General features: G+C 46.4%; 3 protein-coding genes and 1 non-coding gene across 7 annotated transcripts; 1 reads left to right on the top strand and 3 right to left on the bottom strand.

Annotated features, from left to right (window-relative positions):
- Window positions 1–8,748: 8,748 nt before the first annotated feature.
- MFAP1 (microfibril associated protein 1) lies at window positions 8,749–27,359 on the bottom strand. Its single transcript, XM_078880898.1, has 9 exons — window positions 27,121–27,359; window positions 25,182–25,434; window positions 16,574–16,724; window positions 14,700–14,887; window positions 13,953–14,061; window positions 13,347–13,507; window positions 11,683–11,842; window positions 10,894–10,983; window positions 8,749–9,978 (listed from the first exon to the last, which is right to left on the bottom strand). Exons 1-9 carry the CDS (start codon window positions 27,206–27,208, stop codon window positions 9,793–9,795), a joined length of 1,386 nt encoding a protein of 461 aa, XP_078737024.1. The 5' UTR covers window positions 27,209–27,359; the 3' UTR covers window positions 8,749–9,792.
- Window positions 27,360–30,633: 3,274 nt separating this feature from the next.
- Window positions 30,634–40,363, top strand: LOC144950804 (peroxisomal membrane protein 11B-like). The gene is made up of 4 exons (XM_078880913.1): window positions 30,634–30,689; window positions 32,650–32,765; window positions 34,729–34,834; window positions 39,796–40,363. Exons 1-4 carry the CDS (start codon window positions 30,634–30,636, stop codon window positions 40,280–40,282), a joined length of 765 nt encoding a protein of 254 aa, XP_078737039.1. The 3' UTR covers window positions 40,283–40,363.
- On the bottom strand, window positions 34,192–34,274 carry TRNAL-CAG (transfer RNA leucine (anticodon CAG)). The gene has a single exon. It is a non-coding gene; the product is annotated as a tRNA-Leu (tRNA).
- A 1,006-nt stretch (window positions 40,364–41,369) lies between the features above and the next one.
- CRTC1 (CREB regulated transcription coactivator 1) lies at window positions 41,370–100,204 on the bottom strand. Of its 4 annotated transcripts, none has more exons than XM_078880883.1 (14): window positions 100,076–100,204; window positions 97,310–97,417; window positions 93,572–93,703; window positions 74,165–74,226; window positions 73,500–73,609; window positions 70,518–70,576; window positions 69,500–69,564; window positions 66,436–66,704; window positions 64,227–64,531; window positions 58,872–59,273; window positions 56,454–56,555; window positions 55,672–55,755; window positions 54,605–54,842; window positions 41,370–53,090 (listed from the first exon to the last, which is right to left on the bottom strand). In XM_078880883.1, exons 1-14 carry the CDS (start codon window positions 100,187–100,189, stop codon window positions 52,897–52,899), a joined length of 2,244 nt encoding a protein of 747 aa, XP_078737009.1. In that variant the 5' UTR covers window positions 100,190–100,204; the 3' UTR covers window positions 41,370–52,896. The 4 variants fall into 4 exon arrangements, with proteins under 4 accessions (XP_078737009.1, XP_078737012.1, XP_078737010.1 ...); XM_078880886.1 differs by having other exon boundaries at window positions 54,632–54,842; XM_078880884.1 differs by having other exon boundaries at window positions 58,872–59,246.
- Between the last annotated feature and the right edge of the window lie 22,577 nt (window positions 100,205–122,781).

The raw sequence follows: 122,781 nt of genomic DNA, 5'->3' as shown, positions 1-122,781 counted from the left end.
CCAGTGACGATGTTTACTACACACCGCACCAGATACTCATTTGAGGCTGAGTCGACCTAGGGGAGGCCCATGACCAGTTCAGACAATCGTCACTGTTGGTGTTGGCCGTGAGCGGGGATCGAACTCGAGTCGTCGTGTTCGTGGCGCAGCGTAGCGCTAACCGCGGCGCCACCGCTCACACGCGCACGCGCTTTGCACGGGAGGATAAATACTTGTCCACACAAGAGGGGTAATTTTTTTTCTCGGTTCCTAATTGTTGCCCAAGAGGGGTAATTTTTTTCTCGGTTCCTAATTGTTGTGGGTTTTACTCTCAAACACACAACCGGTTAGTGCTGTACTCGTAACGAATTGGCACGTTCTGTTTACGTGACAACCCCCTTACTAATTCTAGACTTGAAGCTTTCGTGACTGCAAGGATTCATACTCTTTGGTTTTTTCGGTAAAGTCACGTAGGTAGAAAATGAATAAATGAAAAACAACTAAATAAAATCACGACGTTTCGGAGGCAACACAAGCTTCCGTCTTCAGGTGAAATCGTTACAGCCAAAATCACTGTGTGTTGCCTCCGAAACGTCGTGATTTAATTTAGTTGTTTTTCATTTTTTTATTTTTAACCTATAACACAATTCTCAAAAAAAATCGGTAAAATTACAGTAAATTTCACTGGCAACTTTCTGCCAGAAAAGTTACTGTAAATTTACGGAATAATTTTTTACAGTGTACGTGAACAAAGAGTATGAACCCTTACTAAATGGCTGTGTCGGGTGGTGGCGGGTTTAACGACACCACATTTATATTTACGCGATTTAACCTAAAAAAACCCTCTATTATGGATAATGTTGGTCGCGAAAGCCTCCTCCCACTCCCGTTGTTAGAATGCAAATTACTTGGTCCACCGATCATGCGACTCATAATTGACCAGTAAACACGGAACGTCCAGCCAAAACGTTGACACGGCCAATTGATAAAATTACAAACGTGGCCAATTACAAAGACAAAGATATTCCCACCCGGGATAGCCTTCACAGGACCGTTGGGGCAAGTGCTGTTAGCTAGCCGCACCTATGCAGGTCGAAACGGCACACGAGGGCGTGGTGTGGCCAGGACTACGTCCGGCCGCCTTTGTCTCCCCAGTGGCGATGTTTACACACCGCACCAGGTACTAGACCCAGAGGAGGCTCAGAACCGGTTCAGATAATCGTCACTGGCGTTGACCGTGAGCGGGAATCGAACTCGCCTGGCCGGGTTCGGAGCGCAACGCGTTGATCACTGCGCCACCGCTCCCCCACAAAGATCCCCCGTATAGCCTTCAACATACCGTTGGGACAAGTGCTGTTCGCGAGCAGCACCTATGCAAGCACACACACACGCACGCGCAGCCTACATCTCTCTCGCAACCTCCCCTTGTGTGGCGCGCATTATCCCGTCGAGAAAAAGCCTTTGGCGATTTCCCCCCTCGTCAAAATGAGCACGGAGACATCTCAGTAATCACGTAGGTAACAAATTAAAATTCAAATAAATAAAAGGATTTTTTTATTTTAATTTATTTTTATTAATTTTAATTTTTTACCTACGTGACTTTACCGAAAAAAAACCTAAGAATATGAATCCTTGCAGTCACGAGAGCTTCAAATCTAGAATACATCTCAGTAAGCCGCGCGCATCATCATTTCGACGTTACTCATCCACGTCGGCGTCCGTCTCCTCCCGTTTTCCAGCCGCCACCTGAGCCAGGAGGTGACAATTCCACCACCTTCATACGTCTGGGGGGGGGGGGGAGTCCATCCATAGGACAACCGCCGTTGATGTTCCCAATCGGGTGGCTCTTCACTTTATCGACCGCGGAGAGATGGATGGGCTCTCTGAGCCGACCCGAAAATCGGGATGTGAACTCGCGCAAAACTTGGGATTTCCAGCTGCTCGACAGACTCTGAACTAGTGCGTCCTTAACATTTTACTGCAAGCCTCCAAGCGTGTAGAATTTTAATAAATACGTCGGGTTTGACGAAGCAAAGTTGTACTTACGTGCCCGCGGCTTTATTCGTGTTTCGATGATTTACCTTCAAAAAAATCTGGCCATGCCTCGCACCCCCCCCATACACAGAGAGGGCATCTCGCAGACACCGAAGGGTGCGCGCACCCCAGGCGAAGAACCGCTGCTGTAAACCACCACAGCACGTACTCTTTGGTTCTTTCTTCACACCTGAAGACGGTCCCTTGTTGTTGCGATCGAAACGTCGTGATCTATTATTTTTTCTACCCACGTGACTTTACCGAAAGAACCAAAGAGTATGGATTCCTGCAGTCACGAAAGCTTCAAATCAATAATCCAACACAGCACGTTCGACAATTACCTTGCGACGTTTGGTCGGCGTTCTTCTCCGATGAACGAAGATTCCACGTTCCTGCGACGGGGCCAGGGTCTATCCCGTCCGACACGCAAGCTCACGAGACCCGTGGCAGTGCGCGCCAGCCCCAGGCGCGGCGATGCGCGGCACCAATCGGACGCGTGCCCGGTGATAACTTTTAATCGCGGTTGAGGTCATAACGAACGCCAACCAACACGTGATCCTCCTGGAAGGGTGAGATCATGAACGAGTGGATGGCCCAGTGGGGTGTGTCTTTGCGTGGGTTTTTTTTTCTTCCACCCATTCATAATTTCGACCGAATTCATTCCCTGAATCCAGATGTTTTATTCTTCGGTTTTTTTTTTTAAATATAAACAGGGGTGCTTCAAAAAAAATGTGAACACATTTTAGAATTTGCAACACTACCACGGGAAATGTGTCTCCGGGCTCTGGAGACCACCTGGAGAAGAATCCATGCCACGTGTTGACAATGATGGTGAACAAATGGACTTTTTGAAGCTATTAGCACACATTTGTTATCACGCTACAGTGTATTATCCGTTCTTCTCTCCATTAAAAGCGCGAGTCACATGTGAGTCCCATGTACGTGTTAACATTTTACAGGTAGGAACAACAGGTTCCACACTGCCCACCAGGGATTATTTGTCTGTCTGTCTGTCGTGCACGAATGCGCTGTTCAACCAAGTTCCTACCTGCCCACTCCGAAGGAACGTGTTTTTGAAGCACCGTGAACAACCCGGTGCCTTCCCTACCCACATCGTGTGGCACGTGGTTCGCTCGCGAATAGAGGCCGCAGAGCGCGCAAGAAAGTTAAGCGTGGAAGCGGTGTTTGCTCGGAAGTTTTAAACGGCTGGGCACAAAGAGGAACACGTGCAATCACAAAAACTTCAAATCACAAAGAAGAACACGTGGCTTGGAGGCGCCGCTGGTTTCATTATAGACCCGTGACTCGACGCGTTCACGACAGCGAGCGGCGCTTGGGGTAGCCCCGCCACGTGGCCAGACACGTGGCGACGGTCGAGAGAGAGGGCCATTAGCAGGAGTGGCAGCCAGGGAATGGAAAGCGTCCCAGGGGGGGTGGGGATGACATCCCACACGGGAGATGGAACCACGCGACGAGCTCGTTGCGCGGCTGCTGTGCGGATTGGTGCAACGCGGCTCCGAGAGGCATTCATCCAGCAGTGGATTGATCGTGGCTAAATGATGTTTCGATGGTTTTGCATGTGTCAATGGAGTCACTGTGCCCGGAAGAAGCTTGGGGTTTAACGCCAAGTGTGGAACAACAGAAGGTGGTGACTGATTAAAAAAAAGCAACTATACAAAACTTGGGGACTGTATACAAATTATTTCATGGAATCTATCAATACTGTAGTGCGTTTTATAGCATCCTGAGGGGACCCTTGGCTCACGGGGTTCACGATGGTCAGGTCAGAGACACTTGAGCCGGTGCCATTGACTGCTGGGAACATGAGTTTGAATCCGGGGTTGGGCCGCCCTTGATTAAAGTGGTTTCACAAGTGTTACGCGTGACAAAATTGCTCACGGAGACCCACAGACTTACACAAACCCATAGTCTCACGACTCGCATAGAGACAAGATTGATGATGAAACGTAAGCTCTCAATTGTTCCCAGTTGATGGGTATTATCAGGTTCACAATGAGACCCATAAACTCACACAGACTTTCACAATTAAACAAATCGAATTCTCAAGCATGAGTACATGGTCTCAGCCCGGTCAACAATGACTTAGACACAGAGACCTACAGACTCACACAGAGACCTACTGACTTACATAGACACCCATAGACTCACACAGAGACCGAATGACTCACACAGACCCAATGACCTACATAGACCCCCATAGACTCACACAGAGACCTACAGACTCACACAGACACCCAATGATTTACATAGACACCCATAGACTCGCACAGAGACCTACAGACTCACACAGAGACCCAATGACTTACATAGATACCCATAGACTCACACAGAGACCTATAGACTCACAGAGACACCCAATGACTTACATAGACACCCATAGACTCGCACAGAGACCTACAGACTCACACAGAGACCCAATGACTTACATAGACACACATAGACTCACACAGAGACCTACAGACTCACACAGAGACCCACTGACTTACATAGACACCCATAGACTCACACAGAGACCTAATGACTCACACAGACCCACTAACTTACATAGACACCCGTAGACTCACACAGAGATCTACAGACTCACACAGACACCCAATGACTTACATAGACACCCATAGACTCACACAGAGACCTACAGACTCACACAGAGACCCAATGATTTACATAGACACCCATAGACTCACACAGAGACCTACACTCACAGAGACCCAATGATTTAAATAGACACCCATAGACTCACACAGACACCTACAGACTCACACAGAGACCCAATGACTTACAGACACCCATAGACTCACACAGAGACCTACAGACTCACACAGAGACCTACTGACTTACATAGACACCCATAGACTCGCACAGAGACCTACAGACTCACAGAGACCCAATGATTTACATAGACACCCATAGACTCACACAGAGACCTACAGACTCACACAGAGACCCAATGACTTACATAGACACCCATAGACTCACACAAAGACCTTTGACTCACACAGAGACCCAATGATTTACATAGACACCCATAGACTCACACAGAGACCTACAGACTCACAGAGACCCAATGATTTACAGACACCCATAGACTCACACAGAGACCTACAGACTCACACAGAGACCCACTGACTTACATAGACACCCATAGACTCACACAGAGACCGAATGACTCACACAGACCCAATGACCTACATAGACCCCCATAGACTCACACAGAGACCTACAGACTCACACAGACACCCAATGATTTACATAGACACCCATAGACTCGCACAGAGACCTACAGACTCACACAGAGACCCAATGACTTACATAGATACCCATAGACTCACACAGAGACCTATAGACTCACAGAGACACCCAATGACTTACATAGACACCCATAGACTCGCACAGAGACCTACAGACTCACACAGAGACCCAATGACTTACATAGACACACATAGACTCACACAGAGACCTACAGACTCACACAGAGACCCACTGACTTACATAGACACCCATAGACTCACACAGAGACCTAATGACTCACACAGACCCACTGACTTACATAGACACCCATAGACTCACACAGAGATCTACAGACTCACACAGACACCCAATGACTTACATAGACACCCATAGACTCACACAGAGACCTACAGACTCACACAGAGACCCAATGATTTACATAGACACCCATAGACTCACACAGAGACCTACACTCACAGAGACCCAATTATTTAAATAGACACCCATAGACTCACACAGAGACCTACAGACTCACACAGACACCCAATGACTTACATAGACACCCATAGACTCACACAGAGACCTACAGACTCACACAGAGACCCAATGACTTACATAGACACCCATAGACTCACACAGAGACCTACAGACTCACACAGACACCCAATGACTTACATATATACCCATAGACTCACACAGAGACCTACAGACTCACACAGAGACCCAATGAATTACATAGACACCCATAGACTCACACAGACACCTACAGACTCACACAGAGACCCAATGACTTACAGACACCCATAGACTCACACAGAGACCTACAGACTCACACAGAGACCTACTGACTTACATAGACACCCATAGACTCGCACAGAGACCTACAGACTCACAAAGACCCAATGATTTACATAGACACCCATAGACTCACACAGAGACCTACAGACTCACACAGAGACCCAATGACTTACATAGACACCCATAGACTCACACAAAGACCTTTGACTCACACAGAGACCCAATGATTTACATAGACACCCATAGACTCACACAGAGACCTACAGACTCACACAGAGACCCAATGACTTACATAGACACCCATAGACTCACACAGAGACCTACAGACTCACACAGACACCCAATGACTTACATAGATACCCATAGACTCACACAGAGACCTACAGACTCACACAGAGACCCAATTAATTACATAGACACCCATAGACTCACACAGAGACCTACAGACTCACACAGAGACCCAATGACTTACAGACACCCATAGACTCACACAGAGACCTACAGACTCACACAGAGACCTACTGACTTACATAGACACCCATAGACTCGCACAGAGACCTACAGACTCACAGAGACCCAATGATTTACATAGACACCCATAGACTCACACAGAGACCTACAGACTCACACAGACACCCAATGACTCACACAGACACCCATAGACTCACACAGAGACCTACAGACTCACACAGACACCCAATGACTTACATAGACACCCATAGACTCACACAGAGACCTACAGACTCATAGAGACCCAATGATTTACATAGACACCGATAGACTCACACAGAGACCTACAGACTCACACAGACACCCAATGACTTACATAGACACCCATAGACTCACACAGAGACCTACAGACTCACACATACACCCAATGATTTACATAGACACCCATAGACTCGCACAGAGACCTACAGACTCACACAGAGACCCAATGATTTACATAGACACCCATAGACTAACACAGAGACCTACAGACTCACAGAGACCCAATGATTTACATAGACACCCATAGACTCACACAGAGACCTACAGACTCACACAGACACCCAATGACTTAAATAGACACCCATAGACTCGCACAGAGACCTACAGACTCACAAAGACACCCAATGATTTACATAGACACCCATAGACTCACACAGAGACCCAATGACTTACATAGACACCACTCACACAGACACAGCGAGGCTCGCATGGATAACTGCCGTATAAAAAGGGCTGCAAAGGCGCAATTGCGAGTTGAATTACCGACATTTAAATCATTAATCATGCAATTCAGGCAAGCTATGATTCAGGCGAGCATGAAAGCGTTGCGAGACAGGTAATGGTACAGGGGAGCGTTGGTGACTATCCTATTACGGACCATTTGCCCGAATTAAAAATAACCGTGATTATGCTGTACACAATTACGTCAATGGGAGTAACACTGCAGCATTGGCCAAGCCATTGCGAAACCCACACCAACCGAACGGTGTCATTATTGTTTTTTTACGATTCCCAACTTAAGTTGAACGAGTTCATTTGTGCCTAAGCTCTGCCCGTGTGGCTGGTGGCACGAGGAGGGGGGGGGGGTAGAGGGCAGTGGGGGAGGGGGGTTACAACTCGAGTGAAGATGATGATGACACCGATGTTGCAAAAGTTCGGCGCGTAAAGTCGCGCTCCTATTCGGGACTCTCCGTGCGCAATAGCGGCCACAGTGGCCACAAGTTTCGCTTAACGCGCGAGACAATAACAACGCAGAGCCACAGGCTTCTAAAGTGTATTGAATTTCCCCCTTCGCCCCGCCCCCCCACAAATGCATTTTTCCCCCAACAGCCAACCCTGTGGTCGGCTCTGACGTGTCCTGCCAATTCACTCCGTGCGATGGCGCATTTAACGCGAGCGTGACACAAATAGTGCATCCTCACTGTTGGCTTCATTTTTTTTAACTCCCTGATTGACTAGAACTAGCCGGCAACGTTTCGGGGCTTCCTCGAGCCCGGCCAGTCCCAGCAAAGCCCTCCACGGTTCTCTGCCCGACCACGGCACGGAAACACCACGCGGCGAGATGGTAACTCCCCTCGCCTGATATACAGGTCGTGGGTTCGACCCCGATGCAGACCCCGACGCCTGCTGTATATTTCGAAGTCTTGCAGTGTATCTCTATCCGTGGGTTCGATCCCGATCCAGACCCCGACGCCTGCTGTATATTTCGGAGTCTTGCAGCGTCTCTCTATCCGTGGGTTCGATCCCGATGCAGACCCTGACGCCTGCTGTATATTTCGGAGTCTTGCAGCGTCTCTCTATCCGTGGGTTCGATCCCGATGCAGACCCCGACGCCTGCTGTATATTTTCGAGTCTTGCAGCATCTCTCTATCCGTGGTTCGCGTGGATTTTCCTCCGGATCCTCCAGGATTTTTCCCCCTCCACATTTAGAATCAACGTCACGAGCTCAAGAGCATGTGGCTCAGGAGACGCATGATGCTGACCTCCAGGTTTAGAGTATTTGGCTCCTACTATAAATGTCCACGTGATAAGCCACTTCCGTTGAGCTATCATTCGTGATAGCCAGGTCGCTTCTGAAAAAGAGCTACAAGGCTCAGCGGGGCCTTACCTGGTAAAATAAGTTTTATTAAGACGACACACACACACAACCAGCTTGCCATTCGTAGTCAAGACTTCGACAAGAACGAACCACGACGTGATACAAAAGCAAAGCACTCCGGTGTGTTTTTTTCTTAAAACCGGTTACTCATTTCAAAACTTTTATTTACAAAGTTTCTGCGTTGGAAAATGCAGACGGAGGAGAGAGGCATTCGCGACATGCAGCACCCTCGGCCCACCACTTCCCCTGCTCCATGGGTTACCACATACAAACCATAGCGTACATACATAGACACGTATCGTGCGCGTGTGTGTGTATATATATGTAGACACACACACATGTATACATATAAAATTGGTCAGGGTGGATATTGCGACGTTGTGCTGTGTATAATAACAAATTGTGGCGGCGAGGATAACGGACGCAGGACCAGATCGAGGTCACACAGACACAGCCGACATCTGCCACGTTGCAGTTGCCACGAGCCATCGGGCAAGCGATCGCGGTACCACACAGCGCACACTCGCTAACACACACGCGTATACGCACGCACCCGCTAACGCACACACACGTATACGCACGCAATCACTAACACACACGTATACGCACTCGCACGCACTTGCTAACACACACACGTATACGCATGCACTCGCTTACGCACGCACTCACTAACACACGCACTCGCTAACACACACGTATACTCACGCACTCGCTAACACACACGTATACGCACACTCGCTAACACACACAGATACGCACGCACACACTCGTGTACAAAGACGTATGCGCATACGTTCAGTTCACACACTCACACATGCACACTTGTGTACACACTCGCACATACGTCCGTGCACGCATACACACACACTCACGAACACACACATACGCACACATTTGCGTGCACTCATACGCACACGCTCGCTAACACACAGACAGGTTCGGAACAATGCAACGTGCAAACCACGACACTACCGCTCACCCCACACACAAAACACACACACGTATGCGCACCAACAAAGACATACACCCACACACGCACGCACACACTTGCGTGTATTCTCTCGTAACCCGTGGTGGGACAAGGGAGCTCCGACGGGGGGAGGGGAACGCAGCCGACGGCGTCAACAACAGCGGCCGTGCCGTCACGTCGCGGTCTTGCGCTTCTTGACGGCGGGCCGATCGAAAATGTCACGCACGCCGGCTGCCTTCTGCTTGTAGAACTTGGTGTTCTGCGCGTTGTCCTGGGCCCAGGCCGAGTCGAAGGCCGTGGTGTCCTGGTCCACCAGGTGAGTGTACTTGGTGCGGCCTGAACGGCCAAAGTTCTTGACCTGCAGGCAGGCGGACGGGGACGGGCGGTCGGTGGTCGGCCCCCGCAAAAACAACTCGTCAGCGTTGTACGGAGCGGTCGCCGGGATCCAACATGTAATCACCCCCTTGCCTGCCTCCAACTTGAGACCACGTGACCCCGGTACACTCTCATCCCCCCGCTGGCTCCCAGCGCAATGCCGCATCAATTTCAAGATCGCAACACTCGCCGTGTTCAAGATCCTCTGTGGACTCTGCCACGCCTACTCCCCTCCATGCACTCTCCTGCCTCTCCCCTATCGTCTCACTCTACTCCCCTCCACGCACTCTCCTGTCTCTCCCCTCTCGTCTCACTCTACTCCCCTCCATGCACTCTCCTACCTCATCCCTCTCATCTCACTCTACTCCCCTCCATGCACTCTCCTACCTCTCAACTCACTCTACTCCCCTCCACGCACTCTCCTACCTCTCCCCTCTCAACTCACTCTACTCCCCTCCATGCACTCGCCTGCCTCTCCCCTCTCATCTCACTCTACTCCCCTCCATGCACTCTCCGACCTCTCATCTCACTCCACTCCCCTCCACGCACTCTCCTGCCTCACTCTACGCCCCTCTACACACTATCCTACCTCATCCCTCTCACCTCACTCTACTCCCCTCCATGAACTCTCCTACCTGTGCCCTCTCATCTCACTCTACTCCCCTCCACGCACTCTCCTACCTCTCCCCACTCATCTCACTCTACTCCCCACAGTGCACTCCCCTACTTCTCCCCTATCATCTGGCCACTGCTCCCCACCACTCATTCACCTGATAATAGGGACAATGAAAACAATGAGGTCGTGATCATGATGATGGTGATGGCGATGATGATGGCGATGATGATGATGAGGTCTTGATCGTGAAGATAAGAAGACGAGGAGGTATCCGGTTCCCACCTGCATGACTTTGGGCAGGATAGTCTTGTCAAAGTGATCCTCAAGAGTGGGCTCCGTGAAGTCTCGCTTGTACACGTTCTCCTCTTCGTCCTGCGAAATTGCACAACAACAACAACAACCACGTCAACAACCACTCAAACCAGGCGGCTTGGTCGTACCAGCGGTGGGTAACACAAATCAACGCTCCATTATCCACAGGTGGATTATCCGGTTGGCAGAATAAACGTCCTTGCGAAAACATTCAACGGAAGATACGAACGTTTATGACGGTACTCTTAGGTTTTTTCGGTAAAATCACGTAGGTAAAAAAAAAATAGAATAATAGAAATAAAATAATAAAAGTTTATGACGGTGTCAACCGTTAAATACGCTTCACGGGGAATCGAACTCTGCTCGCCGGGTCTGTCGCGCATCGCGCCGACCGCTGCACTGCGACCGCTCCCGCGCGCTCGCGGTCCCCGCGCGCTCGCGGTCCCCGCGCGCTCGCGGTCCCCGCGCGCTCGCGGTCCCCGCGCGCTCGCGGTCCCCGCGCGCTCGCGGTCCCCGCGCGCTCGCGGTCCCCGCGCGCTCGCGGTCCCCGCGCGCTCGCGGTCCCCGCGCGCTCGCGGTCCCCGCGCGCTCGCGGTCCCCCGCGCGCTCGCGGTCCCCCGCGCGCTCGCGGTCCCCCGCGCGCTCGCGGTCCCCCGCGCGCTCGCGGTCCCCGCGCGCTCGCGGTCCCCGCGCGCTCGCGGTCCCCGCGCGCTCGCGGTCTCCGTGGGCACGGCGTGACTCCCGTGCAGCGGCGCTCACCATGAAGAAGGCTCCGCGGTGGTAGTACTTCTGCAGGAACTTGTACTTGCCCTTGGACACGCGATTGGTGATAACCTTGGGGTTGGCACGCAACTCCGCCCGCCGCTCCTCCTCCGTCATGGTGTGCATGCGGTCCAGCTCCAGCTTGTCCTTCTCAGCGCTGCGCAGCGGGACCCCACGGACAAAGCAGCCCCACCCCCCCCATCAACAACAACGCACGGCAGGTACTCTCCTTTTTTGTATTTGATTGTCAGCCAACACTGGGTAAAAAACAACATGGGCATTTTCGTTCTCTTCTAGCATGTGCACCAACAGGTGCTTGTGCACAAACAGGTCCACATACACCTCTTGTTCTCTTTTAGCCCCCCCCCCTCTCAATACGTTCCATTCATTGGCTATCACATTCTGATAAGCTCCCCCCCCCTCCTCCCCCTTAACTTGTATTTAAGAACTTGTATCTCAGAATCTCTGCCTCACTTGATACAGCAAATCTAGCTGTGACGGTCCCACCTGATGACGGAGACTTGTGTTGCCTCCGAAACGTCGTGATTTATTAATTTATTTCTATTATTACTTTTGGTAATTTTATTTTTTACCTACGTGACTTTACCGAAATAAACCTAAGAGTATAAGGGGAAAACGCTTCGCCAACCTGCTTGCTGTGCTGCCAACTCGCGGCCCAGCCGGTTCAGCAAATCTCTACGCGATTCACCAACCCTGGCCTACACAGTGCTGGGTCACAGGCGTGTACCACAATGGCGGGCTGCCCTCAGAGATGATGCTATCGGTACAAGGTTACCGCAACCAGTTTAAACATGCACCATCATGCGCTCTGTTTCTCTGTATACCCTGTGCGTGTACTGCACCTCCCATTAGCATGGTTGGCTATGGACGGTGTTAAAGAAGTTCAACATATATACACATACGTCCGTGTTTGTAGTGCCCTGTACTTTGTTTGTACTGCCCTGCACACCTGTTGTTCTGTGTGTGCGTACTCCGTGGGTATGATGTGCTTAATGCTGTGTTCGCTATGCGATAACTGTGCATACCTGGTATGCCGACTGTATGTATACCCGTACTTTGTGTGCACAACGTGCGAGTAGGCCGCTGCGTACCGGCGTCACGGGCACCAAATTTTCCAACTTTCCCCGCGGATTTCTCATTTGGGAAACCACACAGCAATGATCGCCTCCTACGGCAGAACTACTGCAGACCTGGTCTGTGAAACATTGCAGCGCCTTTGTGATCGCCTGACGCTATGAGAATAAAACAAAATCCAAACGTGTTCATGAGCTTACAATGCATCTGTGCGTGTGTGGCGAGTGCCCTGTGCATAAGCCCATCATCAGCGACGATTATATGAACCAGTTCTGGGCCTCCCACAGGTCCACTCAGCCTTAAGCGAGTATCCGGCGCGATGTGTAAACATCGCTGCTCGGGAGACAGAGGCGGCTGGACGTGGATTCCGGCCGCACCGACCCCGTCGCGCGTCACGCCGGCGTTCACAGGTGCTACTCGCTCACACCACTGTCCCCAACAGTCTGTTCAAGGCTATACACAGGGGGATCTTTGTCATTATTTGTCTGCGCGTACCCCCGGCCCCACGTCTGTGTGTATCCCCCGGCTGCGTGCAGTGCGTGCGCTCCCCGTGCGGTGACACTCACGCCTCGCGCTCCTCGCGGTCCCGCTTGACGCGTTTCAGCTCGCGGACCTTCCACGTCTCGTACTCCTCCTCGTCGTTCTCGTTGTCCGTGTCGATGGTGTCCAGCGCCGCCAGCGTGCGCCGGTTCTCCTCAAACTCGCGCCGCGCCTCCTCCTCCACAATCTACGCCCGTCACCACGCGCACGAAGCAAAATGACGACCGTGGCTGTGATTTCAATTCGCAAAAAGGTCAAGCTGCAGCCCTGCTTGTGCTTGCTCAAGCACCAGCCGGTAGAAGGGCCCTCACTACCGGCAGGTCGATAAAGCGCACCTCTACGAGCGCCGATGCTGGTTGCGGTGGTTGCCACGGTGGTGGTGTTAGTGGCGGTGATGGTGCTGCTGATACGGGATGCTGGTAGTGGCGGTGGCAGTGAAGGTAGCGACGGCGATTTTTGGTGGCGCCAATGCTTGTTGTGGCAGTGGCCACGGTGGTGATGCTGGTGCTGCTGGTGGGGGGTGGTGGCATCGGCGGTGGCAGTGACGGTGGCATCGGTGATGTTTGGTGGTGTCGGTGATGTTTGGTGGCGCCAATGCTGGTTGCGGTGGCGCTGGTGGTGGCCTTGCTCACCTTGAGCGAGTATTTGCGCCGCTCCTCCACCACGCGCTTGTTCTCTGCCTCCTGCTCCTTCTGCTTCTGGGTCTGCAGCTCCTTCTCCTGCACAGTGAGGCGCTCCTTCCTACCGAGCAGGCAAAGCACGAGATCCCCTTATAGCCTCAACAGATAGAACAGCATCTGTTAAGGCCGGCACTATAATCTTTCAAGACAGAACCGTGCGTGGTGCGGACAGTACCATAGATGGAGCAGTAGACAATGAAATAGGCATTGGAACAATGTGATATGCAATTCAGAAAAGTGATGCATAACGCAGTGGACAATGCAATGTTCAACGAGACAGAAAATGCAACAGACAACAGAAGAAACAGGAGAAATGTAAGAATATAACACAAAATGCAGCAAACAAGACAAAAGACAATGGAGTCGACTGTGATGCATCACAGACAGCCAATGCAATAGACAATACAAGAACAACCGCCATTCGCCACTAAGTGGCGGTGATGTCACCACGGCGCTTGTGCCAGGCTATGTGCACGTTGAGGCCACGTGAAGTTTCGAAGGCTCGCTGACAGGTCACAGGGCAGACCCAGCAGGTGCCACACAATGGGACAGACAACGCGGTCGACAATGGGATCCACAAGACAGCAGATAATAGAAAACGGGTCAATGTCCTAAACTGATGAACATTGCTTGAGCAAATGCTTGGCGGACGTGACAGGGCACGGGGACGGACGACGCAGTAAGACAACGGCCCCGCACTTGCGAATGAAGACGGGTTTCAGCAGCGGTTCGGCCTCCTCCTCGCTGTCCGTGTACTCCTCGTACTCCGACTCGGAGCCCGACTCGCCGCCCGACTTCGCCTCGTCCTCCACGTCCAGCAGCTCCGTCTCGTCATCCTCGCGCTCCTTGGCTCGCTCCCGCATCAGGGTGCGCCGCCGCTCGATCTCCTGGGCACCGCCGCCGGGCACAAGGGGGGGAGAGGGGGGGGCACGTCAGCGGGGATCGTTCGCTCGCTAGCGGAAGAACATGGTGGCGGCGTGGTCATCTTTTGTCTGACGACGACGCTGCCGACGACGGTACTGTTCCAGCGAGTCCACTGCGAGGATGAAGCCAGTCGACGGTTGCCCCTTTGTTTCACCGCTGCCTCAAGGGACAGGCCACACTTTCAAATGATTTGAGTTGATGTGGCCTAAACAATAATTCGGCAGCTCTTTCAGTTCTCTTTTGAGTTGGTGGTCCAGACAAGGTTGAGAGCATTGCGCATGCAATGTGGTGGTCATATGACATGCATGCAAGGCATGATGGTAGTCGTGCCTTCCTGGTCTTTCGTGCGCACCGTTGCGCGTTGTCATTTCCATGTTCCCGGCCTGTGACAATTTTCCTGCCTTTGTAGGTTTTTCTCATTATTTGCATCAAGCGCTGGATTTAAATTTGCTGACCATATCACGCCTTGTGTGCATGCGCAACTGTGGCTGTCGAGACCGACGTAGTGTCTCCCATGGCGGTTACACTTGTAGACTGACATTTACAGAAGGGTGGTGGTTGCTGCTTGAGACGTATCTTGTTCGCAAAGTTGTCCATTGTAATTTATATGAATAGATTCGTCCCCCTCACGCCCCTCTGGTCTTCGCACCTGATTGGCTCACAAGTGACGACATCGCATTTCTCCCTCTATTGAAGATCAAAATAGGGAGGATTTTTCCACAACTCTGGCCGTCGCCTGATGATGCTGGTTGTATTTACCGACTAAACGTCGTACTCGAATTGTAAACCTTGTGGGTTTAATCTCCAACACCGGTGTGCTGAACTAGTAACGAATTGGCATGTTTAGTTTACGTGACAAACCGTACTAATTAGCTGTGTCGGGTGGCGACGGATTTAACGACACATTTATATTTACGTGATCTAACCCAAACAAAACTCTATTATGGATAAAGTTGTCTTTTTTTCTCAATATAGGAAATACGTTGTTTCTAAAACCATGCCCTAACACCCCTAATTGTTGAACCCACAACGTGGCCTGTCTGGTGCTATTGACTCACCAGCTATCAATGTTACAACAGGAAAATATAACAAAAAACTGAAATAGGACCACAGACTTGGGACAATGAAAAAGGATACCATATGAAAGACAGACGCAATAGAGATTCGAGGTTTTAGGAGGATGTTGAGAATAGGATGGACAATAAAAACAAAGATGTGATAAAATAATTGGGATCCGGCAGAGAACGATGCAAGATTTAGTCAGAGAGAGGAACGTGGCATGTCCTGCAGACGTGTTAAGTAAGGCTCACGGGGGGGAGGGGGGGAGCCTACTCCTCCTACCTGGGAAAAGAGAAGGCAAAAGGGGCAATAGGAAGACAAAGATGGATATGGTGGGATTCCATTAAAGAATGAAAGAAGATGCAATTCATAGGGCTATGGAGATGCAGGGCAGGAGTAGACTGAGACCGAGGGTGATAAGGGAGATGTGAGAACAGTAGATGTGACAAGAGGCACATAGTAGAAGCACATTGGGGAGAGAAAATCTGACCAGCCGACCCCACGCAGTGATGGGGCCTCTAGTTTAGAAGTAGGAACAGTTCACGGAAGCCTGCATTGGTGGCTATGGCTGCAGTGAAGGGTCCACCCACCTCGTCATCAATCTCCTCCTCCTCTTCCTCGCTTGTGTCCTCTCGGTCGGCGAGAGGGATTCTCCTATCGTCATCATCATCGTCGTCATCGTCGTCGTCTTCCTCCTCTTCCAACACCTCCGGTTCGACGATCTGCCGGTGCCGGGCCAGCCTGCGTGCCGGCAAAAGCGAGCAGACTTGTTACAATTGCTCGATTCAAAACGATTTTGAAGCTCGCGTTGAATCGCGCGTTTGAATAAACTATTCATGATTTATGCCACACGCAAGTTAGTTACTGCATGATGCCACCAGCAAAAAATTGGGAGGGAAATTTTAAAATGAAAGAACAATAATAAACGAATAACCAGTACTACTTATCTGCATAAAAATGTTCATGTATATATATGTTGTCGGACAATCTGGAGTTTTGAGCCCTGGGAGCATGTCTCGACTGTGCCTCCCTCCACTAAAGTTGGCTCTGGCACTAACAGCATGGCATCTGGAAATACAGTCCTGCTATGTGTAGAGGTATTACGTACCGGGGTGTAGCAAGCCGTTACGTTGGGGTGTCTATGTAGTGGTGGTGTTGACGTGCGCCGACTGTGACAGTGATGGATCACGGGGCGGCGCGGGGTGCGGGGTTGGGCACGCGTTGTGGGCGTGGTGTGGACGCGCGCGCCGGGAGTGACAGATGACGGGCGGCGCGGCGTGGGTGGTGAGGCACGATGAGATGTGGGAAAACAGGATCGTAGCCAGCGCCCAGCGATTGGTCGAATAAGTGGGTGCTCGCAGCGACGTCCGCAGGTGGGGTATAAAGGGGGACGCGCGAGAGCACTCGGGGAGAGTTACCCAGTTGAAGACCCGAAGACGGAGCTGAAGACCTAGTGCCCCGAGACCCCTAGTCCCGCCGTCCTTGTGGGGACCGGGGCCCTGTGTGGCTCGGAGGCGAGGCTGTGGGACCCGGGGTCCGACGCCCCCGTGGGTCGGGCTGGGGACCCACAGTCGAGACGGATACCCCGGGCAGGGAGTGTCCCGAGTAGCTCAGTGGCGTTAGTCGCCGAGTAGCTAAGTGGATGTTGGTCATCCGAGTAGCTCAGTGGCGTTAGTCGCCGAGTAGCTAAGTGGATGTTGGTCATCCGAGTAGCTCAGTGGCGTTAGTCGCCGAGTAGCTAAGTGGGTGTTTGTCACCCGAGATACTAAGTGGATGTTGGTCATCCGAGTAGCTCAGTGGGCGTTAGTCGCCAAGTAGCTAAGTGGGTGTTTGTCACCCGAGATACTAAGTGGGTGTTTGTCACCCGAGATACTAAGTGGGTGTTTGTCACCCGAGATACAAAGTAGGTGTTAGTCACCTGTGAACGAGTTTGATAAAATAAAGAGTGTGTTACCCGTGAAGTCGTCTCCCGCCGAGTTACTACATTACAACTGGCGTCAGAAGTAAACCTGTCTTCAAGAAGTATGGACACGAGGAAGACTACCCGTACCCACGAGCGAGGTCGGGACGACGACGGCGTACCGAGGACACCAACCTCGGGAGGAGAGGACGAGGAGTTGCCGCCGATGCAGCACTTCGCGGTGATGGCCGACGCTCCGCTTGCCTCCGACACCAGCCTCCAGGACGCGCACTCCCGGTTGGCGGAGTTGCTACTCGCCGCCGCCGCTGTCTTGGCCGACATCTCCGTTCCGGCGAGCGGAAAAACGGCTGCGGGGTTGGTGGAGGAAGCGACGTTGGAGGAATCCCGCCAAAAGGCGCTTCGCGCCAAAAGTCTGGAAGTTGCCGCCGTTTTTGGGGGGCCGCCACCGATTGGCGGGAAAGACGGACGCCACGTGGCCGGACACCTCCGCTCAGCGCAGCCCACGTCATCAGCGCGCGCCGGAGCTCTCCATTTTGCGCCTGACAACCGAGCCGACATTTTACACAACTACAGCGGAGCGCGGGAAAATCTCTCCGACGTCGACGACGATCGGGTCCTCCAGCAAAGATTGCCCGCGCTGTCGGCGTTCAAGGCGGATGGGGGCGACTGGGGAGCCTTCCAACGAAGGTTCCTCGCTCATCAGGAGATGTCGGGGTGGTCCGACACCACTGCCCTGCGTGCGTTGCCAGCGATGCTTGACGACGACGCGCTTGCAGCCTTCACATCTGCTGCAAGGTCGTCCCGCTCTACGCTCCAGGCCGCACTACACCTGATGGCGAAGGTGTTCGGGCCGCCCTCCACGTGTCGCCACCAGTTCTACGATCGGCGGAAGGTGGCTGGAGAAACGACGCTCGCCTATCGCACGGCACTACTCGCCTTGGCGGACGCAGCTTTTCCCCGCATGGATAAGGAGGGGAAGGACGCCATGGTGACGGAGCAGCTGCTGGCGTTGGCCCACGAGTTGGGGGTCCCCATCAATGTGGCGGACGAGATGGATATCTGCTCCCTGGCGATCGCCACGAGCATTCACGCGTACGAGGTCCTCAAACGCAAGCCGGGGGTCGTCTGCAAATGGGCGGGGAACGCGGCACTGGCCGCCACGATCGCCGAACCTCAGCCAGCTGCGGATCAGGAGCAGGCCTTCGCTGCATCGCGTCCGGGGGAGTGGAGAACGGGAGGTCGTTCGCCCACACGTTCACCCCGCAAGCTGGAGCAACCGAAACCTACGACGTCCGTCGTCTGCTACAACTGCGGCCTTCGGGGTCACGTCGCAGCCGGGTGCCGGGCCCCGCGTCAGCGCGCCACAGGACCACGTCGGGACGACGACCAGGGCCACAAGTCATCCCAACAAAACCCGGCAAGTCGCGGCACCTCACACGTTCAGTCCACAAACACGGCACATTCGGGTCGCCGCTTGGCGGTGGGGGGTTCGCGGCTGGGTGCCGGGGGTTCATTTCGGCGAGGGGGGTCCGTACGCGGCCCGCAAGCAGTCGAGTGGTCCGAATTGGCCCACAGGATCGTGGCTGCGTCGGCCGGGTCGTCCGTGGTAACGGGGTTCATTGACGGGGTTGAGGTCCGGGTGCTTGTTGACACGGGTGCGTCGGCCACCATCATCTCGGACCTTATTTATAACATTCTTCCCGTCCAAAGTAGACCCCTTCTGCCAGTAGACGTGCCATTTTATGCGGCGAATGGGGGATCCCTGGGGATCATCGGCCAGATTCGGGCGACTATTTGCATTGGTGACATCAAATTGGCGGGCCCTATTTTTGTATCATCATCGCTGGCCGTTCCCTGTTTGCTAGGTACGGACTTTTTGTCCAAAATGCCCATCAAAATTCTTATAGATCAGGCCTGCATAGAGCTTCCGTCAGGTCGGCGGGTTGCGTTCTTGACGAGCCCTACCAAAATGCGCACGGTTTGTGCGACGGTGCAGGCGCTGGCAACTCACACTGTACGGGTGCCCCCGGGATCGCAAATGTTAGTACCCCTTCGGTTCAGGAAGCCACTCGAGGTGGGTGCGGAGGCACAGGGGGTGCTGTTGGGGCCGTCTAACAGAGCCAGAAGGGGCCTCGACTTAGCGGTTGCTCAAACCATGGTGAGAGGGGACAGTGAGCCGTTCGTAATGGTCCTGAATACGGGGTCGCGGCCGGCCGTAATTGCGCAGGGAACGGTGCTGGCTCACGCCGCGCCGCTACCCGTTGAGGAACGGCTCGTGGCTCAAGCAGATTTCACTGTCAAGTCGCATCCTCCAAGTGATGAGGGGACTGAGTGGTTGGACTCGTTGTGTGCGGGTTCTGCTAACTTGTCCGAGGTGCAATTGGGAGCATTGAGGGGTTTGCTACTCGAGTTTGCTGACGTGTTCAGCAAACATAAGTACGATATCGGCTGCACTGACCTGTTGCGCCACCACATAGCTACAGGGGACGCGGCCCCTATTCGTCAGAATCCCTTCCGGCTCAGCCCAGCCGAGAAGGAACATGTGCAATCGGCGGTTAATGATATGTTGGCGGCCGATATCATTTCGCCCTCTTCTAGTCCGTGGGGTGCTCCTATTGTCCTAGTAAAGAAACAGGACGGGTCCTTGCGGTTTTGTGTCGATTTCCGCCGCTTAAACAAAATCTCGATGGCGGATGCGTATCCGCTCCCCAGGATGGATGAGTCGCTGGATGCCTTGGCGGGAGCACAGTTTTTTTCCACACTCGATCTGCTTTCTGGATTTTGGCAATTGCCACTCGATAACGAGTCTAAACCTAAAACTGCTTTCCGGACACCTGGTGGCCTATTTGAATTCAACCGTTTGCCCATGGGCTTACATTCCACTCCCGCCACGTTCCAGAGACTCATGGAATTGGTTTTGTCGGGCCTCCAATGGGATACCTGTTTGATTTATCTCGACGATATCATCGTCTTTAGTCGGACTTTCGAGGAGCACCTCCAGCGACTGAGAGCGGTGTTCCTCAGGATGCGTTCCGCTAAGCTTAAATTTAAACCGGCTAAATGTTTTCTGCTTCGGGAATCGGTCAGGTATTTGGGCCATATCGTGAGTCGTTCAGAGATCTCGACGGACCCTGCTAAGACGCATTGCGTCAGCTCATGGCCAACGCCAACCTCGGTCACGGAGGTTCGCAGTTTCATTGGTTTCGCCTCCTATTACCATCGTTTTGTCAAGCAATTTGCCACCATAGCCAGGCCCCTGCACGCTTTGACGGCTAAGGGTGTGAGGTTTCACTGGGGGGCGGAAGAGGAGGCTGCGTTCTGCTCCCTTCGTGACGCCTTGGTGCAGGCTCCCCCCTTGTGTTACCCCGATTTCACACAACCGTTTTTGCTTGACACAGACGCCAGCAACACGGGTATCGGGGGGGTGCTCTCACAGGTGGTCGGAGGGGTTGAACGGGTGGTCGCCTACGGTAGTAGAGTTCTTTCCCCCGCCGAACAACGCTATTGCGTAACTCGTCGTGAATTGTTAGCGATTGTGTTTTTTACACAGCAATTCAGGCCGTATCTTTACGGCCGTCATTTTACGGTCCGTACGGACCATGCGGCTCTACAATACGCTATGCGCGTGGCACAGCCATCGGGCCAATTGTCCCGATGGTTGGAGGTCCTTCAAGACTACCAATTCACGACGATTTACCGCAAGGGATTGCGACACTCAAATGCGGACGCCTTGTCGCGGTTGCCTCCGTGCACGGACTGCACATGTTTGTTGGGATCGGCGCGGTGCAAACTCCCGGTCGCCGGCACCCCGGGAGTTGCGCTCGCCGCCACTGACACCCCGGGAGAGGACGCCCCCACGGGGAGGGATTCGCTGTTGTCGTTGCCCCTCATTGAGTGGGGCCGTCTCCAGATGTCCGACAGCTCCCTACTTACGCTACGTCGGAAAGTTGGCGCTCCCGAGGTAGGGGAGGCGCGGGTCGGTTCCTGGGTGTGCAGACAGGGCCTTTTGATGAAGTGGGACAACATGTCCCGGCGTCACGTGCTCGTTGTGCCTGTTGCTATGCGGGGTAGGGTTGTTCTGGCAGCTCATGAACGGCTCATGCATCTGGGTTTTCACAAAACGCTCGCCCTAATCCAGCGAGACTATTATTGGCCGGGGATGGGTAACGACGTGGCGAATATTCTTAAGGGATGCGTAGGGTGCGCCAAAAGGAAACCGCCACCATTGGCAGCTAATCCACCGCTGCAATCCATTCAGGTTTCGCGTATAAACGAATTGGTAGCGTTGGACATCTTGGGGCCCTTTCCGGCTACACCAAGGGGAAATAGGTTCCTGCTGGTTGGCGTGGAATACTTCACCCGATGGCCTATGGCATGGCCGCTCGCCAACCAGTCGGCTGCGGCGGTGGCGGACGCCTTTGTCCAGGGTTATGTTTTGGACAAGGGCGCCCCCGAACGCTTGCTGACGGATCAAGGAAAGAATTTTTCGAGCGTTTTGTTGCGCGAGGTGTGCGACCTGTTGGGTACAAAGAAAGTGCGTACTTCCCCCTACCACCCGCAGACTGACGGGATGGTTGAGCGTCTGAACAGGACGATTACGTCTATGTTGTGCCAACAGGTCTGCGACGATCAGGTTGATTGGGACTTACAGGTGCCGGGGGTACTCGCGGCCTATCGAATGGCCCCTCATGCGGCGACGGGGTTTTCCCCATTTTTTCTTATGTATGGGCGGGAGGCCGATCCGGCCATGGACGTCCAACTGGGGATTTCCCAGCCACGTGCAAAATCTAAATTGGCAGACCACATCAAATTTAATATCGCCAAATTGACTGAAGCGCGGGAGGCGGCGAGGTTGAATTCGCGGTCGCGGCAAATTGCGAACGAGAAATTGCATGAGCGGAGGGTGCATACGCATGATTGGAAACCAGGCGATAAGGCCTGGCTGCATTGTCCACATGCACCGTTGGCTACGTCCCCCAAGTTGTTGAGACCTTGGAGGGGACCGGTGGAAATTGTGCGGGTTGCACGACCCCAGAGTATACAGATTAAATGGGGGAAACGCCGTTGGTACGTGCACCCCTCCCGACTGAAGCCCTATGCGGCACCGTGTGACCCCGTTCTGTGCCGTGACGACCGGGCGTGTGATGTGACCGTCGACTCGGGGAGGGAGGTGTCGCAGGCTGATCCTCACGTGTCTCCTGACCCACCCCCAGGTGCCTCGGGCTTGACGGCTGCTGACCGTCGGGAGCCTGAAACCCGGGGCACGCACGGGTCCTCGATGCCTGGCCGATGTCTTCCTGAACCGCCGGCACCACCGGACGTTCAACCGCGTCTGGTGCCGTACGACGGACCGGCAAGGCGGACTCGGGCTAGGGCTCAACAATTTTCATGAAGACGTTTTTTCTCTACACCGAGCTCGCCCGGTGTTCCCCTCTGCCGGGGTAATGTCCCGTTGTAGGGACGCTCGGAAAAAAGGGGACACTGCACGAGTCGAAAGAAATTTTTTTTTTTTTTTCCATTTATCTTCCTTTCTGCATACACATTGCTATTGTCACTCGCCGGTTTGTATATATTGTTCTATTGTCGCGGTGGCATTGGTTGATGGTTGCGGATGGTAGTGTTCGCGTCGTGTTGTGTTGTTACGTTAGTTGTTGTTCTTGTTGTTGTGTTGTGTTACGGGGCACACAGGGTGGTTTGTATATTCTTATAGCAGCCGAGTCGGCTGCGAGCTATGTGGTAGGGGGTGATGTAGTGGTGGTGTTGACGTGCGCCGACTGTGACAGTGATGGATCACGGGGCGGCGCGGGGTGCGGGGTTGGGCACGCGTTGTGGGCGTGGTGTGGACGCGCGCGCCGGGAGTGACAGATGACGGGGCGGCGCGGCGTGGGTGGTGAGGCACGATGAGATGTGGGAAAACAGGATCGTAGCCAGCGCCCAGCGATTGGTCGAATAAGTGGGTGCTCGCAGCGACGTCCGCAGGTGGGGTATAAAGGGGGACGCGCGAGAGCACTCGGGGAGAGTTACCCAGTTGAAGACCCGAAGACGGAGCTGAAGACCTAGTGCCCCGAGACCCCTAGTCCCGCCGTCCTTGTGGGGACCGGGGCCCTGTGTGGCTCGGAGGCGAGGCTGTGGGACCCGGGGTCCGACGCCCCCGTGGGTCGGGCTGGGGACCCACAGTCGAGACGGATACCCCGGGCAGGGAGTGTCCCGAGTAGCTCAGTGGCGTTAGTCGCCGAGTAGCTAAGTGGATGTTGGTCATCCGAGTAGCTCAGTGGCGTTAGTCGCCGAGTAGCTAAGTGGATGTTGGTCATCCGAGTAGCTCAGTGGCGTTAGTCGCCGAGTAGCTAAGTGGGTGTTTGTCACCCGAGATACTAAGTGGATGTTGGTCATCCGAGTAGCTCAGTGGGCGTTAGTCGCCAAGTAGCTAAGTGGGTGTTTGTCACCCGAGATACTAAGTGGGTGTTTGTCACCCGAGATACTAAGTGGGTGTTTGTCACCCGAGATACAAAGTAGGTGTTAGTCACCTGTGAACGAGTTTGATAAAATAAAGAGTGTGTTACCCGTGAAGTCGTCTCCCGCCGAGTTACTACATTACATCTACATCAACGTCCGTACGTGGGGTGTCTACATCAACGTCCGCATACAGCCCCGCCCCTCGGGGGGGCAGTTGGGTATATAAGGCGGTGCGCGAGAGAGCTCGAGGCAGTCGTTGGAGCAGAAGAGCCAGTGAAGACTGAAGACCAGCTAGCTAGCCCTGGGACTACCCTGAGTCGCTGCTCTTATAAGAGCCGAGCAGGGCAAGCCAGGGGCGACCTCAGAGCAGCGAGGTCTGTGTCCTTGTGAGGGCCAGGCTCGTGTGGCTGAGGGTAGGACCTGAGCCGAGGCTGGGCCAGGGCAGTTAGCCTCCACTAGGATGGTCTGGGTTAGAGGGGTGTAGGAGCTAATGGGGAAACGTTAGCCGAGAGACACTGCCTCGGATAGAACCGGGTGAAGGGGCCGTTACCCCTTCAAGTGATAGGGTGCGCTACGTGCTGTATAGTAGCAATTGTTAATAAATACGTGTTGCCTCCGTCGACGTCTCCTGCGCTACTTACGCCGTTAAATATGTATCAATTTAACTGTCAAGTGATGAAGATCACTGTCGGCGATAGAACTGCGTGGACCGGAGATTGCTTGAAGGGATCTCGGAAGTGGTTCAGCGATATCCGCTTCTGCGGGCAGTTCTCTAACACAGGGGGGCGCGGGGGGGGGGTGGGGGGCTTGCTCCAGCCACACACCTCTCCTCCACGTCGTCCTCCAGCTGTCGCGCCTGCAGCCGCTTGAGTCGAGCGTCATTGGCCGCGGTGGAAGAGGAGGAGGAGAGCAGCGCTGGGGGGTCGCGCTCCGAATCGCGATCCGCCTCCTTGGGGAGGGGCCGCAGCTTGAAGTCGTCCTCCCCCTCCTCTTCGTCGGACGACTCCATGGGAGCATAGTCGGGCCGTTTGCCCGAGATGTAGCGCTTCACTTTCACTTTCTCCATGGAGAGCTCGCCTGCGAATGGAGATCGAGGAACAAGCAGTGGTTGGAGTGGTGATGTAATTGTTCCACGAAAAAGTCGATTAATTGCTGCTCCGAGATTACAATTCGATTCAAATGAGATTCTGTTTCAGTTGTGATTGATATTTGTCCCACATTTTTTTCTGCAATCCAGATTGTGCCATTAATATTGCGTCATGAAGCAAAGCATCAATATGGAACTCTTCCAGACCAATGCAAGTTTTCATGTTAGGGAACAGCTCACAGAAGCAGATACCACAGAACTATCTCTAAGATCCCTTCAAGTGACCTCTGTTCCACACAGTAACGGGTACAAAGAGTATTGTTCCTCGGATGACAGTCGAACCAAAATACTTTATTGTAATATTTTAAAGATAGCCAAAGAGTATGGATCCCTGCAGTCACGAAAACTTCAAATCTAGATAGCCAAATTAGGTGCAGAATTAATGCAATGTGATGGATTGTGTTTTACGTCATTGGGGACCGGGCTGAAACCATCAACTCAATGCACTCGATACATGCATCGAATTGTGCAAGTGAGAATGTTTATTTATGCAAGTTATATGCAAATTTACCCACCCAGAAATTAAATGCATTGTATCGATTAAGGCTCGCTAACTGATTTAAGTAATTAATACTATGTTTCTTTCATTTGAACACTTGTGTTTGCTACATTGACCTAAATGACGCAGAGTATGATTTGTACAGTCAACATCTTACAGGGTCGACTACGCATACTTTGCAAACGTAAGTTCAGGTTTTAAACAATTGACCGATACATCAGTTATATGAACTAAGCACTACCGCAATAAATTAACATGTAAATAAGGGGCCATCCATTTAGTACGTACGCATGGAGGGGGGGGGGGCTTAACCCAAATGCGTACGCATGCGTATGGGGTGGTCTATTGACAATATTGTTTCCCTTCTACGTGACTTTACCGAAAGAACCAAGAATATAATGTACGTACGCATAGGAAACGGGGGGGGGGGGGGGTGAAGCCTCGACAATAATTTGTCTACATTGGCCTTCAAATTAGTTAGTCAGGCGGTGGACTGTTTGCGTAAACACGTTAATATTATTAACCCTTGATCTTTTCTGCATGGATTCAATATCGGCCGTTCTATAGGATTCGGGGGGGAGGGGTCAAGTTTTGACAGATTTGCCTACTAAATGGATGGCACCTAAGACAATGTAAGTTCCTGCAATGATCCATCGATGCCTGGCTTGGTTCACCGCCTGTCAACACCACCCCATGTTCAATACACTGCTGGATTAAGTTCTCCCGACGCCGTATCGCTCACGAGGTGCCGATTAACCCACGCTTTGCCAAGCTTTACCCACACCGGCCACATCGGGTTGGTAAAGCGTTAACCGTGGCCGGGGGATCGAACTCAGCTCGCCGGGTTCGTCACGCGTTGTGCTAACCCCACTAAAGTGGACGTTTAGGGCGACACTTATGGGACGGTTACGGTTTCGGGGCATTTCGTGGACAGCTGCTGGACTTTGCGACTTTACATTTTCATTGCAGACACGGACGACCGAAGCGCGTTCAACGCCCTGAGCAGGTCTTAACAAATAAATGTTAATGATTACTGTTAATATTAACGTTGCAAATACATTTTTATTTAAAACTCCGCGAAGTTTGGGGCCTGGTCGCTCAGGCTTTCGAGGCTCACCCTTCTCGTTGTACACGGGCACGGCTCCCGCCGTCGATTGAATGGGCACGGGCCGCGGCCCATGGCTCGACAGCGAGGGCATGGCCATGCTGGAGGTAAAACAAAACGAAGTGAAACTAGAAACGACGACGACGACAACGACGGCGTCGATTTAAGTGTCGGGGGTTTCGGTGCCCGAGGCGACTTCTCAGGCTCGTTCCAAGCCTGCCCCGCCACCAGGCCTCAACGCGGCGGTCACGTGACTACGGAAGCCGCGACTGGGGGGGAAGGTGGGGGGGGACGCGATTTAATATTGAATCCGATATAATTTCCTTTGCGATATTTAATATATAAGATTGAATACGATATTATATATACATCTCGATATTTAATATGATACATACATCACGATATTTAATATTGAATACGATATATATGCATGACGATATTTAATATGTAATAATGATTACGAGATTAGATATACATCAGGATATATATTGAAAACAAATACGATATTATACCTACATCACGATATTTAATATTGGATACGATATTATTTTTTCATCACCATATTTAATATATGCCATTGAATACGAGATTACATATAAGCATCACGATATATAATATTGAATACGATATTATATACACATTACGATATCACGATAATCGCGATATCGATTTAAATTGAAGTTAGCAATTTGTTGTTGTCAATGTTTGTTTTGTTTATTGTCCATCTCGTGTGCCTTTAATTTTTTTGCACTTCTAATAAAAAAACGAAAAAAGTTAACGTGCAAGTTTGTTAGCCCCCCCCCTCCTCGTGATATAAGATGGTTGATTGACAGGTTGCGAGTGGTGGGACAAAGATTGGGCACTCCAAGACATCTGGGCAGTGCCGGATTATCGTCGTTGCAAAAGTAGCTACTTATGCTACGCTACGGTGGTCCGCACTTTTAAGGGCCCCGCGCTAAATGCTTTCAAGCCACAAATTTCGGTTCAGTGATTCTGTACTTGCTCTATTACTAGAGTACTATATTGCCTTCAACTTTTATGAACGACTGAGTGTTTAAGGTTATCTGGCTGTATAGCAAATGAAAAAATACAATTACTTTACTATGCAAGTAAAACATTTGTGTTTTAATTTTTACGTGTTTTTATTTTATTTAGGGCCCCTTTACAACATATTCTACAGGCCCCGCACTCCTTAATCTGGCATTGCATCTGGGGCTTTCACTGCAGTCGTGAGAATTTTCATTCCACACTACCCCCAACTTTGGACGGTAACCTCCAGAGCTCCCTCCAGTGGATAAACCTTCCGCTTGCAGAACGGTTACCGGTTTAGCGGTTAGCCTTTATCAACCCGAATCGTTTACATAAACTTTACTGCAGCCTTGCAACAACTTTGGTTCTCAATTGTTAAAAAAAAAAGTGTACAATGCTAATAAATACATAGGGTTTGGTGAAACAAAGTAAGTTTACACTTAACGTGGCCGTGGCTTTATTTGTGCTTTAGATTATTTACCTCCCCACAAACTTTGTTTTTGTGACCAGGACAGGGATATTTTGAAATGTACCTATTGTCAATGAGAAAACGTGGTGTGCATTTGTGTCATTCCTTCACGTAAAGTCCTGATCACAAAAGCAAAGTTTGTGGGGCATAATAGCCATTGCCTATACTTTTGAGGCATAAGCAATTAGAAAATAACACTTACTACCCATTCTAGATTTGAAGCTTTCGTGACTGCAAGGATTCATACTCTTAGGTTTTTTCGATAAAGTCACGTAGGTAAAAATCTAAAGAAATAATATAAATGATAGAATTAAAATAATAAATCACGACGTTTCGGAGGCAACATAAGCCTCCGTCATCAGGTGGGACCGTCACAGCTAAATTCAGTAAATTCAGTAAATCTAGCTGTGACGGTCCCACCTGATGACGGAGACTTGTGTTGCCTCCGAAACGTCGTAATTTATTATTTTATTTCTATTATTATTCATATTATTTATATTAATCTTAATTTTAGAACTTTCGTGACTGCAGGAATTATTATTTGGTTCTTTCGGTTAAGTAAATAATTATTTAATTTAATTTATTATTTTATCTTTAGACGTGACTTAACCGAAAGAACCAAATAATTATTTATATTATTTATTTGTATTTTTACATACGTGACTTTACCGAAAAAACTCAAGAGTACTTACTACCCAGGAACAAAAATCGTGTTACATCGTGAATGATCAACTGTGATCTGATTCTGTATTGGTGCAGGGGGTGTGAGTGGGGGGTAGATGCGGGCGAGGGTGAATGGGGCTGTAACCAATGCGACTCCACGTGTCTCTGCCCAATTTGGACCCCACGTGTCACTTGCCTAGTGAATGCATATGAAGTGTTGTCAGGGCGAGTAGAGTCAGAGCGTGTACTCACACCCATACACAGACAAAGATCCCCCCCCCCCGACTGTTGGGGCAGGTTCTGTAAGCGAGCACCTACATGTTCACACACACACAGTACACGTACACACTTACATAACGAGTAGGGGGCTGTCCATAAATTACGTCACGCGATTTTGGACGATTTTTGACCCCCCCCCCTTCGTCACATGGCGTCACAAAAAGTCAGACCCCCCCCCTCAATTATGACGTCACAAGGCTCTGCCCCCCCCCCTCCAAAAATAAAATCGCTTTAAACTATTGTCATTGTAGTGCGTATTTAATGTGGCGCTGCACTCTGATGTTGTAGGAGAAAACATTTATCAAAACGTCTATCGTAGTGCAGTGCGCTAACTGCTACACTACCGCTCCCACACACACAGACACACACGTACACAAAGATACACACACACAGACACACATACACACAGACACACACACAGACACACACACACACACATAAACACACACATACACACACAGACACACACATACACACACAGACACACACATACACACACATACACACAGTACACACACACAAAGTGCACACACACATACACCAACACACACATACACCAACACACACACAGACACACACATACAGACACACAGACACACACACATACACACACACATACACCAACACACGCACACATACACTAACACTCACGTACACCAACACACACACATACACACAGACACACACACAGACACACACACATACACACATACCCTAACATACACACACACACCAACACACACAAACACACACAAAGTACACACACATATAACCAACACACGCACACATCCACTAACACACACGTACACTAACACACACACAGACACACACACACCAAAACACATACACACACACAGACACACCCATACACACACACACATACCCCAACACACACACACCAACACACACATACACACACAAAGTACACACACCCACACGCACGCACTCTGACACATGCGTGCACGAAAGTCGTCGTCGCTTGCGGCTCCGTCATCCCTGTCTGTCCACACTTCGAGGACTCCGAGGGAACGCGGCCTGACTCCGCAAAGTCGGCAGACGGACAGACGGGAGAGCTGACAGACAGCATGGAGACCATCTCAGAGTTCCTGTCTGACAGCCAAGCGAGGGAGAAGTTGATGAGGTATCGTGTCTGTGTGTCTGTCTGTCTGTCTGTGTGTGAGTCTGTGTGTGTCTGTGTGTCTGTGTGTGTATGTCTATGTGTGAGTCTGTGTGTCTGTCTATGTGTGTGTGTCTGTGGATGTGTCCATGCGTGTCTGTCTATGTGTGTGTGTGTCCATGCGTGTCTGTCTATGTGTGTGTGTGTCTATGTGTGAGTCTGTGTGTGTCTGTGTGTCTATGTGTGAGTCTGTGTGTGTCTGTATGTGTCTGTGTGTATCTGTCTATGTGTGTGTCTGTGTGTGTCTGTCTATGTGTGTGTATCTGTGGATGTGTCCATGCGTGTCTGTCTATGTGTGAGTGTGTCTGTGGATGTGTCCATGCGTGTCTATGTGTGAGTGTCTGTGGATGTGTCCATGCGTGTCTGTCTATGTGTGTGTGTGTCTGTGGGTGTGTTCATGTGTCTGTTTATGTGTGTGTGTGTGTGTCTGTGTCCATGCGTGTCTGTCTATGTGTGTGTGTCTGTGTCCATGTGTGTCTGTCTATGTGTGGATGTGTCCATGCGTGCCTGTGTGTGAGTGTGTGGTCTATATGTTGGGGAGCGGTGGCGTAGTGGTTATCGCGCTGCGCTACGAACCTGGCGACCCGAATTCGATTCCCACTCACGGCCCAACACTGGTGACTATTTATCTGAACCGGTCCTGGGCCTCCCCTAGGTCGACTCAGCCTCAAATGAGTACCTGGTGCGGTGCGTGTAAACATCAAAGGCGGCCGGGCGTGGTGCTGGCCACCCACTCCCTCGTGCGCTGTGCCGGCATTCATAGGTGCTCGCTAACAGCACTTGCCCGAACAGTCTGTTACAGGCTATATGGGGGATCTTTGTCTTTGTTCTATATGTGTCGTGTATATAACAATGTGTGTGTCTGAGTGTGTTTGTCTGTGCCTCGGTGCCTTTCTTTGTATGTCCGGCTCTGGATTTGTCTATGCCTGGCTTTTTGTGTCTATGTGTTTATGTGTGTCTGTACATCATGATGTGGGTGTCTGTTGGTGCATCTGCCAGTCATCTCAGTCAGTCAACCCATGGCACCTGGGTCTGTTCTGTGACCTCCTGCCAGAGTAACTTCGACACTTCACGTGGTCTCAGAGTGCACCTAGCCTGGTACAAGCGCCGTGTTTTTGCGTGTCGATGCGTGTGTGTTGTCTTTGTGTGTTTGGTTCTCTGTCTGTGTCTTAGAGTCGACTGCCATGGGCCCATTGACACAGAGACGGGATGATTTCAGCAGTTAGCCCGTGGTTGTGGCGGCTTCCCTCTCAGCACGTGTGGCTGCTTGCCTGCGATGCACCACTGTGGAGGCAGCGACGAGGGTTTGTGGACCACCGCGCGAATGTTGAGAAGCTCTCTTCACGTGGGGGGTTCTAGGAGGTGCCCATACCCTGGAGTCGCCGCGAGAAGGCGGACTAATCTCCTCCAACTGTCCCTTCTGGACGATACTCGATATTGAGTATCGCTCATTCAGTGGCTGAGAACAGCTTAATATACAGAGGACCGCAGAGCTTGTGGACACATTATTGGTGGCGCCGACTTCCCGCCCCGGCTGCCTTCCACCAGCTTGCCCGTGGTTTCTCCGCGACTGCAAGGTGCAATGTGCACGACCGACGACGCTATATAAATTACAACTTAATATACAGAGGACCGCAGAGCTTGTGGACACATTATTGGTGGCGCCGACTTCCCGCCCCGGCTGCATTCCACCAGCTTGCCCGTGGTTTCTCCGCGACTGCGAGATGCAATGTGCACGACCGACGACGCTATATAAATGACAACATGATTATACATTAACAGTACACGCACGGTGCTACGATTTTTTTTTAAACGTCGTGCAGAGGGAGGTGGAACGGAAGCCGCGTCCTTCGGATCGCGAATCCCGGGTTGTGCCGTCCACGACCCCCAAGGTGCCCGCTCACCGATGCGATGAACCCCGCAGGACGGTGCAGTACGCGTGCACCCTCGCGAGCCACGTGAACGAGCGCACTTGGCGCCGGCCCGAGGCGTCGGACAAACTCAAGGCCCTGGTGTCCCACCTGAAGCTGAGCCGCAAACGTGAGTTCGCGCCCCGGGGTTAGGTACGGACACCCAGGTCGCCCACTTCGCTGACACATGCCGTATTTAGTTTCTCCACTTCACCGGCCAGGAGCGACAGGGAGGCGCAGTAGAGGAAACAAGAAGATGCTCGGTGTAGTCGGCACTTTGCTTCGTTCATCATTTAGTTTTTTTTAATGCTTTGCTTTATGTAACCCCGCCCCCCCGCTTCACGAAAGATTTCACCCTCCGTTCTCCTTACCCCTTCCCTCTCTCTCCCCTCCCTCTCCCCCCTCTCTCTACCCCTCTCTTTTTTCTGTTTTCTACGTATTTTTTTGTATTTTTTTAAATTACCACAAGTACTGCACCCAGCCCTTCTCTCTCTCTGCCTCCCGTGTTCTGCAGAGTGTGAGTGATTGCGTGAGTGATTGCGTGAGTGCGAGCGAAGTTCTTGTGCGAGTGAGCGATGGAGTTGATGATGTATATTCTTAGGTTTTTTCGGTAAAGTCACGTAGGTAAAACATTTAAATTAATAAAAAGTAAAATAAAAATAAAAAAAATCACGACGTTTCGGAGGCATCACAAGCTTCCGTCTTCAGGTGGAACCGTCACAGCACGATAGCTGTATCAATACAGCTGTCTCAATACAGCTATCGTGCTGTGACGGTTCCACCTGAAGACGGAAGCTTGTGTTGCCTCCGAAACGTCGTGATTTAAAAAAAAATATTTTTATTTTACTTGTATTAATTTTCATTTTTTACCTACGTGACTTTACCGAAAAAACCTAAGAATATGAATCCTTGCAGTCACGAAAGCATCAAATCTAGAGTTGATGATGTGTTTCTACCCCTGCTTTTGGAACGGGGCTTCCACAGGGCTTTCCAGACGGAGGGAGCAGAAGTGAGCTGCACCACAGGGGGGGGGGGCGAGGAGGAGGGGGGGGGTTGAGAGTGGGGGGTGGCCACGCAGAGGCCACGTGATTTGCTGGAGGCTTTAGTTGGTTTTGCTCATAGGGGCCGTCCATAAATGACGTCACGCGATTTTTGACAATTTTTGACCCCCCCCCCCGCCCTAGTCACACGGCGTCACAAAAAGTCAGAACCCCCCTCCTCAAATATGACGTCACAAAGCTCTGCCCCACCCACCCCTCCAAAAATAAAACATGCTTCAAATCGTTTTAAACTATAGTCATTGTAGTGCGTATTTAATGTGGCGCTGCACTCTGATGTTGTAGGAGAAAACATTTATTAAAAAGTCTATTTAATTAAGTAGAACGTGTTGTCTATATTGATTTAAAGTTGCGCATTTTGAGGTGACGTCACATTTCTCAAACCTCCCGTCACTATAAAAAAGGAAATAAAAACGTAACGGGTGACGTTTCGGGAAATGATCCTTCTTGATTACGGCAACTGTGCAAAGTTTTCACAAATAATAATAAAAACTCTCATGTCAGAAGTGGGATTCGAACCCACGCCTCCAGGGGAGACTGCGACCTGAACGCAGCGCCTTAGACCGCTCGGCCATCCTGACTGCACGTGGTTGTGAGTGTTTTGTGCCTTGGTGTGTCTGTACGTGTCTCTGTGTCTCTCTGACACGCGCTTCCCTTGATGTATTTGTGTGCGCATGTGTATATGCCTGTGTCTGTTCCTGGACATGCCAGCGAGCCTTCAACACTTCACGTGGCCTCAAAGTGCACCTGGAATTGGCACGGGCGCCCTGGTGACCTCACCGTCACTTTGTTGTGAATAATGGGTATTGATATTGGTGTGTCTGTGTTTTTAGCTCTACCTCTTTTTGTGCGTGCATGCCTCTGTGTCTGCATATGCCACTATATGTGTGTATATTGAACTTCTTTCGCACCGTACGTAGCCAACCGTGCGAATCGGAGTTGCGTGTATCTGTTTACCGCTGTATTCGTGTCTGTATATGCCTGTGTCCGCCTCAGCACTTGCCCCAACAAGGGGGATCTTTGTCTCTGTGTCAGTGCTGCGCCTTGGCAGGAGCGTGAACAGCCTGCACGCCCTGCGCCTCTCGGCCCGTCTCTCCAACCCCGTGCTGCGCCTCTGTCTAAGCTCCGTGCACGCCACGAGGTGCGGTCGCTGTCCACCAGTGGAGTAGCCATCACTCAGCAGTGCGCAGTCGGTGCAACTGCACCCGGGGGACACACACGCCGGGGAGGATAACTATTGTGCCGGGACATCAGTTTGCTTTTTCAAATATATGCAACGTTCCAAGGCCGTAGCCATGGAGTCAACATTGGGGGGGACCAAATTTTCCAGGGGGTCTGGGGGTCCCAACCCCGAAAAATTATCTACATTTTAAAACTCATTTCCTGCCTAAACTATTTTACAAAACACATGCGATGGACTTTTTATTTATGTTTTACAATAATGTCTAATAGTGTATAGTATTACATTGCTCTGTTATTACTTTTTTACCATTTCTTGTTTCATTGTATGTAATGGCAGAGATGATTATGGATTAATAAAGTACAACCATAACCACAATCATATAAACATAAATCTATGCATTGATTTATATGAAGTCCAGATATTGTGGCCAAGGTTTAGCAAATTGTTGTGTTTATTTACATAGCATAGCAATTATTTTTTTATAGTAATATATTGGGGGGGACATTTTGAGCATATTTGAATATTGGGGGGGGGGATGTGTCCCCCCCCCCCCCAATATTAATTATAATTACGGCCTTGCAACGTACAGTCCTTCAACGAGCCCCCTAAAGAGTCCAGGGTCTAACCCCAGTTAACCCCAGGCCGCATATTTAAAGGGTTGTTCACAGGCAAAACGCTTCAGAAACGTCACTGAGATTTCGCTGAACAAGTTGGCACTCACCTTTGCCTCCGCGAACTCGGCGCTGTTGGAACGTTTGTCGTTTAATAATCTCCCGAGCGAACGGACCGAGGCTACGGTTCACAGGTCGTGCAAATGTCCGGGGCAAATTTGTAAGTGCCCTGGCCAAGTGACTTTTACATTCTCTGAATTTTTCTGGGTTGAAATTTGATGTTTTTCGGCAATGCGACTTTAACTCACCTGTCCGCTGCCGGGAGTGTTGCTCCTTAGAAATATTCCACGGCATCAATAAAAGTTTAGTGTGAGGTTGAAGGCCGTGTTTCCCCCCTGTACAATCCATTAACTCAAGTGGACATTTACATAAAAGCCCAATAGTAATCATTATATCACACCACCGCACCGCCCTGACCAATATCACCATCACTGCACCATTACGACTATCACCAAGATCACACCACCATCAACACCACACCGCCACCATTCTCGCTGCCATCGCCACCACAACAACATTGCGACTGCACAATCATTTTCTTGGTTCTTTCGGTAAAGTCACGTAGAAGGGAAGTAATAAAATAATAAAAATAAAACATAATAAACAATTCTCACGACGTTTCGGCCACAACGCAAGCAGCCATCCTCAGGCGAAGAATGAAACACCCCAAGCTTGGAGCGTATATTTAAGCTGGGTTAGAGGGGGGGGAGGTGGGAAGAAGAGCGCCTAAACAAAATAATTTGCATATCAAGAGGAATTCAGCATATGGAAAATGCGTAGGAGGTGGGCGGGGGGGGTTCCAAATCAATACTATGCCCGTGCATTATGCAGGATTAGCAGCATCAAAGGGGGGGGGGGAAGGGGGGGAGCATTAACAAAGGAAAGGAATGTTAATAGTATGTAGCTGTAGTTACTAAACAACCACGTAAAAAAAACTACAGTATAAACTGCATGACAAACTAAAGTATAAACTACATAGCATCATCAGTAAACTTACTATACTCTACAATAAGCTGAGTTACTAACAGTAAGTAATACATGAAAAATTCTACGTTGTAAAATTTTTTTATATAATATGCTTCCATCTAAACTTTATTCTCTTACATCAAACGCGTCTATACCGTACTATATACTTCCATAGGCAAAACCAACATTAAATTACATACTGTATTGCTATAAACCACCCTATACCTTATACATTTTTAATATAACACTATGTATTATTCTACCCACCCTAATGTGTATCAAAATGGTTTATTACGTCCTTCCAGTGATTGCTAAGCCAGAATCCATCTTCTCGGTTAAAATTGTCTCTGTGTTTGTAAATGTGGATCGCCTCATGTACGAATCTCTCATGATAGCCAGATGGCTTGCAGAGAACCTCTGTCTTGGAGAAGTCAATGTCATGTGAGCCCACTGAGTTGTAACAGTGATCTGCCACGGCTGAGGTGTTTGTCCTACAGTGTTTCAGGTCAGCTTTATGTTCACGGATGCGGTCCGAGACATGTCGTTTGGTTTCCCCAATGTAACTGCTACCACAGAGGCAACTTAGTTTGTAGACACCAGGGTACTGTATGTCTGGAACCACATCTTTTACAGACGGTACCAGATCACGGATTTTATGTACTGTGTTGAATCGGACCTGGATCTTGTGTTTAATCAGGATTTTGGAGATCTTTTTTGTGACCCCAGCAATGTAGGGTAAGGTGATGGTCTTGAAAGGCTCCTCAACAGGATCCTTCTTGGTGGTTGGAGTGATGGCTTTGCGGATTGTGTAGTCGGAGTAACCATTAGCCTTAAGAGCTTGGCGTACGTGTTTGAGTTCACTGGAAATGTGTTCATGGTCGGAGATGCATTGGGCTCTATGATATAGAGTCTTGATGAGGGAATTCTTCTGGGATGGATGGTGGTGGGAATCCGGTTTTAGATAAGCATCCGTGTGGGTGGCTTTCCTGTAGACAGAGTGGCTCATTGAACCATCAGGTCTCCTTTTGATTAGGACATCCAAAAAGGGTAGCTTGCCATCATTTTCGACTTCCATGGTGAATCTGATGGCTGGGTGTATGGAATTGATATGGTCGAGAAATTGGTCTAGAGCAGGCCGGCCATGTGGCCAGATGACAAAAGTGTCGTCTACGTACCTCTTCCATAAGGTCGGGCGTAGAGTGGCAGTCTGGATGGCGTCCGTCTCAAATTTCTCCATGAAGATGTTGGCTACAACCGGAGATAAGGGGGAGCCCATTGGGGTGCCCTCAATTTGCTTGTAGAAGGTTCCATTCCAGGTGAAGTATGTATTGGTTAAGCAGTGTCTCACCAGGGGGGGTACCCCAGCATTCAGTCCTTGATGAACCAAGTCTTCAATGATTGCGATGGTGTCAGGCACAGGCACCTTGGTGAACAAGGAAACCACATCAAAACTGACAAGCAGGTCGTCTGGGGACAGGGCAATCCCCTTGATTGTTGATACCAGGTCAGTAGAGTTTAGTACTGCAGAGGTGGTTTTTCCAGTGAAAGGCCGTAGGATTTCGGACAACATGGCCGGCCTGCTCTAGACCAATTTCTCGACCATATCAATTCCATACACCCAGCCATCAGATTCACCATGGAAGTCGAAAATGATGGCAAGCTACCCTTTTTGGATGTCCTAATCAAAAGGAGACCTGATGGTTCAATGAGCCACTCTGTCTACAGGAAAGCCACCCACACGGATGCTTATCTAAAACCGGATTCCCACCACCATCCATCCCAGAAGAATTCCCTCATCAAGACTCTATATCATAGAGCCCAATGCATCTCCGACCATGAACACATTTCCAGTGAACTCAAACACGTACGCCAAGCTCTTAAGGCTAATGGTTACTCCGACTACACAATCCGCAAAGCCATCACTCCAACCACCAAGAAGGATCCTGTTGAGGAGCCTTTCAAGACCATCACCTTACCCTACATTGCTGGGGTCACAAAAAAGATCTCCAAAATCCTGATTAAACACAAGATCCAGGTCCGATTCAACACAGTACATAAAATCCGTGATCTGGTACCGTCTGTAAAAGATGTGGTTCCAGACATACAGTACCCTGGTGTCTACAAACTAAGTTGCCTCTGTGGTAGCAGTTACATTGGGGAAACCAAACGACATGTCTCGGACCGCATCCGTGAACATAAAGCTGACCTGAAACACTGTAGGACAAACACCTCAGCCGTGGCAGATCACTGTTACAACTCAGTGGGCTCACATGACATTGACTTCTCCAAGACAGAGGTTCTCTGCAAGCCATCTGGCTATCATGAGAGATTCGTACATGAGGCGATCCACATTTACAAACACAGAGACAATTTTAACCGAGAAGATGGATTCTGGCTTAGCAATCACTGGAAGGACGTAATAAACCATTTTGATACACATTAGGGTGGGTAGAATAATACATAGTGTTATATTAAAAATGTATAAGGTATAGGGTGGTTTATAGCAATACAGTATGTAATTTAATGTTGGTTTTGCCTATGGAAGTATATAGTACGGTATAGACGCGTTTGATGTAAGAGAATAAAGTTTAGATGGAAGCATATTATATAAAAAAAATTTTACAACGTAGAATTTTTCATGTATTACTTACTGTTAGTAACTCAGCTTATTGTAGAGTATAGTAAGTTTACTGATGATGCTATGTAGTTTATACTTTAGTTTGTCATGCAGTTTATACTGTAGTTTTTTTACGTGGTTGTTTAGTAACTACAGCTACATACTATTAACATTCCTTTCCTTTGTTAATGCTCCCCCCCTTCCCCCCCCCCCTTTGATGCTGCTAATCCTGCATAATGCACGGGCATAGTATTGATTTGGAACCCCCCCCGCCCACCTCCTACGCATTTTCCATATGCTGAATTCCTCTTGATATGCAAATTATTTTGTTTAGGCGCTCTTCTTCCCACCTCCCCCCCCTCTAACCCAGCTTAAATATACGCTCCAAGCTTGGGGTGTTTCATTCTTCGCCTGAGGATGGCTGCTTGCGTTGTGGCCGAAACGTCGTGAGAATTGTTTATTATGTTTTATTTTTATTATTTTATTACTTCCCTTCTACGTGACTTTACCGAAAGAACCAAGAAGATGAATCCCTGCAGTCACGAAAGCTTTAAATCGAAATTGCACAATCATTGTTGCACAATCACGTCCACGCCAAAAAGCGCGGACGTCATCAACACAAGCTTGCTGATGCATCAGGTAAACCCCACCCGTTTCCCCCACAGGGCTCTGTACTTCGTGTGCGATAACCTGCTGTGGGCTTGGAAGGTGCGTCTGGCCCCCCACCTCGACTCCCAGCGCTGGGGGGCCCAAGCAGCACGCTGCTACCTCCTTTCGCTCATCGCCTGCTTGCTGCGGGACCTCTACGAAATCATCACCGTCATCATCGACAACAACGATGAGACGGCCGGTCGAAACTTGCAGACACCTGCCGCCCAGCAGCCAGAAACGACCGATGTATGGGGACGCGTCGAGGGCCTCCCCCAGACTAAGACGACGATGACAAGGAAGGGCATTGGCCTCTGGGGAGAGTTGAGACGTCGGCCGGAGCTGTGGGTGGACCTGGCGAAGAACGCGCTGGACCTGCCGAGTCCGCTCGATAGGCTGGGCGTTTTCCGAGTTGACGAGGGCATCATCGGATTGTGCGGCCTCGCGTCCTCCATCCTGGGACTCGTGCAGTTGATGCAGCCCGGGCTGAAGCTGCGGCCGTGACAGAGCACACGAGCGAGCACACGGTGCGCACAGAGGCACACAGCGCCACCCTGGCAGCCTTCTGTGCTTCAGGCAAGTGGGATCCCGCATGGCGTGTGCGATTATTCAGAAAGGTAATCATGGTGGTAATCACCAGCACTACTGAAGAATACACTAACGTGACGTGGTCAGAGAGTATATACAGAGGAGGTGCAATCGTATGGCCCTTTCCAAATGACTCGTCAGTGGTGGCCGGGTGGCACGGAGATCAGAGGGCCGAGCTGGCATCGCCGAGATCCTGGGTTCAAATGTGCAGTTGCTTGTGATGAAACTGGCTTCAAGTAAAATGAGTTGGTGTCTCAGCCCGGACACTAATGACTAAACAAACCAACCCATCAAATACAAATTTCGTCCTGCACTTAATTTGGCTCAGCTCTGGCATTTGTTGAACAGTTCTCTCAGGAGCCACGTGGATGGGAAAGTGCCGCAGCCTACGGCGTGTACCAGAGGTCAATTTCATGTATTCAGTAGTAGTCCTGTGATACCTTACAATGTGGGATGTTTCTCAAATACAAAGGGCTGCACACGGCTCTCAAAGAGTTCCATTTGGATGCTTTTTCTCTTGACATGATGCGGACTGCACAATCTGGCTGAAATTGTGGAAAAAAAATCTGAAAGTGTGGGCAGCGGTGACTCTGCACGTAGCCTGTAATCCAGCAGTGTGAAGACAGCGAGGGTTTGTGGATCACCCAGATGTTGTGAAACTCCCTTTCAATGGGTGTCGAGGTCCCATATTCTGGCTCGCTAAAAGGCTGCAGTAGAGCAAGTGGACTTATCCCCATCCGTTTCCATCTGTACGGGGATAGTGTTGCCCCATCACATGCATGGGTTTTCTCCAGTTTCCCTCCACTTGCATAAACTAATTGACTGAACACATCTTAAAATAAACCCAATGTAGCTGCAAGATACTCCTGAATAATAACTGTTGGACTTAAACGTGGCTTTTCTTGGATAAATAATAATGCTTAGTACATCTGAAAATGTGCTTTAATGCGTATACAAATGCAACCAGGCCAATAAACACAGAATGTCCAATGTATATGTATATATATTTTTTTATTAATGCAATATACCATATTGTACAAGTAACAGTAATGAAAATGCCAGACAAAAAAGCTGTCACATCGCTGGTAACAAAATCAACACGTGCTACTCAACTACGTACTTTTTGCACAACCATGAACAGAATCCACGAGTAAAATTTTTTTTTTTTAAAAGCTCTCATTTTTTTTTTCACCAAGCAAATAAATTAAGGTAGCGATTGAAAGTCCGTATAAAAGTCAGTGGAAAAAAAGGCGCGCACAATCCGCTTTTTTTTTTGCGCCAGGACAAGAAAGTAAGGCAGTAGTTGGGAGCGGGGCAAATCGAGAAACGACAAGAGGTCACACGAACGGGCAGTGGGGTTGATACTTTACATTATTGGCCAAGCAACACTAGGAATCTTGGTGCTGTGTGTGTGGGCAGGGGGGAGAACTTGCAGTTTGTACACATCAGGGTCCGATGTTTTTTTTTTAACACCGGCGCGTGGTGTTTTTTTTCCCCCAGAGCATCCGTCCGCCCGGAAGGGGGGGGGGGTAATAAGGAGTAATGTTAACAACTAAACGGGCTCTTGGTGTCACGTTTTCATGGTACACAGAGCTGGGGGGGGGGGCCTCTGGGAAAAGCCAGACCCAGTTCAGGGGGGGGGGGGGGGGGGCCTCTGGGAAAAGCCAGACCCAGTTCAGGGGGGGGAGGGCCCTCTGGGAAAAGCCAGGCCCAGTTCATTTTGCTGTGAAACTGCAGAGTTCTCAAACTGAAGCCCCATACACACAACAGGTTGCACAGCACAGACGTTCACAGTGATAAACGTGCTTTTTATTACCCGACATTTACACTGTAGCCTGGAGAATGATCTGGGGTGCAGACAGCACCCTCGCGTGTTTAACCCACATGCGCGCGCACGCACACACATATGCATGTCAATACTCTGTGCAGTCATGCCGGACAACAATGTCAACCCCTGGTGTCGCCCAAAGCGCGACAACACAGTGTCGGGCACAACGCGCCCGCGCGATCGCGTTGTGCCCACGCAACGTGCAGGCTGAAAGTGTCGCAAAACATTTCGACCATTTGATTCTTGGAACGACCAATAGCAGTTGGTCTGGAAAAGGTATCCAGACAAAGACGGGGGACTTATCAACAAAATGCATGTTTACTTAATCGGCTTCCAGTGGTGGGCATCGCAGAATTACTCCCCCTCTTGGGGAGAGGGGGCTGTGAGCCCTAATGAACAGCAGTGCTTCTCCATGTGGCCTCCCATTCAGTTGCAGCCCCTAAGGGTGGCTGGGGATACACTCTGGTTCAAGCTAAAGAGGTCATCACGACCGAATGTTGCCGATGGCACTACACTTCTGCATTGCTGCCTTCTTACAAGCCGGATACAGCAGAAGTTGGAGAGTTGAAACATGACCTCCAATGTCTACTCTTATAGAATATCACACTTAAATTTCGATTTAAAGCTTTCGTGACTGCTGGGATTCATCTTCTTGGTTCTTTCGGTAAAGTCACGTAGAAGGGAAATAATAAAATAATACAAATAAAACAATAAAATATAATTATCACGACGTTTCGGCCACAACGCAAGCAGCAGTCCTCCTGTTCTTCACCTGAGGACGGCTGCTTGCTTTGTGGCCGAAACGTCGTGAGAATTATATTTTATTTTTATTCTTTTATTATTTCCCTTCTACGTGACTTTACCGAAAGAACCAAGAAGATGAATATCACACTTTTAGAATGCGTTGCACACACGTTGTGAATGAGTGTCACCCACCGCCTCCGTGTTAGGTGGTGCCCCTGTTTGCAGTGTCCGAGAATCGCTACTGCCCTCCACCCAGAGATTTGATCCCTCAATAAGCAGTCGCTCGTAGACACTGTGCCATTGTGATTGTGCCCCAGTTCGTGGGGAGGCTTAGTAGGGACCATACAGTGGGTGAGATTTGAAATGTGTCGTTTAAATTTGCAGGGAGCCATTCCGGAGAAACTTTGCCAGATTGCTACTGAATGTCTTTGCAGAGGGCTCACTTTGCTCCTGTTCCCTATCTGAATAATTGAAGTACTTGCGGCTGTTAACACGTAGGTTATAATACTGGTTATTCAAAGGAGACTCCTCAAAATACATCCCCTGATAGCCACTTAATGCAAACGACAGTATTATGACCAACACATTTAGGCAATTCTATATTTGGCATACACTGCAGACGTAATGCATCGTTATATATATATAATTATATACTGTTCCCTGTGCACTTTGTTACAGTTTTTAACCACTTGGGTGGAATATTTTTAGTATTGACAGAATTCATGAGCACACGTTCCTGAGCTCAAACAAAACTGTTATGGAGGGGGGGGGTTTACTAAAGCATGAGCACCATTTAACTCTTTGATGTACACCGGTTGAAGAAGCCAGTGTAGTTTTTTGTAAATGACAAATATGCTATTGTCACGAATATCCCAAGACACGGGTGCCAATGCTGATGAAGGATAACCTGCTGTTAGCTTTGAGTGCGTGATACGTCGCGCACACCAGTGAGGGCTTAAAAACAGGGCACCGTTAACGTGGCATGCAAACAAACGTGACGACCCTTTCTCTGGGAATACAAGTGGGGCGCACTGATGCTTTCAAAATGAGAATTGCGCTATCTCGGAAAATAGGAGTGGGGAGGAATAAGATAGAATTTTCAATACTCAGCGGTGTCCCATGAAACCAGATAAATAAACACAAACTAATTCTGATTACGGCAAAATGTGGCTTTACCAGTGAAGACTGAAAATTAATTCATGAATAACATCAGCAAGGGCACACACTGGATCAGGTTATACCTCTTAAGGCTACAGTCTTTGGCAGAAACCTCCCGATATTGGTGTAAAAGTGGGGTCTGTGGCAATGTAGTCAAGGCTTGGGCTTGTTTAATGCTAGCTCTGTTGATCGGCGCACTCACGTGACCCGGTCAGAGAGGTAATAAGGAGGCTGAATCACGTGGCTCTTTGATAAAGAGACTCTTGAGAGGTGGGCGGGTGGGGCTCAGAAATCAAACGGGCTGAGCTGGCACCACTGAGATTCTTGGTTTTAATCATTCCCAGGTATAGCGAGATGAGGCTCAGCCCGGACATCAATGCCTGCATAGAAAAAACTATATTCAATTTTAGTCTGCACTTACAGTTCTTTAAATTAAATATATCTGTTGGGCTGTCATGCGACAAACATTACTCTCTGTCGGAGGGCAGGTAGGAAATTGCTGCCCCCTATGGTGTCGACAAGAGGTCGCTTGAAAGGATATCAAAGGTAGCTCTGCAATATCTACTTCAGTTGCCCATTCTCTAGAAAACAAAGGGTTGCATTGCTCTGTGAGAGTTCCAAATCGATTCTTTGTCCCATGACATGATGCCTGGAGCACAACTGGGATAAAATTGGGGGGGAAATGCACAAAAATAGAGACACTTGACAACAGAGAGCTCAGTGTTATGTTTGTCTTCAGACCCTTTCTCTTAATATCGGGAGTTTGGAGCTGCCAAACACGTGAGCTTTAACAGTCGTGAGTCTAAGCCCGTGTTATTGTAACGTAGCACATGTGATATGAACGGAGTGAGAAATTGACACACTTATATTGTACATACTCGGCACTACAGATCCCATGTGTTTAGCATAATCAGAGAAATTCCAGTAATCCGAGCAAGCGCCCACCACCCCACCTTAAGATTAGCCTTCCCATAGACGAATACACCAGGAATTTCTGATATGCCATCTTTTTAAAGTTTTTTTTCCAAAGTTTTTTTTTTTAAAGACATTGCACTCACAAGTAACATAGCGTTTGAATGGGAGACTCCAATGCAGGACAGTTATACACAGGGCATAATTTCATCGGGGTCTATCCGGCACACCACATCCAGGATACCTCTTCGTGCATGTACGTGGCTACTGGTCACGTGTCAACTACTTCCAATATGCCAGCGATGCGGGGAAAAGTTCAGTGAAAAATTAGGCCCTGATTATTACAAATTCCCAATTCAAACAGGACCACCCGCTTTGTGAAGTGGGAATTCTTCACTCGTCTTGTGCACTGTAAACGACTTTCCTGTTTTAACTTTGAAATGTAAGTTTTCGTGTTTTAAACAATTCCCTAAACAAATCCAACTGAATAAAAGAAAAGTACTGCAGCGAGGCAATACTTGTTTGATGAATGGGTTTTCAACGGAGTAAATATCGCTGCAAATGCTTTTCCAGGAGCATAACTATATAAATACTGAATGCAATGTCTTTTGGGTTTTATTGTAAATATTTGTTTAGACTTTTTTTTCCAAACTTTAAAACATCAAATCCCAACAATAAGGCAGAATTACACTTTATTTTTTAACGTGTTTTTTGTTTAAGTATAAAAAAAGTACTTCGAGACAAACAAAACATTTAACACATAGATAACATGCAAACAGGCAGATAAATAAATTAAAAAATACCAACTGTACACTATACCCCATAAGATAACTTTGCATGGTTGTTGCATACATGCATGTCACACGCATGTATAAAGTTTTGTTGAAAAACTTTCACCTTTCGACGTACGACAATAAATTCCCGCAGGGTTCTGAAGCTAATTTATCACCAACTCAAAGAGACTTTTCCCTCCGACCCCCGGTCTCAAGAGAACAAGCCGCATGTCACTGTGCCCACGGTATATTTACAAGACCTGTGGATGATACACAATAAACAAGTCGCCTGGCTGGCACGCGGATCCTGCAAACGGTTTAAAAGGGTATGGCATCGCTTCTGAGACGCGTTATGGCGCATTGTCAACATTGTACGTAAAATAAAGTGCTGCATTCCAAAGCACTCTCACTCAACACGGGCTTGGTGAATCATGCACTGTGTGACGGAATCCGATTTTTTTTTGCGTTTTAGTCTTTAATTCCCCTCCGCCTCCCCCACCACTTATATTTTTGTGAAAATTTCGCACCACTAGCTTCGAAAAACACAAGATGATGTTATTTTAACCAAAAAATAAAAACCTCCTCTCTCCCGCTAAAACTGCTACACTTTAAACAATTGCACGTTCACATTTTGGAGTTTGCGATAACAAACAACAACAAAATCAGTCTCTAAAGGAAAACAAACAACACAAGACAGGTATTTACTCGCTGGCCATTAGCTCCCATAACTTGCGCGCTATTCCCAGTTTGGCATGGAGTTTGCATGTATTTACTATGTTTTCACGTGTTACCTATGTTTGCATACATACACGTTACCTACGCGTTTACAGTTAGGCTCTGACAAGCGGTCGCTACGCACGGTCACATAGGTATAAGTCACCAGCTCACAAATAATGGCAAAACAGTTCTATATTGCAAAGTACGCTAACTTGCCTGTGTGTCAAATCGGGTTTATGCTTTTAAAACTGTCCATTGCTGTCTGGGTAGGTCCAGAAATTAGGCAATCTCACAGTATAAAATTTCGAAATCATCCGAATATAATACGAGTGTAATGTGTGTCATGTGGGGCGTTATTTTGAAGGTAATTGTCTATAATTTTACAAAATATGGCTTACTTATAGAACAAGTCAATGGATTTACACATGAAAAAAGTATGCACCATCACCATCCCAGCGCGGAAAAAAAAGGAAGTAAATTGGTCCGAGTACGTTCGGCACCATGGTATTTTATGAGCATTTATTCCTTATCTTTTACCTGAACCACAGTCCGAATTGGTGGACGCACGATGCCCATGTAAAAAGCTACTTCATGATTTTGGTAATTAATTACCCCCATCATGTCTGAAAGGTACGTCCACAATTGTTTAACAGGCCATCTATGTCACGTGACAATTAAATTGCAACACCTGGTGCCTTCCTGGAAAGGAGTTTAAGCTTTCCCACACTCTAGGACCCAGGTGATGGTCCAATAAATATAACTTTAGCTATACGTACAGGTGGGTGAGCACTCCTTTAAAATCTGACCAACAACATTAAATTGTACGTAAAATAACCGAGCCATATAATGGCACGATAGCAAAACCTGCTGGGTTAAACACGTACACTGAAATCTAACTCTGCAGTCACACATCAGTCCTCGCTGTGGTGTGCCTTCCCATGTTTACGAAGTACAAAATAAAGTTAACACACATATACGGATAAAATGCACCTTACAAATGTAAAGCATTACTATGTATATCCTATTTTTGTGCATGATGGCAATAAGTTCAGGAGATAAAAATGCCAATGTCGAGGTCTGCCGGCCACGAGAGCGCTTCAGGAGTTTTGGAATACCTCCTCCGATGAAGGAGCGCAGACCACAATTGTTTACTACTTCTACATGGTTCGTAGTTTGGGTTGGATGGTCACAATCGCGCCTCTGATGAGCACGTTTGGCTACGTACTGTGCGAAAGAAGTTCAAAATACATACTGTGGATTGTCTTTCATTTGCCATTCATGAATAAGATGTGGGCATTGGCCTGTTGATGTTGTGATGCGCTTTGATGAATGCAAATATCCCACGTGACATAGGAAGTGCATCTTGAAATTTTAATCAGTGCCGTTTCATTTTAATTAAGTGCTTTTTTTTTAAATCAGGGCTCCATACGTCACTTGGGACAAAGGCTTAGCAAATTTAATTTATTAAAACACTTCACCTGGATAATTCTTGGAGATGGAACATCTCCATCATTAGACCTCCTTTGCCAGTACCAAAATATATTAATAGGGGTTTTCCTTTTTTCTGGCAACAAAACTTAAACCTTTTTACAAGGATTCATGTCTGCATTAACCACAATACTTGCACCAATCAATTTCAAGGACCAATCAGTTTCAAGGACAATGCATATATTATCATAGTACGTTTTTTGTTTGCATTTTGACTGCAAGTATTGTGGTTAATGCAGACATGAATCCTTGTAAAAAGGTTTCAGTTTTGTTGCCAGAAAAAAGGGGAAACCCCCTATTATTATTATATGGAACATCTCATTTACAAGGGTGTTCAGGGTGTGAATACATCCTTTGTAGATTTAATGTCGCGTGAAGTTAGCGAGCACCTATTAAGACCAGCCTGGTGTCTAAAGAAAGTCGTGTGGCCAACAACCCGCCCGACTGCCTTTGTTTTTGCCCAGTGCTAATAGTTGTGTAGTGTCATAGATGGGCCACACTTACCGGCAGTGGTGGACAGGGCCCATCTGCAGGTACCTTGGACCCCCAGGGGAGGGGCCACTGTGCCAGCCCAAGAGGGGGGGGGGTTGCTGGGGGCTCTAGGATTCTAGGCAGCTAAGCCCTAGGCGCCGGGCTCTAGGATCCCAGACAACCCAGACAGCTGAGCCCCTTGGCGCCACCAACGGGGGGCTGTGGGGTATCTGGGATCCCACACAACCCCACCCCTCGATGGGCAAAAGGGATAAAAGGGCCGCTCCCTAGCCGATCGGGGCCAGTCACAGCTCAAGACCCAAGACCAGCCAGCTTAGGACCCTGGACCCCCTCGTCCCGCTTGTCCTTGTAAGGGACGCTGTGCGGGCCAGTGGTGGGACTCTGGGACTCTCTGCTCGGCGCCCTTGTAAGGGCGAGTTCCGAGGAAGCCAGAGTCTAGACCCGCACATTGGCTGGGTCGGGTCAGGTAGCCTCCCCTAGGGTAATTGTAGCCGAAGGACCCCAGAGCGTAGCCAGAGTCAGGCACGCTAGGAGGAGGCTGTGTCCCTAGGCTGTGTCCCTAGGCTGTGTCCCTAGGCTGTGTCCCTAGGCTGTGTCCCTAGGCTGTGTCCCTAGGCTGTGTTCCTAGGCTGTGTTCCTAGGCTGTAACAGAGTATCAGGACTGTTGGAGTGTTGTATTGTAATAAAGAAGTTATCTCTATAAGTGTCTCCGGAACCCATTACATTTGCACATCACACCAGGTACTCAATCAAGGTTGAGTCGACCTAGGGAGGTCCAGAACCCGTTCAGATCACCACTAATGTTAGTCATGTTTCTGGGTGCGATGAAAAGTTGTTAATCGACATTAAGATATACCATGGTGGGTCATGAGCAATGTAAACAACCTAAGTTCGAAGTTCCCCAAAGTTCGAAATGCAATATGCACCACTGTTGGCTCAAGGTGACGAGAGTAACCAGTTGTTGGGCTCGGGGCAGGAAACGTCACAGATAAGAGATGATGGCAGTGTTTGGGAGTAATGATGGGGTGGCGGCCCAAGGAGGGAACAATGCCAAATGGGCGTCTACCACAGAGCTGGAACAATGATAATTCAGCTCGTCCACAAGTGTTAGCTGGACTATTTCATTGCAGAATCTTGAGAGATGGTGAATGCTTGGAGAGGGCTTCATCCAATAGTGGATGGCTGATACAAATTGGACATTCCTTTTCTGTGACCTTGCTGGATGGACCCCTTGTTGGCAAGGTTCACACAGGAGCTGAAGGCTCCTGTGTGAACTTATAATGCCTATCGAAAGGTCGAGGTGCAGCCTTGCAATTTCTTACTCATGCCACTGCTGGTGGATGAGGCTACACTAGAGAGCTCTCGAGGGTATTTCTGGCCTTTTTCCATGCTGGCCAGATGTCTTGGAAGAGTTGGGTGTACCCACATTTCACCCTGCCACAGATGACTTGCCATTGTCTAACCGTGGTGTACCCATTAATACTGTTGGGTGGACATTGGCGATGGGATTTTATAATCTTTCCCAATGTTTCATTTCCCAATGTTTCATTTCCCAATGTTTCAAACACCACACCGTCAGAAAATTGAACTGGCAACCTCTGGATAGCAAGTCTAATGGGCTAAACCATTTACACCACAGCAGCGTCCCAATGCCCATGAGTAGACTTTAAAACGGCCAAGTTGGATGCGGCGTTTTCTCTGGGCACTTTTGGTTTCCTCCCAAATGCAAAACTCCTCATTAAAATAGAACTGACCAGTCATCCGAACATATAACCCTCTTGACAAAAGAAGTGACATTACACAAGGCTTTCCAGTCGAAATAAATAACATTACCATTATGATAACCATTCAGTTTGCACTCTGCTAAACAAATTATTACATAATTGTCCATTGTGATTGTATTAGAACACTTGTGACGAACGAAATTAGGTTTTATCACTGTAAACCTGATTTCCGCAGACAGCTGTCGATACACTCCGCTCCAGGCAGAGCCGAGTACAAGACTATACAATGGAGGAATACGATGGCTGTGGTTTGGCATTTTCTCGATGTGTGTGTGTGTGTCACTGCAACCAATGTGCCACTTGAGCTGTTTAAGGACATCTAGTTCCCTATAGCTTGTTACGATAACACGCAAAAAAATCTGGTGAAACATTAACATATACCTATAGACTTTGCTATACCCTTAGTATTTAAAAAATGTATAATATAGAATGGGTTTTACACACAGAATGTCAAAACAATAGAAAACAAAATGAAAGAAGGGGGGGGAAACCCAGCTGATAGCATGCAATGCAGTGGATTATCGATGCCGGTCCCCATTTAACAGTGCACTTGTAATCCCCGTCGAAGAATAAAGCGGTCAAACGTTTCACGTTTTACATTAACAACCGTAAACACCACTTCTTTTTTTTTATAAACCAAGAGACTAACAAAAGTCCAAAATACCCCAACGGCACGGAAAACAACCACCCGAGATAACGCTCGTGTGGATTTTTTTTTCGTTCGAAAGGCCAAACGCACGTGACTCACGGTGTCTGTCAAAAGAGTGACGTCAGACGAAAGAAATGCACGTAATGATCCCTCCGGGCCAAAGTCCTAAGTCCAGTGGCCAAAGCCATCGAGTGAATTTACAGTCGGTGGAGTCGCACCGAGGCTCACGAGCCACGGGAGCCTGGACGTCAGGCTACGAAGAGGTGGGGAAATCGGATTCTGTGACAGCGGCACACCCTCCAACCCCACCATTTAAATCTACGCACTAGGGCCCCATGGCAACCGCGCTACGACACGACACTGCCTACGACCAATAAAAGCGAACGAATGTTCACTGCTGCTTCGTGATCATTGCCGAGGGCCAAACAGCACAGATGTGAAAGCCGTCAGCTCTTGGGTGCGAGTGTACTTGCCATCCTAGGTGAATAAAAACAAATCCCAATGCTAAAACTGCGCGCAAATGCCGAACGTAAGACGGTATCATGCAGTCATGCGCGCCAGCCCCTGATGTACCTGCGCTGGAAACGCGAGATGGCACAGTCCGTTACGTAACGTCAGAAATCAAGTGCTCAAGTGAGGGGGATTCACAGGCATCACCATCAGCTAACGTCTATCAGTATGTACGATGTTTACAACAGTGCCATGCCACACGAGACGTGAACAGATTTCGCCAAACGGTCGTCATGTTTAGTGACGAGGGTTCGAAGCATTATCGGCAGTCACCAACAGCGATTGTTACATAATAAGCATATCTTGAATACGGAAACAAATACTTACGTTTAATTTAAGTTTTAAGGTTCAAGATAATTTAATAGCTCTTAGACCGTAGTGGGTGGCAACTGTTTTATACTCAACGAGTCATTCCATGCACATGATTTTGAGTTACTTAAAGAATAAGCAATATACAAATTAATTCCCTCAATGCCTAGAGATTCAGCTAACAGAATACAGACGTAAACAAAACAAAAATCTAATATGCACTGATCTAAGAGATTGCATGATAAAATGCCACCCATTTTGAAGAACAGATAGCAAAATTGCACTTAATACTTCACCAAATGTGGCCTTTTGTATCGTGTGAACTTCATCGCAACATTTTTTGTTTATTTTTTTTTGGGATGGAGCACACACATTTTTTCGTGACTCTTCATGCCTCACGAAAGACAAAAGACCTCAGCGGCAGTGAATATGCACTTACAGTGCACTGCTAACTCGATTATCCACCCAAATGCACATCAGCCTCCCAACCCTAACCAACCCGCCATGACATCACTTGCATAAGCCCTGCCCAAAACACGAATTTTTTCCCAAACTAGCTTCGCTGCGCAAGAGCCCGGAGGGTTTGAAGGTGCATCGGTGCCTGTTCCATGCTGACATGCACGGTAACAGCCAGAAGGAAAACCGGAGCGAAAACCAGAACTTGGGGCACGTGTAGCACGTTCACTTCACGCGACCACAACCCTCGTCCAAAGAAAATCAAGAAAATAAAAAATAAACATTTTGAACAGGCCATGGCAATGTATCAAACATTTCTCACACATGTGTGCCAAGTGCGACCATCGTGCCCGCTCACAGTTCGGCGCCTGCTTGGCGTGGTAGTGACATGCAGGATGGGCTTGGTGGAAAAACGATCGGCTCCTCCTTTGGAAAGCTTTCGTGAGCACCACAAGCACAAGCCGTAGCAACAACCGCCATGCGATCAACACCCGTTCGGCACACACACATACAAAACAAAGACGCACAGTTTAATGCTCGCATGGTCCTTGCAACACCCCGCACAAGCTGTTTGCAACATCTCAGTTGGCATCCTACCAAGGCCGTCGATGTGTGGGCGAAGCGGTGACAACTGCTTCAGCACCACACACCCCACATGACGCACACGACGGACATGGCGCAAGCATCACACACACATGCACCACGACGTCCTACAGGCCGTCCATGCGGAAGGTGTCCTCGGTGGCTGGGTCGGCCAGGACCATGTCCGGGTCGCTCAACATACGCAGGCCCTCCAGGCCCAGCGGCTCCATCTTGAGGTCGTCGTCGAGGGGGAAGTTGGCATCCGCCTCGAAAGCCGCCAGTGTGTTGCTGATCTCCTTGGAGAGGCTCGGGGGCGATTCGCCTGTGTGTGGGGCGTGATATTGCAGAGCGTGGTTTGCGTCTCGTCTTTCGACTGTACTTGATAATTTGACGGCGGGCTGCATTTCGGAGAACAGCATTACAATTTCAATAGCTATTGATTACAAAAATATATATATCTTACTAAGATTTTATGGTGCTTTCAGAGGCAACTCAGATCGAGACAATAAAAGTAACCTGGCTGACCCCATCTTAATGTCAAAGTAAATTTATTTCAGGTAATGCTCATTGAGCTTTAAAGCACTTTTCTTAATGGTGACCAGGCCAAAGAACACAAGGCATCCCAACATGGTCATTGTTACGACATTAAAATGTATCCGGTGATGATGTCACTGAAAAAACACTGATGAGAAAGGAAAGGGGAAACCACTTCAAACTGTTCTTCACTAGTTTTGTGGTTTCAGAGCAAGAGTGTGCAGTGTGGTGTGGTGGAGGCGAAGTGAACAGGGGGAGACGGGGCGTATGGGGTGGAGGGAGCTTGAGCAATGAATCTGCCCTCAGGTAGAGAACTTGAGAGATTCAAAAATAATATAACATAACAGGCAATTGTATTTTAAGTTTCTCCTCCTTTAAGTATAATCCCCACCACCTAAACACCCACCCCGTGCCTCACCATACTTCCATCATGTGTATACCCACTGCAAACACAAGGTAGGTGGTTGACAATACGTTGGGTGCACTCAATGGCGGAGCCAGGATTTTCAGGAAGGGGGGGGAAACCCCTCCAGCAATGAAAAATGATAGGAGATGTTAGTAAGTAAGGACTTGTCCCTTGCTTTTTATTCGACGCGTGTGCGGCGATGGCGCAGCCATCGATCGAGGGTCGAATTCGAACCGCGTTGTGTGATCGGCATCGCGCTCGCTGAAGGTGAATGCCTTCAGGGAAGTCGTGGACTGTATAGGCAACTGCGCACAATTCTGTGAGTCACTTATAACTGTGTTGCCGTTACTTATTGCCAATTATGGACTCAGGCTATTGTCCTATCATCTCATAGAGTCCCTGGCACATAATAATATGCTACACAGTGGCAGTGGGGGTCGCAAAATGCCGATTAATTACTAATAAACCCCAATGATCCGATCGAAATTAGGGATTTCGATCGGATCATTGGGGGTGCACGTGCCACCCCACGGTCCCCCACTGGCTCTGCCAGTGGGTGCACTAGCCTATATTTCAATAAATAATAAGTTTAGACAACATTAAAGGGGATCACAGCCTATGTAAGTATAAAGTACAAAATAGTCTTGATGGATTTGAATGACATTCATGACCAGAGACTGGAAGGGAAAGGCAGGTAAACAGCCTGGAAAACATTCCAAAAGACGCATTATTTAAAGAACATCGCCGACAGATAACTACGTATGATGTGCATGTTGAACTTCTTTCGCACCGTATCAAGCCAACCGTGTTAAACCGGAGGTGTAAATCAGCATCAAAGCATTACACGGGTGACAGTGCAAAAGGTGACAGGCACACGGACTGTGGTAAGACATCACCTTGGCAAGTTGGGAGGTCGATCTCACCGGTGAGGATGATGTTGGGGATGTTGCCGGCATGATTGGAGAAGGCCCCGTGCTTGCCCAGGTGCTGCATGCCCGAGAGGCTGCCCTGGCTGCCTGAGAAGCCCAGCATGGAGGCCTGCGAGTACTGCAGCGGCGCACCGGGGTCGAACATCATGCCGGAGCTGAGCGAAAGACCGCCCAGGGGATTCTCCATCATGTTGAACTGCTCCAGCTGTGTGCACAAACGTGCGGGCGGAAGGGCCAAACCTCGTGAGTGCACTGTGCCCAAAGTCGGTCGAAGCGTAAGGGTAAAGGTGCGACACTGCAAATGCCTGCTCGCCCCACTGCCGATACAACTATGAAGCTATTTTAATTTTACCAGGTAGGGTCCATTGAGTAATGTAGCTCTTTTGCAGAAGCAAGCCGGCCACAAATGATAGCTCAACGTAGTGGCTTATTATGTGGAAATGTAAACCAGCCAAATACTCATAAACGCATGTTTTTAAAACCAGAGGACCTGGAGAAAAATCCACGCGACCATGGGGAGAACATGCAAACTCCCAATATACAGACGTCAGGATCGGGATATAACCTAGGAACTGATGGCCTCCACTACAGGGAGCTCGAAACCACTGCCTCTAGAGGGGGTATTTTGGCCGCACATCTCTGAAGAGGTGGGAGGAACCACATTTTACCACGCCACACGCGCCCCTGCCAATCGACTAATTGTGATGTACCCATTTATATTGCGTGGTCTCTGCGGAAACCATCATCATGCTGATGAGTGTGGGTTGATGACGGTGGGGAGCACAGAGACGGGAGCAGTAGTACAGTGCAAAAATGGGTTTTCTGATGTGCCCATTGCTCCGTAGAGCATAGCCCCACGGCCGTTTGTAAACCTGTTTGTACAGGGTTGTGAGCCATCCAAGCCCTATCCTGGCTCCTTAGCGTCGGAGATTTGCATATTCTTGGTAGTTTAGTCAAAAAAATTCCAGTATTATTATTCATAACATTGCAATTACATTCACCAACATTTACCGGCAGTCAGCAACAAGCCTGACCTGGATAGATAGCGCGCTGGTTTGCCGTGACGTAAGCTGCTGGTCAAGGTAAGAGTCGCTGAACACACTGCCGAGTATTGTGGTCTGTTGGGTAAGGCACAAACACACACGGGTCTGGTAAACATCAGCAGCATCCACCCTCTAGCACCAACTTCTAGGGCTACTCATGGCAAAGTTCCTCACCCTTTTCTTCCTGGATTATGCAGGTAGCACGCTTCATTCATAATAAACGTTCTTGGGTTAGATTGCATTATTTATAAATGTGTCGTAACCCTCCACCACCCGACACGGCCAATCAGCAAAAAAGTGTCACGTTGACAAAAGACAAATAGTTCACTACTTTAGCCCACCGGTGTGTTGAAGAGTGAATCCACAAAATTGACAGTTTGTGAGTACGACGTTTCGTTGGTAATTACATCCAGCATCATCAGGCAATTCGCCAGAATTGCCCGATGATGTTGTGGATTCACTCTTCAACACACCGGTGGGCTAAAGCAGTGAACTATTTGGCTTTTGTCAACGTGACACTTTTTTGCTGATTGGCCGTGTCGGGTGGTGGAGGGTTAGGACACATTTATAAATAACGCAATCTAACCCAAAAACGTTTATTATCAATAAAATTGGTCGCGAAAGCCTGCGTGTTAAAGCACGCTTCATCGAAGTAGCCCAAGGTTAGGCACAATAGACCACAAACAGTCAATCGGATCTTTCTTTTGGTTAAACAAACCACACAGAGACGATTTGCAGGTGTGCGGCAGGAGGCTGTGGATGTGTGTCCATACCTGTGGAGAAGTGCTGGGGGAGAAGCCTTGGTTGGAGACGGGCGATGTGGGCGACTGATTGGTCGGGGTTCCTGTGCTGTTGCGGTACTGCTGCAGGGCCACCTGTTTTGGGACAAGGATCGTGAGATGCAACAAACGTTCAGTGTCACAAAACTCCCACTGATCCTGCTGGCTCCCATTCAAATCCCAAATAGATGTGAAAAGATAATAGAGGTTTTTTGGATTAGATCGAGTGAATATATAAACCACACTGGTGTGCTGTACTAGTGACGAATTGGCATGTTCTGTTTACATGACAACCCTTACTAGTTGGCTGCATCGGGTGGTGGCGGGTTTAAAAACACATTTATATATTTACGTGATCCAACCCAAAAAACTCTATTATGGAAATTGGTTACGAAAGCCTACGTGTTAAACAGATGTGAAAACGGCACTCAAAAGTGTTCAAGATTATACACAAACTCACCCCTGTCTACTTCTCCCCTCTGTGTACTCTCCTACCTTGCCTCTCTCTTCTCACTCTACTCCCACATTATTTTTATTTCTTATGCATGGTCACCAAGGAAAGCCTCACAGTCTTAAGACCTTTTTCAGGAAGGTCCCGCCAAGTTTTCACAGTAGGGGGCGATGTTGTTATGTTTAATGCCATTAGAGTAATTCGCAGGTGATTTTTCAGCATTGGGATGTTTGGTCAATATCCAATTACATTGTAAGTTCATTTAGCTATGGGAGGCAACCGGAAAACCCAGAGGAAGCCCATGCAGAACAGGCGAATAACAAACTCCACGCGGGAAGGTGCCTGAGTTGGGAATTCTTGCTGTGGGGCACAAGTGTTATTACCACAGTGCACCTCTTCCCGCTCTTCTCACTATTCCATGTACTCTCCCGCTTCAGCAACCAAGATTTTCTGTTAAAATCCCCAGTCAACATTTGCTCAGTGGGAGGTCACTCATTCTCCTCTGCTGCCTGGGACCCCCTTCCCCCAGCCATCTGTGCTGTTGACTCTCATATTTTTTTTTCTCTGCTTACGACTGTCTGCTTCTCTCTATAAAATAAATAATCTGTTTCCATACAGAGGCTTGGGATGCGGCCGCATTATGATGGTGTATAAATCCACATTGTATTGTATGTCACAGGTGCCACCACACGAACCACCTCGTAATTCCTATGCTGTGTGTCCCAAGGGAAATTGTTCATTCGAGCACAATGCTCCTTGCAATGGAAACAATATTGCACCTCTCTCATATTTAACAGATATATATATTTCTTCCCTGTCACTTTTTAATGAATAGTTGGATTCACTGCTTGGAAGATATAAACAAAAATTATCTTCAACCATACCTTAAATGCACATATTACACAGTATCATACACAAAACTGTAAGCTCTATTTTTAATAGTTAAAATGATAAATTCTGTAATTACCTGCAGAAGGGTGGTGCAGTGGCTCGCACACTGAGCTACAAACCTGGTGACCAGGATGCGATTCCCAACCGAGGCTAATGTCAGTGGTGAGATCTCAAAATCGTTTGTTATCCCTCCACCCCACCTCTTCACCAACCTGCATTGACTATTGCGCTGAAGTATGGTCAAACAACACTGTCCCTGGGCAAAATTCCAATATTGCACCTCTCAATGCTTATTTCTTTAAAAAATGTGGTTTTGATCGATCTCTGTCAATGTCCAAGGGCTCTCACCTGGTTCTAAATAAACATCGATTCACTGAGCAATCGCTCAGCATTGCACTTTACTCCATTCTTTGGGGACTTGAAAAGTCATGCAAAAGAGGTTAACAATTTCACCAACAACTCCAAGCCGTTTCATGTTACAGATGTTCTATTGGTGTATTTGGGTGGTCAGCAAATGAGTCCATAATGACCTTGTTAGGAGTTCAAACTGTACCACTCTGAGATACTGGATTAGAATGTGTTCCAATTACCCATAATTAAACCACCCAAGTTGCTGATGGCTGCACGAACCAAAAATCATAGAAAATTTTTATCACATTAAATTGTTTCGTGAAATAAATTTGGCTTATTACAGGGACCTCATAAGTGATGCTATGATGTCATTCTGTAGAGGCCAATCTTTAACTCTGGGTCATGTTGCACAGCTTTTGGCAAGAGATATTAATCGTACGTTTGCCAGATGACCTGGTGTTGATACTTGTAATTGTAAGGTAATTTAGTCAACAAAACATCCAGATAAAATTTAAACCACATTGACGTAGTTACCTGCGCTTGTGTTGCCTACTCCAGGAACACATTTTATTCTTTGCTGCTACAGTCGATAATTTGGGCCACGGCTATGTTCGGCTTGCACAATTATCCACCAACCGAACATGTGGAAGTAACGGATGGATAAATTAGACCTCCGGTGCGCGGTTTGCCCTCAGAAATAGAATCGACATCTCACTCACGTTGACTGCGTTGGTGTCGATGGTGTGCTGGTGCATAGCGGCCTGTTGGGAAGTCTGCATTAGTGCCTGTGCCTGCTCCGCTTGCTGCTGGTGCTGCTGGTGCTGGTGTTGCTGCTGCTGCTGTTGCTGCTGCTGCTGTTGCTGCTGGTGGTGATGGTGGTGGTGGTGCTGCTGCTGATGCTGCTGAGGGTTGTGCTGCTGCTGTTGCTGCTGTTGCTGCTGTTGCTGCTGTTGTTGCTGTTGTTGCTGCTGTTGTTGCTGTTGTTGCTGCTGTTGCTGCTGTTGCTGCTGCTGTGGTTGTTGTTGCGTTTGGTAGAAGGGGTACTGTACAAGGGATGGATCGAAGCCCAGGCTGGCAGCATCCAGTGTTACGGCCTGCCAGTCGTAAACATCGCACACCAACTGTACAACTACATTATGTCATCGGCTGATGGAAGGGAGGCCGTCACACCACCTGCACCAGCGAGGCCTCCCTCTTCAAGCAGCTCATCAGCAACACGCCGCAACAGACACTGCACATACTTGAACAACAGCCATACACTTTAAGACTACGCATGTGCTTAAATACTAGGCACATAGTTTAATCAGCACATTAACAAAAGCAACATACCTGAACACTAGACACGTAATTAAACGCTACTTTAATCGATTTACCCTCCCTTGCTTCTCCCAGCAATTCAATCAAATGTAATTATTTCTGGGTTGCAATTCTCTCCATCAAAAAATACATTCTCTTCCATCTCATTTTAACCATATCTCTTGGGATTGCGTATTGTTTAATCGTCTCATTTATACATTTTTCACCTCGATAACCTAGATACATTATCATGTTAATTTGCATGCAAGTTTGATTAATTGTGGATAATCGATTCTCACACTCACATTATGATTATTGCGTTGTCAACAGAAGAATTGCTGAAATAATTAATATAATTGGAGTTTAATTCGTACTTTAACACTTGACACTATTGTTAAAGGTTTATATATTTTTATGGATATCATGTTGTTAGGACTTAATTTTCACGTGCACTGTCGAGTTTTCTGACCCAGATTTCAACTGAAAAATAGGCTTAGTCTCAATGAGCTCTCACCTGATTATAAGGAAAGTTAATGAATTAATTAAGTCAATGCGTTAAGAGACAGTCTCCATAAGTACACAAACGAAATAGTGAATCGATGTATTTAGACGTATTCTTGGGTTTTTTCGGTAAAGTCACGTAGGTAATAAAAATAAAACTAATAAAAGTAAAATAAAAATCACGACGTTTCGGAGGCAACACAAGCTTCCGTCTTCAGGTGGAACCGTCACAGCACGCTCGCTGTATCAAGTAAATGAGAAAAATTCCAAGAGATCCGACCCCATATATATACTGGTTGAGGGGGGAGGAGCCAGGACAGGCCCCCTTTTTATTATTATGGTAAGGTTAGTGCGGCTGAAACTACGGCTAGTCTACATAACAAAGGACTGAGCCTTTGTTGTGTAGACTGGCTGAGAGGGGGGGGGGGGTGCCAGAGTTGTTAAAGTGCAACTGCTGCTAATGGGACCGAGCTAGACGTGCCTATTTAATACTAAATCCAAAGACAAATAACATTAAGCCACCGGAGGGCTTTCTCGTGTGGATATGTTAAGGCCATTATGTGCAAAAAAAATTTCAAACGACAAAAAAATATTAAGCAGGGACAGTGAAAATAAACTATAGTGGTGAATGCCAGTAATCCGCTCCGACGGAGGACAGGGTCTGCGGCTGACATATTTGAGATTCCCAAACCTGCTGGCTTGTAAGGTAGCCTTGAGTTGGCAGGACAGCAAATGGGTTTATGAACTCTTCTGTCCTGACCTACATGGAATTACATGTAGGCTTGAGCTGCGAGGTGGCCAGGAGATAGCCACAGTGTTGCAATTAAACTATCTCCATGGGGTTGTGAGTACCCTCCCTTCATATGCATCGTGGGGTTTCTTCAGGTACTCCGGCTTCTTCCTCTATGCAAAGCCCTTTCGATTTAAACATCCAAATCTAGGAAACCCCTAAAAGTCTTGGAACTCGGCGAGGTTTTCCTGGTTTTACACATATTTTTCGATTTAAAGCTTTCGTGACTGCAGGGATTCATCTTCTTGGTTCTTTCGGTAAAGTCACGTAGAAGGGAAATAATAAAATAATATTCAGACGCTGTCTTTCCGACAGACCTGTTCCTCACCTGAGGACGGATGCTTGCGTTGTGGCCGAAACGTCGTGAGAATTGTATTTTATAATGTTTATTTTATTATTTCCCTTCTACGTGACTTTACCGAAAGAACCAAGAAGATTTACACGTATTGTTATTATTGTTGGGTGCAGCGGTGGCGCAATGGTCAGCACATTGCGCTATGAACCAAGTGACCCGAGTCATGGCTAGTCATGGCTAACATTAGTGGCAAAGTGATATTTGAACTTGTCTTGGGGTCAAATCGCCTCTTCACCAACCTGCACCGAGCGGTGTGGTGAATAATGGTCAACAACTGCAAGGGTTGGCAGTGCGGGGAGGCCTTTGTCCAGCGATAGACTGCAAAATGACATACCTACTATAATCACCCAGGAATGTTTGTCCTTAACGCTCGTAACATCACTCCACATCGACCAGCTCCCCTCATTAATATTCATGAGCAAGTGACGTCCTCCAAATAGACACCCCCCACACCCCGCCCCCCATTATTATTACCTACTATAATGAGCCAAGAATGTCTGTGTGCAACGCTCGTGACGTCACTCCACGTCGACCAACCCCCCTCATAAATAATTATTAACAGGTGACATCCTCCAAATGGACCCCCCCCCCCCATTCATAATAATTAGCGGGTGATGTCACTCAACATAGGGGGCCGAGGCGCCTCCTCCCCCCTCCTCGGCGTCAACTCACAGCCCTCACTACAAAGGCAGAACCCTCACGTCACGCGATCTCCGTAACGCTGTTGAGACATCGAAGTAAAAAGGACGTCATGATGAACAAGGGATTATAACCTTAAAATGAAGTAGGCCTGTCACCGCGCCCTTACAAATTGCACGCGCATTGATGCAATGAACATCATGTGGCGGTCTGCTTAGCGCTTGCAAGTTTCAGATTTACTGCAATACACCCGTCCTTGGATGGGCAAAAGGCTAGTCATTGATATTCTCTTTCCCTGAGGATTTTTACATGCTGTATTCCTGCTAGCACTGCTGTTCTTTGCCGGGAAAAAATACCGCTCACTAAGCTTCTTCGTCAGCTGGCGGCAGATGGTACGAGGACCAGACGAGAGCTTAGTTTTTATTATATTCTCTCATTTTTAGCTGACCTACCTCCTAGCCACTCGGCCATCCGCCTGTCTGTCGCCCACCCACCCGCATATCCAACGTGCTCCTTCCCGCCCACTCGCCAACTCACCTATACCCACCACCCATGGATTATCATCGAGCTTACCACAATCCCCCAGTTCATTTAAAAATGCAATGTAAGCTCACACTACAGATGAAGCCAAAGGCTGGATGAATGTAGCAATTTCTGTGCTTTTAAGCGGTTGTTTGTCTTTCTTTTCATTTTGAGATTTGAAGATGTCATTCAAAAAGTAACGGTGATTAGGAAATCTATGCATTGGCTTTGGCAATCCACATTGTTTATGATATACAAAGCGTTTTACAATTCCTTACGAATCTACTCTAAATGTGAACCACAATTTTCATCCTGTTTTAATAACTATCTGCCTTTGGCATACATGTACAGCCCTTTTGTCAATCCATTGTTGGATGAAGGCCGTCCAACGCTGTGCAAGTCATGGGGCTTATTTGACCGTCCTCACAGCAGCTTTTGGCTCACCATCGAACAAATACGGTCGCTGCATCGATTCCTTTCTGATGCGCTTCTGCGGGGACGTCTGGAACGCTCTTCCTTCCAATATTAGGAAGCCACTGGAGCTGTGCACTTTCAAATGTACATTGAAAACTCATTTCTTTAGAACAGCTTTTTGTGTTTAGTTTGTTATCCTTCCCCCGCACCTTCGATTAACACTGTTGGATACGTACGTTGCGAAATAAAGTCAACATACACACATACTCCCCGCTGGTCAGTGCAGGTAATGAAGGTGGGGAGCATAGACATTTGGAGCACTGTCCTCTGCTGACTATGTATTCCCACAGCAGCCTGAACATTTGTTTTATGCATGGTAGTCATCTTCAAGCTCAATCCTGCTTATCTTCTGAAATCCTATAGGATCGGACACTGTAGCCCGTCACCTATGCTCCAAACCGCACTGACCAGTGTAAAGTATACTCGACTGGTTGAAAAGAGTTGTTAAGGTGAGGCTGATGTAAAGGTGCGTGTAAATGGGACTGAGTCTTTTCTCTCTCTCTTTTCAACCAGTCTACACAACAAAGGCTCATTCCTAACAGCGTGCTTCAGCCTCACAATAATAATATCCAGGGCCTACCTTGGCTCCTCCCACCCTCAACCAGTATATATACAAGGACTGTTTTCTTGGAATTTCTCTTGATACAGCTATCGTGCTGTGACGGTTCCACCTGAAGACGGAGGCTTGTGTTGCCTCCGAAACGTCGTAATTTTTATTTTACTTTTATTAATTTAAATTTTTTATCTACGTGACTTTACCGAAAAAACCTAAGAATATATACTCGAATAATCTCCATGACCCGCAGTGTCGTGAGGGGCCATCATCCAACAGCGAAATGATGTTCATACAACTGCACCAGTCTGAAGGCAGTGGCACTAGAAGGGATTACGCAACTGATGAACAACAAAATGAGTGATGGAAAATGAAGCCAAAGGGTTGGCTAAGAGGAGAGAAGAGTAATAACGTGAGGCAGGAGGGAAGCAGACTATAGCTGCACACCAACAAGTATAGTGCCATCTACATGAACAGGCCTTTATCCAGCAGTGAATAACGACTAGGTGATAATCTTAATTTTAGGTGATAATGCTGGCAAGAATAATGCTGATTGATAATGATACTGCTGCCGCTGCCTAAGATAATGATGATGCGTATGATGATGATTACGATGATGATGCTCATGGCAGATGCTGAAAACTACAGGTGATATGGCACATTGATTAATATCAATTGCTAAATTCACAGCAAGTTAATCGAACCACCCGTTTAATATATAATCAATACATGTTTTTTTTAAGTCTTGTTGTAATGTGTTAATCCGACCTCGCAGTAACTCGAGGCAATATCACTCACCACAACATTCAAAAATAAACTGATCCTTAAATAAAATCACAACCCTGAATGGTGCCAATTCGTTGAATTGCCGGGGCGGGGGGGGGGAGGATGTTGATGATCATTATGATGATAAGAATTATGTGTATGATGATAAGAGTGCTCACCCGTGAGATGGGCGAGAGTGTCGGGGAGAGGGTCGGTGATGACTGCTGCTGTTGCTGATGCTGCTGCTGATGCTGCTGTTGCTGCTGCTGTTGCTGCTGCTGTTGCTGCTGCTGTTGCTGCTGCTGTTGCTGGTGCTGCTGCTGCTGATGCTGCTGATGCTGCTGATGTTGCTGCTGCTGCTGCTGATGCTGCTGCTGCTGTTGTTGCTGCGTGTGGGCATCTGAGCTCGAGGTGAGGGCCATAGTCAGAGGCCCCACGGGAGGAGGCCTGTTTCTCCGGGGGGAAGTCTGGCGTGCCCCCATGGCTGACACGATACATGGGAAACAAAGACAGCATCGAGAGAGGTGAGGACATATTGCTCAAAGACCCCTTGTGCTGGTTCTCTGCAATATTGGTGTTTTTGTTTTGTTGTTGCTGTTCTCACGCACCAAGGATCGCCCAAGTAATATTGCCGAACGAAAAAATTACATCGGAAGGTGGCGGGATGGGAACATCACAGCCAGTTATGACTTAAACTGGTTGATGACATCTTTCCAATGATTGCGGAGTTTGTACCCATCCTCTCGGTTGAAATTGTGTCCGTGCCTGTATATATGGATGGGTTCATGAACGAATCTTTGTTGCTAGCCAGTGGGCTTACAAAGTACCTTCGTCTTAGAGAAATCTATTTCGTGTGAGTCAACCGCATTAAAACAATGATCAGCCACGGCCGACGTGTTGGTCCAACCGTGTTTCAAAGCTGCCTTATGCTCACGAACACGGTCCGAGACATGTCGCTTAGTTTCCCCAATATAACTACTGCCGCAGACACAGCTTAGTTTGTAGACGCCAGGGTATTGCATACCATACATAGCAGGCGTCACCAAAAAGATTTCCAAAATCTTGAGCAAACACAAGATCCAGGCTCGATTTAACACAGTACATAAAATTCGTGATCTGATGTTTGATATACAATGAAATACCAGCTCCAAAAATCCAAAAGAATATCTATTTTTACTACAATGTGACAAGAATATTTCTGTAACATGGTGTATAGCAAAGTGCTGCCCAGTACAATGTGGATAAAAAAAGGTCAAACTTGATTGAAATATATTAAACTTTATTTAGGTGCGACTATGTGTAGCTTCATCACTTGTTGTGACTTAAGTCATCCTCCTACCCACTCTCCATAGTCAACAGAAGGCTGGGAACGAATTAAGAGTGGCAATACAACACGATGATACATGTAATGGAGTATACATGTGATGTTCGCCGATTGTGATGATACTAACCACTTAGTGTAGACTGGGCTTGTGTGGCAGCAGCTACATGCAGCAGTGGCAAGCACGATAACACCAGGCACAGCAAAATGGACAGCGAAAGCAGCAGACTTTACAATCCCAGCAGCAGCAGCAGCAGCCAGGTTCATGAAGCCTTATCTAGCATGATATTCGCCCGATATGCTTCAGGCTTGAAGGGATCTTCGAAGTAGTTCCATGATATCTGCCCCCAGGAGCTGTCCTTGAGCACAGAGGGTGATGCATTGTTCTGGAGAGTTCAGAATAAATTATTCATCTCTGTGACAAGAGGCAGCAATTGAATTGGAGATAAAGAATTGCTATTTTCTTTTGCAAAAAAATATATAAATTCCACACCAACCTGCAATAGCGGAACAGACTCTCTCAGGGTGGCCATTCTCAAACTCGGGGGTCATGACCCCAAATTGGGTCGTCACTCCAATTTGATGGGGTCACACTTGCGAGGATACCCGTGAAACACGACACTCGCGCTCATTAACTCTGCGGTCATGGGGTCCCGCTTGTGTTAAATTTCAGGTCATGACAGACAGTGGTGGTGCTAGCCCATTGGGGGCCCAAAGCAGAATATTATATTTGGTGCACCCCCCGCCCTTTTCAATTGATATACTCCAAGTGTGAGACGGCAGAGGTGATATAGACAAGAAACAGATGTAGTGGGATGACAGAAATATGCACAAAATATATGGTACTAAGAAGAGAGTTACGGAGAAGAAAGAGATCGTGTAAATTTCTGAGATGGTTATGTTAATTGGCATTTAATGTTTACAAGGATCTTTATATGATCTGATATTTTTTGCAGCTTGATTTTCTTCATGACTCCATGGCTCCCTAATCTGTTTGGGGCCTTAAGCTTTTTCTTGGTTTGCTTATACCTCACGTCACCACAGACGACAGGCAATGGTCGCTGTACCTTGCGCTGGCGGCGCGATGCCCAGGTGGGTCATGTTTCCTCCACCGCCGCCACCGCCGCCACCACCGTTTCCACTCGCGGCACCGTTGCCACCACCTCCGCCGCCGGTGAGCGCCGGGAAGGCAGATGAAGACTCGTCAGGGTCGAGCGGCGTGGGCAGTGGCGACGGGAAGTGAAGGTTGGTGAGGTCGGGGAGCGAGCCGCCCGTGTTGAGGGCACCAGGGACGTGTGGCACGCTCGACGCGTCTTGGTCGCCCGACGGGAAGATGCTGGTGGGGGTTGTTAAGCAAAGAGAGTTACGGTTTGATTCAAGTAAAAGTGCAGCCCTCCAATTACTTGTTCACACCACTGCTGTCCATAAAAGAGTCCCCACTAGAGAAGGAGATCTAGAGACAAAGGCGTAGCTAGGATATTTTGCGCCCGGGGACAAACTATAAAATTCCCCCCCCCCCCCCCGTTTAATCACGTACTAAAATGTAATTACATGACATGTAGGCTGTGTGTGGCGGGATATATAAACTTTTAAGTTGAGGTGTAGATTTGTGCAGTAGTTTCAGGCTGCCGCGCCCGCCGCAATAAGTTCTAATGTAACGTTGTAAGCCTCATTTTGGCGCCCCTTTACCTTGGCGCCCGGGGACACATGTACCCCCCTGCCCCCCCCCCCCCCTAGCTACGCCTCTGTCTAGAGATGCTCTCAAGAAGGTATATGGCCTACTCCTCCACACTGGTCAGATGTTTTGGAAGAGATGGGGGTAATACAAAGCAGCATTGTAACCTTAAAGTCTTTTAATAACAGTTTCAAACTCGTGTTGGACAATGTGACACTTTTCAGCCCGGTTGCACATCTACTCAGCATGTAATGATTCCTCACGTCATCATTTAATATGTATTCTTATATTCATGACAGATACACACAATCATGCATGTGAAAATAATCTGGATAAATAAATGATTCACAATCGATGGAAATAATATGCAAGCTATATGCTTATCTTACATTTTGCCTAATTGAGTTAACTAAAATGTACGAAGGCAGAAATAATAAAAAACAATGCAAACGAAACAGTGACCCCCAAGTATAACTCATTGCTGCCGGGTGCAGTGTACATTTTTAAATGCCGAATAGAAACACATTCCTGCGGAGGGAGCTGGTAGGAACATTGGGTTGCTCGGTCAATGGCCAGGGTCAACGGCGGCGTGGTGTATTCCGCAAATATGGCCGACTGTGAGGGCGGGCACAAGCCGGCGTGAGTAGGTTAAACGTTGAGTTTCATAAGGGCACCACGGGGTGACCAGCCCCTCCCCACCCAGCCCCACCCCCACCCAGCCCCACTCTCCACTCCCCTCCCCACACTCCCCACCTAGCCCCACCCCTCCCATTTTCGGATGCACGATGGACGGACACAATAATCCTCTGTGGGCTGATGTAACCAGGAGGTTCCTACCAGTAAGAAACATCCTTTGTGATGTGTACCAATACATTCAAGGTACAAAGTACATAAAGTCGGGTGCTGTAACTATATGCAGAGGCTCACGCCTCAGTATAAATAAGGTGCGTGGAAGAGGTAAATTAACACAAGCCTAGTGTCTGCTTGATAACAGCTATGCGTTTGCTGGGTTGTCGCTTTCTTTCATCTGGTGGTGTTCACCACTGCAATGTGGCGGACGAGAGGGATCTGAAAAACTCTCGACTAAGACAGCGGTGGTCAGGCTGTCTTAACAGCGCTTGAGCTGATAAAAAAAACGAATGAGGCAATGAGTGCCTACGTCTGGAGATGGATCCCTGATTATATCACGAGATGGAAATGAACATGTTCTGTGTATGTGTGTGTGCGCTCTCTACCAGGGGACTGCTAGATTTGAAGTGTTTGAAGCAAAGTAAACCCTTAATATTTGCGGGTTGATACTTTCTTGGAGAACGGCGTATATGTTAAATCCGCGAATATGAAAACTTAAAGTTTGAGGAAAACAGGGTTAGGGAACACAAACATTTATTACGTTTACAAATATTATTTAACTTGCCTTTCATAATGACGAATGTAAACATTTAAACGTGCAAATATCAATGAATAAATGACTTGTACGGTACGCAATTCCAAAAACATTGTCAAGGAAAGTACTCGCGTGTAAACAGTGGTGCACACAAAGACAGACTGAGGGAGATGGCAGAAGAGCCGTGGGCTATTTTTGCGCTCTCACCATCCACGCCACTCCCACGCCTCACCACACGACAACAATTTTTGAAGGGCAGTAGCATGCTGCGGCTGCGAATATTTTAAATGCAAACACGCGAATTTCAAATTGCACTTCAATAAATTTGTAGTGAATATGCAAAAAGCGCAATTATAAAAACCTCGGAATCAAGGGTGGACTGTAGTACGCATGTTTTCATGGTTGTCCTGTGCAGCTCTCTCATGACGAAACAGCATACGATAGAACCCAAAAAAACAGATCAGAGAGTGTTGAAATTATTTGTCAACTCCAATGGGAGAATGCTAAAAATAAAAGCTGGCACAATTAAGCGCCGAACCCTCGGAATGTTCAACACATTCCTTCGGAGGGAGCTGGTAGGAACGTTGGGTTGCTCGGTCAATGGCCAGGGTCAACGGCGGCGTGGTGTATTCCGCAAATATGGCCGACTGTGAGGGCGGGTACAAGCCGGCCTGAGTAGGTTAAACGTTGAGTTTTATAAGGGCACCATGGGGTGACCAGCCCCTCCCCACCCAGCCCCTCCCCACCCAGTCCCACCCCTTCCATTTTTGGATGCACGACGGACGGACAGACACAATAATCCCCTGTGGGCTGGTGGAACCAGGTGGTTCCTACCAGTAAAAGTACCTTCTACCCATCCACAACAAAACCTACAAATTCCCGCCGCGCCTCACCCTTAATTACCAAACATCACTGGTTCTGGCTCATGAATTTCCCCAGGTGTAAAGCCCTAATTAGGCGTAGGAAGGCAAAAAAAAAAACAAGACGGAAGCTGTTGGACACCGGGCCTCATCACGCACGCGGTTAAATCCGGCAGAGCGCACGTCACGCGTGTTCATCCATCGTGACCTACTTGATGTCGGGGACTTCGCACGACTTTGGTCGAGATGACGATGATGTCGTCGATGGCGATGCATTCTGTGTAGAGAGCAAAAAAACCCAAAAACAATGTGAAGGAAAAAATGGAAAGGTGCAGCCCAGCAAAATCTTAATCGTAATAATGCCATGCCAGGAGATTGAATGGAACTGGCAACCTCGGAATTGCAAGTACATTCTGCAAACACGAACACCACGGCAGCATTCCTATGCCGAGAAAGGTCTCATGAAATATAATTCTGTGGTTAGTACTGTCAGTAGATAACTATACCTGCATGGATAAAATAAATATTCCCGATTACATATGAATAAAGCGTGAGTTTTCTCCATCAGTGAGCCAAGCCAAGAGTCCTCGCTGGCCACATCTGGGCCGTGATCCACCAGTCGAGTTACCAAGTGTATAAATTAGCAAGTACAGTAATACCTCGATTTACGTCTCCCCATTTTACGTTGTTTGGCAAATACGTCGTCACTTTATTAATACCGCTACCTGATTTGTCTTGCCTCAACCCACACTTACATTGCCGAAAGCATTATCCGTCCTTTCTTGGAACCATCGCCTCTCAGCCGTCGCCTCCATCTACCCTGTAAATCGCTTTGATTTACCTCCTTTTGATATTTGTCGTCGCATCCCCGACGTAAACCGGGGGGTGTATTACTGTATTTATGCCTTGCACCCAAGGCTTGATTTCTCACCCAATGCTTTCTGGGTAGCCGGTAGACTGGAGCAGATGGCACGTGACTTGTAGCCACAGCTTAAGCAAGAGAAATACGCAGTGTCCCGCGTGTGGAAACATTCACCTGATCGCCGACATGCACATTCCTGGTTGAATTAAGCCATACTTGCGAACCAATCCAAAGTCTGAAGATGGCCCAGGAGGTTTTCACTGCGTTGCGAATATCCCTCAACTGCGGCCCACCCTGGCACACTCCCTTAGGTTTTCTCAAAATTCCGCGGGACTTTTGCGGCTCCACGCTGTGTCTGTGCGACCCACCTTGGTCTCCCAGGCCTGCTTGTCGACGGCCGCCTTGTCCACAATCAAAAGCCCCTCCTCTGTGGAGCACAGTAGAGTTGACCCATGTCAGGCAGCTGCTCGTGATTATATCGCCTCATCCGTACTGCGTTAAACCACCACACTGCAGGTCAAAACACTTCTTTAAATAGATTTCTTTCTCACACTCCTCGACCTTCGAATGATATTCCATTGTCTCTAATCTCGCGTCATTAAAACTTATGCTCGATTTCAAGAAACATTATCTATTACAACTTCATGAGTGACGTTTGTTGCTGACCACTTGGCATCTTGGGCCTTTGGAGCTTTGCAAAAAAAAAACACTACAGTTAAATACTGGTTCCCCAAATTTTGTGAGATGATCATCTCCCCTTGGTCACTACCAATTTTTTTTTCTTGTTGACATGATAGCCCATGTAACCTTGTCCAGTTAACCAAAGTACTATTGCATGCACAACAACAAGATCAGCAAAAGTTTGAATTGAATTTAAATTAGGTTGCAGTGAGTTTCAGACCAACGTATAACTTCTTTTCCTTAGTGTTGGATTTCATGGCAATGGGAGCAACGAAGACAAGAACATTGTCATGATAACATGATGGGAAAAAACGTTACACCATTTAACCGCAGCTTTAGATACACATACCAAATATCTGGGAGGCTCAACCAAGACACAAGGTCAGCTGGAAACCCCTCTGGCTTTAGACAGCCACGTGCACTCAACCACCCGCCCTGCCCATGCGGTGGGTGGCCGCGCTGTTTGTGATCATTCGCTTGGCCTTTTGCTCATAGATGCTGCCTGTCTCATCTGACAACCCTGCTCACTATGCACATAGCCACGCTCTTTTGCTCAGCATCATGAGTCGAGCTTTGTCTTTGGGATACGGTGGGACAGGCTTTCTGAAAATGGGGCTGTCACTGACAAGCCATGCCGTTTGGTAATTTTAGCTTCATATGGGCACATTATTCAACCTACACATCGTCTACCTTTAAAACTGTACAGGTACTCGATGCGAAACAGAAGCAGCCCAATTAGGATGAAGGTGCCCCTTGACAGAATGCACTGCAGGGTGGGTCGACATTGAAAGCGAAGATGTAACTTACAGCCCAATAAAAGTCGATTTTTATAGACCAGTATTGATCTAAATAATTGACCGGAAAATGTATAATTGTTAAAGGTGGGTTTTACAAAGCGTTTCAATTATTTTGTATGCAAGACAAAACAATGCATTTGATGGTTAGAATTTAAAATAAGATAACAAAACAAGCCATGGTAGTAGTGGGGGTTTGTTTGACCATACTTCACCACACTGGTCAGTGTGGGCTTGGAAGAGGGGGCAGGTTTAGGATTGGTTCAGATATCACTTGCCACTGACATCAGCCATGAACCGCAATTGAACTTGGTCGACGGGTTCATAGCAGTGTGAATACGACTACGCTACTGCTCTACCAGGCTTTTAATTAGTTTTCATGTAATTTTGTTTAATGATTTCAGGTCATAAATTTGTTGTGAGCTGAATTAACATCAAGTATCACACAGACATCTACGGAGGGCACAAAACCATACCTCACAGCTTCAGCGTGTATCCTAATTTTTCTGAAGCACATTAATCCCACTGGGTTATTGCCTCCTCAAGTTTGCCCGAAGCCACGTTTTATAAGACGGATTATTTTTACATTCACCAGTCTAGCACTGCATACAATTTACTAAAACGTATTACTCTTTGGTTCTTTTGGTAAAGTCGCGTAGAAAGGAAATAAATTAAATAATAGAATACAACGTTTAGATTGCAACACAAGCAATCGTCATCAGGTAGAAACCAAACTAGTAAACTTAGAAAAACAATGCAATACAACAGAGTCGGCTAACACAACAGTTAACACCCAACCTGGTTGATTACGTTCTTACAAAGATTACTAAATTTGAGAGAGACAAAACACAGACACGGAGACACACAGACAGACACACAAGCGGCACCATACAGTGACATCCCTGATGTCACTACACATGGATTTCAATCTACTCAGGTCATGAGGTAAGTAGTGGAGAGCGTCCATAACTGTACCACCACTCACAAAAAGATCCCCTGTATAACCTTTTCAGGCTGTTGGGATAAGGTCTGTTGGACCGGAATTGCACACAGGGGGTGATGCGGCCAGCACCATACCCCGCTGCCTTTGTCTCCTCACTGTGGATATTCACACACATTTTCTAAACATATAGACAACTGACCTTTAAAAGGATATCGCATATGTATTATTTAGTTGTGTTTTTACTGTCTAAAAGAATTAGTAGTAGAGCCGTGTCAATCAACTGCTGGATGAGGGTATCCTCATAACACACGGATCGTGGCTGACATTTAAACATACTTCACCCCGTTGGTCAGTACGGGTTGTTCAATGTGAGCATACACGTCGGGAAGCCATTGAAGTACAGTACAACAGTAGATTTTTTTTTGTTGTACAACCTTTTGCTGCCCATCACAAAAAACCTGTGGCAAATAACACATTTTTTACATGGTGGTCACCTATCCAAGCCCTATCGACCTCATACCTGTTAATTTTCAGAAATACGGCGATATTAAATGCCAACTTTTGGTCATGGGAGGATTTGACTGAGGTCACCGAATGCGTGGAGCTGCCCTACCGGATGCTGGTCCAACCTCCTCCCTGTCCGTAACACATCAGTAGAGGACAAGAACCCAATGCGTGCGCTACAAGTTCAAGTTCATTTATTAGGTATAGCCCTGTGAGCCATTCGGCTCTTGAGTCGGGTGCAACCGCAACAAACAAAAAACAAAAACATGAACAAGAAAACATCTTAAAGTGACTAAGTGCAAACAGAAAATCCAAGAAAAGACAGCAAAATTTTGCATAAAAAACACCGTACACCAACGCTGTGTGCAGAAATCCCAGTGGGATGCAAGTCAAACAACAACAACAACACAAGCGGTGACGAGCATTACCGTTCCGTCGTGCCGGCTGTGCGGTCGCTGCCTGCTGCCCAAGCACCGAGAATCCGTCTGGCGGCGTCGTGGTGACGGCGCTTGTGTGCAGTGCCGAGTCCGAGTTCGTCCTGTGAGGAGGGGCAAGCGGCAACACCACCACCACCACCACCGTGATGTCAGTAGCCGGGTGGGGAAAAGCCCGACCGCGGTCATTAGCAAATGACTCTGCTCTGAAAAGCCAGTTGTAGAATTACACAGAAACATTACCATCAGATGCAATATAGGAAACCAGACGAAGCTAAATCACAGATAATGCACAACTTATGTAAATTGGTCTCTGAAAAGACGTTTATTAGTTTTGTCGGTAAAGTCACGTAGGTAAAAAATGAAATTAAAATTTATAAAAATAAAATAATAAAAATAACGACGTTTCGGAGGCAACACAAGTCTCCGTCATCATTTGATACAGCAAATCTGGCTGTGACGGTCCCACCTGATGACGGAGACTTGTGTTGCCTCCGAAACGTCGTGATTTATTATTATTTTAATTAATTTTAATTTCATCTTTTACCGACGTGACTTTACCGAAAAAACTAAGAGTATGAATCCTTGCAGTCACGAAAGCTTCAAATCTAGAATTAAGACGTTTATTGCTTGCACCAGTGAGTCCGGCAGTATCTCACCTGCGCCAGCTGGTGTCGGGAGGAGGTGACAGGTAGATGGAGCCATACGGCGAGCTGTCCACGTGATTTCGTAACGTTAAGGAAAACATCCGTGTGAAATTTGGTCAGTGCCGTCCTTCATCAATTCAAGTGCTGGACTATACACCTAGACAGTGTGTAGCAACATCCACCCCCCTCCTACGCAAACCCCTAGGGTCACTCACTCTCAGCGAGATGCTGAGACTCATTGCATCTCGCAGAGGATTGCTTCACCGAACAAATTAGTTCCACGGTTCGGTTCACAAGAAAAAACAAACGTTCAGATGGTTAAAAAAAAACATATCTTATGGTGGCTCGTTCCTAAGTGTAGATGTTCGTAAATTGGACGTCCGTATCTCAGGGACCGTCCAAACAGCCAGATAAAAACAATATTTGTTTCTCTATAACTTATACTTAGCATACAGTAAATACACAGTTAAGATACATAAAACACTGCATATATAAAAGCATGCACAGCTCCATGCTTTTCAGATCACACTGAGAAACAGAAATGGGAATACATGAATTAGAGAACATACCCCAAGTTAAAGTCATCATACTGCTGTTAAAAAAATGAAAAGAGCTCGGTTAAGGACACTTCACTGGAAATCATTGCCAATGGTAGAAACTAAAAATGATGGAGTGGTAACCAAAGGAGGAAATGCGCCAGTGAGAACCACAATTAAAATAGAGCAATTAAATCAGCTCATGTACAGGAGCCAGATAGTTCGTTGCAGCATAGGGAGGGGCCTTCATCCAGCAGATCACAGCTGATGATAACGACGATGAGGACACACAGCAGCATATTCGAACTACTTCTGTGCAAATAATTTTCCATCCTGATGCTGGACCCTGCAATGGTAACACCTTGGTTAGATCGGCAACACATTTACCAGCATCAGAAAAAATGATCCAATTCATGTGATCACGGGAAAAACCCACGCAACTCATCTTGGCACCGATCCAACCCGCGAGGCAGACCTTGCTGACAGGTGGTCCCCCAAACATGGTCGGTTTAGGGCCGGCAAACACCGCACCCGCTTCTCAGAGGCAAGCAGAGGCCAGATGGTCGCATTTACCGACGTGTATTTAACAGAGTCCGCAAGCAACACAAACCGTCGTTTTCTTGTCCATTAACAAAAAGCTTACTAAGAACACTGTGGCTAATTACACGGCAACATGCCCTCCACCCCATCACCATTGCCTTACCTCTGCCCACAAAAACGATCAAGGAAAAGCTGGAATCAAGTTACAATGGTGCAGTAGGGGTTGACACGGTCGTTTAGCATTACTTAATTTAAAGACGGGGGCATACATATATTTGGGGGGGGGGGGGGTCACAACACAGCTGATGTTAAGCTAACTTTTAACAAATGCTAAACAGAATGCGTAATGATAACATCTGCTTTATTGATAATGCATTCTGCTCAAGGAAAGGCTGCAGTGCCCATTGCTTCATTGTACCAATTTTGGAGCAACAATTTAGAACTTGACTAAAAGTGTTTAGCAAAATGAGCCGAGCCTTGAGCAGCGGGGGATCAACCCCCTTCAGCACCTGCAAGGACACTACAGGGCTGGGTTGGACTGCTTCTTCACCTTACCTTAGGTTTGCAATTGGACGAAAATAGCAGCTGGCAGACCAATCTACCATATGTCTTGTTCAGAACAAGCTTGGTTAACGGTGACATTCAATGCACCTGTGCTCCTAGCACCTTCATTAAATTAACACTAATGCTATTTTTGTTTACACTGCTCCGCTTTGTTCCAATTTGCGTGTCAGATGGAGACAACGGATGGCGTGGTAGAAAAATCGCCGCCTGAGTCAGCGCTAGGCTACGCCGCCTTGGGGCGTGCAGGGTACATAACGGAACAGAGCTAAGAGCAGCGCAAACATTGACTCCCTTTATTAAAGTTAACCAGAAAAAAAAACACCGTGTCCCATTTACGGGTCTATTTATACAGCGGCCTTTGTCAGATAACACCATAAATGTCCTCTGCCACCGCACAAAACCAGGCGAATATCTCATTAGGCATGGTATTTTTGGGTGCTTTTGGTACACACTTATTTATAGGTATCAAAGTTTAGGCTGGACATTCTTTGATTAATATCTTGATTGAAGAATGCTTTATTTACCACTGTACAAAAATGTTGAATGCGTTAAGTCTCAAAATGTTACACAAATAAATCCATGGCTCCCCTTTACAATTCTGTTCACCGTGAATCTTTGAAATGCCTTTCCTCCTTATTTGTAGTGATATGAATAAGTATGAAAATATTCCACATTAAATTGAACTCATTAAACCGCTAAGCCACAAAACCTCTCAAAGAAAAGTGAGCGAAAAAATGTTCTTAAAATTCATGCACATGAAAAATTCATTGTGGAAACCCAAATGTCCCATCATTACTTTTAATGATTCTCTAAAAAGATGGAAAATTCCTCCATCTGCAAGCACAAAAATTTCAATAATTTCAGTCCATCCGAAGCCACAAGCCCCCCACCACTCACAGCCATGTAAGTCAGTGATGAGCCCACTACAATAACGAGGTCGGTCTCCCCAACAATATCAGGAAAAAGCAATCACCCTTTGTCAACCCAATACTGGATGAAGGCCTCCCACACAATGTGGGTTATATGGGGAATCTCTGACCAATGGTCAGTACAGATTCAAGGATACATAAAAGCACAGTACAACAATGGATGTTTCTGTGTAGTCTACCACAGCCATAATGTATGGTGGCTGCCCATTCATGCATTATCCAGGCTCAACCTGCTTAGCTTCAAGCATTCTTAGGGATCTAGTCAGAGGCAAATAAATGAAAATGCCATCCTCTACTTACGATGGAGATGCGTTACGACCCCATCGTAAGTCAAAAATATCGTCAGTCGAAGATGGCCTAGCCTACCCAGGAGTCTTAAAGAATGGTGATAATTTAGCAAAACAGAGCAATTTACAGTACCGTACTGTATAAACTATATACTGTATGTATTTATTCATTACAATACTGTATTGCACAGTAAAATGTAAAGTAAAAAAACCAAGGTAAATTCTTAGCCTACCTATATGAACTGCAATTTTATAGAAAGTTTTTTCAAGAAACAATCCTATCTGCTATAAAAACTTTTAACATGCATTGAACGTACCGTATCGTGGTAACCCTAAAATGAAATCCCAACGTACAGTATCGTACCTCGTACGCTGCTGCGTTTGCCTGCCGCGCGAAATTTAAAATATTTTACAATTTTGCCTTATCGCTATCGCCATCGTAAGATCGAAATATCGGAAGTCGGACCATCGTAACTCGGGGACTACCTGTATATATTCATGCCTAGGCTGTGGGTCCCAGGTTGCTGACATTCATTTAAGGTTATTTTTAATGAGGGAGAAAACCTTTAAATCCATGCGTTAGTAGTGTAAGATGGCTTTGGAAGGCCTTCACCTCGCGGAAGATTGATAATTACTGATGATAGAGCACTTTTGGGTTTTTTTGGGGGTCTCTTTCTTCAAGAATGCAAAAGGGTTCGCAGGAATTCTTGGCCGAGACAGTCTCCAGCTCGTCTTTATACGTCACTAGCTTAGAAGTCTGTGCTGTGCCTCAGGCTGTGTGTTGGGATACATGTAAACAACGCAAGCTGACAGCCAAGCCAGCCGGAACGCCTCTCTTATCTGTCACCGACTGACTATTCCTCCTGCCAACTCGAGCTGTTGCTAATCTCCAGGAAACAGCCCGACGACTATGATGTCTATCGCCCCGGGGAATGGGCATAGCGACCCTTCAGTGTCAATTTGGCGTCGAGTTTTTTTTCTCTAAATATATTTTTGTTCTCAAATTACGTGCCTGTTACACTTGTGATAACAATTCTGGGATAAATGGAGTAGAAAAAAAGACCCATAATTTAGTCAAAAAGCATGCGTGCAAGCCAATTACTCCAAGAGGAATGGGTGATATTTGCAACTTTTCACTTCATTACATTCAAGTATTAATCACTTACACTTGCCAACACATTAATTAGATTTCATCTGCACTAAAGTAATACGTTATAATGGCTGTTAACAATTGAACTGGAGTGGATAAAAAAAAATTCTTCATGCATACAAACCAATTACAAAATCACCCTTATTGCACTCAATAATATTGTATCTCAGAAGTTAAGCAGGTTAGAGCAGCCACCTGATATTTGTGGTGGGGTTTTTCCCAAGTCGTCTGGTTTCCTGACGCATGCTAAACATTCATTACCACCAAAACATCCCAAGGCAAAGGCACCCTCCTGAACAAGAGTCTTGAGACTGTGAGGCTTTCCTGGTTAAAAAAAATTGTCATTATTCAATAATACATAACCCACAACATATACTTTGGAAGGGTCAAACTTCTAAATGAAATTTGCTATGTACACAGTGGACCAATGGTTCAAAAATGGGGAATTGTCAGAAAAAATACCTCCCAAGATTATTAGTACATTCGCGAATACAATGCCTTAAATAAAACATAGGCAATGTTTCAGGCAATGACAATTCTTCACAGGAAAGCCAGAAGAGTAAAGTTTACAAAAAATAAGCACACAGCCAACTCTTAGACACACTTAAGTGGTTGTGCTTTCGCTACGTTGTCCCGACCTGAAGAAGGATGCTTGTGTTGCGCCCGAAACGTCGTGATTTAATTTAGTTGTTTTAATTTTTTTCATTTTTTACCTACGTGACTTTACCGAAAAACCCAAGAGTAAAAAATAAGCATATAAATTGTTAACTGTGTATGCCGATTAAAAGGTGGGCTGCATTTATCGGATTAAAGAAAGTGTCTCTAAATGGAATTCCAAACATGCATCTATCCATAAATATAATTATTTGTGCCCTCTTCAGTTTTTGTTCCAATTTCTTCATTAATGTTCAATAACTGAGCCATATGTCATAGCCGTTAGTAAGCATTCATAATAGAAGGTTTTTTTTGTCAATTCGTTACTAGTTTAGTACACCGTGACAAACCTTCCTAATTGGTTGAGTCGAGTGGTGGCAGGTTTAACAATACATTTATATTTACGCGATCTAACCCAAAAAACCTCTATTATGGATATTGGTCGCGAAAGTAAGCATTCATAAAACCAATATACAATAACTACTTCCAAGGACAAACACATGTTGTAAAGCGTTCCATAATGCATGCATTTGCATGATTTTTTCTTCCTTTTTCGGGTTAGGTCTTTCTCCAAAGAGGTACCAGGAAGTGAAACACTGCATCTCTGCTGATGCCAACTGGGAGCTCCAGACAATGGGTCAACATGGACCCGGTGTCAATGCTGCGCTTCTGCAACTAACTGGGTCTGGCTGCATTATCTGGGCAAATCACTTCCATGCTGTGACCTCAATGTACAGATAAGCATCTTATACATCGCCACTCAGGCTCAAATGTCAGGCGGTGTCTGCGCTCAATGCTACAGTGAGTTCGGTTTTACATTCGACTGGGTCAGATCAAGGCTTCATTCCCTCCAGGGTCAATAAAACGAGTATCAATTTGTGGGAAGACATCATGTGTTGTTTCATGTGTGGGTTTTTATTTTTCTGTGTTCTGTTTTAAATGTGTTGTTCTGCTGTACTTAATTAATTCCAGGTCTTCAATTGGCCCGCCCCTGGCTATAAAGGTCTACTGTTAATATTGGTAGACGGGAAAGACATCTTTAGCCACATATATCAGTAACGAGATATGTGGACAGCCCGTTATGTATTTATAATATAATTATGTTTATGCCGAGTGTCTGCTGCTGCGTCCTGTGCAGCGCTTTGAAATCCTTGATGAAAAGCGCTCTATAAATGTAATGATTATAACAAAATATTGATCTAACGTAGGAACTACCCAGCTTCTCGGTATTGCAAAGCCACTGAAGTTCACTTAATCACGTTAGAACTACACACGTGAAGCACAGGCGAGGAATTAAAACAGTTGCTTGTGACTGCAGTGCAGTGTAATCCATCACTCACATCACCGATCACCGCCCAATATTTTTGCAGGAGGTACAACTGTATCGCAGGTCCACCCAGAACCCCTCAGGGGCAACAAACAGCTCATGGGCATGCGGTCTCGATGGTGCCAAGAGACACAACAGCCTCGATGTTGGCGAGTGAGCGCCTGGCTCCAGCGCAGACTGGCGGCAGCTCGGTCCTCCAGGGCAGCGATCCATTATCTGGAGAGCTTTGGGAAACGGCTGCCCCGCAGAGGCCGACAAGAAAAAACAACGTTGGGAGTAATTCTGTTGCGAGGTAATGAAGGTCATTATGGAGCAAAGCTGTGGTTCGACCAGCGTTGTTGACAGAGGCTCGTCTGTGGATTGTGATCAATTTTACACAATAAATCATAGTAACACTTCACATTACTATATTGTTAGGCAGGGTCCTTTATAGATATATATTTTTTATTATTCCATTAACACGGTACAGTAGAAGGCTATTAAATAATGCACTCTGGTTGCAGCACCAAGCTACAATCGATGATACAATCGGATGAAGAAAACTACAAATTCTGGTCAATAAAAGAAATCTTATTTTACGGCGCTTTTTTGTCCTCAGAACTATCTATTGCCCAAATAAACATGGGGCACTGTTCATCTCTTGTCTAGCAGTCCAAGACAGTGTTGGACATTCCATATTCTCATGGCAGGGGCAAGTCCCCCATTGTCATAATGGACCTTTATAGCCAGGTTACAAAGACATAAATCCCACGAATAGCCATAATTGTCACTAGTCTTGGTCGTAGACAGGAATCAAACTCGGGTCACCGAGTTTGTAGCGCAGTCCGCTAACCACTACCCTACAGCTCCCTCACCCAACTGCTCATAGCCAGGTGAGGGCATAATGGGACAAGGAGTCTCTCTTTCATGGGAGACCTGGGTTTAGATAATTACAGTGAAACAGAACATTATAAATATGTAAATAAAATCAACACAGAAGAACACACAAATTGAAAACATTTCTGAAACAACCACGGTTGACTTCCCACACAGTTGCACACATTATACTGACCCCAGTAGAATGAAGAGCTGACTTAACTTCCTACCAGGATTTGAACTCATAACTTCTCGATTTAAAGTCAGGTGCTCGAATAATGCACCCAACCAAACACTATGTATGCAAACACCTTCTTTGGTGTGTTGACAGTCGTGCAAAAGTACAAGTAAACACGTAAAAAAAAATCAAGCAACCAAAAAACGAATTGTAATAACGCAACACATTTGTTGGAACAATATCCTCAAGTAGAACAAATATATGGCCCTTTTTCATAACAGAGAGATAAAACATTTCATATTACCGTGTATATATATGAAGTACACTTATTTTGTGGCTCTCTTCTTCTCCTCAATGATCTCCACGTACAGTGATACCTCGGTTCACGAACGCTTCTGTTCACGAACAACTCGGTTCATGAACAGAAAAGTTCATAAAAATATGCTCCGGTTCACGAACTGGAGCCGCAGCCATTTTAATGCTATTTCCAGGCTGTCACATGGTCGTGACTTCCTGTAGGAAGATCGTGGAGAGAAGAAGAGATGCAGAAAGAAGTACTGTGAGTACTGTGAAGACACTTTCAGTTACTTTTTGCTTTTTGGTGTGCTTTTTAGCACATACAGTACTGTACTGTACAATACTGTACTTACTGTATTGTACAGTTCACCCGTTTGAGTGCTTACTGAAGTCATCTCAAGCAAGGTTAGTGTTCTCTCTTTATACATTACTATACTGTACAGTACTAATGTGTATTGTAATTTGTTTCATATTTTTGTGCTTAAAAAACCAAAAAAAAAGGTCAGAACGGATTAACCGGATTTACATTGAACCCTATGGGAAAATGTGCCTCGGTTCATGACCAATTCGGTTCGCGACCAGAGTCAGTTCACGAATTAAGTTCGTGAACCGAGGTATCACTGTACCACATCGGTAATGCGGGTTGTTTGACGAGACTTATGGTCAAGCTCATGTCGGTGAAGAGGGAAGGGTCCAGGACCGGTGCAGATATTACTCACCACTGATATTGGCCAGGGATTGAATCGAGGTTGCCTGGTTCATAGCGCAGCATGCCAACCACTGCACCACCACTCTAACCCATATAGCACATATCCAATGAAAATGTAAAGCTGATGCAATAGTCCCATGCCGTGTCCCGTTTCATACCAGTAACTTTCATATTAAATTACACAAAAAATATGACATTCTTAAAATGTAATTCACAGTTCATTACACACTCTTGTTAATTCAAGTAAACATGGTATTACGGTTGGGGCTATGGGACTCAGCAGGAGTCAGCCCAGCTGCCATCAGAAGCATTGTAAAGAGGTCGTAAAAACAGAGCTGATATTCACAGCCCATGCAATAATTTAGCTAAAATCACACAAAGCATCCTTTCTCATCCGAGTTGCCCAGGTACCTGATGAATTGACAAGAACGATATGGACAAAGGAACAAACCCAGCTATACCAATTAACAAATAAAAAAACAGATACATCTGTTTGGTTGACGAAATCATAAAAAAACACAGATACATCTGTTGACGAAATCATAAAAGAACAGATACATCTGTTTTTAATGATTTCGTCAACCAAACAGATGTATCTGTTTTTTTATGATTTCGTCAACCAAGGCTGTTTACCAATACAACCATTCAACGTTTTCCTTCATGACCAACGTCAAGACAATTTTGGGAATGGTGGTGAATGTCTATAATACAGAACTGTATCACGTAGAGCTGGTGAAACACTCAACCCTACTGAACAGTGAAATAGCCAGGTGTTGACAGCCACAGCAAGTGGGTTTGTGAGCAGTTTTCTGTGGACCTTTGAATATTACCTCATGTGCATGGGTTCCGTGAGCACTGCTGTTTCCTTCCACAAGCAAAACACCCATTAAAAAACAATGGTCAATCATCCAATGAAAGACCCTCCTGAAAGAGACGCAGTAAAGCTTACCTTCCATGGACAAATAACATTTTTTTACTGCTAATGCTAAAATGTTTCGCATATGATTGTCTTCTTATATAATTTCAAGTTCCTACTTAGACCACCAGTATGGAATTTGCCACTCGTTGCAAAGGAAATACAGCTGTAATGACTGTTCAGTAGTGCCAGTCGAATACTGCAAGTGGTTAATTTACTACCAACGTCTAAAATCTAGAACATTATTTGATTGCAAGCATCCTTTCAGATGTGCTGGGCACATGGAAACAAAACTTACGACCTAGAAACATTAACAAGATCCTTACAATGCACGTATAAATGCTGAGAAAACACAACACTCTTTACTGGAACGGCAACACATTTGGAATATTGGCATTTTAAAATAATACCAAAATGTTTTAAATGACCCTTCAAGAGAGGACAATACTTACTTATTTTAATAATACCGTCAACATGCCAATGGGGAAAATTAACAAACTTCACAAGAACTATACATTAATTTGTGTGACATGTCAATCGGGTTTGCCTCATTAATAATGAATTATAGTTTCATATATCAACACATCATTTATTTAAAAAGGACAAATTCTCTCAGCTATTTATCGTTACTGGATTACAACACGAACGGCAAGAGCACGATGTAATTCAATGTCAAGGATCGGTGCCTGTGAAACATGTACCTGTAATTTATTTTTCTGCCAGGGTTCATGCTCATGAAAGGCCCCTGTAGGTACCCATGGTCATGCCACCAGGTGACCGATAGCTCAGTTCCAATTTCAATCAAATGTCCTCTATATAATGGGGTGACGGACCACTGAGATTCGTCAAAGCTTTTGCAAGGGAGACCTGGGAAGGGGGAAACCAAAGCTAAGTGGTGACTGTTATTATTCTGCATCAATCGGATGACCAATAATTTAAGTTTGGACAAAAAAAGCCACAATGTGAGAATTAGTTATCTAAATATAATCGTGATAATCATGGTTTACAGCCCTTTTTCCATCCACTTATGGATGAAAGCCTCCCGATGCAATGTCAGTCATAGAGGTACTTTTGTCTGACCATTCTTCGCCAAGCTGGGCAGGGAAGCAGGTTGGTGAAGCGGGTGGCCGAGGAATGGTTGAGATATCGCTCACCACTGATGTTCGCTGTTGCCGCAAATAGAACTCATGTCAGCGTGCATAGTGCAGTGCAAAAACCATTACACCACTGCTCTAAATACACACGTGGACATATGATTTTGAGGCCAAAAATTCACCCACACTGGACCGCCACGTATTACGTAACAATTTCAGAAAATCCTGAAACATGAAGGATAAATTACACTCAGCCTTCAATCTATTAGCCAGTCAGTCAACCAAACTGATTTTTGCAAGAAAATCAAGAGCACATGTTTACTAGTAGTGTACACAAAGTCACTATATATTTTTCTATATGTGGAGACAGAACAGAGATGTTTTTACCAGTACTACAACAATTTTGAGATTATCGGTTGTGCACCATTTGTAAAACAATACAATTTTAGAACTGCATTTCATATGGGATATCATAGTTCTCAGTCTGTCATTTTTTCGTTTATATTTACCTGCGTCATATTTACCCGTATCAATGGGGGATGCATCTTATTTTCCGGCATGCTTCTTAATCTGGAGAATACGGTATGCAGATTTTTTTTTACACTGCAAAATACATGTGCGTGATATAATTTGGCTTAACGATTTGCTTTTCATAATCGCTGCATTGGGGTTAATTAAGGACAGGGATGACAATTACTGCTGTAATAACTACCAATTTGAAATTAGAAGAAAAAAATACAGTAATTGCTTACCGTTCATTTAACCTGTTAAAACTGCAATTACCATTACCGATGACAGGAACTGAGAAGGGGGAACAGGTGTATTACTCTGATGCTGTTCATCAAAAGGATAAAAATTTACACCATAATTACAATACAGCTTGATGTGTTATTACAATAATCACATGACAGGGCTGTAAGAAGCCAATAAAATATTTCCTCAAGATAATCTTGAAGAAGCAAATAAGTAGCTGGAATTTGCAATAAAAAGCTGTCTCTTCCTCCAAGGTGATGAAGTGCCTAATGAGAATTTTGGTCACGATGATAATATAATATATAGTATTACATATAATATTCAGGCTCAATGGCGGAGCCAGGATTTTCAGGTGGGGGGGGGCAACCCCTCCAGCAATGAAAAATGTTAGGAGTTGTTAGTAGGTAAGGACTTGTCCCTTGCTCTTTATTCGACGCGTGTGCGGCGATGGCGCAGCCATCGATCGAGGGTCGAATTCGAACCGCGTTGTGTGATCGACATCGCGCTCGCTGAAGGTGTTGATGCCTTCAGGGAAGTCGTGTACTGTATACGCAACTGCACACAATTTTGTGAGTCACATATAACTGTGTTGCCGTTACTTATTGCAAATTATGGACTCAGACTATTGTCCTATCATCTCATAGAGTCCCTGGCACGTAATAATATGCTACACAGTGGCAGTGGGGGTCGCAAAATGCCGATTTATTACTAATAAACCGCAATGATCCTATCGAAATTAGGGATTTCGATCGGATCATTGGGGGGGGTACGTGCCACCCCCACTGGCTCCGCTATGTGAATTTACTCGAGCAGGACGTCAGTATGCATCTGAACATGCATGCATTATATGACATACGTATACATGTACAGCCCTTGTCAATCCACTGATGAATAAAGAGCCTCCCCATGCCAATGGTTCGGGAGGGCAATCTGAGCATACTTCACCACGCTGGTCTGTGCAGGTTTCTTACGGTGAGGAGCATCGACGTGGGAGCATAGCAGTGCATACAGCAATGGATTTTACTGCACTGCCCCCTGATAACCACTACATAGCCGCCTACAACGCCTGTTATGTATGGTGGTGCCCATACAAGCATTATCCAGGCTCAATGATAATTATCGTCCTACAATATCTTAGTGTGCACCAGGATAAGCCCGTTTGCAATGAATTGATGACATTTTTACAAATTGATTCTCCTCGCTAAGACGTTGGCAAATAAACGACTGCATCCAAACCTGGCCAGCGCAGGGACAACTGAATTCTTGCAAAAAGCATTCTAAATGCAATTATACAAATAAGCTGACAACACAACAGCAAATGTTTGCAAGCAACAATACATTTGAGACATCTTTTCCACACGCTGCCTTTTAGCAGAGCCAACCTGTGTGGGCGAACAATGGCTCCACTTATACGTAATCCGTAGGACATAACACACGAGAATATTTTTTGTGCACTATGACTAATGGATGGTTATTATTTTCTACCCTATTACTACAAGTATCCAGGTGTGTGTATTTGCTTGCATGCACGTGTCTATTTGTTAAATTAATTACAACTGCAATGAAAACATAATTTCCTTGGCGACAAACTCAAAGGATTTCCATACATTGCGAAAATGCATTATCTCATGATTTATTCCGCAACATATTATTTTTTTGCCGAGATGTAACAAAATATGCAGCAAGTCTTTGGTGCACAGTATCCTGCAATCATAGTGTAAGATCTAGCTTGTGGAGAGGATTTACATTTCTCACGTTTATAATTGAGACTCTCAATCATGATCAGACACACATGCATGTTCTTTTGACAGTCAATGGCACGTATAAAAACGTATCCTCATACAGTCATAGAGACTACTGGGGCAAATCTGTCAACAAGAACTTTGTTCAGATCGGCACGCACACGAGGGTGTGCTGTCGACAACAGCAAGTATGGCCACCATTGTTTTCACAGTGCACATATTTACATTGCGCCCAATGTACTCACTCAAGGCTAAATCGAAAATGTGGTTACCTAGGACAGGTTCAGATACTATTTGCCGCTGATGTTAAGTCCTGGAATTGAACCTTGTTTGCATGGTGTGTAACACGGTACACTAACCACTGGACCAATGCTCGAACCAAAACACTCACACGTACACAATACAGCAAAGATCTCACAAATATCCTTTAACATGTTGTGGCAAGTGCTGTTAGCGAGCACTTATGAAGGTCAGAATGGCACACGAGGAAGTTTTTGACCACACCACACCTGGCCAGCTTTGACTCACCAATGCTGGTACTTACTGCACCAGGTAACCATTTAAGGCTGATAATCAAGATTGGTTTTTATATCAATTGCCATTGATGTTAGATATGGTCAGCGATTGTAGCGCAGTGCACTTACCACGACACCACCACTCCCCACAAACACCCACACAAGCAGACAGGTGACATCTTCTTCACCAGGGACAGATCTCTGGCTCACTCATCCCAAATGGCAGCTGTGCAAATAGCATGTGGTAATAAATCAATTAACAACCACCAGATCTGCTTGCACGAATGCACGGCACGTTTTAAAAGTCATAATGAAGTCCACGCACGGATTTTTAATGTTCCATCCCCGACAGTGATGCGTGCCGCTGGGTTAAATACAGGCAAACGGGAGGAATGACCAAAGTCATTGTGAACCTAGCCACGGTTTCACCTAGACTTAATGGACACTCATGCTACCCACATACTCTTGCTCAGGGCAGCCTTTGTGAGCAGGAGCAGTGGTGTATGGCTTACGAAGAAATTTGTGGCTGTACAGCTGCAGGCTCAAGCAGATGCGTGAAATGGTGGAATGTTATTTTTCTGTGCTCGACAACACAACACGTTTCACGACGACGCAAAACAAGCCTGGTTTTTTTTCCTGTAGCCAAAGCACATCCGTCATAGAGTTGAGAGTAAATTGAAGGGAAAAAAATAAGCCATATATTTTTTATTGTTTGTGCTTGTGTATTAAATAAAAACTAAAATACATGTGCGTGATGATGGTAGATTGGTCACGTGATGAGAATTGATGACCTTAAGCAATTTTATTGATGATTAATGGCTTTGTTATTTTTCCATTTGACTGTTTATGCTATCGGGAACTCGGTCATAAGCCATGGCCATTCAATGCTTCGGGATCTAACCCAAAAACCTCTATTATGGATGGCTCAACTTCTTACATTTAGCAGATTTGTATGTTTTTATTTATTAATTTCACCGTCAATCTCCAATCTCATTAAAACATTTAAGAAATATATGTTTGTTTAAGCACGGCTCTTATTTTCATTATTGCTGCTTGCTTTGCCACCTGTGTGGAAAATCGTCTCTTTCAACTTGATTTCACGCAAAGTCACTGGAGCCACCTCAAGGCTCTGCTAACGCTCATCGACTTTGGACCCTGGTCAATCATGGCTAACATCGTTTAGGATGCCACCAATGACATCTGGGATCCCAAACTACCCAGCTCCATATACTGACAGTGGTCAAACCATTCCCTCCACAAAATCCAACACAGACCAAAAGAGAGAAGGAAAAAAAAAGTCATGCATATACAGTAGACTCTCGATTATCCACGCTAATGACGGGGAGGACGGCCGCGGATAATTCAAAATCGCGGATAATCCAAAAATATAACCATTTTCTGCAGATCTCTGTCCACCAAGTAGTTTGCAGGGGCAGGCCAATCAAAATCAATCAAACTCCACCCACTGTTGTAAAGATATGCAACTACTGTATTGTACTGTTGAGGCGATCACGTGTATTTCAGATTAACCGGAGCGCATATTTGTTCGGTTTAAGCACATGACTTGTAATCAACAATTCCAAGAATAACAATGTATAACTGTTTTTAGATTCCTAATTTGGGCTTAAGGGAAAATCCATGAGTTATTAATTTATGTCAAAATCTCAGGTGCGCAGTTAATCCACAAATCGGATAAACCACATGCGGATAATCGAGTCTACTATACATGGATTCTGTAACGCTTTCCTACATAGTAATAATGACAGCACTCACGTCAAGCACGCAGGAAACAGTACGTCCATGATACTAGTGGGCGAGGAAACACTTTGATGCATTTGGGCAGTTTTTTTATCGGCTAAGTCCATAACAGCAAGACAACTTTACGCTCAAGTTTTGTTCATACAGGATCAATTTATGAGAATTATCATGCCCTCACGCATTACAGAGATGGCCGCAAGTAAGGAGCTGATACATTAACACTTTCAACCTTCATTTAACAAGGCTGTGCAACTGAAAAACAGGAAACAAATTTAATCGTGTTACAATTCGGGAAAGTAATTTTCTTTACAACAGATACAAATCCTCTCTGTGATTCTCTGCTCTGAAGAAAGGCCAGTGCCAGAAATGAGAAAACTATACATTTGGAAAATTTTCGAGTCTCATTAGCATAATTAACACTGTTTGGTTATCTCGCAAAGAACGTAAACCGGACCCATAAATCAGGCAGCAATCTCTGAAAAAATCATTAATGACAAAGAAACCCCCAACCAGGATGATTTGCTCCAAATTTAAAAAGCGAATCTAATGCCATGTCACCGCTTTTGTGACAAAATATTAAAATTTACATGCTAGGGTTAAGTTACATATGGTACCACTTAAAAACTAAATAAATACCACATGAAATATACCCGAAGCCTCTACAAACACCTCTGGCTATATTTATTTTGTTTTTAATGCCACGACTGTAATTTTTGCGTATTTTCGCAAGTACAGCCACACGTGTTGCAATGCTGATCAGGTTACGTTGTGTCCACTCCAGTAAAAACAGGCGTGCAATGCAACCACGAGACCCACCACCGGAAATTTAACGAACGGTCCTTTTTTTCCGTCTTGTTTGTGCCGTCTCATATGTTGTGTTGCTCAATCTACTCTGAAGCAGGTACATTATCATAAAAAATTGCATTTATTTCTAGGAATTCTAACTAATTCATCATAAAATTTATATTTAAAGCTTTCGTGACTGCAGGGATTCAGGTCTACAATGGTGTGGGATCACACTAATTATTTATATACGTCGTGAGAATGTAATTGTTTTACATTTATTATTTTATTATTTCCCTTCTACATGACTTTACCGAAAGAACCAAGAATATGAATCCCTGCAGTCACGAAAGCTTTAAATCGAGATGTTTGCTTAGTTCCAGATATTGGAAGCTTTTTCAAGAACTGAAAGTTTGAGTTCCTGAAAGATTTTAATTTGTGAAGAAGATTCAGATTCTGAAGAAGCTCCCGGCACATGGGAGTGAAACATCGAACAGAATCAGAATCTTTATTTAGAATGGAGGAATCCGATGAGCTATGAAGCTCATTTTCACAGATGTCCAGTATGGATAGGTCGGCAACACTTGTAACAACCCGGAAACACATCGGAGAGCCTAAATGCGATTTTATTTGGTGTAAGAATCTATTTAAATCGTTGAATCAACGAATCTCCAAATGCCTCGTGAACAATGTGTGAAGTTCACGCCCCACATCCTAGATGGCAACAGCTACAAGCATCACTTTACACTGAGCCAGGGGCAATAAGTTTATAATGGAGGATGTCTCAGTAATGAGCAGTTGGCAGAGAAACCACTGACAATAGTAGAAGATTACGGGAGGCAGATCCTCAAAGCTACTGAACGCAATTCGCATTAAGAGGTCACAGCACAAAAAAACAGCATTGTTACTCATCTTCTTGTGGATTATTTACGTGGAAGAGATTTAAAAAAAAATCAAACTCATTTCATATTCAACTAGATCTACAAACCATGTGTGCATACTTTATGTATTTAATTTAAGGCTAACCAGATGAAAATGTCCACTGTAAAGCAATACAAATTTTAAGAGCTAATCATAGGGATGGATTGAAGGCAATTTTCAGAACTAATTTAGTATTTTATTGAAGGACTTATCTGTATAAACATTTCCTTTCAACCAATGTTACATGCAAATCATCAATAATACATTTTTTGCGGCTATCCCATGAAATAACATTATCTCTTTTCCACCGGAATATTTCATCTATGCCTAAAGCCAGGCTCTGCATAACCTTTGTTAGGTAGAAAGGGCACATTCTTACACTGTGCATATGATTAATAATCCACTAATTATCTCCCCTGAGAAGCCAACTTTGTCTATTTGAACAAATCTAAAACATGGCCTAATCGGAAGTGGAACAATTACAGTAATGAGTTTCATGCTGTTATAAAATTATGATTCACTCAATATTTAACTACACTGGTTCACACTAATTATTTATGAACAGAGTAAAATCAAAGGGCAACATAGGTTGTCAATTTTCAAGCATGAAGTTATTTTTCATATGCTTCCTGTCAAAACATCAAATTATTATATTTACTGCAAGTACCATTGTTTAAAAACCTAAAAATAAAAAAGTACCAGCAGCATCATTAAGTACATTCGAATGTACTATATTTAACTATTATTAATCACGCTGTAGCTGATACTACTCATCAATGACAACATAAACACAGGCGCACAACTGACGTCAAAAACAACCGATGCCAGAGAACCAATCTCAATATGACCCCCATCACACAAATCCATACCACACGTTCGCCTCTGGAGTTGGAAACAAACGCATCGGAGGCTGCCTCAAGCACACCCCGTACCACCCAGCCCAGGCCCAGGACTTGTTAGCAATGGTCAAGCGTCACTAAGAGTGGCTGAGCAGCTGGCGATGTGCCCTTGCCACCTGCAAAGTGCAAGCACGTGTCCTTTGTTATGCAACATGCAACCCTTGGAGCTGGCAACTGTACGTGGCAGAAACTGAAGAAAAAATACAATAACTGTGGAGGAAAGCCCTAAAACTGCACGGCCTCATCACGGCAACACAACCCCATCCAGTGACAGCTGCTACGACTGAGATAACCGCACATCCACCCACTCACCCACGCAAAAACCCACTCATCCAAACATCCACCCAAATACCCACTCAACCAGTCGACCCACGATGCATGTATGTATGCTTAACTTCTTTTGCACCGTACTTGGCCAACCGTGCTAATCGGAGGTGCGGGGGAAGGACAACACAATCATTCACACCAATCCACCCACCCAAACACCCACATACCCAAGCACACAAACATCTAAAAACACTCACCAAGTGTCAGAATACCTATGAAAAAGACCAACGACGGTGTCTCTTTATATAGTAGATCATCGATTATTCAGTGGCTTCGGGGGGGAAGGGGGCACCAGATTTTTAAATACGCCGGATAATCACATCAGTATTTAAAATATATAATTTTTGCACATTCTTGTATAACATTGTTTTTCGGTGTTGCATAGATGTTTTTTTTAGTGTTTTAAATTTGTTTACTATTTGAAATTAGCGTAAACATACAAATATACAAAACTAAATATCCTACTGTAAAAAGTTAGTGTATTTACTGTAACATACTTACCACTCAAAACTCGAAGACTCTGTATGGGGTGATGTATTTATGCTCTTGTTTCAACAACATGTGTTTGACGATCACGAGACTGATGCAGCCTTTAGACCAGTGCTCTGGCGAACGCAGAATTACACGCACTATTTGCCGGATTGCAATGAATATTTTTCTGTTTTTATTACTGGAGTTATTAGTTAAGAAAATTGTATATACGTTCAGTATTTTCATTGTTTAAGTTGTTGTATGTAGTGTATAATGTACTGTATATATTTGACACTGAAATCAGGCATAGCTATCTTTTTTGTCACGCATATAGTGCCATTCGCCGAGTTGGTGTACAACCTTTGGAGCGTTTTTTCCGGATCGGCCCAGGACCGCCATATAATGTGAGAAGCCGGATAATTGCGTGCCGGATAATCGACGATCAACTGTAATTCCATTTGCTATCTAAGGATTTCTCTCAGCATTAAAAACAAGCAGTCTTGCTTTTCAACAAAATGTATCACATTGCCGCCGAGAAAGGAAAACAAAACAGTGTCGTAGGGCAGCCGCGTGTATTGTGTTTAACGGCTGCAGTGGGAAAAGTGTTAAGTCCAACACTGTAAAATAAATTGCAATCACCAATTCTTCCAAGCGGCCATAATACCACCTCACCAAGGACAAAACTCTGAGAGCAGCACAGTGACTCACGTGCATTATATGGCATGGGCTGAAAGCAAAGGGTTGCTGCTGTGTCTCGTTGAGTGCACATCAATCAATGCTCAGGTGGAGTCTCCAGAATCCCTCCCCCTCCTCCCCCCCCAATACGACCATCTTTGTGCTGCAGAGAACATCTTCTTTGGAGCTGATACCAGTGTCGGATCCAATCCTGCCCCCTCTTAAATAAAATGGCTATCATGCAGAAGTGAGCCCAAGTGAGCCTGCTTTGCCATCTGCTCGGCTGTAGAGTAAAGATAAAGTAACGTATTTCAGAATCTCTGCAGCACGAACAGCTGCGTCACCTCCCACAAAGTACAAGACGCCCTTCGTCAAAAGTAACATCGATTCTAGAAAAAACTAGAGATGTGGGAGTGCATTTAGTTTTGAAACGTGCTGCACATCGACCGCAGTGTGCATGCATGCTTTAAAGCGTGCAACAGGAAAGATTCTTACAAACGGATAGAATTGTCGCAATGCTGGCTCAGTATAAAGGATATCTGTCGGCCGTGCTTGTCGATGGGTAGCTGACGGCGGTGCGGGGATATGAGGCGGCTCCGGCTGGACACGCGTTCAACCAGGCCGTGGTGCCGTGTTCCCCGCGTCGTGTCCAGGTTTGTGTAGAAGGACGTCTGTGGAGCAAAACCCCTCGGCTGTCAAAAATATCCTGCCTGTTCAAAACCCACTGGATGCATCCATACAAGTGTTGTTACAACGAAGGCCAAGAAAATCTGGCGGCGCTCAAGGATCAAGGGAAGCCGCGAATATGCAAAAAACAAACCAAGTCAGCGATGAGTTCAGAAAACATCATGTATTTAAGAAGTGTATATCAGCAGAATTCGTTAAATGTCTCCACAAATATACAAAAGTATGTTTTAGTCCATCAAATTCTTGCCCTTTCAGGCAATATTATCAATAACAACTTGTTTAAGCAAATCCTGAACCGGTTATGCTGGTGGATTACCGAATGTTCGAGTAAAGAGCATACCGTAAAAACAATGGGACCTTGTTTAACACAAAAAGCTATGCCGCACACAAACTCATTATGCGTTGTAGTGGAGAAATATAGGTAAAACATTTATTTATAAGCAGAATTCTATTCTACGTCTCCACATGTAAATAAAATCGTTTTTAGCCCATCAGCCTAATTATTGACTTTTCAGACTAAAAGTTGTGTTTCTCAACTCCAGTCCTCCCGACTTGACAGATCACCACCTTGTCGTGAAGAAAAAACTCAATCATCAATAATACTGTCATAAAAGGAAAGATAGGCGACGTTTCAAGCAACGGCCCTTCTTCATAACCACTGCAAAAAAACGCATACCCTTCCTTGATGAATGTGTTGAGTTTTTTCGTTATTTGAGCACCACCTCTAATGCAGCATGACCAGATGTGTTTATATTTTATGCCAATTGAAGCCACTGCGCACTGTCTATATAAAAAGGTGCATTGTGGGGGTGTGGGTTGTGACGACTGGAGGTGAAAAACACTTTTAGAATTGCTGGTCACAAACCCTCATGCAAAAATGATGACCGGCTTATCATCAGTCCTCTGGGTTAGCCTCGAGATGAAAATGCGGTTGTGTTAGGTTGATGATGATCACATTTGATGGTGTCAAACAAGATTTGAAGATCTGCCTTAGCAAAGCTATTCGTAACAGAATACTTGTTTGAAATGTAATTGGAATCACATTATTTCGTTAAAATGGCAAACAATACTTAAATATATAATTCCATTGCCACAGCTGTTAATTATTCTGTTCATTGGTCGTCAACCCTTTGAGGAATGTTCAGAAAACGAACTGAACCCAAGTAAAATTCTTCCACACATACCTTTTCCCATCAGCAATGCAATTACGCACAAGGGCATGATTAACCTTAATGCTAGAGCTGCTGCAAGCAATCATTACTCTGCTGAAAGAATCTCACCCTTCTCGTTACACACAAACATACGATTTGTAAATACGCCTGGGCATGCGCCCCAGGTGGTCATTGAAATCTTCCCTTTCCATGAACGGTAAATGCTCAATTTAGTTTTAAAACAAAATTTAATATAATTACCTCAGTGTCGACCAAACTGCCAGTGTATTCTCTTGAGTGCACGTAAATATAGTAAACACTCGCAATCTACGAGTTAACTCAGTATCTACTGAGTGGACAAATTGTCACAATTTGGCCGTCACTCGATTAACTTAGCGAACAAACACTGCGAACAAAGTCCGGAAGCAGCCGTCAACCATGGGGAATTATATACACGCTACGCCAACAAACTGTGTGATACCACTGCGCCTTTGGGGAGGGCTAGCCGCCTGCAGAGTATTATTGATTTGAGTAAACCTAACTGGATAAAAGGTGTGTTTAGCGACAGCAAATTTGTGTTTGAACCAATTGTTGAACTTTAAGTGATTAGCCACAATATTATTGATAGAGGGGGGTTCACCGTTAGTATAGTTTGCATGAGGTGAGTATATAGAGACTGCCAGAGAAAACAGGTCAGTACACTGCAAATGTTTTCCTTATGTTTGTGCCAATACAGTTTGTGCTTGTATGTCTTAAAATAATAGCATCAACATTTTTCATGGGGTGGATTCATTTCTTTAAGTTCAGTTTGCGGCACCTCCCCTTAACATCTTAAGAGGAGACGAAACCCAAAAACAAATATCCCTTAAGTTTTAGATGGTACTATATTGCAAAAATGGCATCCACGAGTGGTATATGTACAGCTTTTAGCAAATCAACTACTGAATGAGGGCCTCCCTACACCATGCGAATTGTAGGGGTTATGTGACCATAGTCCACTTCCCTGGTTAGTGCAGGTTGAATGTGGGGGGCGCATGGACTTGGGAGTATAGTGCAGTACAATGGATTTTGTTGCACTGCCCTCTTCTGCATCAATCGCAGCCCTGCAGCTTCTAATAACCTGTTTGTAAATGGTAAGCACTATCCAGATTTAGCCATACTTCGCTTCTGTGACACAAAGCCTGTGCTATTTCTACATGCAGTTAACATGATGGTTTCCTGTTAAGGAAATGTGAAACTCAAGAAACTAATAGCTCTCACTTTATTTAGGCTGTATGCTCCAGGCTATTTTGTGTTCAGTTTTAGGAATAAAAAAGATAGGCTTTGAAGTTACACTCAAACACACCATTATGGCTCCGTAGTGACATCACTGCAATGTCACTATAGCAATATGATTGAGCAGCTGGCTGTGATTTTCAAGTTTATTTGCAAAACACAGTCTAGATGCATGTATACAAGAAAACATCTGTGTTATTGGTTTGCAAACTTGTAATGATATACTTTATAAAAATTGTACTCACCGCACACAATCACACACAGATCAAGTGGTGCACCACCAACAAAACAAATATGCAACAGAGTTGAATATTTACTTCACAATCGCCGAACAATATGCCTGGCCATGAAATGTCATGTGCACTGACATAAAGGACATCTAATACGGTCAAATACACCAGTGGCTCTCAAACTTCAGGCCACAGGCCCCATCATGTGCCAGTTTATATTTATACTCATCAATATATTGCATTAAATCTTGACATAAAAATTTCGTGACTGCAGGAATTCATATTCTTTGGGTCTTTCGGTAAAGTCACGTAGATAGGTATTTTTTTTAGTTTTTCTTTGAACCTATCTACGTGACTTTTCCGAAAGACCCAAAGAATAATATATTGCATGCGACAAAAACTTCATAATTTGTCTGAACATCAATAAAACACAAACCGTTGAATTGGCGGTAGGCCGCAGGGCTCATAAAACAAAGCAACTAAATAAAAAAAATGTACCGAGGACATGAATGCGTTTGAAAGAGTGGTTTCGCTTAATCTGCAAAATGCCACGGTGTGAAGAATGGACCCTCAGCGAGTAAAATGCTAAACAAATACAATACACATGCTCGCTACACAAAGGACCCTATCTACCACGTGGCTCCCACTTCGATCACTACCCAATATACACCCCCATAGAAAAATGGCACATCCAAATATAAAATCTACACGCATTTCTAATGACACAGGTTTGACCGAATATCATTTGGAACATTCCATTTCATATGAGAGTTGTGCGGTGCGCATTACACTCTAATGCAGGTAGCTGTCCCTGGGGCCTAGTTGCCACTGTTATTCATTGCGTTATTTTCGCAGAAGCAATGGAAGGAGACCAGTTGCTCAGGGGGGGGCCACTGTGCAGTGAGGTGGGTAACTGCACATGCAGGATGCTTACCTGAAAATCCAGCGGGGCATTCACGATCTGGTTGACATTGGGCAGTGATCCTCCATAGTACTGAGTGCGGCTTTGTGCCAGCTGCAGCTGTTGGGCCTTGAAGTGTAGCTGTTAAACACGACACAGCACACACAAACATATAGACGCGTGAGGTTCCATGGAGGATTTTTGTTTGTCAAACCTTGTAAACATCTTTTTCTCCAAATGTATTCCGATTGTGCTATCGGCGTCACGTTATTTAGACGAGGAATCTGTTCAGATGTATTGCAGATCCGCGCAACCCTTCATTTGTAGAAAACGTCAGACAGGATATCAAGGAGCTAGCTCTTGTGATTCCTTTAAGTGACCTATGCTCAATATAGTAACAGGAACCAATTGTCCATCGCATAGAAGACAAACCAATATTTTTTATCTGAAAAAAGTGGAGTTTGGATACATTAAGTGCACAAAAAAATCTAAGTGATGGTTTTTTGTGCAGTCACTGATGACCGGTTAAGACCATCACCTCACCGGAGAACCAAGTTTAATGAACGGCGGCTGTCTGGATTTGAACCTACCATCTCCCCAGTGCAAGCTCAGCAATCTGACCTTTGGCTCAAAGATGCCATCAAAACCCACAATTTGTATTTCTTATACTGAATTCATGGTGCTGGCTGCATGAAATGAATCAGATATTGCTAAAATTATAGAGTAGAAATAAATAAAATAAAGGATGGATGCGATTATGATGTTTTGACTATAAATACCTAACTTTAGATAAAATATGTATGTATTGTATGTTACAGGGAACATGAAAAAATATACGTTTACAGTACTGTGGCATCCACATCACATTACCCGATTCACATTTATGAAAAACGATACATGGTGCAAGAAACAATAACATTGGCAGTTCAAATGATAATTTAAATCCTGCTGAAATAATGCTAAACCACATCCTGTTAGATTTAATTGAACAATGCAAAACACACCTCAAAACAATAATTGGCCCAACATGCCAATGCTGAACCCTGAAAAAGAGGCTTGAGTTTCAGTGAAGAATTCCTGGGTAAATAATAAGAGTTACTGCTGCAGTGAACTTAAAAAAATTGGTCAATTAAATGGATTTGTTTTGCGGTCAAGAAAGGAAAGATCAGCTGGAGTTCAAATTAGAATAGTTTAATTTTTATTCATTGACAAACCCCTCTTGAATGTAGGCCACACCACATTGTGTCAATCATGGGGGGGGGGGGGGGTGCCGATAATTCAAGTTGGTCAGTGCAGATTTGTGAAGGTGGCATGTGGCCCAGGATCGCTTCAGATCACTCGCCACTGGTGTTTGCTATTGGTCTGAAATCGAACTCAGATTGGCTGGGTTGAAGGTGCAACGACTACGCCACATGTTTTCCCCAAAATACCACAACATCATTACGATCACATTTATGTCCTTTTGATGATGCCAGGACGAAGTCTCAATAAACTTTTTCTCCTTGACGTGCCTGTGTATCTGCGTGTGCACGGTTTGTTTCTCTGCGTCTTTCATTAACCACGATCCGCAGGCTCAAGGCTCCTGAGAATTGGTTCCGTTGATTACATTGCCACGGCGTGTTTTGACAGCCAGTAAGCAAATGCATGCGGCTGTTGATCAACATGACATGACAGATCTTATGAGAGATCTGAGATGATTATCAGATTAACAGCATTATGAGATGATTGAGACAATCGATTACCCGTGTTGAGATTATGAGATGACAGATTTGCAAATGACAAAAGAGATGAGGATATTATTGATAATTGTCCGATGATTGAAAATGTATAAGGTGAATGATATCGAAGGTGGTTACGATGGTTGAGGTGATAACCCAGATGATTGATGACTGTGACATGATTGCGTTGAGATGACTTACATGATAACAAGATGGTTGAGAAGAGTATGCGATGATTGTGTTAATCAATATTATGAGATGATTATTAACACTATCGATACAGAACGAGATCACGACGCGATTGCGAAGAATATCACACGACTGAAATTATAACACGAGATACATTTAAATTGCCGATATAACCGAAATGATTACAAGACGGTTGAGGTTGGCAATGAGATCATTCGATGTTAGCCCATTCCAGGAATATTATCACATCCCATTCATTGAAAACCATCACACACACACACCGCGACATGTACACATACATAGCGAACGAAGCGCCCTAATATTGCTATAGTATTTTATTAATGTCGCTGAACAATAATAATGTTAAATTACCCATAGGGTTGACACGTTGCGAGATTTTAAATCGCTCAAGTTGTGACAAGCAGCACTTTACCTGAGATAAATTTCACTCCCCCAAAAAATGTTGTTCGACTCGGCGAACAAAACACATCAACAAATGTCAATTATATTTAACAAAAATCCACGTTTGTTGTTGTTTTTCCTACCTAAGCCTGACCCGTCAATCGGTAGCCGCACTCGGCTAAATCTCTGCGGGGTTTGCTTGCGCCAAGCCCGGCGGGGTACCCCGCGTCGATCCGTAGGCCTCACGGGACCGTGAGAAAAACAAAAACAACAACAACCACCACCGCCATGGCGATGACAGCAGCAACACGAATGATAACGAGCTACTACTGCTGATGTTGTTGTTATTGGGGGGAGACCTACCCCCGGTTGTTGTTGTTGCTGCTGCATGCGGGCATGCGACCGCGTACACAAACACCACCCTCTCCCCTCCTCACACACACTCACTCGCTTCACACACAAAACACAGTCGCCCGAGGCTTCTGCTTACGGCTCGCGTGATGCTCAGGTCCTTCATGACCTCCTCGAAGGCGGCCGTCTCCTCGGCCTGCTTCTGGTTGTGCAGCGCTATCTTCTCGCTGAACTTGCGCGGGTTGGACGCCATGATGGCCGCTTCCCCTCCCTCCTCCTCCTCCCCCCCCACCACCTTGCCCCCACCCCGCCTCCTTCCACCGCCGGCCCCCCCCCGCCCCCTCCCCTCAAGCACCTCACCCCGCCCCCTCACCCCGCCCCCGCCCCCCCCCGGCCAAAGCTTTGCGACGTTGGCAGGAAACGTGAAGCGCGTGGCTCGCTCTCTCTCTCTCAATGCTGAGTGAATGGGCGCGCGCGTGGCGCGGGTCGCGTTCGTTGAGCCTCCGCCTACTGAACCCCCACCCCTCCTTCTCCCCCTTCTTCCCCCCACCTCCCCCTCCCCTCCTCCCCTCCTCCCCCTTCCCCCCCTCCGCTCCTTCCGCCTCCCCTCCTCCCCCTCCCCTCCGCCTCCCATCCACCCCCTCCCCGCCTCCCATCCACACCCCTTCCCCTCCTTCACCCCCTCCCCTCCTCCTCCCCACTCCCCTCCTCCTCCCTCCCCTTCTTCCCCCTCCCCTCCACCCCCTCCCCTCCGCCTCCCATCTACCCCCTCCCCTCCTTCACCCCCTCCTCTTTCCACCCCATCCCCTCCTCCCCCCTCCCCTCCTCCTCCCCCCTCCCCTTCTCCTCCTCCTCCCCCCTCCCCTCCTTCTCCCTCCCCTCCTCCCCCTCCTCCCCCTCCCCTCCGCCTCCCATCCACCCCCTCCCCTCCTTCACCCCCTCCCCTTTCCCCCCCCTCCTCCCCCCTCCCCTCCTTCCTCCCCTCCTCCTCCTCCATCCCCTCCTCCCCCCTCCCCTCCTCGCCCCTCCCCCCTCCTTTACCCCCTCCTTCTTCCCTTCCTCCTCCCCTCCACCGCCCTCCCCTCCTTCCCCTCCTTCCCTCCTTCACCCCCTCCCCTCCTCCTCCCTCCCCCCTTTCCCCTCCCCTCCTTCCCCCCTCTTGCTCCCCTCCTTCCCCTCCTCCTCCCCCCTCCCCTCCACCCACAAGCCACTCCACTCACCCCGCCCCCCCTCACCCCCCTCACTCCACCCCCCTGTCCCCTCCACCAACAATCACTTAACACCTCATACATAACATTCACCCCCCCCCCCACTGAACATTATATACATCGATGACCAATCGATTACAAGTATCCAATCAATGCATTACTAGTGATCAATGCATTACTAGTGTTCACAAGACGATGTCAGCCGTCAGCGATGCGAGGAATTGTCACGATATTGGAGTGGTGACCTGCTTAAAGAGTGACGTCTTATGTAATGTTGCGTCCACATACATGTCAACCCCTTATCAGTGCCTCCTGTTTCATTACAGACCAATTCAGACATTATTGGTCACCCGTGCTCCTTTATATAAATCTCAACGCTCATCCAACAAAGTTCCATCACAAGGGAGAAACACAAACAAATAGACAATCATTTTTGTTGATGCCCGTATTGAAACGGCTGTACGCCGTATGGACCTGAAAACTCAATTTCTCTGTACAAGAATACGGGGTAAACCGTATGGGTTGACACGCTATGCGTCCAACTAGGGCCCATATGTTAAAGAGAGGCCCTTGCCGATAACATCTAACAGTTCACTGGCAATGGTTCACGCGAGCCTGACTGCTGATGAGAAACCGAATGTCAAAACTGGTCCAGAATGTCAAAACCGGTCCAGAATGTCAAAACCGGTCCAGATTGTCAAAACCGGTCCAGAATGTCAAAACTGGTCCAGAATGTCAAAACCGGTCCAGAATGTCAAAACCGGTCCAGATTGTCAAAACCGGTCCAGAATGTCAAAACTGGTCCAGAATGTCAAAACTGGTCCAGAATGTCAAAACTGGTCCAGAATGTCAAAACCGGTCCAGAATGTCAAAACTGGTCCAGAATGTCAAAACTGGTCCAGAATGTGAAAACCGGTCCAGAATGTCAAAACTGGTCCAGAATGTCAAAACCGGTCCAGAATGTCAAAACTGGTCCAGAATGTCAAAACCGGTCCAGAATGTCAAAACCGGTCCAGATTGTCAAAACCGGTCCAGAATGTCAAAACTGGTCCAGAATGTCAAAACCGGTCCAGAATGTCAAAACTGGTCCAGAATGTCAAAACCGGTCCAGAATGTCAAAACTGGTCCAGAATGTCAAAACCGGTCCAGAATGTCAAAACCGGTCCAGATTGTCAAAACCGGTCCAGAATGTCAAAACTGGTCCAGAATGTCAAAACCGGTCCAGAATGTCAAAACTGGTCCAGAATGTCAAAACCGGTCCAGAATGTCAAAACCGGTCCAGATTGTCAAAACCGGTCCAGAATGTCAAAACTGGTCCAGAATGTCAAAACCGGTCCAGAATGTCAAAACCGGTCCAGATTGTCAAAACCGGTCCAGAATGTCAAAACTGGTCCAGAATGTCAAAACCGGTCCAGAATGTCAAAATTGGTCCAGAATGTCAAAACCGGTCCAGAATGTCAAAACTGGTCCAGAATGTCAAAACTGGTCCAGAATGTGAAAACCGGTCCAGAATGTCAAAACTGGTCCAGAATGTCAAAACCGGTCCAGAATGTCAAAACTGGTCCAGAATGTCAAAACCGGTCCAGAATGTCAAAACCGGTCCAGATTGTCAAAACCGGTCCAGAATGTCAAAACTGGTCCAGAATGTCAAAACCGGTCCAGAATGTCAAAAATGGTACAGAATGTCAAAACCGGTCCAGAATGTCAAAACTGGTCCAGAATGTCAAAACCGGTCCAGAATGTCAAAACTGGTCCAGAATGTCAAAACTGGTCCAGAATGTCAAAACCGGTCCAGAATGTCAAAACTGGTCCAGATTGTCAAAACCAGTCCAGAATGTCAAAACTGGTCCAGAATGTCAAAACCGGTCCAGAATGTCAAAACTGGTCCAGAATGTCAAAACCGGTCCAGAATGTCAAAACTGGTCCAGAATGTCAAAACCGGTCCAGAATGTCAAAACTGGTCCAGAATGTCAAAACCGGTCCAGAATGTCAAAACTGGTCCAGAATGTCAAAACTGGTCCAGAATGTCAAAACCGGTCCAGAATGTCAAAACCGGTCCAGATTGTCAAAACCGGTCCAGAATGTCTAAACTGGTCCAGAATGTCAAAACCGGTCCAGAATGTCAAAACTGGTCCAGAATGTCAAAACCGGTCCAGAATGTCAAAACTGGTCCAGAATGTCAAAACTGGTCCAGAATGTGAAAACCGGTCCAGAATGTCAAAACTGGTCCAGAATGTCAAAACCGGTCCAGAATGTCAAAACTGGTCCAGAATGTCAAAACTGGTCCAGAATGTCAAAACCGGTCCAGATTGTCAAAACCGGTCCAGAATGTCAAAACTGGTCCAGAATGTCAAAACCGGTCCAAAATGTCAAAACTGGTCCAGAATGTCAAAACTGGTCCAGAATGTCAAAACTGGTCCAGAATGTCAAAACCGGTCCAGAATGTCAAAACCGGTCCAGAATGTCAAAACCGGTCCAGATTGTCAAAACCGGTCCAGAATGTCAAAACTGGTCCAGAATGTCAAAACCGGTCCAGAATGTCAAAACTGGTCCAGAATGTCAAAACCGGTCCAGAATGTCAAAACTGGTCCAGAATGTCAAAACTGGTCCAGAATGTGAAAACCGGTCCAGAATGTCAAAACTGGTCCAGAATGTCAAAACCGGTCCAGAATGTCAAAACTGGTCCAGAATGTCAAAACCGGTCCAGAATGTCAAAACCGGTCCAGATTGTCAAAACCGGTCCAGAATGTCAAAACTGGTCCAGAATGTCAAAACCGGTCCAGAATGTCAAAACTGGTCCAGAATGTCAAAACCGGTCCAGAATGTCAAAACTGGTCCAGAATGTCAAAACTGGTCCAGAATGTCAAAACCGGTCCAGAATGTCAAAACTGGTCCAGAATGTCAAAACTGGTCCAGAATGTCAAAACTGGTCCAGAATGTCAAAACCGGTCCAGAATGTCAAAACTGGTCCAGATTGTCAAAACCGGTCCAGAATGTCAAAACTGGTCCAGAATGTCAAAACCGGTCCAGAATGTCAAAACCGGTCCAGATTGTCAAAACCGGTCCAGAATGTCAAAACTGGTCCAGAATGTCAAAACCGGTCCAGAATGTCAAAACCGGTCCAGATTGTCAAAACCGGTCCAGAATGTCAAAACTGGTCCAGAATGTCAAAACCGGTCCAGAATGTCAAAACTGGTCCAGAATGTCAAAACCGGTCCAGAATGTCAAAACTGGTCCAGAATGTCAAAACTGGTCCAGAATGTGAAAACCGGTCCAGAATGTCAAAACTGGTCCAGAATGTCAAAACCGGTCCAGAATGTCAAAACTGGTCCAGAATGTCAAAACCGGTCCAGAATGTCAAAACCGGTCCAGATTGTCAAAACCGGTCCAGAATGTCAAAACTGGTCCAGAATGTCAAAACCGGTCCAGAATGTCAAAACTGGTCCAGAATGTCAAAACCGGTCCAGAATGTCAAAACTGGTCCAGAATGTCAAAACCGGTCCAGAATGTCAAAACCGGTCCAGATTGTCAAAACCGGTCCAGAATGTCAAAACTGGTCCAGAATGTCAAAACCGGTCCAGAATGTCAAAACTGGTCCAGAATGTCAAAACCGGTCCAGAATGTCAAAACCGGTCCAGATTGTCAAAACCGGTCCAGAATGTCAAAACTGGTCCAGAATGTCAAAACCGGTCCAGAATGTCAAAACCGGTCCAGATTGTCAAAACCGGTCCAGAATGTCAAAACTGGTCCAGAATGTCAAAACCGGTCCAGAATGTCAAAATTGGTCCAGAATGTCAAAACCGGTCCAGAATGTCAAAACTGGTCCAGAATGTCAAAACTGGTCCAGAATGTGAAAACCGGTCCAGAATGTCAAAACTGGTCCAGAATGTCAAAACCGGTCCAGAATGTCAAAACTGGTCCAGAATGTCAAAACCGGTCCAGAATGTCAAAACCGGTCCAGATTGTCAAAACCGGTCCAGAATGTCAAAACTGGTCCAGAATGTCAAAACCGGTCCAGAATGTCAAAAATGGTACAGAATGTCAAAACCGGTCCAGAATGTCAAAACTGGTCCAGAATGTCAAAACCGGTCCAGAATGTCAAAACTGGTCCAGAATGTCAAAACTGGTCCAGAATGTCAAAACCGGTCCAGAATGTCAAAACTGGTCCAGATTGTCAAAACCAGGTCCAGAATGTCAAAACTGGTCCAGAATGTCAAAACCGGTCCAGAATGTCAAAACTGGTCCAGAATGTCAAAACCGGTCCAGAATGTCAAAACTGGTCCAGAATGTCAAAACCGGTCCAGAATGTCAAAACTGGTCCAGAATGTCAAAACCGGTCCAGAATGTCAAAACTGGTCCAGAATGTCAAAACTGGTCCAGAATGTCAAAACCGGTCCAGAATGTCAAAACCGGTCCAGATTGTCAAAACCGGTCCAGAATGTCAAAACTGGTCCAGAATGTCAAAACCGGTCCAGAATGTCAAAACTGGTCCAGAATGTCAAAACCGGTCCAGAATGTCAAAACTGGTCCAGAATGTCAAAACTGGTCCAGAATGTGAAAACCGGTCCAGAATGTCAAAACTGGTCCAGAATGTCAAAACCGGTCCAGAATGTCAAAACTGGTCCAGAATGTCAAAACCGGTCCAGAATGTCAAAACCGGTCCAGATTGTCAAAACCGGTCCAGAATGTCAAAACTGGTCCAGAATGTCAAAACCGGTCCAGAATGTCAAAACTGGTCCAGAATGTCAAAACTGGTCCAGAATGTCAAAACTGGTCCAGAATGTCAAAACCGGTCCAGAATGTCAAAACCGGTCCAGAATGTCAAAACCGGTCCAGATTGTCAAAACCGGTCCAGAATGTCAAAACTGGTCCAGAATGTCAAAACCGGTCCAGAATGTCAAAACTGGTCCAGAATGTCAAAACTGGTCCAGAATGTGAAAACCGGTCCAGAATGTCAAAACTGGTCCAGAATGTCAAAACCGGTCCAGAATGTCAAAACTGGTCCAGAATGTCAAAACCGGTCCAGAATGTCAAAACCGGTCCAGATTGTCAAAACCGGTCCAGAATGTCAAAACTGGTCCAGAATGTCAAAACCGGTCCAGAATGTCAAAACTGGTCCAGAATGTCAAAACCGGTCCAGAATGTCAAAACTGGTCCAGAATGTCAAAACTGGTCCAGAATGTCAAAACCGGTCCAGAATGTCAAAACTGGTCCAGAATGTCAAAACTGGTCCAGAATGTCAAAACTGGTCCAGAATGTCAAAACCGGTCCAGAATGTCAAAACTGGTCCAGATTGTCAAAACCGGTCCAGAATGTCAAAACTGGTCCAGAATGTCAAAACCGGTCCAGAATGTCAAAACTGGTCCAGAATGTCAAAACCGGTCCAGAATGTCAAAACTGGTCCAGAATGTCAAAACCGGTCCAGAATGTCAAAACTGGTCCAGAATGTCAAAACCGGTCCAGAATGTCAAAACTGGTCCAGAATGTCAAAACTGGTCCAGAATGTCAAAACCGGTCCAGAATGTCAAAACTGGTCCAGAATGTGAAAACCGGTCCAGAATGTCAAAACTGGTCCAGAATGTCAAAACCGGTCCAGAATGTCAAAACCGGTCCAGAATGTCAAAACTGGTCCAGAATGTCAAAACCGGTCCAGAATGTCAAAACTGGTCCAGAATGTCAAAACCGGTCCAGAATGTCAAAACTGGTCCAGAATGTCAAAACTGGTCCAGAATGTCAAAACCGGTCCAGAATGTCAAAACTGGTCCAGAATGTCAAAACTGGTCCAGAATGTCAAAACTGGTCCAGAATGTCAAAACCGGTCCAGAATGTCAAAACTGGTCCAGATTGTCAAAACCGGTTCAGAATGTCAAAACTGGTCCAGAATGTCAAAACCGGTCCAGAATGTCAAAACTGGTCCAGAATGTCAAAACCGGTCCAGAATGTCAAAACTGGTCCAGAATGTCAAAACCGGTCCAGAATGTCAAAACTGGTCCAGAATGTCAAAACCGGTCCAGAATGTCAAAACTGGTCCAGAATGTCAAAACTGGTCCAGAATGTCAAAACCGGTCCAGAATGTCAAAACTGGTCCAGAATGTCAAAACCGGTCCAGAATGTCAAAACTGGTCCAGAATGTCAAAACCGGTCCAGAATGTCAAAACTGGTCCAGAATGTCAAAACCGGTCCAGAATGTCAAAACTGGTCCAGAATGTCAAAACCGGTCCAGAATGTCAAAACTGGTCCAGAATGTCAAAACTGGTCCAGAATGTCAAAACCGGTCCAGAATGTCAAAACTGGTCCAGATTGTCAAAACCGGTCCAGAATGTCAAAACTGGTCCAGAATGTCAAAACCGGTCCAGAATGTCAAAACTGGTCCAGAATGTCAAAACCGGTCCAGAATGTCAAAACTGGTCCAGAATGTCAAAACCGGTCCAGAATGTCAAAACTGGTCCAGAATGTCAAAACCGGTCCAGAATGTCAAAACTGGTCCAGAATGTCAAAACTGGTCCAGAATGTCAAAACCGGTCCAGAATGTCAAAACTGGTCCAGAATGTCAAAACCGGTCCAGAATGTCAAAACTGGTCCAGAATGTCAAAACCGGTCCAGAATGTCAAAAACTGGTCCAGAATGTCAAAACTGGTCCAGAATGTCAAAACCGGTCCAGAATGTCAAAACTGGTCCAGAATGTCAAAACCGGTCCAGAATGTCAAAACTGGTCCAGAATGTCAAAACCGGTCCAGAATGTCAAAACTGGTCCAGAATGTCAAAACCGGTCCAGAATGTCAAAACTGGTCCAGAATGTCAAAACCGGTCCAGAATGTCAAAACTGGTCCAGAATGTCAAAACCGGTCCAGAATGTCAAAACTGGTCCAGAATGTCAAAACTGGTCCAGAATGTCAAAACTGGTCCAGAATGTCAAAACTGGTCCAGAATGTCAAAACCGGTCCAGAATGTCAAAACTGGTCCAGAATGTCAAAACCGGTCCAGAATGTCAAAACTGGTCCAGAATGTCAAAACTGGTCCAGAATGTCAAAACCGGTCCAGAATGTCAAAACCGGTCCAGAATGTCAAAACCGGTCCAGAATGTCAAAACTGGTCCAGAATGTCAAAACCGGTCCAGAATGTCAAAACTGGTCCAGATTGTCAAAACCGGTCCAGAATGTCAAAACTGGTCCAGAATGTCAAAACCGGTCCAGAATGTCAAAACTGGTCCAGAATGTCAAAACCGGTCCAGAATGTCAAAACTGGTCCAGAATGTCAAAACCGGTCCAGAATGTCAAAACTGGTCCAGAATGTCAAAACCGGTCCAGAATGTCAAAACTGGTCCAGAATGTCAAAACTGGTCCAGAATGTCAAAACCGGTCCAGAATGTCAAAACTGGTCCAGAATGTCAAAACCGGTCCAGAATGTCAAAACTGGTCCAGAATGTCAAAACCGGTCCAGAATGTCAAAACTGGTCCAGAATGTCAAAACCGGTCCAGAATGTCAAAACTGGTCCAGAATGTCAAAACCGGTCCAGAATGTCAAAACTGGTCCAGAATGTCAAAACTGGTCCAGAATGTCAAAACCGGTCCAGAATGTCAAAACTGGTCCAGATTGTCAAAACCGGTCCAGAATGTCAAAACTGGTCCAGAATGTCAAAACCGGTCCAGAATGTCAAAACTGGTCCAGAATGTCAAAACCGGTCCAGAATGTCAAAACTGGTCCAGAATGTCAAAACTGGTCCAGAATGTCAAAACCGGTCCAGAATGTCAAAACTGGTCCAGAATGTCAAAACTGGTCCAGAATGTCAAAACCGGTCCAGAATGTCAAAACTGGTCCAGAATGTCAAAACCGGTCCAGAATGTCAAAACTGGTCCAGAATGTCAAAACCGGTCCAGAATGTCAAAACTGGTCCAGAATGTCAAAACCGGTCCAGAATGTCAAAACTGGTCCAGAATGTCAAAACCGGTCCAGAATGTCAAAACTGGTCCAGAATGTCAAAACCGGTCCAGAATGTCAAAACTGGTCCAGAATGTCAAAACCGGTCCAGAATGTCAAAACTGGTCCAGAATGTCAAAACTGGTCCAGAATGTCAAAACCGGTCCAGAATGTCAAAACTGGTCCAGAATGTCAAAACCGGTCCAGAATGTCAAAACTGGTCCAGAATGTCAAAACTGGTCCAGAATGTCAAAACCGGTCCAGAATGTCAAAACCGGTCCAGATTGTCAAAACCGGTCCAGAATGTCAAAACTGGTCCAGAATGTCAAAACCGGTCCAGAATGTCAAAACTGGTCCAGAATGTCAAAACCGGTCCAGATTGTCAAAACTGGTCCAGATTGTCAAAACCGGTCCAGAATGTCAAAACTGGTCCAGAATGTCAAAACCGGTCCAGAATGTCAAAACTGGTCCAGAATGTCAAAACCGGTCCAGATTGTCAAAACTGGTCCAGATTGTCAAAACCGGTCCAGAATGTCAAAACCGGTCCAGAATGTCAAAACCGGTCCAGAATGTCAAAACTGGTCCAGAATGTCAAAACCGGTCCAGAATGTCAAAACTGGTCCAGATTGTCAAAACCGGTCCAGAATGTCAAAACTGGTCCAGAATGTCAAAACCGGTCCAGATTGTCAAAACCGGTCCAGAATGTCAAAACTGGTCCAGAATGTCAAAACCGGTCCAGAATGTCAAAACTGGTCCAGAATGTCAAAACCGGTCCAGAATGTCAAAACTGGTCCAGAATGTCAAAACCGGTCCAGAATGTCAAAACTGGTCCAGAATGTCAAAACTGGTCCAGAATGTCAAAACTGGTCCAGAATGTCAAAACCGGTCCAGAATGTCAAAACTGGTCCAGAATGTCAAAACTGGTCCAGAATGTCAAAACCGGTCCAGAATGTCAAAACTGGTCCAGAATGTCAAAACCGGTCCAGAATGTCAAAACTGGTCCAGAATGTCAAAACTGGTCCAGAATGTCAAAACCGGTCCAGAATGTCAAAACCGGTCCAGATTGTCAAAACCGGTCCAGAATGTCAAAACTGGTCCAGAATGTCAAAACCGGTCCAGAATGTCAAAACCGGTCCAGAATGTCAAAACCGGTCCAGATTGTCAAAACTGGTCCAGATTGTCAAAACCGGTCCAGAATGTCAAAACTGGTCCAGAATGTCAAAACCGGTCCAGAATGTCAAAACTGGTCCAGAATGTCAAAACCGGTCCAGATTGTCAAAACTGGTCCAGATTGTCAAAACCGGTCCAGAATGTCAAAACCGGTCCAGAATGTCAAAACCGGTCCAGAATGTCAAAACTGGTCCAGAATTTCAAAACCGGTCCAGAATGTCAAAACTGGTCCAGATTGTCAAAACCGGTCCAGAATGTCAAAACTGGTCCAGAATGTCAAAACCGGTCCAGATTGTCAAAACTGGTCCAGATTGTCAAAACCGGTCCAGAATGTCAAAACTGGTCCAGAATGTCAAAACCGGTCCAGAATGTCAAAACTGGTCCAGAATGTCAAAACCGGTCCAGATTGTCAAAACTGGTCCAGATTGTCAAAACCGGTCCAGAATGTCAAAACCGGTCCAGAATGTCAAAACCGGTCCAGAATGTCAAAACTGGTCCAGAATGTCAAAACCGGTCCAGAATGTCAAAACTGGTCCAGATTGTCAAAACCGGTCCAGAATGTCAAAACTGGTCCAGAATGTCAAAACCGGTCCAGATTGTCAAAACTGGTCCAGATTGTCAAAACCGGTCCAGAATGTCAAAACTGGTCCAGAATGTCAAAACCGGTCCAGAATGTCAAAACTGGTCCAGAATGTCAAAACCGGTCCAGATTGTCAAAACTGGTCCAGATTGTCAAAACCGGTCCAGAATGTCAAAACCGGTCCAGAATGTCAAAACCGGTCCAGAATGTCAAAACTGGTCCAGAATGTCAAAACCGGTCCAGAATGTCAAAACTGGTCCAGATTGTCAAAACCGGTCCAGAATGTCAAAACTGGTCCAGAATGTCAAAACCGGTCCAGAATGTCAAAACTGGTCCAGAATGTCAAAACCGGTCCAGAATGTCAAAACTGGTCCAGAATGTCAAAACCGGTCCAGAATGTCAAAACTGGTCCAGATTGTCAAAACCGGTCCAGAATGTCAAAACTGGTCCAGAATGTCAAAACCGGTCCAGATTGTCAAAACTGGTCCAGATTGTCAAAACCGGTCCAGAATGTCAAAACCGGTCCAGAATGTCAAAACCGGTCCAGAATGTCAAAACTGGTCCAGAATGTCAAAACCGGTCCAGAATGTCAAAACTGGTCCAGATTGTCAAAACCGGTCCAGAATGTCAAAACTGGTCCAGAATGTCAAAACCGGTCCAGAATGTCAAAACTGGTCCAGAATGTCAAAACCGGTCCAGAATGTCAAAACTGGTCCAGAATGTCAAAACCGGTCCAGAATGTCAAAACTGGTCCAGAATGTCAAAACCGGTCCAGAATGTCAAAACTGGTCCAGAATGTCAAAACCGGTCCAGAATGTCAAAACTGGTCCAGAATGTCAAAACCGGTCCAGAATGTCAAAACTGGTCCAGAATGTCAAAACCGGTCCAGAATGTCAAAACTGGTCCAGATTGTCAAAACCGGTCCAGAATGTCAAAACTGGTCCAGAATGTCAAAACCGGTCCAGATTGTCAAAACTGGTCCAGATTGTCAAAACCGGTCCAGAATGTCAAAACCGGTCCAGAATGTCAAAACCGGTCCAGAATGTCAAAACTGGTCCAGAATGTCAAAACCGGTCCAGAATGTCAAAACTGGTCCAGATTGTCAAAACCGGTCCAGAATGTCAAAACTGGTCCAGAATGTCAAAACCGGTCCAGAATGTCAAAACTGGTCCAGAATGTCAAAACCGGTCCAGAATGTCAAAACCGGTCCAGAATGTCAAAACCGGTCCAGAATGTCAAAACTGGTCCAGAATGTCAAAACCGGTCCAGAATGTGAAAACCGGTCCAGAATGTCAAAACTGGTCCAGAATGTCAAAACCGGTCCAGAATGTCAAAACTGGTCCAGAATGTCAAAACCGGTCCAGAATGTCAAAACCGGTCCAGAATGTCAAAACTGGTCCAGAATGTCAAAACTGGTCCAGAATGTCAAAACTGGTCCAGAATGTCAAAACTGGTCCAGAATGTCAAAACTGGTCCAGAATGTCAAAACTGGTCCAGAATGTCAAAACTGGTCCAGAATGTCAAAACTGGTCCAGAATGTCAAAACTGGTCCAGAATGTCAAAACTGGTCCAGAATGTGAAAACCGGTCCAGAATGTTGTTCGTAGTAAACCAAAGCAGCTGGAAGTAAAGAAAAAACGTCACCACATTCGTCAATGATACTGTTGCCTTAAAATGAAATAAATATAATAGGCAACGTTTCGGCCAACGACCCTGCTGCATGGCGCATGCTATGCACGTGCAGAAGGCCGTATTGGTTTACGTGGTGTCACAATATTTTTTATTGCGCGGAGAGGCAGATACTATATACGGAGACGTTTTATCTCCTTATTTATTTTGATTGAAGAGTACGGCTATACAGCCTATTGTTTAAAAAAAAAACATCGTGGCGAATATAGCGGCCCCCTAACGGCTGCATAACAATAATAATAAAAATAGTTATCAATTCTTGATGCGTATATCGTGAGGCTCCTCGATGCACCAATTAACCACTAGCAAAGAAAATGGAACATGTATATAATTGCGTGTAATGGCAGCAGCAGCAATGTGCCTTCAGAAGCTGTATGCCAATGTCGAGGTTTGCTGCTGCTGTTGCTGCTGCTGTTGGCCACGACAAGAGGGCTTCAGCAGAGAGAGAGAGATATTGAGTTCGTGTCACGTTGAAAGAGCGCAGACCGTAGTGGTTTACCGTGCGGTCTAGGTTGCATGGACACATGCAGTCGCACTACTGCCTGTAACTTGTGTCTTTCATTTCCCATTTATGGAACGTCATCGTCGTGCCGATGACGTTCCAACGCCGGGTGGTGGTTACACAGCCAGCGTCTTCTAGGGGGGGGGGGGGAGGAGGAATGTCAAAGGCAGGAGGTCTGCGACGTTTGGGTCTTGCTTGTAATTAATTACTGAGAAGAGGTGCACGCGTGGAGTAGAGAACGTAACGCAATGTAAGAGCCGTGACGTTCACGAGTGACTGGGACTTGGGCAGGATACGTCACGGATAGGAGCAGGACCGTGTCAGCCAAAGGACCACATTAGGCACTGTGCCTAGGGTCTATATAAAAATAACAATGTTTTTGTTGTTGTTTGTATGATAAAAAAAAATGTAACCAAGATATCTTCTTGAATAGATTTATTTATATAGCAAGGATAGGCAGCAGTGTATATACAAAAAGAGGCATATTCATGTCAATCGTTTTTATTTTTCGTGACAGAGATATTAACACCAGAGATTAACTTTTCGAGATTTCTTTTTATTGCAAAATGAGCAGTAACATCTTCAAGCGGTGTTTATCACACAATGTCATTCTCAATAGAGACCAGTGCAAGGGAAGACAAGCGTTGTTATACTATGGTTTAATTGGAGACAGTTTGTATTTAGCTTCAGCTTCTAATTTAGCCTAAAATAGCACCCAAGTAGCCCTAGTTGCTTCCACTTCTAAAATTATACTGTACTATATAAGGAAAACTGGGGGAATAACTTGTTTTTTTTATGCAGTAATTTTGACCAAATTAAAAATATTTTTCATTCTTAATATGTTGGCTGCTCGTTGCAATTTCTTTGCACTGGTGACAATTCGTTGACTCGTTGTAAGTGAGGCTTATTACGACTAAAATAACAGTCAAACAAATCTTGAAGCGTAAGCAAAGTAAAGCAACATGGCGCTCGCCACGCGGTCGTGCTGCCAGAACATTGAATTTGTTATTGATGCGTCAAAAATAGTTGAATACATTTTCGCTTGTAATATTTTTAGGCTTACCTTGTTTTTTCCTCTCTCAATAATTTCAAATAAAATCTGCTTAGGGGCCGTCCATAAATGACGTCACGCACCTAGGGGGGGGGGGGTCAGACATTTGTGACGATGTGTGACGGGGGGGGGGGTTGAGAAATGTGACGTCACATCAAAATGCGCAACTTTAAATAAATATAGACAACGCGTTCTACTTAATTAAATAGGCTTTTTAAATAAATGTTTTCTCCTACATCAGAGTGCAGCGCCACATTAAATACGCACTACAACGACAATAGTTTAAAGCTATTTGAAGCATGTGTTTTTTTTGGGGGGGGGGCAGAGCTTTGTGACGTCATATTTGAGAGGGGGGGGTCTGACTTTTTGTGACGCCGTGTGACGAAGGGGGGGGGGGGCAAAAATCGTCAAAAATCGCGTGACGTCATTTATGGACGGCCCCTCGGGCCCTGGCTATTGGTGAATAAAATTTATAAAAGTAAAAAAAAAGGAGTGAAGGAGGGCGACCCGTGGTCGAGACTAAAACGACGGCGCGGCAGCTCAAAGGAGCTAATCGCACCCGAGAAGACGTTCACCGCGTTGATTACTGTAATCGATATTTTGTATAGATAGTGCATTGTCTTCGAGCTGTGCCCCTTTTGGCGTCCTATGGTCTAGCACCAATTGAGACGAGGCTCAAAAGAAAGCCGTCTTTGGCGTGGACCAATCAGTTTCAAGGACAATGCATATATATATTATCAGAGTATGGTTTTTGTTTGCATTTTGACCACAAGTATTGTGGTTAATGCACACATGATTCCTCGTAAAAAGGATTAAGTTTTGTTGCCAGAAAAAAAGGGGAAAAACCCTATTACGATATTTTGTGTTTGTTTAAATGTTAACGATTGTGAGTGTTGCGTCAATTACAATACCCATGGAGAGAGAGAGAGAGCGATATCGCGATGTCTTGGTGGAGGGAGGCTTTCATCCAGCAGTGAATAGACCATGGCCGAGGGCATCTCCACACTGAACCCCCCTCGGCCCCCAGTATTGTTCTGTGGTGAATCTGAAGTCGTCCGCTAAAGAATTGAATGGGTTAGCGGGAACCGCTGTGTTATGCGATGAACGCGCACGGGTGCGTGTGATGTCAACAGCATTAACAACAACAAGATTGAATCTGATCAATGGCTCTGCGGTGTTTGTTCTCTAATAGCACAGCTATCGATCTGCAGCGTGCATCATCACTCGGGGTACAGCTGCGTGTGGGGTAGAACTCGGCTTGGCGAAACGATAAGAGTAAATGATGATAATCGTAATTTTTAAATCAAATGTTAAGTGGGCTTGTGCACCACACGTCCTGGTCATGAGAAACAGATACATTCATCAATAACAAGACTGTGTGTGTATGGCCTTGGAATTAAAATGTATACAATTCGAATATAAAACAATGGTCCTTATTTACATCGCATGGAGTGACTAGAGTATATCAATGTGCCATGATGCGTCGTCGCTGCCTCTCTATCTGCTGTGAAGGAGTATTGCCCGAAACGTCACCTGTTACATAAACAGCGCGTGTTTGCCTTCTAAAGCCGCACACACGGCACGAGTTGAGTTGGTTTTGTTGATTGTGCTGCCAACGCAGCAGCAGTATTAGATGCCACGGTTAGAAAGGATTGTTTGGCCGATGGTGCAGATCCAGTGTCAGCCAAATGCCTAGAGACTCGACCTCGACTGAAAAGAACGTCCACCAGGCCATGGTCATACTTTTTGTTTTTTTCGGTAAAGTCACGTAGGCAAAAAATTCTAATAAATTAAATCACGACGTTTCGCTTTCGCTAAGTTGTCCCCACCTGAAGAAGGACGCTTGTGTTGCGCCCGAAACGTCGTGATTTAATTTATTTTTATTTTTTACCTACGTGACTTTACAGAAAAAAACAAAGAGTATGAATCCTTGCAGTCACGAAAACTTCAAATCTAGAATTCAGGTCATGGTTATGGATCGTGGCATCATCGCAAGACGGTGAAGAGATGGCGACTGCTTGGGGAGGCCTTCACCCAGCAGTGGATAGGTCATGGCTGATGACGACGATAAACATGTTGCAGTCATTTGTCAATTTAATTTACGGTGGACCGTATAGAATTGCACTGTAGTTTGCGCTCCTTCAACCAAGGAGTAAGGGGCCGTCCATAAATGACGTCACGCGATTTTGAACGATTTTTGACCACCCCCCCCCCCCTAATCACACGGCGTCGCAAAAAGTCAGACACCCACTCAAATATGACGTCACAAAGCTCTTCCCCCCCCCCCCCCCAAAATAAAACATGCTTCAAATCGCTTTAAACTATTGTCATTGTAGTGCGTATATAATGAGGCGCTGCACTCTGATGTAGGAGAAAACATTTATTAAAAAGTATATTTAATGAAGCGGAACGTGCTGTCTATATTTATTTAAAGTTGCGCATTTTGATGTGACGTCACATTTCTCACACCCCCCCCCCCTTCGTCACACATCGTCACAAATGTCTGACCCCCTCCCCCTCCAGATGCGTGACGTAATTTATGGACGGCCCCTTAGCTAATGAAGCGACATTGGTATCATGAGCCAGAATAAAATAGTCCGCTAGAGGACGCTACCGCTCCATTTGTAGAAGACTTCATAATTTAACCATACATTACGGCTCATTATTATATTCTCCACAACAACGTGAGTTCGTATTTTCTGTTGTGTTTCCCAGAATATGATTTTACGTTGAACTCGGAACCATGTCTTAAAGAGAGGGTCCTTGCCATATTACAACATTCGTTCAAGCGAGCCTGACCCTGGCTGATGAGACCCTTCTTGTTGAAACCGGTCACAGAGTGTTGCTTAGTAATTCATGAATGCTGCTGAAATTACGCACTCCCAGAAGGATGTGGGGGTTGTAAAAAAAAGATATTTAAATTTCGATTTAAAGCTTTCGTGACTGCAGGGATTCATCTTCTTGGTTCTTTCGGTAAAGTCACGTAGAAGGGAAATAATAAAATAAAAAAAATATTACATATTAAAATAAAATTCTCACGACGTTTCGGCCACAACACAAGCAGCCGTCAATGCTAAATTCTTCTGTTGATATGTAAACACCTTTGTCAAGGCGCTCTTCTCCTCCCACCCAGCTTAAAATACGCTGCCAAGCTTAGCAGTGTCCATTGGAGCGCTGTCTTTCAGACAGCTCTGTCTTCACCTGAGGACGGCTGCTTGTGTTGTGGCCGAAACGTCGTGAGCATTTTATTTTATTATGTTAAATTTTTATTCTTTTATTATTTCCCTTCTACGTGACTTTACCGAAAGAACCAAGAAAAATATCTTTATTTTAAAAAAAAATGTTAATTGGCATAGACGGATATGTGAAGGAGGCATTGTTTGATAATAATCGACTTCGTCTGTGGCAGGGGGTGACGCGCCTCCAGAAGAACGATTCGTCTGAGAAATTTACCTTCTAATTGTGACACTTTGAGGAAGATGTCCATCCCTGGGGGTAAAAGTGCCACATCGCCTCGCGACCAAATCAACGTGGAACGCGCCCGACTTGCTCAGAGGGAACTCACGATGCTTGCGAACCCTCATTTTGGAATGTCCTCATAACCATTTTTTACTGGTAGGAACCTCCTGGTTACACCAACCCACAGGGGATTATTGTGTCCGTCCGTCCGTTGTGCATCCAAAAATGGGAGGGGTGGGGCTGGGTGGAGAGGGGAGGGTGGGGAGGGGCTGGTCACCCCGTGGTGCCCTTATACAACTCAACGTTTAACCTACTCACGCCGGCTTGTGCCCGCCCTCACAGTCGGCCATATTTGCGGAATACACCACGCCGCCGTTGACCCTGGCCATTGACCGAGCAACCCAACGTTCCTACCAGCTCCCTCCGCAGGAATGTGTTAAACGCTTTTATTTCACTCACTCTGTTTGTCGTCGTCGTTGTCATTGTTGTCGTTGTTGTTGTATCCTCAAACCTTGCAACTAAATTTTTACACACTTCCCAATGTGGTATCGACTGCAAACTTGGTATACTTATCTCAAACTGATGACAATACTATATTCTATCATAAAAAAAAAAAAATATTTTAAAATATTTTTTTGACATGTGTTTGTTTCGGCTTGGGTCTTATTATCCACGGTTAACTGACGTTGGCTGTAATTGGCCACGGTCCCTTACGTTGTGGCAAGCTTCGGGAGTCGTGGAGTTCTTCCATTACTAGTACGATACATTTCATTAAAGCGTGTTTAAAAAAAAGTTTTTTTTAAATATTACTTATTTACATATATTTTTCTGCATTCACTTTTTTCAACGCATGGAACATTCCACCTTCAGCAATCCTCACCGACCAGCGCGATGATGTGGTCAAGTATGGTCAAGTATTGGTGCGGGGAGTCCCTCATCCAGAAGTGGATCGACGATTGGGACTTCACTGTGCTATCCGTCATGGCTGCGTGAGCGTGTATTTGTAACAGCCCGTTGTCAATCCATTGCTGGATGAGGATCACGCCACGCTGTGTCGGTCACGGGGATGTCTCACCATACTTCACCAAGCTGTCGTGGACGGTTCAGATGACACTCTCTGTGCGTGTTAACCGCATTCGTCAAGCACGCTGTGTGGCTTTATGAAGAATACGTACATAGCAGGCAACGTTTCGGGCTATTGTCCTTTTTCACAGCACATAGGGAGGCCTCCCTATCCCTCCAATTATCAAACGGCCTCTCTATGTGATGTGAAGGAGGGTCATTGCCCGAAACGTCGCCTATTACATATTTTTTTTCTTTTCAATGCCACACATAGTGTTATTGACGACATGACATCAACAAAATATATCAACTTCGTCTGTGCACCACCACTGCCAACGCAGCAGCAGTAGCATCATCATCATCACCAGCTCATTTGTCTACCTGATGTTCAGTCGTGGGCTGGACGCCAACTCAGGTGACACTAGGTTCGTGCCGCAAAAGCGTCTCACCACTACCAACGCAGCAGCAGCATCATCATCACCACATCATTTGTCTACCTGATGTTCAGTCATGGGCTGGACGCCAACTCAGATGACACTGGGTTCGTGCCGCAAAAGCGCCTCTCTACTGCCAACGCAGCAGCAGCATCATCATCACCAGATCATTTGTCTACCTGATGTTCAGTCGTGGGCTGGACGCCAACTCAGGTGACACTGGGTTCGTGCCAGGAAAAGCGCCTCACCACTGCCAACGCAGCAGCAGTAGCAGCAGCAGCATCATCACCACATCATTTGTCTACCTTCTGTTCAGTCGTGGGCCTCACCACTGCGCCCGCCACCAACCGCCCCGCGCTCTTCCATCGCGTGCGCGATCTGAATCAATCAGCGAAAGCGGCGCCCAGCGAACGCGATGGCCCGGAACATTCGAGGTGACAGGTTTTATTACGGCTGCAGGCTGCGTGGTGAGCGCGCGCGTGTGCGGGTGGGAGATTTAGACCCCAATTAACGCGACCGCTGGGCCAGACCTCTGCAGCCGTAGAATTTTTGCCCACTAATTGCGCCTAGTTCTTGGTGTGTAATTAGAAGCCGGGTCAACTGAATGCGTTGATTGTAACCGTGGCGTTCATGAACACGGGGCCAGATTCCGTGCTTTTGAATGGGGAGGGAGGGGGGGGTCGGTTGCTAATGCGCGTTTGTGATGGCAGGAGGAGGGAAGTTTTTAATTACTGCGCTTCCTGTAAGGCAGGCGTGCGTGTGGTGACGATTATTTGAACCGGTCCTGAGCCTCCCCTAGGTCGACTCAGCCTCAAATGAATTACCTGCTGCGGTGTGTAACATTGACACTGGGGAGACAAAGGCGGCCGGGGATGGTGTTCGACAACCACCCCCTCGTGTGCCGTGCCGGCTCTAATAGGTGCTCGCTAATAGTGCTTGCTCCAATAGTCTACAAAAGGCTACATGGGGGATCTTTGTCTCTTTAAGGAGCGTTGTCGCACGACAAACCCTGCAGACACCTAAACCCACAGCGCGTGCGCCTCCCGCCGGCCTTAATAGGCGCTCGCTAACACCACCGATCTCATAGCCTCGCTTCAGGATCACTCGAGTCTACCGGCTTATCTCATCGCGGATGAGATACGGAGCTGTTCAAGTGCACAACGGTTCGAGTGCCTGGCGGTGATGGCTCAGAGGTCCCACATCTGGGTTGAGTTTCAATCCCAGGTCATTGCCTCCCAGTGGGAACCCAGAGTTGAGAAATGCGGACCCAATTACTTTAATGTGCATAGCTGCTGCTGCAGTGCACTTATTAAAATAAAATAATAACCCCCACTAGACTTCAGCGAGACAAATCTGTGCATTATTAGCGCCAGGAATGCGTGCACAAGTCTTTAAACCGGAGCTCGCTCGGCCGGGTGACTGCGGGGTCAGAGACGCTGAGCCGGTAACACTGAGGACCTGGGTTCGAGTCGTGGTGTTGACAGAAGTCGAGATCATTTTACCTCCCGACTATGGCAGTGAGAAGACATAAAAAACGTACACCCTTCTCGGTATTCACAATGAGCTCTCAAGGAATGGAACAAACAAAAAACAACAACTGACAAATGGCCATAGCAACGCTGAGCGTTGACTTACACTGAGCGATGGTGAGAGGAACGCGTGGTTTAGGGTACACACTCGTGGCTATTATAGTGGCAGTGAGTGCACGGGCTAGGGCAGGAGTAGGCAACCGAAACAACAACAAGAGGCATTTTTTTTATATTTCAAGAGCCGCAAGGCACTGTGTGGCGAATGCGAAACGGTGATCCCCTTCATAAATTACGACCACGAAGAAGTTCATATTCTTTGGTTCTTTCGGTAAAGTCACGTAGATAGAAAACACAATAATACATCGTCGTCGTATTTTTATTCACGTTATTGTTTATAACAATTTTTTTTATCTTCGTGACTTTACCGAAAGAACCAAAGAATATGGATTCCTGGCAGTCACGAAAGTTTTGAGTCAAAATTTACGAAGCAGTTCCTCGAAGAGCCGCGTGCGAATCCGAAGCCGTAGGTTGCCGCCCCCTGGGCTAAGGTCGGGGACACATCACCTCCTGGACATCTGTGAAAAAAGAGCTTTGTAGCTCATCGGATTCCTCCAGCCTCAATAAACAAAGGTTCTGATCATGGCGACAAAAGCCGATGGGTGGCGGACGCTCAATGCGACTCGTGACACGAACGGTAACCAAAGGCGAGGAACGCGCCCGGGAGAGAGAGAGAGGACGTCCCTCGAGGAGATGGAGCGGTGAAATCCGCTCATGCACGGGATCAGGAAATGGTGGCATCGCAAGCTTGCGTGAGATGGCGACGGCGTGGTGAGTCCTTCACCTAGCAGCGGATAGAGCATGGAGAATTGTCACGATTGAGGTGAGGCCATCCTTTTATTCAGCAGCGGATAGAGCAACGTCCCACGGTGATGGTCGTGAACTGCAAGGACAAATCTCGCTCGTGAGATTATTTTTTAACGCATCGCGCGCTTTCAGATCCGCCGCCTCTGCGGCCGTCTGGAACGCTCTTCCCTCCGATTTTAGGAAGCCAATTTATCGATGCAACTTTTAAATCATCGAGATTGACAAACAAATATCTTTAGAATTGCGTTTTTGGGTTTAGTTTGTTGTCCTTCCCCCGCACCTCCGATTAGCGCGGTTGGATACGTACGGTGCGAAAGAAGTTCAACGCACATACATGCACACACACACGCACGCGAGGGCAGGAGAGGTGAGCGTCACTCACGCGCCTCCTCGGGGAGCCGACGAGGGGGTGGAGGCTGTGTCGGGTCAATGGATTGGGACCCACGGGGATTTTAACCCCAAATCTTGGGATCTCCACGTGTCTCACTAATGACTGCCGGTCCCCAGTTTCCGCCGCTTCAGCTCAGGAATCCAACTTATCTCCCCAGGCGTCACTCACTTCAAGGTCAAGACCGGCGACCACTGGGGATTAGGAGTAATTGTGTTTGCGGGTTCGCAGCTGGTACTAATTCTAAACTAAACTCAAGTATTTTTTAATATTTTACCAGGTAAGGGGCACTAAGCTATGAGCTCTTTTCCAGAAGTGACCCGGTCACAAATGACATTTATAGCAGCCGAATACTCTAAACGCGTGATGTTGATTCTAAATGTGGAGGGAAAAACCGGAGGACCCGGAGAAAAATCCACGCGACCACGGGGAGAATATTGCAAACTCCAAATATACAGGCGTGGGGTCGGGATCGAACCGACGACCTCCTGCATACCAGGCGAGGTAGTTAACATCTCCTAGCCACCGTGATGATGATGAGAGAGAGAGACACCGCAAACTCCAAATATACAGCAGCAGGCGTCAGGGTCGGGTTCGAACCGACGACTTCCTGCATACCAAGCGAGGTAGTTAACATCTCCTAGCCACCGTGATGATGATGAGACAAAGACACCGCAAACTCCAAATATACAGCAGCAGGCGTCAGGGTCGAGATCGTACCGACGACCTCCTGCAGACCAGGCGAAGTAGTTAACATCTCTTAGCCACCGTGATTATGATGAGAGAGAGAGAGAGAGAAACCGCAAACTCCTAATATACAGAAGCAGGCGTCAGGGTCTGGATCAAACCGACGACCTCCTGCAGACCAGGCGAGGTAGTTAACATCTCCCTAGCCACCACGGCGCCCACGAAGCACACGACGGGAGATGACAAAAGCTCCTGGCGCTGAGCTGAGAATGCGGTCACCACCCCAGAGCAAAACCACGGTGCGTG

This window comes from Lampetra fluviatilis, chromosome 59 (genome assembly GCF_964198595.1).
Source record: "Lampetra fluviatilis chromosome 59, kcLamFluv1.1, whole genome shotgun sequence".
In the NCBI taxonomy this organism is placed as follows: domain Eukaryota; kingdom Metazoa; phylum Chordata; class Hyperoartia; order Petromyzontiformes; family Petromyzontidae; genus Lampetra; species Lampetra fluviatilis.
Note: the sequence above shows the minus strand (reverse complement) of the source record. Positions and strands in the feature narration are given on the sequence as shown.

What these genes read in the sequence shown, in the direction of transcription:
- MFAP1 (XM_078880898.1), bottom strand. Translation starts at nt 27,208, where the DNA reads ATGGCCATGCCCTCGCTGTCGAGCCATGGGCCGCGGCCCGTGCCCATT. An exon ending in AAACCCGTCTTCATTCGCAA is followed by an intron (nt 14,062 to 14,699) that starts GTGCGGGGCCGT and finishes CCTGCTCGGTAG; the next exon opens with GAAGGAGCGCCTCACTGTGC. An exon ending in GGCGCAAATACTCGCTCAAG is followed by an intron (nt 13,508 to 13,952) that starts GTGAGCAAGGCC and finishes TGACGGGCGTAG; the next exon opens with ATTGTGGAGGAGGAGGCGCG.
- LOC144950804 (XM_078880913.1), top strand. Translation starts at nt 30,634, where the DNA reads ATGGAGACCATCTCAGAGTTCCTGTCTGACAGCCAAGCGAGGGAGAAG. An exon ending in GCGAGGGAGAAGTTGATGAG is followed by an intron (nt 30,690 to 32,649) that starts GTATCGTGTCTG and finishes TGAACCCCGCAG; the next exon opens with GACGGTGCAGTACGCGTGCA. An exon ending in AGCTCCGTGCACGCCACGAG is followed by an intron (nt 34,835 to 39,795) that starts GTGCGGTCGCTG and finishes TTTCCCCCACAG; the next exon opens with GGCTCTGTACTTCGTGTGCG.
- CRTC1 (XM_078880883.1), bottom strand. Translation starts at nt 100,189, where the DNA reads ATGGCGTCCAACCCGCGCAAGTTCAGCGAGAAGATAGCGCTGCACAAC. An exon ending in TGCGAAGTCCCCGACATCAA is followed by an intron (nt 66,705 to 69,499) that starts GTAGGTCACGAT and finishes AACCCCCACCAG; the next exon opens with CATCTTCCCGTCGGGCGACC. An exon ending in CCAGCGCGCTATCTATCCAG is followed by an intron (nt 54,843 to 55,671) that starts GTCAGGCTTGTT and finishes TTGTGCACACAG; the next exon opens with CTGGAGCAGTTCAACATGAT.